This window comes from Lonchura striata, chromosome 3 (assembly GCF_046129695.1).
Source record: "Lonchura striata isolate bLonStr1 chromosome 3, bLonStr1.mat, whole genome shotgun sequence".
NCBI lineage: Eukaryota > Metazoa > Chordata > Aves > Passeriformes > Estrildidae > Lonchura > Lonchura striata.
This window is the reverse complement of record NC_134605.1, coordinates 103962853-104081046: the sequence shown is the minus strand read 5'-3', so window position 1 is coordinate 104081046 and position 118194 is coordinate 103962853. Positions and strand designations below refer to the sequence as shown.

Below are 118194 nucleotides of genomic sequence, written 5' to 3'. Positions count from 1 at the left end.
TGCCTATAAAAACTTTTTAAATTTAGGAAAACACAAAAATATAGTAAAATTTTTCCCTGAACACAATAAAATTGCAGTACAGATTCTATTTTTGTCCATGTGCAGTTCTTGAGTCCTGAGTCAGTTTCAGCTTTGGGGTCTTTTTGTTAAGACCACCACAAAGTTGGAGGAATACCTTTGGTCTATGTATAATGAATTCATGAGTCCAGTCATTTCAATTCCATGGCCCTGGGTTTGGTTAGCAGTACCTGATAAGGTTCTTTCCACTTCTTAGCTAATGAAGTATCTTTCCAGCTTTTCAGGTAGACTTGATCTCCATGCTTGAAAGAATATATTGGTGACTTGACTGGGACTGGTGTTCTAAAGAGCAAGTACCTGTGTAATAATCTCAGGGTTTTCTTTAAAGGCAAGAGAGATTCTGTTAAAGCTTTCTCTCTTACCATATAATCTGGTCAGTTTTTCCTGTCAGATTCACATTATCTTGTGTACCATACAGAATTTCAAATTTTTCTGGATTTCTTAGTACAGCCTGGCAGACTCCTTCCAATGTATCAAATCAGTGGTTGAAGAGGGAACTTTTTGAAAAGGGTTTTGGTGCGTCGAAATTCAACCCCAATTGGACTAAATGCATCACTTCCTCCAGTCTTACCAGCAGTACTTTCTGGTCCCAATTATCACTATCCTCTGATTTTTTCTCAGAGAAACCAACAGTTGTACACCTTCTTCCTCAATACCCACTTTCAGATACCTTTTCCCTGTACTACAAGCCAAACAGCAACAAGATAATTTCTTTTTCTCTTCCATCATCATTAACACATTTGAATCAGTTGCCAATAACCTGCATTTCTTTCTTGTTTTATGACCATTCCTCAATGAGAAAAATAAATCCACACACAAGATTTCATCCTGCTTATCCAATCTTCTGCAAAACAACAGTTGTAGCATGTTATTATAATTTAATATTCCCATTTCTGTCCACTTTTCATCACTATCCAGTTTATATTTTGGCCACCACTGAGTACAGTATTCCTTTAACTTCCACTTTGTAAGAAGCTCTCCACTAAACTTGTCCCAATGATTCAAAATACATCCTAAAGGAGAACAAGGAGAAGCATTAAGTGATTGCCCCATTCCACATTGCTACCTAAAAGAGAATGTTTTTTAACCATGACTTCATACATTCCACTTGTCACTCTCAAGCATGTATAAGTGTTCCAAAATTCTACTACAGGATACCAATTCCACAATATTATATCAACCCTTCTTCTTACTTTATATAATCACTTCATATGTTGCATCTTTGCATCTATTACCCGCTCCTGGATGAGGAGATACTTGCACAATCCCTGACCAAAAGCCCAATGGGTGCTGGAGTTACATAGTGCTACAAGTTACATAGTTCTTTTATTTAGTGTTCTACCTTCTGTTGGTTCATGATTCTCTTGCTTCTCATGTTAATTAGTCCACATGCTCAGTGTTTCTTTTCTTTTGGGCTGGTGGGTTTCTTGGATCCGATGGTTGCAATCTGCCCCTGCTGGAATTACCCCTTACCTAGTCTGAGCTGATTGCCACGCAATGCTGAGTTAACTTTATTAATTTCTTTCTTACCTTGGGAGCTCTGCCAAATGTGGGCCTTGTGGCCCATAAACTCTGCATTCTTTGTGTCCATTATCAGTGTGACATCCTTCTTCCTAAGCTTTATTAACCTCCCCCTAGGTCTGAGATCATCAAAACATCCAGCTGTAAATTTGAACATGGCAGTATCAATGACAAGTAATTTATCTTTCTAATACCTCAACACCACCAAGAGCTTGTTAGTTGTTCTCTGTTTCATTGGCTAAGTTTCCTTCGTTTTTGATGAAGACTGCCTTTAAACTGAAGGAGGGCAGGTCTGGGTGATGCATTAGGAAGACATTAGTTACTGCGGGGGTGGTGAGGCTCTTGCACGGAGCCCCGTGGGTGTCCGGTCACTGGCAGTGCTCAAGGCCAGGCTGGATGGGGAGCAGCCCAGCCCAGTGGAAGGTGTCCCTGCCCACGGCAGGGGGACGGGATCTACATGGTCTTTGAATTCCCTTCCAACCAAACCATTCTATGATTCCATCTTGATGTAAGTTACACTACAAACACCGTGCGCGGACAAGCTGAGGTTCACAAACGTTGGTATTTTTCTTCGTGTACACGCAGCGTGACCTTTATTAACGACCTGGCAGTGCTTTGTAACCAAGCTGAGCGCTCCCGGCCCGCGGGCCGGAGCTGCCCTCACGGCGCAGCCCCGCTCCCGCGGATGGCGCCGGCCGCGCCCCCGGAAGCGGCGCCATTTCCGCGGGCTGTTGCCGGGGGGACGCGGCGCCGGCTCGGCCGCGCTGCTGTGGGGCCGGCCCGGGCGGCTGCCGCGATGTTCATCTACCTGTGCAAGAAGGTGCTGCCGGGGCGGCGGAGGGCAGGCGGCTCTCGGGCAGGGGGAGCTGCCCCGGGGAGTCCCGGGGATGGGGAGCGCGGAGCCCGCGGGGTCTGAGGGGAGCTCGGGGCTCTCCCGGCCGGGCAGGGTGCGGCGTTGGCGGAGCGCTGCCTGCTGTGCCCCGCTGTGCCCCGCTGTGTCCCTCTCTGTCCCTCTCTGTCCCTCTCTGTCCCTCTTTGTCCCTCTTTGTCCCTCTCTGCCCCGCTCTGTCCCGCTCTGTCCCGCTCTGCCCCGCTCTGTCCCTCTCTGCCCTCTCTGTCCCTCTCTGCCCTCTCTGTCCCTCTCTGCCCCGCTCTGTCCCCCTCTGTCCTGCCCTGTCCCTCTCTGTCCCTCTCTGTCCCGCTCTGTCCCTCTCTGTCCCTCTCTGTCCCCCTCTGTCCCCCTCTGTCCCTCTCTGTCCCTCTCTGTCCCCCTCTGTCCCCCTCTGTCCCCCTCTGTCCCTCTCTGTCCCTCTCTGTCCCCCTCTGTCCCCCTCTGTCCCCCTCTGTCCCTCTCTGTCCCTCTCTGTCCCTCTCTGTCCCTCTCTGTCCCTCTCTGCCCCGCTCTGTCCCTCTCTGCCCCGCTCTGTCCCCCTCTGTCCCCCTCTGTCCCTCTCTGTCCCTCTCTGTCCCCCTCTGTCCTGCCCTGGCCCTCTCTGTCCCTCTCTGTCCCTCTCTGTCCCTCTCTGTCCCTCTCTGTCCTGCCCTGTCCCTCTCTGTCCCTCTCTGTCCCTCTCTGTCCCTCTCTGTCCCTCTCTGCCCCTCTCTGTCCCTCTCTGTCCCTCTCTGTCCCTCTCTGTCCCCCTCTGTCCCCCTCTGTCCCTCTCTGTCCCTCTCTGCCCCGCTCTGCCCCGCTCTGTCCCTCTCTGTCCCCCTCTGTCCCCCTCTGTCCCCCTCTGTCCCCCTCTGTCCCTCTCTGCCCCTCTCTGTCCCGCTCTGTCCCGCTCTGTCCCGCTCTGTCCCTCTCTGTCCCGCTCTGTCCCTCTCTGCCCCTCTCTGCCCCGCTCTGTCCCGCTCTGCCCCTCTCTGTCCCTCTCTGTCCCTCTCTGCCCCGCTCTGTCCCGCTCTGTCCCCCTCTGTCCCCCTCTGTCCCTCTCTGCCCCGCTCTGCCCCGCTCTGTCCCCCTCTGTCCCTCTCTGCCCCGCTCTGTCCCGCTCTGTCCCCCTCTGTCCCCCTCTGTCCCTCTCTGTCCCTCTCTGCCCCGCTCTGTCCCGCTCTATCCCGCTCTGTCCCTCTCTGTCCCGCTCTGTCCCGCTCTGTCCCGCTCTGTCCCTCTCTGTCCCCCTCTGTCCCGCTCTGCCCCGCTCTGTCCCTCTCTGTCCCTCTCTGTCCCCCTCTGTCCCGCTCTGCCCCGCTCTGTCCCTCTCTGTCCCGCTGTGTCCCGGGTCCCTCGGCCTGGCCCGGGGCTCCTTCGCTCTCCCGCTGCTCCGCAGATTTTCCCCCGATAGGCTTTGGACGCGGCTTTTCCGCTGGGGACCGAAGCCCTGCGCGCTGTGTGAGCCCTGTCGCCTGTTTTTGTTGCTCAGCACACCTCTGCAGGTGTCCTGGTATTATCATTCACTGCGTGAGTTCAATTGCTTGAGGGTGGCACAGTTTCACCAGTGCTTGCAGTTCTGTCTTCTCTCTTTTTTTCATGTACAGATCTGGTAATATAAATCAATTTATCTCTTGTGCTATTGTAGGTGTCTCTGAGGTGTTCAGATAGACAATGTAAAATAAAATGACTTATTATCGAAATTGTGTAGAGATACAAAATACTTCTTTTTCAGATTGCTATTCCTGGTAATATTCGATTAAAATGTATTTCCTGGAATAAGACCCAAGGTTTCATAGCCTGTGGTGGAGAGGATGGATTACTGAAAGTTATAAAATTAGAAATGCAAACAGGTAAATGTGTGTGTGTGTTTGTTCTTGTTTATTTTTTTCTTCTTGTTTAGGGTTTCATTTTTGTTTTAAAAATTTTTACCTTAAGGACAAAACCCACCACTCTTAAGCATAACTTCTTCCCTGAGCTACTTGACAATATTGCATGTGTTTTAAAATCTGTATGTAGCTATTATGTATTTCTTCTAACATCAGATTTTTTCATCACTGTCTTATGTGTACAGTTTTTCTCAAGCTGGTCTTACCTGGCACACAAATAACTTGTCTACCCATTATATCTGCTGAAGTTTTCTTCAGTGCTGCTTCATTTTTTTTCAGGGCATATAATTAATTATTTTTGTGTAAGCTTCCTCTTTATTTTGGAACTTACCTTGTTATTGATTGATTTTATTTGAATGTTTTTTACTATCTTAATTATTTTATGGAGGAAGCTATGTATTTTCTTTTGAATAAATATGTTCCAGGAAAAGTAAAATCCATTTTCAAAAATTTTTAAACTTTTTTTCCTGAATGTAACAAAATGTGATAACCATAGATGTTGTTGTGAGGTTTGAGGTTTGATTTTTTTTGTTGTTTTGTTTGTTTATTTGTTTGTTGTGTTGACTTTTTTCCCTGAAAAACTGCTAGACCATAAGGCAGGTATCAATTTGGATGACAGATGTGAATAGCAAACACATGGAACTGAGGGGTAGAAATTTCATCCTGCAGTTACTATGTACTTCTTTCTAAGTGGTTCAGTTAATCTATGTAAATAGTGATTAGAGCTTCAGTATTCATAGAAACATGGTAACATGTATGCTTTGTTAGGTTTATTTTCATAGTGAATTGTGTTATTTTGTAGATGAGGCAAAGATAAAGGGACTAGCAGCTCCTAACAACATTTCTGTGACTCAGACCCTTGAAGGTCATAGTGGTAAGTGTATTTGGGCATTTGGTCTACTTTTAGTTAGAACAAAAATACAAGATTTTGTGAAGCTGATAGGGTAATTTTGGTATAACTTTTTATTGTAAATCCAAAATAAAGGTTGTGAGTATTCAGCATGGTATGTAACAGCTTGGCTGTATAGTTTTACCATGTTATCTTGAATAAGGCTGTTTGGGTTTTCTTTTTAATAATGTCTGTGAGATTATGTGTTACAGTTGCTTTCCATTTTCTTCTGAAGAAATGAAAATTGGTTCAGTAAACTTGATTTCTGTGTTAAATATATGGTAATTTTCCCCTTTATTGGCAAATTACAGAATGTGTATATGCATAGACTGCAGTGTACAAAATTTAGAGAGGTTAGAAAGCAAGCTGAAGTCTAATGTGTGAAAGTAAAAATTGAATGCAGCAAAATTAGGGAGGACTTCTCCCATGTGAAATGTTGAATGGTCATCAGCCATGGACAATAGGATTTGAAGAGGATGCTAAAATCCTTGCATTATTTGAGGGAGGGGACTTTTTAATGAGGACTTGCAGTTGAAATCTGCCAAGAGTCAGGTTATTTTAAGGGTGTAATTAAATAGGATTGGAACAAATTAATTGTGAAGAATTGATTTAATGAATTCTTTAAATGGGTGTCTTCAATCCTGAAATAGATTACTATTACCTTAAAAATCCCTGACAATCAGAATATCTTTGATTACATCAGTTGATAATGTTCTTGACTGAAACACTAAAAATGGAAAGGATACAGAGAAAATGGGTACCCAGCAGTGAGGAGAGGAGAAAGTGTGATACAATTTGATCTGCAGTATGGAACTGATAAAAGTTCAAACATGTTTGAAATATTTGTGAGTGGGATCCCATATGAAGCTTGAGGGTCTGAAGGATTTGTGTGTAGAGTGCTCTTTTGGGTAATTGTCAGGGAGATTCTGTTTTATATGTGCAGTGATAGTGAGGATCAGACTACTAAGAGGAAGAAAAACCCCACATTTCTTACAACTGTAAAATTTTGTCAGTGTCCCAGAGTGTCAGAGGTGGTCAGAAACTGCAAAACCAGGGTTTTGGGTATGGAATCAGCACTGAGCAGGATTTGGAGAGGATGTTACTGCAGTGGGTGAATACAGAAGCAAAAGGAGCTCTTGAGCAAAATTTTGAAAGAGGAAATGACACTGAAAGAAGCCTTCAACTAAATCAAAGTCAGCAGTGTAAACTTCTGAAAAGTTCCAAGTTGATTAAGTTGGATGTTGTATTTTTTATTAACTACTTAAATAATGCCAATAAAAAGCTTTTTATCACTTTCTAGGTTTTGTGCAGGTTGTGACATGGAATGAACAGTATCAGAAATTGACTACCAGTGATCAAAATGGCCTCATCATTGTGTGGATGATGTACAGAGGTATTCTGCAGGATAAACTCGAGATGGGATAATATTCTGTGTCATGAGAAATATTTTTTTCCTCACTTGCACTTTTTACTGCTGTTTTTCAGAGTTTTTATTTTGCAGATTGTATAGCTCAAAATAGTTTAAAAACCATTTTCAAGTTTTATTGTAATACTTGTCTATATTTTTTATAGTGTAGCCTCATGTGACAAGGTGCTTTTCCTGCAGAGCTGCTGTAGATGAAGATATCAGTACTTAGCCTTTTGCTTGATAAACTGCTCTAAATTTTTTATCTCTCTTGCTTGAAATAAAATAGGAAAAATATATTGTGCAGTAAGCACAAACATGTGACTACAAAAACTTATCAACACTGCATAAAGCATCAATTCAATGCTCTCATAAATACTATCTTTAGAAGTGTTTAAGGTAGTGAACCAATATGACTAACCACTATATGACTATAATTATCTTTTATTGCTCTTGACCCTTTCACACACACATATACTGTGGTTCACTGGAATTCGTTTGAAAGCCAGCAGACCTCACAGTCAAGGTAACCACTTTCCAACACGTGGGGAAAAAAAAGAAAATAAAGAGTTTTCCTGTTCTCTTGGGAATTTTAGTTTAATGAAAAATGGAAACAAATAAAATTTTAGCTTTTCTTCTCATTTCAAGAGTAAAGAATAAAAGTCTTTCTGGCTGATACATTGTGGCTACTGTCACATAAATCTTTTCATTTTGGAAAATAATCAGTAAATTACTTTTTACCTATTCCTAGCAAAGCCAGTTGTTCCCTTGGTTTATGTTTCCTATTTTATTGTCAGTTCTGAAATTACTTAAGCACAGAGCTCTTTCTGTAGGCCCCTCTTGGACTTTGGCTCTCCTTTCTCAGCCCTCATTCATCACTGTTGGCTTTGGAAATGTGCAGCTTCCATGGGTTTCACAGTAACTGTGTCTGTGTCTTCTGGGGACACTGTGCTGTAGTCTTGCTAGACTTTTACTGAAAGGGCAGTTCAGTGATTAGCATGTGCCCTGAGACCTCTAGAGGTTTGTCAAATCACAAGTGTAACTCAGCTTTTCTTTCACTTCTGATAGGTTCTTGGTATGAAGAGATGATTAACAACAGAAATAAATCAGTGGTTCGAAGTATGAGCTGGAATGCTGATGGACAGAAGATCTGTATTGTATATGAAGATGGAGCTGTGATTGTTGGATCAGTGGATGGTAAGATTTTAAGCCCTACTAACTGTTGTGCTATCACACAAAATTGTTTGTAGCCACGTACACAGTGGCTCTGTTTCTCTAGGTAAATACAATTAATAGTTACTTACTAATTGTTGCTTTGACTTCAGCTGTTTTAGTTTTTACACTGGTTGCTTGCATCCTGCCTTTAATTTTGTGTTATATTTATTAAGGGCAGTCAATGTTCTGTTCCAGGCAATCGCATCTGGGGAAAAGACTTGAAAGGCACCCACCTGTGCCATGTGGCCTGGTCCTCCAATAGCAAAATTTTACTCTTTGGAATGGCAAATGGAGAGATTCACATTTATGACAATCAGGGAAATTTTATTGTAAGTTCATTGTGATATAATTAAGGATTATGATCATAACATCAGGATATAATAATAATTATTTATAAGGATTATGATTGACTTCAACAGGCATAAAAGCTCACTTCCTCTTTATTTAATGTTTGTTTAATTGGTGGACATCAGTCCTAAGAACTGGACAGCTTCCTGCACAGAGCTTTTATTCAAGAGTTCTGCAGCTTTTTATTATAATTATTTTTTTTTGGTAGCTAAATGATTATCACATCAACTAATACCTTTCAGCCTTGCAATAGTTACTGAATATGTATGTAAAAGTAGCTGAAATTAAGTTATACTCTTTAAGACATCTGAAAATCTTTACTTTCAAAGATGTTTGTGATGATAGGTCAGATTTAATATTTTTAGCTGTTGTTTTTTTCCTCCTTTCATTATTTGTAGGAACTAATGCTGGCTTAAAGGATATTGTTTTCTTACAGCTTCTGCTTCTTAAAGCATTAGCATGCTTTTAGAAAAAGCAATAGTTTATTTTCCTATTGCTCCTATTATTCTTTAGAGAAATCCTGGTAGTGTGTAGAAAAATAGAAGGAAATAGCTATAGTATAGTGTTGAATTCCTGCAATCTAGAGTTATTTATTTATTTTTATCTACTTAAAGTATTGGAATATGACTATACCAAAATGCTAAGTAAAACACTGTCTTTAAAACCAGTGTATCTGGGACCATGTTCTTAACTTTTAAATACCTAATGTGGTGAATTTTCTTCTCCTTTCCATTACCTTCCTAGGAAAGTGTCTGCTACTCTTCCCATTTTCTTTTCTTTTTTCCTCCCACTGTATCATTCTTTTTTCACACTGTATGAGTCATGGTATTCCCAACTGCTACAAATTACTGAAATTCTTCAAATAATTTGCTGTCATTTCCCCCACTATATCAACAATATATATGTTCGTGCTCTCTCTTCCTCTCCCCCTCTCTCCCATAATTTACCTGGCATTCCTCTTGGAATTGATTCAGGAATACTCTTATCTTTCAGACAAATCCTCACTTGTGCCACCAGGTATTCTGGGCTAATTATTGCAAAAGTTCTCTTATTTGGTGTTCTAATTTGGACACTACTTATTTCCAGCTATTTTTATATGTTATCCAGCAAACTTTAGTCAAGAAAAAGCAAACAATTTTTTTTGTTTTGTTATTTTTGTTGGTGGTGGGTTTTTTTTTTGTTGTTGTTTTCAAATATTGTGCCTAGGAATGGTTTGAAATAATAATTTTTTTTTGCAGTGTTCCAGGGGGTTTCTTGTGTCTATACACATGTGTGAGTGGTGGCTTTTTGATGTTGTTTGTTTTCTTTGTTTTTAATTTACTTTTTAAAGAATGAAAATGCCAACATTAGAGTACTTCTTTGTAGTTAAAAATATATGTTTTTGTATGTCTGAACTGGGTTTGATTATATAAGGAAGGTTTTCAAACCCATAAAATTCTGAGAACTTCAAAATCTTTCTTGGGACAGGAAAAGAATTTTGCGTAAACATCTCATCTTTTGCAAGTGTCAGTCAAGATATAAATTATTCTTTAAGTAACATGTTTTATATGACTTTAACCATTTTTGTGCAGGTGAAAATGAGGCTGAGTTGTTTGGTGAATTTAACTGGAACCTTCAGCATTGCTGGGATACACTGGTACCATGGTACCCAAGGCTACATTGAACCCAACTGCCCTTGCCTTGCTGTCTGTTATGATAATGGGAGATGCCAGATAATGAGAGATGAGAATGACTACAGTAGGTACAAAATGTAGGGTGCAAGTTACTGAGCTTCTCTTGACCCAAAATGTCTACTTGTGTTAATATTCTTAATGTTTATTCCTTAAAAACTAGATCCTGTTTTGATTGATGCTGGTATCAATGTAGTGTGTATTCAGTGGAACTCCAATGGAAGCATTCTGGCACTGGCAGGCTCCCTCAAAGCAGCTTCTCAAGATAAAGATATTAATGTTGTGCAGTTCTACACTCCCTTTGGTGAGGTAAAAATATTTGATATGTAGTGTAAATGGGTTTTTTTTTCTTTCTAAATTCTATTGCGTTTTGCTACAGAGCATTGCTGGTGGAATTTAGATACCAAAATGTTGGTGTTTAGTGCTCTGAGGTATCCATATAGGATATCCACAAAGATCTGGAAACAGGACCACTTACCCTTTTGGAGCAGCAGCATAGTGGCCAGTGTGAAAATGCCAAGTGCCTCTCAAAACACTAGTGATAGATAAGTGTGGGGTCTTAACTTCTAACACCAGATTCCTGAGATGAGACTGTGGAGGATAAGCAGTTTGGAGCTTAGGCAGCAGTCAAGATGTCAACATCTGTGTGTCAAATCCAGAAGTACTTGTCTTTCTACACCAGCTGTGTAAGAGACCTGGGCATCTCTAGATTAGAAGCCTGAAAATACAGCGGTGAATGAGTATTGGTATTAAATAGTTGGTGTTTGCTCTTTTATATGGAATCTGTAAAAGTGGCAAAAAGGCATCCTGTATCAGTAAAAGCAATGGCTCAGAAACTTCAGAAAAGCAAATTTTTTTTCCTAAACTTCCTAATTTGGCTGTTGTGGCTATTATTTTGTAAATGATTTTGTCCATCCTGGCTTTTTATAGCAGATTAAATGTTTGATAGTTGAGAGACACCTGGTCAATGTATTTTTTGTTGTGCTATTTTTGCCTTGCCAGGTAATATCCTGTTCCTTCTTAATAATATAGTTGAAAATTAGTAAGTTAGTGTTATGTATCAGAGTGTGATGAAGTTTGTCCTTTGTACAGAGGAAGTACTGGCCAGCTCTGAGCTGCGCTGTGAAGGGGGTTAAGATCCAACATCATCTGTAGGGGTTGCCTTAGTTGAAAGGATTTAATGAAACCAAAGGTTTTGGCAAGAATGTTGCATCTCTGGTTGTTAGTGTCCTTTGAAGGAACTGAAACTGGTGTTCCAGATTTTGTAGTTAGTGTTCAGAAGTAAATTCTTCAGGTTTTGTAATTGTTTTGTATTCGTTCTGATACTCAGATATGGACTTCACTTTTTGGAAGATGGTATTTTCCGTGAATAATGTGTGAGCAGTATTTTGATTTGGTATTTCATCTGATCAAAGGCACGAAATAGGTACTCAAAAGGAGAGTTAGACCTGAGCATCAATGTTCTACTCAGTAAAATATATTTTTTAAGGCCTAAGATTATTCAAAAATGTACAATAAATAGTACTAAGTGTATCTTTTACTACATATATCTATATTATTTGCACCTAAAAAGGTACCCACAAAGAAGTGCTCTGTGGGACTAACATAATAGCTTTTGAAATTATTTTTTTTACTAATTGTTTCCTTCATTCAATTAAAAATTCTTCAGCAAAATAAAGTTATTTGAAAAAAGATGGAAAGTGTTCAACCTGCCTTTCTTAGATTCTTTTGGAAAGGGGACAGAGAAGAGGAAAATGTCCATTGCTTTAGTGAAAATTGTGTACCTCTGCAGCTAATTAATTGCATGCTCTTGACATAGAGTAGGGATATGTTTTTATTTGTTTAAACTATCAGCTGTAGTTAAGAGTGTTGTTTATGAACTGACTAAAACACTTCCACTGTCAGTGAAACTTCTGAGGCGTGTCAGGATCAGAACTACTTCTGGGTTTTAAGTGTGACTGAAATCATAAAGGTGATTCAAATTACCAACCAAGGGGAATAATGTTTATACTGTCATTATCTACTGTTTATTTCTTCAAGCTTGAACTATCACTGAGTCCTGTTGTTTCTTTCTCTCTGGACAAATAAAACAGAAATTAAAAAACAACAAACCATACCCGAGGTGAAGGAACACTTTATGGTGTACAACTTAAGTATCTCTCTTTCTTTGCATATGTATTGCAATTTGAGAATTGTTATGGGGTACTGTAAAGAATATCTATAGGGTCTTTTTTCAACAACTATCAAAACTGTAATTTATGTATTTTAGAGTGGCTTTCCTGTGATAAATCCGAATCTTTTTCTTCCCTTGTTCTAACCAAGCACTTACGTACACTGAAAGTTCCTGGCAAACAGATTTCTTCCTTGTCCTGGGAGGGAGGTGGACTGAAAATTGCACTTGCTGTTGATCATTATATATATTTTGCAAACATTCGTCCACATTACAAGGTATGTAGTAATGTGAAACTTAATTGTATTAATAAGTTTCCTGTTTCTTTTTCTCTTTCTGATCAGGTTAAAAAAGAAGCTTCCACTAATATACATACACACATACATACATACATACATATGTGTGTATACATATATATATATATGAAACTAGTGCTTCACTTACTATTGCAGCTTCATCAACACTACTGACTTACAGTTTTAGTGGAATGTGAGGGTCTGTCTTGGTGATGCAGTGACTTAGCCATTGCCTTCACAATGCATTTGGAGTTTCATTTGCACAGTAAGGAAACAGAACTGGGCACGATTCTGAATTTGGTAGGAGTTGAGGATGTCATTAGGTAAGGCTACTGTGTTTTCATTGCTGTTTGGTTGACTAGGTTGGGCTGAGCCATACCATGGGAGTTGTTTCTTACCTTACTGCCATTTTTTTTAGTGGTGAATTATTCATTTGAGCCTGGAAAGTTGAGTAGACACCTGAACAATAGGAGTGAATGCAACCTGATAGATGTACTTCCTGCTTACATTTCAGTTCCCAGTATACTTCTTACAAGTGTCTATCATCTAATTCTAAATAATCTTTTATCTTGTTTACCACCTGAGTTTTTTCATTTGGTGTTTTTTTTTTAGGAATTAAAACTATTTAATTTAAACGTACAGCTTAACAAATAATAGCAATTACTATCCAGTATAGAGTATTATATACTTCTTTTCACAGCACAGAATATGTTCTTTAATCATCAGTGTGTAGCCACTGTAATTAGAGAGAGTGCAAAACATCCTGCATCTATATTGAAATGTATTTTAGTCAGGGAGTTGTAAACACAAATCTGCTAGGAAGCCTTTTCAATTAGTTTGTTGTAAATATTCTGGAAAAGACTTTGGAAATCTGAGCTGGAAATTAGTCTTGCAGGAAACGCTACCTAATGTTTATTCTGGGAGATGTGCAACAGCTGGAACACAGGCCTGTTGCTTTTTCTTAAACTCATCAGTATCTAGGAGACCATGTGTGTTTCAAGATCTGGCACAGTTTGCAAATTAATAATACTTTGAAACTTCTGTTTTAGGAACTGCATGTGTAAGCTCATTTTTTTTTCCATTTTGCACAATTGAAAAGGAAAGAGATGTTCAAATTAATTTATTTCTGTAAATAAACTCCTAAGTAGTGTACTCTATTTCAATGTTAAATATTTTTATGTTGAATGATACATGTTTTCCTTCAACAAATACTTCTACTATGTTTTGGTAATATAAGTGACTCCATTTTAGGAGCTACATATTCTAAAAGGTGACAGTCATTAAATGGGAGTGATTCAAAGCTGTAATTACGTTATGCTGGATTGGAATTAATGACCTGGAGATGAAGAGTTAATGTCACATTACCAATCTACTGAATAATCTGTTTTCCTCTATTTTTCAATAAGCCATAATAAGAGAAAAGAAGTTTTAAATTAACATGACAGCAAAAACTATGAATTGAGCTGATCTTTTTTTAAACTATTCATAGTTTGCATGGAGTTGCATTACTAATTTAGAGTTTACAGGTCTATTTCAGAAGTTCTTCTGTTGATGCTGTAGTTTATCACTTTGGTTTCATTTCCTGAGGAGTGTGGGAGCCTCTCTTGCCAATAAGCTCTCTCTTCTCCCTCTCTAGTAGATACCGATGCAGAGAATTCTATTAGGTTTTCTGCAATTGCATTGTCATATTTAAGTGTTTCGTTTTGTCTCATTTATTTGACAGCTTCACCTCCTTTCTATTTTCTGGTTCTCTTGTATTAGAAAGGATTTTCATTATTATATTTTGTACTTTAAATCAGTTAAAATGCATTCTCATGTATATTCTGTTTCTTTTGCCTTTTTGCCCTTTCTCCTACTTGTTACATAGAAGTAATTACATTCTTCTGGGAGGAAGGGAGGGGTTTTCTCATGATACTAATAAGGAAGAGGTGATGTTAGTTATTATAGTGCTCCTGTATAATTGCTTATTTTTGTTTGCTTCTAGAATTGCACTGTTTAAGGTATTTATTGTATTTCCTTTGGGGAATGAACTTCAGGTTTCTGAATCAGTAGTCACAAAGCAAGCATTTTCATGGTGAAAACCATCATCAGACTTGGTTTTTCTGAATACCTGCTGAACTACATAAATACACCTCTATACCTGCTGAACAAGGAGGAAACAGGGCAGAGTGAGATCTTATCACATTTTAAGGTTGATCCTTCAGTCCTGAAGGTGATAGGAAAAGCTTGGTGTGGTAGAAAACCTTTTGCCGGTTCAATATTATTCCAGTATCTTATTATGTGAGCTGTATTCTCATAATAAATCAGTTTGTCACTTGACAGGTAGGAAATATTAAATATTAATTGTTTATATGAAATAAACTCTTTAATGGCTGGAGCAATTAATTATTGAATTCTTACAGTTTCTGATTGGTTTTATGAACATTGTCTTTCTTGGCAGTGGGGTTACTGTTCCAATACCGTTGTTTACGCCTATACCCGAGCGGAGCGCCCAGAGTGCTGTGTAGTCTTCTGGGACACAAAAAACAATGAGAAATATGTGAAATATGTCAAGAGCCTTATTTCCATAACAACTTATGGGGACTTCTGTGTTTTAGCAACTAAAGCAGATGAAAATCAGCCTCAGGTAAAATCTGTCTTAATTTCACTTGAAATGCTCTGTTCCACATGTCAGTTCTTTACAGCTGGAATAAGATGAAATGTAAAAGTCTGAATCTGCCTTAGAGTTGTGTCAGTTGTCATTTGACAGGATGGCATGAATGGGCTCAGTATTCAAAAACACAGAATCCCAACAAACAACAAAGTAGCTGATTCAAAGTAACTGCATCTACAGATCAGCTCCTTGTAGCCATTAGTAACCTAATAAAAACTGCAACCTTCCAGATGAATGTTTCTTCAGAAATATTTGGAACAGTTCTCCAGAGACAAGGTAAAAGCATCAGAATGGTAATGAATATTTCATCAGTCAGAAATGGGAAAAAAAGGTGCAATTTTTTAGGCAATGTAAGTTATATTTTACTGCAAACTTCTTTGTTTATTAATTTATGTGTAATCACAATTGATAAATGTATTCTTTGGTTAATGAATGTTCTGTTAGTGTGATACTGTTACATGATTTTTCCTGTGTAATCATTTCAGAATTATTTTCTGTATCACTTATATATTGCTTACAAAGGAGGAGCAGGAGACAGAGTCATTTGGTGCCATGGTAAAAAACCTCAAACATGCTGTAGTGCTGCTTTGCTTCATTGTGCTAGAAATGTTATACTGTCATATGGACTGAAAACATAGGATTGTGGCCATGAACATTTGGTGAAGTTGAGTGCAATAAAATAATTTTTTTCTGAGTTATAATTTTAAAGGAGGAAACAGTGGAGTATAACTCTATTCAGCATAAATAAGATATTTAATTTTACCACCTGAAAATTACAGATAGTAAGGACCTATCATTTGTTTTGAAATGTTTCCAGTGTAATTATTAACACTGTGAGTTGCCAGGTTTTAGGAAATGAAGTGCATAGGCTTATGGGTAGCAGTTCATTAGAGTTGTCTGAAAAACTGATTTGGTTTACAAGAGATTTTGGTCATTAGAATTGTGATTTAAAAATGGCAGAATTTAAGCATTTAATGGGAGAAATAAAGACTTAATTTCAGCAGGACCTGTTTGAAAATATTGCAAGTAGATGTGTCAGTAAATTAAGAAGGACTTCATGTTGATATCCATAACAAGGCTGGATAAATCAGCCAGTGGAATCTCCCTGCCCTGGCACCACTGTGTGTGGGTCATATAGCATGTCTTGGATACTGTTACTGCATTACTCCTTGACTGGCTCTGATTGGCTGACTTGGGGTCTCAGAAATTACTAGATAGGGCATAAAAGAAAAATTTATTGTCGACTGAATGTGGGGATAATTTACCAGAGAAGAATTAATGTAAACATGATGGAAATAAAAACTAAAGAGTGAAAAAAGCCATGTGTGTTTTCTTACACAGGCAAAAGAACATTTTTTTTTTTGAAAATAGAAATTTGAGAATGCTGGTGGAAAGTTTAATGCATGAACAAAGAAAAATACTATTTTTGTAAGATACTTACTAGTGGTCAAACCAGAAAAAAAAAACTTAATAAAAAGAAATCCATGTTCAGGTCTTTTTCTTTGGAAGAATGAAGTTCTTATGGTAGATGAAAAGCTAAATTGAGCTGCTCTTGTGTGATGCATAAGATCTCAATCTATCAGTTTAAAAGGGTAGCAGTACAGTTACTGTAGTCACATACCACAATGACATAGATTGTTCAGGAGGTGAAAGAGCCATGAAAAACTAATTATCTTTCATTTCCAGGAAAGTCAGGGTAATGGCTCATGGGTAATTCACATTTTGGTAGCCTGGTGTATTTTATTTATTTTATTTTAAGGTTAAAGCCTCAACAGTAAAAGTTGCTCCTTAACTTCCACAATTCTCATTCAAGGCATTTCCCTATACAATAATAATTAAGGTATTTAATCCTTGATTAGACCTGAAGAACTACAACAATGAAGCATTATTGTTGAGCAAATTGTTATTTATTTGCATCTTCCTGAATTTAACAGCCCAGTCTCTGAGGTAACTGTGCTATTAAAGCCTTCCTCAGTGAGATTATAAGAAAGGAAAAACTTAAAAAAAAACCCTCATCACTTCTGTAGTACCTATGATACTGCAGGGCAGAGGGAGAGCCTTATTCTCCCTGCACTGTTACCCTCTTGGAGGTTCAAGGAGATGGAGATCTGCAAAGGATAGAAGAAAGATCCTAACTGCTGGGAGTTTATTAGATTATCTTTTGCATGAGCAGCTGATGAGAACTAAATCCCTGAGTCAGGGGTGTACCATGCCTGGAAATGTTCTCAGTGCAGCCTGTGCCTCACCCAGCAGCAGGGGAGACACTGTCTGTGGTTGTGCTGGTGTTATCTCCCACTTGTTGGATGTTGTCAGGTAGATTTGCTCCCATGCATAAAACAGCTGGTTACTTGCCTGTTTTGTGCTCGATCTTAATTTGTAGTGCTAAATGGCAAATAGCTCATTACTCATGCTTATGCTGCTTTATATTTACTGCAGTCATGGTCTCTGTGTTTTCTGTTGCTGATGAGCATGAGAATATGTGGTGTGGGTTATGAGATGCACCTTCACAGAAAACCGTGTACAGTTTACTGATCTACAAGAAGTGCAGTAGTAATGACACTTGCTTTTATTTCCGTACAGTATGTGCTGGTTCTCTGCAATTCAATTGGTACGCCCTTGGACCCAAAATATATTGATATTGGTAAGCAATTTGCAATAGTCTTATTCTGTAATCTGTGTTGGAATTGACCTGTAAGTTATCTTTTAATAAAGATAATGGCTTATCAAACCAGTAACATTCCTTGTCAAACTGGCTAAACTTAAACTGATTCTTCCAGTTAATGCAAGCTATGGATAATATAATTTTTAAAAATTGCTACCTTTCTTTTTTTTTTTTTTTAATGGGTGTCTTTTGGCAATTCAGATTTTCCTTCAGAACAGTGGTAATTCAACTTCTTCATAAGAAAATGTACTTTGAAAAGGGTCCAGTTGTATTGGAGGAAGTGAAATAATTTGATTTGGGCTTTCATTTAAAAATCACTTGTTGCTGCTTCACAAATAACTCAAGCATCAATTTCTTGTGTTTCAGAGTTGATAATATCTTTCCCTTATCGTCCTCACAATTTTTTTACCTAAGTAGTTTCAGATTATAAATTAAAATTCAATTTAAAAAAATCAGTGGATTATAACACAAGTATGAAAACACCCCCAAATCCTAATTAATGCTGAATTCCAGGCTTTCCCTACTGTTTATTTGCTGCAGGCTTGGTACAGAACATTGCCAAGTAATTGCAAGCCACTGTTTTCTGTAATTTTTGCTTGAGAATAAAGATAATTGATTTTTTTTCCTTTTAAATAGATGAGGGAATTATAGCCAAACTGACAAATTAATCAGTTTTTTGACTAATGAATCCACTTTTATTTGTTCTGGTTTTTGCTTTATTTTTGGCTTGTTACCCAAATAGATCTGAATTTGGATTTAGAGTAGACACTGTGAATCCTGCTTGCAGTTTTCTTTTTCAACCTTGATTCTTTGATTAACTCTCCTGATTTGTTTCAAGGCTAAATAACTTATTTAAATTTATACAAATATTTATTTTCTTTTGAATGAGGGGGAACACTCTATTATGACAAGAAACCTCATTAATTTTTTTTAATGTAAATTGCCTTCTAGAGCCGTTCCTTTTATCCTCTGCATAAAGAAACTTTTCTGGCTAAATTAGTCTCAGTAGAGATGTTATTTTTAAGTCATAGTGCTAATACTTGGTGTTAATATTAAACAGCAAACAGCTATTCTCTCTGATAAAATTGATGGGCAAAGTGTCTAGCAAAGTTCTGGTAAGATAGAAATTATGAGGAAAGTAAGGTGAAGAACTATTGAACAAGAAAATAACAGCAATTCACAGAAGAATATAGGTGGGAAAAAAATCAACCAAGGACTAGAAATAATCAAGATCATAAGTTATTATTTTCCCCAAACAATGTTTCTAAGTGTTTTTATACTTTATTATATATTTATTAAGTTTAAAGCATAATTTTCTAATGTTCAGTTTTTCAGTGATAGCAGGAGGAAATCAGCTGTGAGTCATAAATATATTTTGAAATTTGTGCCCTATATTGTAGATCATACTTAAAATGAAGAGTATGCTCTGATGAGTTGGACTACTTTGTCCTATAGAAAGTTTATGAAATATTGTGGTAGTTTTAGTCTTGTGGTTTCTGTTTCTGTCCCTTTGATGTACTCTTGCCACCTTTTGCAATAGGGGGGGCCACATCAGAATCTGAAGGAGTAATATGTCCAAGAGGTTCAATACCAAAAAGTTTACCAAGACTGGAGGAAAAAACATCAGTAAGACAACCAAACAATGCCCTCCCCTGACAAAAAAAACCCCAAACAACCCAAACTAAAAAACCTAAACCCAAAACAAAATCCCATGAAGCAGGATGATATTATGGGTGATAGTGGTGTGAGTTGGGTGTGTGTTTTGTCCCTGTCCTGTCTCTGCTCCTAATCAGATGTCTGTATGTGCCCACTGGTTTTCTGGATTTACTTGGCAGGCAGGATTGGGGTGGTGGGAGGAGGGTTCAAGGACTTAGAGGGAGTAGGTCTTGTCATTTCTGCAGCTGACATCTAAAATTAAGTTGAGTGACTCATTCATTAACGGGATCCTTTTGCTCTCCACTGGGTATGAAGAAGCCCAGGGCAGCCAGCTCATCTCTGTCAGAGATGTATAAAATTAGGTGAGATGAATCCCACTCACTGTTATAATTAGCTTTGCATGTACACGTCTAACTATGCATTTAAACTCTTTGCTTTGCATTTTTCAAGTGTTGTATTTATGTGAACTTTGAGTCTGTGAATTTTATTTCATTTTTTTTTTATTATAAACAAAGGTATCTTTATAATTCTGCCAGTATGACCCATCTCCTGCAGCTGCCTGTACACAAGAAAAGAATCTTTTTCAGTAACTGGGAATACTTAAAAAGAAAGGCTGTTTAATTGAAAAATGCTGTTGTTATTCCAACTGTACTTGAATTGTATTGAAGAGATTAAACAATTTCTTCCCTTAGCACAGCGAAGCTTTCTGCAGTCTGCTGCTGTTCCCTCCAGTACTGGAGGACCAGTTCAGTGCTAGATTTGCTCTTTCCTAGAGTGAGTTCACTTGTGAAAGTGCTGGGCATTATAACGTTCAGCCTCCTAGATGGACAAATACCTGAGGTTAGGAACATTTACATTTTTGAGTCCTGAAAAAATTCTGTAGTCTCTGTAAAAAAAGAGTCTTTCATTACTGTATGGTATACACAGCCAAAGATTCAGACTTTTTTGAATATATGCATCGTGTAAGACTTCTTTAAAGTTTGCTGTCCAAACTTGCAGAAGGGATTGAAGGTGAAAGTGAAAAGCAAATGCCTATAAATGCAACTTTTGGAACACATTGTGCCGGTTTCATCATAGTTAATTTGCTCTATTTGTGACATTTGAAAATGCAACTTTATAGAACAACTAGAAATATTTACAACAGAAGGTCAGTTGGTGTGAGAGGTTGACAGCTGTACATAGTCAAGGCCCTATTGTACCGTATATCACACTGTTTATCACAGTTGGAGCTTTTTGGCAGTAGGAAGTGTAATTGTTCCAGTTTGACAGCATGATGAACTTAAGCAGCTGTCTGGCCTTGCAGAAGTCAATAGAAAGAGAAGACCTTGTAAAACCTTAAGGGCAGAAGACCTTTCAGAAAGTTCTTTAAGATTTTCATTGATACATTGTTTCTAACAAAATCATTGTCCTTCTGTTCTGTTTAAGGAATAAGTAGTTAAACATTAAAATTATCTCTTACTCAGGATAATTTGATGGGTATTACTGATTAATGAAAAATGCTATTATCTGTTTTTAAAATTCTTTTTCCCCTCTTCTTTCTACTAAATAAAATTTTCAGGTTATCTCTTTTAATAAACAAATTGTTACATAAAGTTATTTCCATTAAAAGTTAGGTAATTTTTATTTTGAACTTTTGTATTTGTTTCAGACTTCAAAGTGCCATCTTTCAGAGTGGCTTAAATATACTTAGGTTGTTACTTTGATTTTCATAAATGCTGGTGAAAAATTATTTCTTATGTTGTAGAATGTCCTCAGCAGACCACTTGATATCTGTGTGCTCCTGCCTTTTCTTGAGTGCTTCTTCACTACCATGAGTTCTAAACTATATTTTTTGACTGGTTATAATTTCTGTAAATTGAACAGGCACTATCTGTGGTTTCTAGCAGACTGCCCCTTGTTGGAACAAGAATCACCTGGAGCTCTACTGAACATAAAGGGTTTACTCCTCCTTGAGACTTAGGTGCCTAGCTGGCCTCTTGGGCTTTGTCCTGGTAGGAGGTGGATAGTGGAGAAAAAAGACTGCTCATGTAGGGATGCTAAGTAGCTGACAGAGCATTTAAAGAATGCATCTGAGAATGTGTGTTAAGAAACAATTTGTCTGAATTGTAAATTTATAATATTTTATAATACTGTTTCAACAAACCACTATTAATCTCCTAATGACAAAGAAATTGTGACATTATGCAATGTTTGATTCACCCTCAGGAGATGTAAATCTTAGGTTGTTGGGCTCTAAGCCAGTAGCTCAAGTAAGGCTCAAAAAAAGAACTGCTTATTTCTTTTATTCTTTTGAAATTTTAATTATATCATTAGCTTTCTAATGTTTGTCTCTGTTAATGATGGCAATAAAGGATTAATCAGTCATTATCTGATGAAGGGCCATCACTTAAGCTTTCTTTAGACATTGATGGGTGGTTACACTTTCAGCTGTTCCTCATACTGCTTTTTATTTTGTCCAAAGGCATTTTGCTTCCTCTGCTTCCTGTGCCTTGTGTTTGAGGTCCTTCACAATAGCTTGTATTTGCCAGCCCATAAATTACTCTTTTCTTCATTGTCTAACATTACTGCATTCCATCCTACTCTGGGACAAAAATTAACCAACACAGTGTCTTCTGTGCTTGCTTTACAGGCTCACAGGCTTTCTGTCAAAGTCCGTTGATGAATAACTAAATATAAGCTACAGAAGGTTAAATATCTTGTTATATAATATCTTTTTAATGGAAACACAACAGATGGTATCTGCTAAGAAAAGGTCACTTAGGCTGGATTATATCATCTTCTTCTTACATGTTTTTAGGAGCACTGACATAGTCAAGTGTTAAATTATCTTTCAAGTGTGTGTTAGCACCCAGTGAAATTAATACAACAGCTTGACCAACATACAGGTGGATTAAAGGCAGAGCTGGAGTCCTGCCCAGGTATCTTGCCTCCTTCCTGGATGCCTTAACAGGGATGACTGAACTACATGTGAAAAGCTGAATTGAATTGCTGTTACTTAGTTGATTCTTTTAATGTAAATTGTAACGGATTTTGCATATTTATGTTCTGTAAACTGGTTGTTCATGAGTTGTCCCACATGTCCCAACATGTTCAGTTGTCCCTGCTGTTGCCTGACATTTTCTTCTATTTGTGAGCCAACACTTGTAGAGATATTTGAATCAAGCTCTAAAATTAGGTAGATTTATTGATTAGACTAAGTTCATTCCAGTTTCCCAGGAACAGCCTGTAACAGATTTGTATGAAAACAACAGTTTAATATTGTGTCTGTCAGACTGCTTCCTTTCCATCAGATTTAGGTGGGATCACTTGTCTTTCTTGTTTGTGTATACTATCTCATAGACTAGAAAGCAACACAGCTTTTTCATGTGGTGAAGTAATGTAGTCATGCATTAAGTTTGATTTCTGTCTATATTTTTACAAGAAGATTAGACACTGAAGCAGGTGTTTTCTAACAGCTTTGAAGTGAGATGGAGTGTGTGTGGATGAAATGCAAACATTAGAAGGTTACTCAAGATTCCTGGGTAAATAGGAAAGAAAGTTTCTTTCCTTCAGGGAGGAGGCTTTATGAAAGAGTAGTGAAGAGAAATGAGGTGAGAAGAGAAAGGAGGGCCAGAAAAAAATTTAAAGGGCAGTTTTTTCACATGTTGGAGTTGTTTTGATGGGGATGGTTTGTTTAGCCCTTTTCAGTATTTGGTCAGCACCTGAAAAGTGAAGCACCTGTTTAAATGTTTTCTTCACATATTTTCAGTGTCTGAAAATTAAGAATTAAGACATTAATACTGAAGTTGGGTATCTGCGAAATCAGCAGGAAGATCTCAACAGTCTAAGAAGTTTACATATTGAACATGGAGAGCTTCTGTGCAGTAGAAATGCTGAGCAGAAGAGTGCAAATTTCTTGCCTCCTTCAGGCTTTAGGTGCTTGCATTTCTGTCTGCTTAGTAGTCAGAGCACAGGTTCTGTGAAGGGCACTGATGCTCAGGTGAGCAGCACCTGCTGGTAAATCAATGCTGCTGTGTAAGATGGTATTTCTCTACACTAAAGGAAACTTAAATAGTTAAACCAGCTGCCTGGAAAGGGATTCTAGATCTTCCTCAGCCTGAAGGGATTGAAATGAGCATATTGTCTTTCTTAGGAAATGACAAATCCCATTCTTTCCTTCTCTGCCCAGCAACAGCCCAAACTTGGAGTGGCTGGGACTTCCTTCTCTCATGTTGAATTCATACTGTCATGCAGTCAAGAAGGAAAACATTTTAGGAGCAGAACATAGCCCAGTGTGGAAGGCTCTGAGGTGAGAAGGTGGAATGGAATGCTTTCAGCTGGAGGGGACTGACAAGGATCAGCCAGTCCAGGATCACTCCAGGGCTGACCAAAAGCATGTTGCTAAGGGCATTGTCCAAATGCCTCTTAAACACTGACAGGCTTGGGGCACTGACCACCTCTCCAGGAAGCTGTTCCAATGAATGTCTACCTTCCTGTAAAGAAATGTTTCATAGCGTCCAGTCTAGACTTGGATTGGAGTTTCTTTTTCCACAGATTTTTCTGTTTGAGATTTTTTTGTTCAATGACTGACCAATATAAAATGCTAAAACAGTCCTAGAAAAATTGCCATGTGTCCTACTTTTATGCAATTGTTGAAATTATACAGGCAATTCTGTAAAAGCATCAGCTCCCACACAGAGATGCTGCTCTCTCAGATGTGGCTCCGCATGGATCTGATCCTGATGATTGTCTCTGTGCTGTGTCCTGCAATTTCACATTTGGCTTAAATCCAGTCATTGCTGAGCCTGTTGTTGCAAAGAAGGGAAGGCCCTGCCCTCTGTGCTGGCTGCTCATTCCTGCCTGCTCCATCATTCGTGATTTTCTCTTTAATCCAACTTAATGTAATCTTTTATTTATTTAATTTTGAGGTCAGTTAGATGAATGAACTGATCAAACTTAATCTGTTGTCCAGCTGCTGCTAGAGCTGATATGAAAGAAGTGGCAGGAAAATGTGTCAGGGGTTGGTGTCTATGTGCTTTTTGGCAGCAACTGTCAGTTTAGTCTTAGGCGTGTTCATAAAACACTTAATTGATTATATTCCTGTGGATAAAGCATGGATACTTTGCTATCTTGTTTCTGGATCACAACAGACCTTATGTGAACAACTTTTTTTCCCAGATTCAGGTATTCCAAGGTGTGCACAGATAAGTTTAGGCTCCATGGAAGCTGTAAGTCAAAGGGGGAGTCACCTCTTGAGTGTGAGGAATGCCCATAGCTTCAGATGTTGGTATGACAATGTGGTTTAACATTGTCTTGGACCACAAGTACTCAAATGTTGACTAAGTTGAGTTCAAATATGAGGCTTAGTAGAAGTGTTGTGATATGAGCAAACCTTATTCCCTCACAGGTCAAGAGATTCTCATGTTTCATTTTTAAAGGATAAAAAAATTGGTTGTTTTGGCACATACAGCTGGAAGTTAATAAAAAAAACAGAACAAACACATATAATTAGTTAATGTTTTTGATTATACAGGAGACTGGATCCTTCAGTTTGGATGTGACTAATTATCGAAATGAATGTGTTATAAGTACATGAAATACACGAGTTGCATATAATGTAAATAACTGTGCTGCTAACGTTAAGCATCATCACTAAGCCTTCTTGCTCAGTATTGACATTTTTACTAAAAAGTATTCTGCAGCCATTGGGTAGCTTATATAATCCTCTTGGTTTCAAAGAAATGAAATCTGTTCAACCAATCTACCCCCATCTGTCTCTTGTAGCGCTGCTTTTCTATGTGGAAGGCTTATAGCTCCCTCCAGAGTTCTGTTCTGTGCTAAAATACAGAGGAGAAAAAAAATTAAAAGAGATTCACTGTAAAAGAATTGTATTTTCTGCTCACATCACGTTATCTGTATCACTCAGTGTTCTACTACCAGGCTGGTTTGCACAATTCTTTTGAATTTATCTAGCTTTTTTTGGTAAATATATCATAAATTATGTCATAATGATTTACTTGTAGAACTTAAAGACATTGGCAGATTTGCATTCTAGGTTCCTTCATTTTTCTATGCCTTCACTTTTTTTTTTTTTTTTTTTTTTTTTTTTTTTTTTTTCCCCACTGAGCATGGGTAGCAGGAATGTGATACTCAATTTGTGCAATATTCTAAGTGGGCTTAGGGACAAAGTAAAGAAAATGTCCTGCATTCCTACACTGTGATTTTTTGGCATAATAAAGTAAGACTAAGTGTACAGTCTGCAAAATATTTAATTTGTTGCCATTCAGATAAAGAGTTGATATTTGGCCCAGCTATTAAATAAAGTGCAAACAACATTTCTAGGTCTTGTCTAACTTAAAATTTATGAATTGTTTTCAAGAAAAAGAATCTCAACTTTTGAATAGCCTTAAATATGTCAGATATGGAAGTATTTAATAGATCTTGTTAAGGAGATTCGAAATGCTCCTGAGCTGGTTATTAACCTGAAAATTCGTCTGTATGCATTTGCTGTTTTCTGCATCAGCACATGAAGATTTGCTGAAATAGCAGGGAGAGGAAAGTGTTAACAGTAAAATCAGAACTTGTAAAGAAGTTCTCTGTTCTTCTGGACAAGACCACAAGGCTCCTGTGAAATTTGTTACCAGCTAATGAAAACTGCTGTTAGGTTGTGTGTGGGCAGATTTTTTGGTTGTTGTTTTTTTGCATTTAATATATGAGTGTATGTTTTCATCCATCTTGGAAAAAATGTACGAATCGGCATCTACTCCAATTGCTGCTCTAATTTTGCAGTTCTTTGGGTTTTGTTACAGAGCCATTGTTTGTCACAATGACCAGAACTCATGTGATTGCAGCCTCCAAAGTAGCATTTTATGTCTGGCAGTATCGGGTGGCCAAGAAGCTCACAGCCATGGAAATCAATCAGCTGGCACGGACCAGGAAAGAAGGCAGGGAAAGGTTTGTCTTCAGGCTTTGTCATTTTTCTTCCTCTGCTCTGGTGACATTCTGCCATGTCTAAAATGCAAACCCTTGTCCTCTCATTTTTCTAATCAGGTTTGTTGACTTTCAGGCCTGTAAGATGATATACTAGTTTTGTATAGCAACTGTGTGTTTGTTATCCACATCCCTCAGATGTTTTCGGATTAGTTTCTGTTCAGTGTCTCCATTTGCTTGCTGTATGTTTTCCTTACAGAGCTGTGTGTCTTGATGCCTTTTTGCCCCTCTCCTGTTTCTCTTCCATGCTCTTAGTTTCCAGGCAGCTCTATTCCTTTTGATAACTTTAACTGCTTCTCATCTGTCATTGCCTCTAAGAGCTTTGTCCAGCTGGCTCTTCTCTAATACACTGTGTCTGGTTGTGGCTTTGACAACTAATCCTGTATGGACTTTTATCCTCTCAAACTAAACAAGCCAAAGTCAACATTGTTTTGCTTCCAAAATATTTCTTTCCCAGGTGCTCATTTGTGTCATTAACTTTTCTGTCACCTCCACAAAGCTTGCAATTTTGTTATGGTTTTCTTTTTAGTTATTTTGTGTGTTCTTCCATATAATCTCTGTATCATCTTTCTATAAACCTACCATCTTCTGTCATGATATGTCCCTAATAGTGAGTAATATTTGTACATATTGTACAACTTACATATTGTAATAACTTACATTGTTGTAGGACCTGGATGTCCTAGCCTTGGACAAGATTATAAACTGATAAAAATATTGAAAAAGGTAGATAGTTATAATTAAGGATTAATGAAGATTTTAGCATTCTAAAATCTTTCCTAATGCTACTTTTTAAGGCAAAAGAGAAGTTATAAGTGATGAATAATACAGTAATACGTAAGTTTTTGTGAAGGTGAAGCACTTCATAATTATGGAGAAGAGCCTGGGGAAATATGGAAGTGCATGTTTGACAAGGACAACTGAGTGGTTGATAGTTTTGAGCAGGACACTTAACTGTAACAGCAGGAACTTACAGGATGAAAGTTTACAGATCATAGGGGAATGGACCATCCGGGACTGTGAATATGAAAGCAACTGCCATATCTTTATATCAATATAAAGCAGGTTTTTCAAAGGGGATGCTTTTGAACATAAGAACAGGCGTAGCTTTTATTCTCTTCTCCAATTCCAATGTTTTTTGCTTCAAGGATGGATCATACCAATGCTACCAAAGATGATCCTTTCTTTGGACTCACTTTTTTCTCTAATTTTCCTTCTCTATAGGATCTATCATATTGATGACACCTTTTCAGGATCTGGAGATGGACACCTTGATTACAGCAGAGCTTTTGAAGTGAGTGATGTTATGAACTAGTTTATTGTGTTGTCACTGCTAGCTTGAAAGAGCAGAAATTAGTGTTGATTTATTTATTTTCATTAGTGGAAGTGGTTGTACTTAAAATTTCTTTTACTTCTACCTTTTTTACTTAAGTGTTATGTTTCTTCCCTCTGGTTGGTGCTGTTACTGTGGCATTGTGTATTATTGGAAATACACAGCAAACTATAGAGAGCATAGAAAAAGTATATTCTGGGTGTGACAGTTGACAGCACCTGCTGTCTTCCTGGTCAGAAGCAGCTCCCCTTACTTCAACAAAATACAACTTTGTTGAAACTCAATAACCTTTATGATATTTTCTAGTGTTTTTGGTCATTTTCACATCACGTGTGTGCGCAAGTGCTGGCTGTCCTTACTAATATACCTGAAATTAATTCAATAACAGCCCTCACAAATCAGGGATTGTTGCTTTCTTCTCTTTCTGTTAAACACACGTTATATTTTCAGTTTCTTATTTTTCTGGAGGGAGGGTCAGGAAAAGAAAGGAAGCTGTTAATATTATTGTTATGATTGCCATAGCAAAGGCTACTGATACCAGAAACTATCCACAGACTGTATGCTGACAGGGTTTGATAGCTCCTTTTCATGTGGATACTTAGCAACACTCTTGTTTATTTAAATAACCTTCTTTCTTTAGCTAGGCATGCTTACCTTTGCAGTAACACTGATACTGATATCACTTGTTTACTTTCAGGGGACAAGAGATCCAATTTGTGCAATAACAGCATCTGATAAGATACTACTTGTGGTAAGCTACATGATTAACAGAACTCCTAATTGCCTCTTGTGCTTGCAGGCATAAAAATTCTTTTCTCTATGTTCATAAGCAGTCATAATTTCAAAGCATTTCTGAATTTAGAATTTACACAGACAAAATCTCTTTCTAAACTTCCTCAAAGATCACTTTAATGGTTTCTTCTGTTAGCCTGGACTCTTTCTTTAGAAGGCTAATTCACTAAGTACTTGCAATTTAATTACAGACTACTTGCCTGAGTTAATACTTACATATAGGATTTTATAAAGTCTAAGTGAGGACTTAATTTTGTAATCTGAGTCTTGAGAAGTCTTTGAGATATTATGTTCTAAACACAAAGATTTACCAAGTTTGTCTGTTTACATATTAATGGTATAATGCATGGTACTGTACTATATACAGATGAATACACCTATGTATTATACAGATGTGTGAGGTATTGAATAATGGCAAAAAGCTGGTGGATTTTTTTGTTCTAAGCTGGAAAGTGATTTCATTAGATGAACAAAGTTTTATGTGGGCTTTAAAGCAAACTAACTGAACAGAACAAAGAGGGAGAAAGATCAGTGTTTCCTCCTGTTATCCACCTTTCAGGAAAGATCTTGTTTTGTCATGTTCTGATTCTAGTGTGAATTTTTGGGTTTTTTTTGTTTTATCCTTTGACTGGATTTTACAAAATCAGAGGATCATGGGAGAAAGAATGAACAAAAGAAGTGTGATGGTTAATAGGTGACTATGGGATTGTTGCTGCTTGAAGAACATGAAAATGAACTGCTGACAATAATTAATCTGTGACTCTTTTTTAGAAGGAAAGGAATGAGAGGAAATGCCTTTGAGACTAGATCTGGATAAATGTGCATATAATAGTGGTTCAATTTTCCCAAAGCTCTTTTGCCTAAAACAGCATATAAATAAGACCATTTTAAGGGGTTTACTGATGGACAAATTCTTTCACTAAGGCAGCATTACTTTTCTCTAGGGAAGAGAATCTGGCACTATTCAGAGATACAGCCTCCCTAGTGTGGCTGTGGTGCAGAGCTATACCCTGGACCATCGTGCCTATCAGCTCTCTTTGAACTGCAACTCCAGGTAAGTATCAGATCTGTTTCTAACATAGATATCCAATTTCAAAATCAAGCACTAAAATTTGTGAAAATACTAATTCTGTGAAATCTATAATTCTATAATAATTATGTACTAATTTTAATTTAGTATAAACCATTTATTAATTTTAGTTGTTCTTAATGATTGCTTAACCATTTATTTATTACTAATTATTTCCATATGGACAGTCATTGTTCTGAGAGACTGTTAGTAAAGGCCTCCTATGTTTTACACCCAATGTACATGAAAATATATTTTATTTTATTAGATGAACCAAACATAACCTTCCTTTCATCATGACACTAATTGATAAAATTATGTCATAACCTGAAATTTTTTATCTATTACTTCTCTCTATTTCTGTGTCCTTCTAAAGCCTGGAAACTTTGTTCATCCCATTTCATTTTAGATTGTGGCAGGCTATAACTAGTGGTGATGTTTCTAGTAGTCTGGTTCTCCTGAACTTCATCTGTGCTAATACTAAAGTTGCTTTCTACTCAACAGTTTTTTTTTTTTTCTTTGCAAGAGAGTGCATAAGAGTGTTGGCAAGAGGCAAAAATACACAAGAATTTACAAGGCAATTTTAATCACTTCAAAATAACTTTATAATTTCAAACAAAATTCATAATACATGTGTAGAGGTCTTGCCTCTTCAGGTATAGCCCAAAAATAGATTACTTTGCTTAAAAGGCAGCGTGATCTAGTCAGAGTCATATTCATTTTGTTTTGAACCCGAGCTCTTTTCTTCCTAAATGACTTTGTTCTAGGGAAATAAACTCAGATCCGTAAGCATTTTGAAGTTAATTTTCTAAATTGCATTTGAAATATTAATAGGGATTAAGGCTGTCTACCTATCAATATTTAGAAATGCTTTTAAAATGGCCTTGTGGTAAATACAGGTTATTATGATTCACTGAAGTCCTATGCAACTGTAAATTTTCAAATGTAGCCTTTTAGAAATTGTATTTTTCCCATATTTTAAATGACTTCAAATATTAATTGGCTTATACTTAACATTGCCTTGGAAAAAAGTGAAGAATACCCTTTGCAGAAATGAAAAAAAATCACATTTTAGGAATTAGCAGTCTGCATCACCACACTGAGTTTTTAATTTAATAATCTGCTTCATTACTTCCTAGTAAATAAGGAAAACCCATTCTGTTCAGTTGTTAATTTAAGTCTTTGTCAAGAAAAGTTTGGTGAGGGACAAGCCTGTAATTTCTTCCTTGGTATCTGATGTATCTTCAAAATGCTGGATATAAAAATGGGCATATTTCAGAACCTTTGCAGGGCCGGATCCTGTGTGAGCAGATGAAGAACATCTTTCCATGTGTCTGGTCTCTGCTATGCAGATTCATGAAAACCATCTGGGTCTGTGCTGGTTCTGGCACACGACAGCAACTCATGGAATCTATAGAATTATACTGTGCCAGGTTAGAGAGCTATTTCAGATTTACAACCTTTACAGTGTCATTTAGCTGCCTTATTTCTTCTCTGTTGTTCTGCAGTCGTCTTGCTATCATCGACCTTTCTGGGGTTCTGACTTTGCTGGAGCTGGACGCGCGGGCTGCGGACGGCGCGGGGCAGCCGGGGCCAGGCGGGCAGCTGAAACTGGAGCGCAAGGACGTCTGGGACATGAAATGGGCCAGAGACAACCCGGACTTGTTTGCAATGATGGAGAAAACAAGAATGTATGTTTTCAGAAACTTGGATCCAGAGGTAAATATCAGCATACATAAATTACTCATTTAAAAAAATTCACTCTTAGGTTATTGGCTCTTTCTTGAATAGCATTATTTTTGTGCTTACCATTCAGTTCTGCAAGTGTTTGTTTATATAAACTTGCTTCAGGTTATATAAACCTCAAAATCTTATCAACTCTCATGTGGGAATGTTGTTTTGGACCATATAGGTAGAATGAATGGTCAGTTCTAGAAACAAAAATGGTGTCATATTTTTCTTAAATATATGAGATTTTCAGGAGCATATTTTTATGTATGCATTGGAGTACAAAAATGCAATTTTAGTAGAAATACTTGTAAAACAGGTCAGTTGAATTGAAATATTGGCAGGTGTTATTCTATCTCTTTGTCATAATTTAGTTGCAGAAAACATGAGGATTTTTAATGATGTCTGTATTTATAGAATTGTCAATAATGTTAATGATTGTAGTATCTGTTTTTTGTTGGAAGTGCAAGTATATCCTAGTTTGGAGAAGAATGTATCTAAATGTATACTTAACAGATTTGACTAGGATTTAGTCAGACAGAATACAAGTTCATTCCTTTAAAACTTATTTAATTTTCAGGAACCTATACAAACATCTGGATATATTTGCAACTTTGAAGATTTAGAAATAAAGTCTGTTCTTCTGGATGAAATATTAAAGGTCAGTATAACTAATTTCATATTGTAGGAAAAGTCAGTATCTGTCTTAATGATAGATATCTGTTTTGTTGGGTGAAAATAAAAGTCATCAGGAATAAAATATGTTTCTTTATCCATTATGTTAGAATCCTGAACATCCTAACAAAGATTACATCATCAATTTCGAGATTCGATCATTACGAGACAGTCGAGCATTGATTGAAAAAGTTGGCATTGAGGAATCTTCTCAATTCATAGAAGACAATCCACATCCCAGACTTTGGTAAAATCTCCTATCAGCCAAATTTGTTTAAATTTGTCTTCTTTTCTATTCTTTTCCTGTTCAGACAGATCTAGTTTGAAAATAAAAACCCGCAAGTTAAAACCAACCCAAGCAGTATACATTTTACACACAGTCACTTGGGATTTCATGAATGTTGGAGTACCTAGAATGTCAGGCATGTCCTGTATCATGATTTTGGGTATAGGGTGTAGGCTTTTTGCTCTGTGCTATATGGGCCCCAAAACACAGCATTCCTTGTGTTTTGGAGGGAAATTAAAGGAAATGAAAAGCTAACAGCAAGATTAGTTGGTTAAATTAAAATTTATATATTTGATTTTGAACATTAAAGAGCTTAAAACTTAGTAAAGGAAACACATCAGACTGATAGCAGGATAAGAGTAGTTTGAGTAACCTTGTAACATTTGGATGGGCCTTGAAGGAGAGAAGTGAGAAGGGCTGGGTATGTTGTGTTCCCATGCAGCATCTCAGAAGTAATCTGAGAAATGGAGATAGTGGCATGCTTAAAGTAAACATGGCTTAGCTATTTAACTAAAGTTGAAAAGCCTGCAGAGCAAACGTTAGAGTAAACCTGTGGAAACAGGAGTGCTGGAAATCTGTTTCATATCCACCTTGGAAGGGCTGGAAGAGTAAAGGCCTCAGTAGATAATTTAATGAAAAGTCAGTGCAGTATGTAAAACTTTATTGACAAGTTCCTCAATGAAGGGGACCAATTATCTTTAACTCTCTGGAGACTGTTTACTTACCTGTACTTTTCTTTAATCATTTTGGATCTCTTTCGAAGCTAAATGGTCTCTTGCAGCATTGGGTGCTTATCTTGCATCAAGGGGATTGTAGAGTTCACTGTTAGTTGTGATGGTTCAGAGATTAATTTAGAGTTGCTGAAAAGCTGGACAAGACACCTTGCTTTAAAAGTTTGTCCCAAAAACCATTCCTTTCTATCTAGCTGTGCTTTTGTCTCCAGAATGTTCATTTTGAAAAACAGGACTTGCTAGTTATATATTGAAAGTTTTTGTAATACTAGAATTTTATTAGCTTGAGTATGCAGGGTGAAATGTTAGTGTTTCGAGTCTTCATTTTTACAAATGTCTTGAACTAGCTGAAGATTTTTGGAGCTTTGAAATTGTTAATGTTTTTTTTGCTAGTACCATCTGTTCACTTAATATAAAATGACTATTAATTTTGCAAGTCTGTGTCTCAGTAAAAGTTCTATATCATAAAATCAGAAAATTTAGGTCAAATTCTGTTCACCTTGCTCCAGAATTGCCATGTATTTTATTTTTATTATACGAGGAAAACATGTCTCATATTTATGAAAAAGATATTGATTAGAAGAGCTCATTCAAGCAACCGATGCACACATTGGCCTGAATTCCCTATTTTCAGAACTAACCAATGGAGCAGTACCAATTATAAGGCTCCTCAAAGGTTTTCCATGCTGTCCCAAACTGCTGTCCTAACAGGACCAGGAATGGACCTTCTGATCCATCTGGATCAGATCCATCTGGATCAGAAGGATAATTTATTTGTTGTGGCCAATGTAGCTGGAGGCACTTAGATTGAGGCTGCCATCAAGGCTTAACGTTTCCACAAATGCATAGGGAGAAATAAATAAATGGAACTGCACTGAGACCAGCAACACATTTCACATAAGTTTAATAGTCAAGTCTTGCCCATTCCTCCCAAGCCAGTGTCCATCTCAACAGCTGAACTAAAGAATATTAGCAATTATTTGAACATCTCTCCCTTACCAAGTACTGGGCAGATTTCAGAATGTATTAGGAATAAACACACGGTTGTACTAAGGTGAGCTAGTAAACAATAAATTGCAACAACTTTTATGTCTTCTTTAAATAATTACTAGTTAAATGTACCCTCATTCAATTTACTCTATAGCTGCTTTTCCATCTGCTATATTTGTTTTTCACACAGGCGACTCCTGGCTAAAGCTGCTCTTCAGAAGCTGGATCTGCAGATGGCTGAACAAGCTTTTGTGCGTTGCAAAGATTATCAAGGCATTAAGTTTGTGAAGCGCCTGGGCAATCTGCAGAGCGAGTCCATGAAGCAAGCAGAAGTGGCAGCCTATTTTAGCAGATTTGAAGAAGCTGAAAGAATGTATCTGGATATGGACAGAAGGTAATTGCATGTAAACATCTCAGCAGTAGAAAAGTCTGGGGGGAAAAAAAGCATTCCTTAATCAGGAATGGCTGTTTTCTCTGGAGAGTCTTTACCAGTTTCTGCAAAAACATAAAAGGATCAGATGGAGAGAATTTTGGTTTATGTATAGATAACCAGTTCTGTATGTAAACCAGTGCATTCCAAACTGTTTACAAAACCTTGGCTGCTCTAGGTAGTACTGTGTTTTATAGATGTTTTTTTCACAAGTATTTTGCTGGTATTTCAACTGGGATTCCAAAAATACAAACAATCTTAAATAATGTTTAATTTATGTGGTGTTGCTCTGCGCTAGTAGCCAAGTACAGATTCTTCTCAATTACATATACAAACAACAGAGTTTTTAACGAACTGTAATCTTTGGAGAGACAGAAGGACTCTGGATAAAACTGTGAAACATTGAAACCAATCAGTGTAATTTTTGCTCAGGAATGAAAACAAACAAAGCAAAATTTTAGTATTGCTGGGAATATAAATTAACATTAAGTAATTAGCTAGAGCACCGTCTATTGAAAAAAGATAATGAGAAATCAGCAGCAGCAGTTGTGCAGTGTAGCCTGTAGATGGTGGTCAAACATGGAGAAACATGAATCACTTATGCACATGAGAAATTTTTAAACTTTGATTAATGGAGCTGTGAAAAACAGTAGGGAATGACAGAGAAAAAAATTAGTTATTATGTCATGCTGTAAGAATGAAAGTAAGGGGGATAGGGTGCTAGGGCAGAGGGAGAAGGCAGGGAGAAGGCAGCACCTGGTAATGAAAACTTCCTTGCATGACATTAATTAGTTGCTGGCAATTTGGTGGTTTGGGGATGTGGGCTGCCTCCTCAGCACTTCAGTCACACTACAACACCAGTTTTAGATATGGCATATTCCTTTTCACATGGCTGAAGAGAAATTTGAACATAGAATTGCAGAAATCAAAAACTTACTTTTTTGTTTACTGGTTTCAACTTTTACAACTAGAAAAATCCTGGTAAGGATCTACCATAAATTACAATGGAATAAATCTATTTTTCAAATAAAATTTTAATGTTTTTAGATAGATGCTCTTACTTAGCTGACTGCATCGACTTTCTCGTGCTGTCCTTAATTTATTTTTAAGTTGAGGGCATTTTTAAAAGAAGGGCATAGGTCTCTGCCATTTATTTTCTATGCACCTGCAGAATTACTTTTTTATGAGCTAATATAGAATTATTCTGTTTGGTGGAAAAAACATCCCAGACAGACACACAGTGAGTCATATGTATGCATGAATAATAAAAAGGAAAAACTACTGCCGAGTCCTTTCTCCTTTATCCAAAATCACCCGGATTCTGGAAAAGAAGTCTCTGAAATCCATTTTATTACATCTCAGCTTTAGCCTCCATTATAGATATTTGTTGCTTCTTGGTCTTTCCCCTCACCTTCCTTCTGCTTTTAGCCTTTTGCAGCTGCTGCCATCTCTTGTAGTGGTCAGCAGTGAAAGATACAGAATAGAGTAAGAGGGGGCCTGAAGCAGCATCAGCCCAGCTGTCTCACTCATTTAACTCCTCACACAGGAGTGCGCCTGATAAGGAAGTGCATACGTGTGCTATAATCTGGGAGCTGTCTTGAGTATTTCCTTTAATGGAATAGTGTTTAAATTGTAAGCAAATTATCTGGGATCACTCTGATACCTGCATTGCAGGTGAAAACACTTTTGGATTCTTTTCTCGAGATGTTTGTTATCTGTTGTGTTGTGTTTGACTTTCCCTGCTGTTTCCTGTTCAGGGACCTTGCCATTGGGCTGCGGATCAAGCTGGGCGACTGGTTCCGGGTGCTGCAGCTGCTGAAGACGGGCTCGGGGGACTCGGATGACGCCCTGCTGGAACAGGCACACAACGCCATCGGAGACTACTTTGCAGACAGGCAGAAATGGTATGGTCTGTAGAGGAACCAGTAGTAAGGAACTTACAGAGGAAATTATTAAACTGATGACAAGGCTTAATTTATGAGGAGGGACAGATAGCAGGAAAGTCAGGATGCAATACATTGGGTAATTTTGGAATAATGAGATTTAGCTCATGCCTCTATGGTTCCATGATATGATGAACAGAGAGCTGCTCATCAGCTACCTAAAGGGTGAAGGTGATGTAAATCTCTGCTTTGCCAGAAATCTGTCTGCTTCAAAGGAAGGGAGGGAAAGAGAAATAACGATATAGTTACATTAGTCTGGATATAGAACATATTTAAAAAAACCCCAAAAGGGATTAAAAGTAGTAGAGAATTACTAACTATCAGTGAATGTCTTTAAACCACAAATATTTGAGAAGATCCCAAGTTCTCTGACCTTAATCTGTCTCCAGCTCTTGCCCAAACTGGGCACCCAAGGAAGATTGCAAGTGCAATACACACCTATAATTATATTTCTCTAGAACACATTTTGCAATCAGGTGGTTACTCAGCCAGAGGTAATGTCTTCATAGCTAATAACTTGCAGGGAATTTTTTTCATGAACATTTGTTGTTGCCTTCTCAGCCCATGTCGTAGACTTCCATAGCTCCATTACGTATTGCCATTATCCACACTGTATTGTCACAATGCAACTGGAAACTTGTGATTAGATTTTGAAAGTTGAGTTTTAGGTGCTTTAGGTGACTTTGGAGAATGGTCTTGGAGGTCATGGTGTTTGCATTTTAAAATACAGAAGCACAACAGTAAAGCCTTTTCTGTAAATTGAGCTATAAGTTGTCCATTGTCTGTCAGCTCTGCAGGTATGGGAACATAGCTTTAAGAATTCCTTGACTTCCTAATTTTATGCTAGTCAGAGAATTAATATTGCTACACTTTTAATATAATTATCTGTAAAAATATTTTGGAAAAACAGTGAGATTTTAGCTATGAAAGTTTTTCAAGAAAGTTACCTATTTAAAATAATGTGATTTTAAATTTACAGATGCATAAGGCTTACAGAATTAAAGCTCTTGTGTTTATACATCAGAAGACATCATTTTTTTGTCTTATTAGGTTAAATGCTGTACAGTACTATGTCCAAGGACAAAACCAGGAACGTTTAGCTGAATGTTACTACATGCTAGAAGACTACCAAGGACTGGAGAATCTGGTCAGCTCACTTCCAGAGAATCATAAATTGCTTCCTGTAAGAAGAAAGCACCTTCATTGTTCATTGTCATATACCTAACTATTCATTTAAAATTTCCCATCTTGGGAGGGAAAGAATGAGAGAATGAATGCAGTATAGGTCCTACTCACTTATGCAGTGTAGGGCCTACTCACTTATGTGCAATGGTATTACTGTGGTATTGATCTCTATTAATTACTGTTATTTTCATACTTCATTACTCTTCCTTTTCTTTTTGTTCCAGTTTCCCAGAAAGACCTGACTGACAATACTCTAAAAGGAGGGAAAGTAGATGGGATAGGGTGTGTAGGATATATAGGTGTACAGGGTATAGGTCTGTATATGTAGCAAAAATTACCTACTAAACAATAGCTAATTTAAAACAATGCTATGGTTGACTTAATCCAAAATGCTTGAAAAATGCAAAACATGCTCCTTTAATGCCTTTTCCAGTAAATCAAGACAGCATTTTCTTTTAACCTCATTGTACCTCATTGTAGTAGCTTCCTTGGATTTAGAAGCAGTGTGTGAGACTAGCACATTGTTCTAAAGATTTACAACAATGCCTGATGCCTTCACAGGGTCCATGAAGCAAGCAACCCATTCCCCACCCTCTTGGACTTAAATTAACCAAACAGGGGCACTGCTGTTGCTACACAACGTACTAAAAATGCACCAGTGAATTTAATACAGTACTGATGCTTTTTGCAGGATATAGCTTATATGTTTGTGAGAGTGGGGATGTGTGAACAAGCTGTGTCAGCCTTTCTGAAATGTAATCGACCAAAGGATGCCGTGGATACCTGTGTGCATCTTAACCAGGTAAAACAACAGGAGATAATTTGTAATAATACCAGGTTAACAGTGAGATTTCTATCCTAATGCCCAATGAAATACAAATCCTTCTTAAGTGTGAGATGATTTGTCATAATTTCTGGAAAATACATCTTTCAGTGCTTAAGCCAGTTCTCTGAGATTAAGATGAAACCACTGGAGGGGCAGTGCAAAGCTACATGCAGAGTATGTGGGCAGCATGTTCAGCATACAGACATTTGTAGCCTCTGTTGAGCTAGGCTGTGCTGCTTCCTGATGGAATGGGAGAAGACTGGAGAAGAGATAGATGTCCATTTTGGATATTTTCCACATCCCCTCCTTCTTTGTATAGATGCAAATGGATTTGTGGCAGCATGAGGATGTAGCTGGAAAAAGCTAAGCTGGAAACTGATCTGCTAGAGTATAACTAAAGCTGTTTCCTGGTGTGACTTAAGCTGTGCAAATGTCTGTGTCAACACAAATAAGGGAAAAACTGAGGATGGCTCTGAAGAACTTGATGGATGGGAATGGCAGGACTGACTAGGGCTGGCTTTTTGTGAACAGTTTCTTAGTTTATGGATCTGAAGAGCTATTAGGTGTGAGATTCAGTTAAGACCTCAGTCCTGCCAAACTTTTCATATGGGGCAAACACAGTAGCTGAACCACTGAAGATCAGGAAAATTCACAGACAAAATGTGGTGTCTAGAAGGATAAGTAAAGTGTTACTTTGTGCTTTAAGCTTCTGGGCTGAGGTCTTCTTTCAGACATGCTTTTGAGAGTCTGGTTTAGACTTTTCTTGGTTAAAATCCACATGTCCAGCTATGAGGTACATTGAAATGATTTTGCATAGCTTTCATAGAAGTAGAAGCAACTGTTTTATATGTGGTTTTGGACAGAGGTCTATCAGTGATTAAGAGAGACAGGGAAGGCTTTGAGATGGTCAAAGAATCTGATTTTATTGTGGACTACAAATGTTTTAGGAAGGCTAGTAATGTTTTACTACAATTATTGGGTTAAAGTTCACACAATCAAACTCATACTTTAAACATCTCTTGCTTGCAGAAGTCTGATGTAATTTTCTTTTTTCCGGTAAATGTGTTTGATTTGATCTTCTTTGCAATCCTGATTTAATTCTCAAAGTTCTGCTTGCTCTTGCCAAGGCATCCTGTTATCAAGTCTTATGCTAATAAGGTCCACAGTACTCAGTTTTGTGTACCCCAACTTTGGTCCAGCATTTTTTCAGTACTGTTGCATCACATGATTGGAAATGATGTAAGCATTTGTATTCTCTTGTTTTTTATGTTAATTTCATAGTATTCTGGTTCAAAATGCTGATGAAATATTGCACACAGATGCTGCAGTCTGTTCATGGATAACTGGTTTGTTCTGAGAATGTATTTGAAAAAATGAGATTAATAATTGTCTCCTGTAATTTCTAGTGGAATAAAGCTGTGGAGCTGGCCAAAAATCACAATATGAAAGAGATTGGTTCCTTGTTAGCCAGATATGCAAGTCATTTACTGGAAAAGAACAAAATCCTTGATGCTATAGAACTCTATCGTAAAGCCAATTATTTCTTTGAAGCTGCTAAGCTCATGTTCAAGGTATGGCAGGTTTTTATGTCAAATGACTGGGCTTTTTGGACTAGCTCTTACTATTTCTGTGCTGCTTTTATTCGCTTGGGGTTATGTTAGTTTTAACAATGTTTAGGCAATAAGCAGATGTCATCATACAGGATACTGCAAAGATGAACCCAACTCCCAGAGCTCAGGTATCTCTATGTGTAATAGTCACCCTGGGTGTCCTCTGTAGCTAGTGGAAAGGAGACTTTGGGAACACAAACCATCTATTTATTTATTTTGAGACTTTCAGTAGGAGATGAACTGCACCTCAGAAAAAGTCCTGATGCCCTGCATTGCCTAGTAAAAGAGTATGGTAGACTTGCCTGGGGTGCAATGTCCACATTATTTTAGATATCATGGGAATTATTTTTATCCCCTTTAAAAAAAAAAAAGCTGTAAGAACTAGAAGTTAAATTTTGGTATTTCTTCAATTAGTTCCTCCAATTAGAAATGGCTGTGGTGTGCTTTTAAGATAAAGATGTTGCTTAGATTTGGTTTGGCTGGAGAGATTTCTCTTCATAGCTTAAAATTTGTAGAAGTGATATGTAATTTTTACAGCAAATATTTATAGCAGTTTAGCAGTACACACACACACACACACATATATATATATATAAAGAAAATATATGTTACTTTCAAAAGCCATTCTTCTTTTCTGGGAAAACAACCAGACCTTACTGAAAGATATGTATGTGTTTAAAAATTGCTATTTTTTAGTTTATTTTTATACTAGATCACTAGACTTATACATGGTTACACTGATTTATCCTTCCTGAGAATCTGGCTTTATATACATGTTAGCTAAATAAATATAAAATATTGTGCATACTTCACTTTGACATTTTCATTTATAGTTCTGTTTGCAGTCTAAATTATTACATTTAAAGGCAGAATCATTTTTGGCATGATTTCCTAGGTTTGTACAAGCATGCAATTGTCCAAGAGAATTAAATCCCTTTGTTTTTTTTTTTTTTTTAAGATTGCAGATGAAGAGTCAAAGAAAAGGACAAAGCCCTTGCGAGTTAAAAAGCTTTATGTGCTGTCAGCCTTACTTATGGAACAGTGTCATGAACAAAGGCAAAATGCACAAAGGGGAAAAGTTAAAGAGAAAAGTTCAGAGGTAATGTATTTTTTTTCCTCTTTCTGAATTCTGATATCTGCTAGCTAGTCAGAAGTAAGCAAGTCATCTTCTTGGGAGCCTATAATGTTTTTTTAAGAACCCTCTTCCCCGTTAAGAACAAAGCTTTCCTTCAAGCAAGTCCCCCATGAAAACGTATTGTTTCAAGTATTATTTTAAACATCTAAGTCTTTTTATTAATAGATATTTTTCTTCCTAAGTTTAACATAGTTTTCTTAATATTTTCACTGTAACAATGAAAACCATACTAAAACTTCCTGCAAGACTCTTGTTCATTTAGGAGTAAGTATTGATTCCAAAGGATGATCTGTGATTAGATTAAGCTATGTTTCCTGTAATTCAGCAGGGAGATGGCTCCAGAGACAGGAGAAGCAAATGGAAGAATTTTTTTTCTCTGCTCACACGTTCATCTTCACATGCACAGACGAAATAGTTTAAACAAATTTTTAAGAGCTCTGGTGTTGAAATGAAGTGCTAATCCAAACTACAAACCAGTCTGCAGATGTGCACAAAATATATTTGTATACACGTGTATATGATATTTATCTTTGAAAATCTGCACCATATGTAGTGCCTGTGCTCTGTACAGAATGCCTGACAATGCTCACTGTAGGTCCATTTGTATTTTGCCTACTTAACGTGGACAGTGGTGTAATCACCAAGTATAGAAAAGCTCTTTTCATATATCCCCATTTCCTGCTGTATCTGTTTCATAAAAAAAATTACGTGTGATACTGCTTTGTTTTCAGAGTGCTTCAGCTTTGGCTGGTTTGCTGGAAGAAGATGTTCTTTCTTCAACAAATCGCTTTGCAGACAATGCTTGGCGAGGAGCTGAGGCTTACCACTTTTTCATACTTGCACAAAAACAGCTCTATAAAGGTTATTCAGATGCAGCACTTAAAACAGGTAAGAATTGATTTTCAACCCTGTAAAATCAGCATATAATTTCATTTATAGCTGCCACATTTTTCAGTTCTTAATAAATCCATGGAATTTAAACCAAAGCCATATAATGAATTGAATATGGCTGTAGTCACATTATCTGGAAAGGACTTTGCTAAAGAAAGCAAATTTACCTTTTAAATTGGTTAATCTCTGTAGATGTGTTGCTGACTGTTTTGTTTCTCTCCCTAAATTATAAGGCATACCTGATTTTACATCAGACCTCCTTGTAGAGCTTCACAAAAAATCAGTGGGAATTAGAGAAACAAATAGCATCTTGTACTTTGTCCAAGTAATGAAGATTTCAAATCCTTCTAATACTTTAAAACCAATCAACCGAAATAAAGTGTTTCAAGAAGATACCAATTTCCAAGTGAAATCTCCTAATTCTTTAGAACAATGTTTCACAGTCATGTCAATAAAAAGACTGTGGTTCATTTTGCCCAATTTTTAGAATTAATACTGTCGTCTAGTAGCAACTATTTCATACAAATGTTTGCACTTCTCAGAAGATGTCATAATTTCCTTGGATTTCTTTTTCATTTTTTAGCTCTTCATTTGCGAGATTATGAAGACATTATCCCTGCAGTTGAAATCTATTCCCTTTTGGCACTCTGTGCATGTGCAAACAGAGCATTTGATACTTGTTCAAAAGCCTTTGTTAAATTAGAATCCTTGGAAACTCTTAAGCCAGAGCAGAGGCAACAGTATGAAGAGCTTGCTTTAGAGATATTCACAAGATACAGACCCAAGTATAACAAAACACCTGATCTGGATGATGTTCTTGAGAGGTGCGTATATTTTTATATACTTTAATAATACTGACACTTTTTTCTACTGTTCGCTATATTTTGGGTTTTAGCAGGTTTTGTGTGTGACCAAATTAATCAAGTGCTTTGCTGCTTAAACCAAATACTGGGCAAGAATTAGCAGGAGTTAGCCAGTTTGGAGGAAGGTAACACAGCACTATATTGTTTGGGAAAATAGACACTGACTGCATTTGAGGATCTGGGCATAAAGATGTAACTTCACATTAATTTGAAATGCAGGTAGACAAAGCACAGGACTTTTGAGACTGTGTCATGTGACATTAAAGTAAGAATGTTACTGTTCGCATCTCCATGGTGGAGTGTTGAAAGTATCAACAAGGGACTGTTTGACAGGTCTCCAGTGTTTTGTGAATTACCTAAATACATTTGGTGTGAAAAGAGGAATATGTGAAGTTAAAATTAATATGAAGGGCACATTTAAGGGATAAGTCCTTGGAGTGGCTGTACCCACTACAGTGTGTTTGACATGTTTCCTGCTGAGCATGGAACTAGTAAATATGGAAATCAATTGTGAATCAATTTTCTTTTAGCAAACAGGATTTTTACCTGTCTTGATTGACCCTACTGTGCAGCTGTACAGAATCTTGGAAGCAGCTGTGATTCTGTTGACCCTTCAGACCTCAGAGGACAGAGTATAATAGCAGTGCAGGTGTCTAATCAGGCCTTACTTTTGTATGCCCTTCACTGCTTCTTTTCACTCCATCTTTTGGATCTGCTGGTCCTGATCTGTTGACTGTGTGGTTCTGGGGGTGGACATTCTCTGGTGTGAAGGTTTGTATACTTGGTTACATGAACAGTGAAGTGTTACATGACCTAAGAACAACTACCACATTGCATTTTTATTCTTTCAGCTTTACTCTTTTCTTCTTTTTTTTTTTATAGTGGAGATGGTAAACTTCCTGTATGTGTTGCAACAGGAGCCCCTATCCTGGAGTATCAATTCTGGATGTGCAATGTGTGTAAGCATTGCATGAAAGCCAAAGAAGTAGGCCATTATAATGCCTGTCCTCTGTGCCACAGTACAGTAAGCTGAGGATAAAGACTCTGTATCTGCATTTATGACAGCTAAGAACAGCCTCTAAGATGTTACTATCTTTTGAAATACAACTCAGGTATTGTATTGTAGCAGTTAGTGCTGCTATTAGAGAAACATTGCAACTCAAAGCCAAAAGAGAAAACCCACAAGAGAAACCTTTACTGCTTCCATTTATCCGAAGAAATTACTGTGTAAATAGATTCCATTTTTGCTACACTTTTTAAAAAAGATTTAAGGTAAAAGCATTTTTTTTTAATTGTACATTGAGCCTAGTTTCAAAACTATGTGAGTTGAACGTAGGCTCATATCAATATGTTCTACTCTGAGCAGGTTCCATTTTTTTTGTCTTTCTAATTCCATAGGAAATTCCTGGGTTTTCTCAGAATTCACAGTTTTTTGAATGAAGTGATTCCTGAGTTGAAATAATGTCACAATAATTTTGATAATACCATATATGTTTTTGTACTACTGTTTAGAATTCCTAAAGTGATGATACCAGTATAAGCATATGTTAGTGCTGGTTTCTTTTGCCAAGTGTATTTAAACCTACCATAAAATAAAGGGCTTGAAAACATGCAGCAGTCAGTGTGTCAGTTCGGTTCCTGAGCTTGGGTGGTGTCATCCTCAACAGCTTAAGGAAACCTCCAACCAGGAACCTGGCATTTTTCATGTAGCTTGAGAGAGCAGCCTGCACTGTTGAACAGACTTCAGGAGCTGAAGTGTCACCCTTGTTAGACACAAAGGTCCAAGGAACAATGTCTTGCTGTCCTAGCTAAGTGCTAGTTTAGCTGTGCTCTGGCAGTGCTGCAGGGCCTTGATGCACGGGGTGAGCTCTTCTGTGCTCCCACCTAGGCTTAGGATAGCTAAGGATAAGCCCTTGTCTCCATAGATTCAGAGCAGCAGAACGGCCTGGGTTGGAAGGGACCTTAAAGACCATCTTGCTTTAAGCCTGATGAGAAGGGCTATGACACTGTCCTCTAGACCAGGTAGCACAAAGCCCATCCAACCTATTCTTGAGTATTTCCAGGGATGGGGCATCCGCAGCTTCTGTGGGCAATCTGTTGCAATGTCTCACCACCCTCACTGTAAAGAATTTCTTCCGTATGTTTAACCTAAACCTTCCCTCCTCCAGCTTAAAGCCGTTCTCCCTTCTCCTATCCCTTTATGCCCTTGTAAACAGTCCCTCTCCAGCTCTCTTAGAGCCCCTTTAAGTGCTGGAAGGTGCTCTGGGGTCTCCACAAAGCCCTCTCCAGGCTGGCCAACCCCAACTCTCCCAGCCTGTCTCTCGGGGAGAGGTGCTGCAGCTCTCTGAGCATCCTGGTCTCCCCTGGCCTGTGCCGCGGCCCCAGAGCTGGACGCCGCCCTGCAGGTGGGGTCCCGGGAGAGCGGGGCAGCGGAGCAGACATCTCGGTGCCCGCTGAGGAGCAGACAGACATCTCGGTGTCCAGGCTGAGGAGCAGATATCATCTCGGTGCCCGCTGAGGAGCAGACAGACATCTCGGTGCCCGGCTGAGGAGCAGATATCATCTCGGTGTCCAGGCTGAGGAGCAGACAGACATCTCGGTGCCCGGCTGAGGAGCAGATATCATTTCGGTGCCCGCTGAGGAGCAGACAGACATCTCGGTGCCCGGCTGAGGAGCAGATATCATCTCGGTGCCCGCTGAGGAGCAGACAGACATCTCGGTGCCCTGGCTGAGGAGCAGACAGACATCTTGGTGTCCTGGCTGAGGAGCAGACAGACATCTCAGTGCCTGGCTGAGGAGGAGACAGACCCCCTCGGTGTCCCGGCTGAGGAGCAGACATCATCTCGGTGCCCGGTGAGGAACAGACATCATCTCGGTGCCCGGTGAGGAACAGACAGACATCTCGGTGCCCGGTGAGGAGCAGACATCATCTCGGTGTCCTGGCTGAGGAGCAGACATCATCTCCGTGTCCTGGCTGAGGAGCAGACATCATCTCCGTGTCCTGGCTGAGGAGCAGACATCATCTCGGTGCCCGGCGAGGAGCAGACATCATCTCGGTGTCCTGGCTGAGGAGCAGACATCATCTCGGTGCCTGGCTGAGGAGCAGACATCATCTCGGTGCCCGGCGAGGAGCAGACTCCTCGCAGCTCCGCCCGCGCACGCGGCGCGCCCCCGGCGTCACGGCGCGCCCGCCCCGCGTGACGCCCGCGCCGCGTGACGCCCGCCCCGCGTGACGCCCGCGCCGCGTGACGCCCGCGCCATGGCGGCGGCGGAGGCGGAGGCGGCGGCGCTGCTGGCGGCGGCGCGGGCGGAGCTGCGGGCGCGGCGGCTCTCGGCGGCCGAGGAGCTCTTGAGCCGCTTCATCGCCCGCAGCCCCGCGGGGTAACGCCGGGGCCGGGGCCGGGGCCGGGCTGGGCGCGCCGGGCCGGGCCCCGCTAACGCCGCTCCTTCTGTCCCCGCAGCGACCTGGCCACGGCGCTCAACGAGCGCGGGCAGGTGCGGTACCTGCGCGTGGAGTTCGCCGCCGCCATGCAGGACTTCACGGCCGCCATCGAGTGCCAGCCCGGCTTCGAGGTGCCCTACTACAACCGCGGGCTGGTGCGCTACCGGCTGGGTACGAGCCGGGCGGGGCGGGGCAGCCCCGGTCGCGGCGGGGACACGGGGGCGGGCACCGCTCCGCACGGGCGCGACCGCGGTGGGCAGGACAGCGCCGGCAGCTGCCGCCAGCCCCTGCCCGGCTACACCCCTCTGTAGCTGTGCTGTACCGCGGAGAGTAGGAGGGAAGGTGTAGTTGACTTGTGGAAAAATTTGCACTGGGGTAAAACAATCGAGTTCCAGACACAGCCATTAAATCTGGGATAGAGCATCTCCCAAGCAGCTGTAGCTGCAGTGAGCACAGCCTTCTCGACTTCCAGTGGGCTGCTGGCCACCTCTGCGGAATTCCTGTCCCATTTTTGATGATGCCATCACAAAATGACAGCCCCGTGCCTTTTGTTAGAGCTTGGCCATTGCAGAGGTCGAGGGACTGGAGAATGGAGCCAGGCCATGGGCACCAGCTGGAAGCTCTGTCTGTGCCTGTGTGCCAGCTTTAAGGCAGCCTCATTATTGCTGTGAGCCTTTTGTCTCCTTCTCTTGGGAATAAACTGGCTGAACTGAGCCTTAAGTCCATTTGAGATTCAAAAATACATGCTCTGGTTGTTGATGTGAAACACTTTCACTCCCACTTGGGCCTGTGGACAATCCAAATGCTGTGGGTCCAGGAAGTAGCTGCTACATTGTGGGTGAAAGGATTAGGAGGTGTCCTTGAGTTGTGAGAGGTTTGTGAGCATGAGTAGTTACAGAAAGATAATTTTTTTTTTTTTTTTTTGCTTTCTTTTTTGGAACAGGAGACTTTGATGAGGCCATGGAGGATTTCAGGAAAGTATTAGAGTTAAACCCTCAATTTGAAGATGCTGCATTGAGTCTAAAACAGGCTATTCTTGATAAAGAAGAAAAACAGAAGCGGGGTTATTGAAAATTCAGGTAGTGATGTGATGTGAAAATATTCCATTAAACATGTGACTTTTGCCATTGATCGATGAAACACAAGATCATTTACATCTGTTATGACCTGTTGAAGAACTTTATTCTTAGGTAACTAAGTTAAAAATTGATTATGATTGCAAATTAGCCTGTATTTGGGATTTTTATTCTTGAGAGAAGGTGTAATGTTGATCTCTGTGAGACACCTGTACAGATTTTGTACAAAAGTACTTTGTAATTCTATAATAAATATATTGGCCAGATTAATTGAAAACAAAAATGAACATGTTCTTTTTATCACAATGATTGTCTGCAGAAAATATTCACCAGAGGTGGCTTTCTCTTCCTTATTAAAGAGATCAATTCCCTGAAAAATACAGTGTGAAATCCATCTGATGGAACTGGCTGTGAACACCCAGGCAGCTTCATTTCTCACATGGTAGGAGGGACCATTACTGAAATCTGTAAATCATCAGCAAGAAACACCTTTGCAAGTTTATGGCAACACAAGTTCTAATAAAAGAAATACTCTCTGCTCACATGAGCAGTAGGATTTTGTTTTTTAAATTATGCCAGTGACATTCCTGCTTCTTATGGTGAGTTCCTCTGTGGATGATCCTGGAGCCTGTGCAAGCACAGAGCTCACTGAAAATGGTGAAACCATTGGGGTGAGTGGTGAGAGCAGACTGGAGCCTCTGGATATCCTTTCCAGCAGCCTCACTGAGACCACTTTCAGTGTGGAGATGAAACTGCAACAGCCACAATGAGCAAATTTGAAACAGGGCTGAGAAAATGCTGCATTTACCTCTTATCCTTTTGACACCTGACTGCAACCATTTGAAATTGCAGAAGTATGATATGTAATACCAGGATGTGCCCTTTCACAATTTGAGAAATAGGCAGTGATCACTTTTCTCTCCTCAGAAGTATTAATTTTGGACTTGATATATTAAGCACATGCTTTGCTACCATTTATCTTGGTGTTCTGTCTCTGAAACAACACAGATAATTCAATGACTTGACACACTTCATGCCACCTCAGTCTTAAAAACTGAGAAATCCTACCAACTCTTGACTGATGGTGAGAAGGTGAGCTAGAACTAAACATGCTCCTGACTGACCTTGCCAAGACAATTAAAAAAGCAGTAATGAACAGTTGAATGTGACTTAGGAAGTTTTACTGTGAAAAGAGAGATCACAGATGTGATTCTGCGCAGAAAACTTAAAATGACAGGATATAGATGAAAATATTAACAGTGAATAAGTATTTTAGAAAACAAAGATGCTAGAGATAATATTCCAGCTTGTGGTGTTTTGTGAATGTTGCTTAATTACTTCTCATGCAATTGCTGGCACAGAAATACTGCACAAGGCTGGGGAGCAATTGCCAATTCTCTACAGTATTTCCTTGTCTCTCCTGTGAAAGGATGAACTGTCATCATGCATTTCAGCTTAATTTTGAATTCTTTCAAGGTTTGGCCAGTAGGGTTTTCACATTTTCCCCTTTACTTGCGCACAAGTCACTTAGTTCTCTGGCTTTCAGGTTTTCAGCTTGAAATTACGAAACAGCCCTGCTGGTTTCTGCTGGGGTAGAGTTAATTTTCGTCACAGTGGCTGGTATGGGGCTGTGTTTTGGATTTGTGCTGAACACAGGGTTGATAATAGGGAAGTGTTTTTGTTATTGCTGAGCAGGGCTTACACAGGGCCACAGCCTTTTCTGATTTTTGTACTGCCATGCTGGGAAGGAAGTTGGGGATACCTGGGAGCATGGAGGAGACACAGCTGGGACAGGTGATCCAAACTGACTAAAGGGATATTCCACACCACGGGGCATAATGTTCAGTATATAATGTGTATAAAAAATGCCCAGATTGAAGAGGAGGATGTATTTAGTAACTCCCCTTGTCCTGCAGTTTCCTGTTAAAGAAGTTTAAGACTTAAAAGCCTAATGGAGAGTAATAAAATTCTTTTATGTAATGTTTTGTGAAATTCAGGCAACCTCTCAGCCTGTAAAAGGAGCAGGGTTGTGTGCTTTGGATGCTTTGCAATGTGAGGTGCTGTAGCTTTATACCTTTATTGGGCTTTAGGGGATGTCTCTGCATGAGAATTCCACACCTCTGTGGAGCTCCTGGGTCAGTTCTGACTGTTCCACTGCCCTTGTCAAAGTGACAGGGTTGCACCAGTAAGTCAGAGGGATGGTTGCTGCTAATGCACTGTGACTCTACTCTGGCCAAAAATATTTCAGACGTGAATAATTCTCAGCTGCTTTCCCAATGTTTCCTACCTATAAACCTACTCCCCCAAACCCTTGACTTTCCTTCCACAGCTATCACTGGCAGCCCCTCTGCTTGGCTTGTTCCCTGTAAGCAGGGTTAGTTTGGCAATGAGTAACTTCTCATCTGATGATTTACCTCTAAACTTATGAAAAACTATGTGAATTGCATAACATGTTGCAGAATCTCAAAGAGTAACATCACTGCCTTACAGAACAAGGAGAAGAGTAACATCATCCTGTGCTTTTCTCTAGGACTCCATTTGTCCTACTGAAACATGGGAGGAGGAGTTAACACAATTATCAATGTTGCAAGGCCTTTCCCTTGCACTTGCAGAAAGGTGGGAAAAGCTGACAGAATGCCAAGGTTAGCAGGGCACTGAGCAGTGTGAGAAGGGTTTCATGCATGTTTAGTGTGAGTGCAGCATGGGGAACTAGGAGAGCCTTTCCAAATGGAAAGCTGCAGCACACTGAGGCCAAAGGGTTTGCTTGTCACGTAGCCAGAATAAGTCTCTCTTCCAGATGCCTGCCTTCTGATTGAGCAATGGAGGTTTGGTCTGCATGAAAAGCCTGAAACTCTTGGGCTGTTGCAAGTGAGGGCTTCACTGTGCATTTCTCATCTAGTAGGTAACCTTGTTAAAAAGTGACTGAGGAGAGAAAGGTGCACTATTCCAGTTTTGTGGGGATTGAATACCTCTATCTCAGTCAAGCTCAGCTATGCAGGTCATGCTCTCTGTTGCCTGTCAGGAGAGAAAGGATTCAGAAAAGCAAAAATAATGTTCAAAACTGAAGATTGTTAAGTGGGAGGGTAATATCCAAAATTCTTTTATGTCAGCAGATGTTCATCTGCCTCAACCTTTTAACAGAGGCAGGGGCTGGATCAGTGAAACATATTCAACCCCAGCCTGTGGCTTTCATGCAGAATGGAAGGTCTGGTTGCTTTGTATGAAAACAGTTTGCTGAGAGATCTGGTCAAGTTGGAGGCCCCACTTCCAGCATATTGTGACCAGTTGAGCTGAACATTGGTCCATTTCCTAAGATTCTTTCCAAGATTCTCCATGTAGGATCCCTTTAGTGCATGAGCAGGCAGGGATTGGATGCAGTCCAGAGCATTGCTTCCTGCAGCTCATGGTGATCAGTGTTGTAGCCCAAATTGTTCAGGCTGCAACAGATCAGTTCTTTTATCACTCGTGTTTGTGTTGTACAAGGAGCATGTGAAGTGGGCCTGAAGGATATCCTTGTCTCCCAGCATGTGAAATGGGCCTGAAGGATATCCTTGTCTCCCAGCAAAGAACAGCTGGTCCAGCTGTGTCCCAGGCATCACAACAGTAGGTTTCATCCTAGCTCCTGTTGCTGTGGAAAAGGCTGATCAGTGCTTTCCAGGCTGGGGACTCCCCAGCATGGGGACTCTGGTGTGCTTCTGTCTGTGCATTAAAAATAACTTATCTCCCAATTCTTTTTCTTCACGTTGAGTGAATAATGAAGGCTTGTTCAACTACCAGGGGTATGACCAGAGTGGTTCCTGAAAGATAATCCAAGGAACTGTTTAAGCCCATAGGCCTGAAAACTGCAATTTAGGACAGGAGTTAGGTGCTGAAATTCCCTCTGCAGCATGTGAGAGGTAGGAATAATCCCAGGAGAACAGAGGTACAGAGCAGCACAACCATGCAATAGCGTGGCTGAATCATAACTTGGGAAAAGACACCCTCAAAGGTAAACAGAGAATGCCTAACCCTAACACACTGTGAGATTTGGTGTGAAAATCATCATCTACACCATGAACAGCAACCAAGGTAGGAGAAAGAAACCAAGGATATGGAATTGCTCTGGCTTGTGTATGGGAAGGGGGAAACCTGAAATCCCTGTTGAAATGGGAATGCAAGTCTGTCCTTTTCCATCTCCCTTCCAATGTGTGTAGAAAAATCTCATCTGTCAGGTGAAGGGTATGGAATGCTGCTGGACCTCTTCCTGGTTTTCTAGGGCAAAAGGGGAGGATCTGGGATATCCTACTTACTGCAGACAAGTTTATCTTAATATACTCTGCAAGGCTGCAAAACAAAATGAACCCTAGTTACACCAGACCAGACCTGGTGTTCACCTGTGGCCTGAGAGTGCTGAGAAGAGCTAGCATTTGGTCATAATTATTTTCCCTTCATCCCAGTCTGCAAATTTCTAGAGGACTCCTTTTTAGATTAACAGAAAGTTAACCTAAATTTATGAATATGCTGCTGCTGTTAAAAACGGGGAGTGTGCTCTGGCAAATGCATGCATGGCAAACACAGTAACTTGCTGGGCTCTGCAGTGTGGGCTGTGGACAGCAGAGTGCACTGCTCATGCAGCAGAGGAAGGCAGCACCCAGGCAGCTGCTGGGGGATCCTGGGGTCACAGCACCCTCCCATTCCTTTTCACAGATCTTGCTCCTTCAGCAGGTACACCTTTAAGAGGGCATTTATTCAGCAATCATCTCAGGCAGCACTGCAGCTTTTGGGACGTGGGCCACGTATGTGCACTGACCAGCCAGCCTGGGCAGGCAGGGGCTGCAGGAGCTGGGAAACCTCTGGAGACCACACACGAGTGTGCTGTCAGCACGAGTGTGCCACCTGCCCCCTCTGCATCTACATGTGCTGCAGCCACACCTGCAGTTACACTGTAGGCACATCCTGGAGTCATTACAGGTGGTTGTGTGTCAGATTTATACTTGATCTCTAAAAAATAATAACAATTAAAGAAAAAAAAAAGCTTTCTGTGTGCACAGAAACAAAAAACGCCACGTGTCATTTTTGCTCATACTACAGTGTCCATTGGCTCACATTTTGTAGAGTTAACTTTTTCCATGCAGGGACAGGTGAGAGGAAAATGAGGAACTAACAGGTTTCCAAGAATTTCAGGTTGATGTTGTGACATGGACAAAGCTCTGCATTAGTGGGAAGAAGCTTGTGTCCTAGTGTTGCCTGCTGGAGGGGCACTGGCAGCGATTGCTTGGCTCTTTGAAGCCAGTGTTGGTACAGCAGATGGTTGCTGTTGCATATTAGCAAGGAGATGTTCTGTGCCTACATTGCTCTAGTGTGGTTTTATTTGACTTTTCAGATTTGCACTCTACATTCAGATAGGAAGATTGGCATCACTTTATGAAGTATTACAAGAAGCAGCCACAGTCAGGGCTGAAATAATTTTAGTGATCTGCAAGTCCATATTTGAGCAGCTGAAAGAAACACAAGACGTTATTTTGCAGCCTTGGGTTGTTTTTCTGCTAAGTTTTCTTCTGTAGCCACTTCAGAGAGCAACAGGTTGCAAGATTTACTGATCCTGTTAGCAAACTCAAAACTTTGTAGTGCTGTCCCACCATCTGGTCTTTAAACTTCATGCAAATAGCTCTGGCGGCTCCTGGAAGTAGCTCCTGTGCCCAGTGGCACCATTTGGAAAGCAGCCAGCACAGCAGAGCCTTCAGGTGCTGTTGGAGACACACACAAAGGCTGAAGTGAGGAGTGATGCTGGAGCAGACAGCTCAGCAGCTCTGGTTGTCCAAGGGTGGATGAAGTTATAGGACAAACCCTACTCTTTGGAGGATTTGAACCATTCAAATGCATTTGGAATATGGCAGTGTGCCTTAGTGCCTTAGTGTTTGTTTCTAAAATTTTGGATCTGTTTTCTCTCAGACTGGGGGCAGTCCTGTTGAAAACCTGTTGAAATAATACCTGGCTCCAAAACTGCCTGCTATGGCCCAAGTCCAGCATGCCCTGCTCTGCTGCTGGCATCTGCTCCAGAGCCACTCCAGCTGTGTTTGGCTTGGCAGCGAGCTCCCCTTCCCTCTCTCATGGGCTCAAGCTGAGACCATGGGACTGCAAACCATGTCCATTCCCTGTTCTTGTCCCAGAACTTTTATTTTTGAGGTCATCAAGGACAGACTCTGCACTGCTTGTGTCACAAAGCATGGTGACCTCTCAGGGTAAGTACATAGGGCCTGGTGTTCTTACCAAATTCAGTTTACATGTGTCATCTTCGATCTGGAGCAACAATCCATACTGGTCCAGCAAGTACATAGCCCTGGAGACTGTCAGAAGGGGAACCTGGAAAGCCTGAGAATGACACACATTGTGTTTGTGTAGTTTTTAAAGAATACAGACATGCTTAAAGGTGACATCAATGTTCACAGTCCCTGCTCGAGGCATTTCAGATGCCAAAGTCAGAGCTCGTAAATCTCTGAGAAACATCAGGTCAGGGGTGCATTACTGTGGTTCTTTTTCTCCTCCACAACCTACCCTTCTCCCTGCTTGAGCTGCACTGGCCTCTGCAGATGCTGTCAGGTTGTGTGTTGGTAGGAGAGCACGCTGCCACCAAACAGTGCACATACACCTGAGAAGAAGAAAAAGTGCCACTTGATCCATATCAAATCCTACTTTGCAGAGCATTATTTTGTCTTTGCCTTTTGCAGAAACTACAGCTGATTAGACTTATGCTTCTCTGACAACTCCATGTGGCACCATCTAGCTGAACGTGCCTTGAATTTAAAGCTGATGCCAAGGAAGCCCTCAGGCAGTTTGGTAACTGAGAAGCTGAGAAGGAGAAGTTAAAGCCTTGTGTGCTGCAGTTTATCAAAACTAGACAGAAACTCAATCTGGTTCCTGCTGCACACTCAGGAAGCAGCACAAGCCAGAATTGCATCCTGTTCATTTCTAGCAAGTTCAAGAGTTGAGGTGCCTATGAAAGGCTGAGTAAATCCCAGTGCAGTTACTTGAGCTGCCCAGGCAGGGTGAACACACCACGGCTGGTATCAGTACATGTTGGGACAGGCAGTTCACTCAGCTGGATGCACAAGGAGAAAAGTACCCTCAGGTGACTGTCCTGAGTTTTTCTCTGCTCTCCTTAGTCCTTAGAGGAGAACAGGATCTCAAACATTAAGACCAAACCCACATGCTTCTGCTTCTTTTCCATGGGGCTGACACCTGAGGAGATGGATGACTGCCTAGGACACATAGGAGACAACAGAGCTGAACTTCATGTGGATATTGGGACACGTAAGTTGATTCTTCTGCTCTAGACATTTTGAGCTGAAGTGATATGAATCTGATCCTACACAAAGCCAAGACCACTATATAAAAATCATATTTGTGTACCAAATTCTTTTGTTTACTCCAGCCTGTCCAATCTCAAGCCAGCTAGGTGGCAGGGGAGATTTAAGAAGAGAACTGTATTAAGCTGCACACCAATCAGGGCAGCTGAATTGAATGCAGGTTAGGGTTTAAGTCTGTGAGGTGCTTAAATCTATTTCTTGAAGCATAGAGTCACAGAATATCTCAGGTTAGAGGGGACCCATATGGATCATCGAGTCCAACTTCCTGCTCCTTGCTACCTCCAACTAAACCACATGACTAAGAGCATCATGCCGACTTCCAGGACAGAGTCCATGAGTGGGAGCTGAGCCTTTCACTCAATCCTACCTGTTCCAGTTGCTGTGCCAGGATCCTTACTGCCAGCCTTTTAAAGTGAGAAGGGTGTCTCACCCTGGGGCTAACAGGTACTGGGCAGAACTCTGCAGCAAACTCACTGCCATTAATCTCACACCTATTTGAGAGGAAAGATCAACAGATATAATAAGCAGAAATTAGGACTTTGCTGATGAGCTCATTGGACATTTAATACGACTTGCCCATCCACAGTGATGTTCCATCTTGGGGTGTTATTGAAGTCTGGAGATGTGGCTACCCAACAGTTTTCCAGATATAACTCGACACTGAGGCTCTCGTCCTTCAGCTCCACCTCAAGAAACACAGGCTCCATGGGTTGTTTGAGTATTTCCATGCTGGGCCCATAGAACTCTGTGAAGGATTCATCTCGAGAAAATATCAGGGGATTTTGTTGTTGTTTAATATTATTTAAACTAAAACATACTTTAAATTCTCTGATTTCCATAGGAGGAGATTTACCTTTGGACACTCTTGAAACTACATTCAGAGCTTGTCTTACCCTTCTGTAAGCTGCAGAGAAGGAAATGTTAGTGAGGTTCTTTAGGTGAAAGTAAGGTATATCTTAACAAGGAAACTTAGGACTGAAAGTCAGAGAGATTTAAACATGGAGGAGGAGAATTGCACACCTGCAGTATTTGAACGTGGAAACATTGTCCCAGAGCCAAAGGGAGGAGATGTGGCCGGGTCCCTGGAGAAGGCACCGAGCACTAGGGTCTCTTTTGCTTGGTAATAGCACAAGACTGTTAGTCTAGAAGAAACAGCAATTTTTGTGTTCATATCTGTTTCCCAGCAGCTGTACAGAAGTGAGCAGTGTCAGTGAGCAGCAGCCCCTACCTGTAGTCTGGATCTCTTGTGATTGTTGGTATGCTCTGTCCTGGAAGAGTCTCTTTCTCATAAGAGATTTCATTCTCATAAATAATGTGGTCACCTTCAAACTGTGCATATGGGAAGCTCATTGTAAATTGACTCTTCTCAGGAGCTGGGGTAGGGGACCAAAAGAGAAAATGCTGGAAAGGCAGAGTTCCAGCAGGTGTATCTGCTCTGGCCATGGACTTACCCTTACTGAAGTGCCACAGGTAGTGACATGGAACTTGAAGAAGGCATGGGCTTCATTATACTCTCTAGGCTTGCAGGAGCTGTCCCTTAGCTTGGTTTTACTCATGTCAATGGCAGGAACTGTCTTCATTTGGGCAGATACCATTATGGTACCATCTGGGTGGCATACTGAGAAAGGCAGAGGGTTGGTCATGAGCTCAAGAAAGAACCACACATCTTCTTATTGATTGATCAGTTGCATAACTTACTTATAAATGCTGAAGAATTAAAACTGCAGCTAATGGAGAACATCTGTAAGGTCTCCATAGTTCTCAGTTTCCTTAGGGCAACATCAAACCTTGCTTTAATTTTCTGAAAGGACACTTCCTGTGAAGGAGGAGATGGAAGAGATCTGTTATCTCCTGTACATCATCCACATGTACCAAGTTCTGCTCCATAGCCCATGCCACTTGAATACTAACAAGTCACAAGAGTTAAGTCAGTGTAAAGGCTCGAGCCTGAAGCAACATGTGGGCAGAAGTACAAGTTTTCTTGTACAAACTTATCAGTCACTGTCACAGAGATAAATTTGGACTGATTATTGTAAAATAGTTCAAATTATTACAGCATCGATTTTCCTCTGCCATGTCTTAAAATTTCTGCAAAATTTCCTTTAAAAGAGCTTCTTTCATAAAAGCTATATTGAAATATTGTTTCTGGCTCAGTGCAGATGGGACATTTTGCCTCATCTTACTAAAAACACTGAGGAGTTTGTTTTTGAAGACTTGGTTCATATCTTTTAGAGACAAGTGGGGACTGCAGATTGCACAATACATGGCATTACCATAAAGGTCCATGTCTAATGCCTCTTATCCTACTTGCTCTGTCTCAGAGTCCTTCCCTCTGGAAGTTTTCCAATCTGTGTAATACCACAACACTACAGACTGTGACTGTAGGACTCAGTGAGAGCAAGCAGTCCTAAGTGCTTTAGAAAAGGCATTGCTGAACAGCTCCTGTACCTCATAGATGAGTCCCCCAGCAAACAGAGGTATTTGCAAGATCAGGTGTGTGGAGTTGGTCGCTGCAAGATACCCATTGGTGAGGGCAAGGTGCCGGTTCAGGAGATTGTTGCCAAGGTACAGGTCCCAGTACTGGTGCAAGCCAAAAGTGGGCAGGGTTAGATACAGGTTTTCTTCATCACAGGAACCAACTGCTTCTGGTACTTCTGTGGGAAGAAGGTGGGAGGAAGAGTTAGCAATGAAGGAAGGTTTGGGTGGTGAGGTTTGGCCCAGACAGGGATTTCTGTCACAGGTAAGAAACTCCAGCAGCCTGTAATGTGCATGCTGGCATTGTCTGCAGGCTTGGCTGTGTTGGAGGGGGTGTACCAGCTGACATCTGGTGGGCTGGGGAGTCCTGCTTCTGCAGTGGCCTGCTAATTTTCTTCCAGGACTGTTCCCTCTTTCAGTAAGGCAAGCTGAGCTATGTATGTAAATATATTTTTTTATCAACCTTCTTTGATCTGAACCAAGAGCTATTTCAGAGATAAAATAGGACAGTGAGGAGACTGTCATTTTTGTGGCATGCAAAAATCTAATAAATTTGAGAAATTCAGACCTCCTGAATTTTTCAGTAACCTGCTAAGTACAGCTCTCAGTGGATGATTTCTCCTTACAGAAATTCTCTCTTTGGAGATCAGAACAATGTTTTTGAGTCAAAGTTCTTCCCTGGATATGGAGGCAGAATTGTTTTTGAGGACAAACTGAAACTTGTAGCAATGTCTGAAAGTTTTGCCAGTAGATGTATGTTCATGTTCTGAGGCATCTTGTTCACTGAGTTTGCAAGCCAACTCCTTCTACACACTTGTTTTATTGCTCTCAGTGTCTCGAGGGCAGACTGTCTTGCCAGGACACAGAAGAGCTGCCATCAGTGGAGCAGCAATTTGGCTGTTATCAACAATGAGCTATGGAGGGGTGGGGTTTTCCCCAAAGCTCTCACCCTCACTCTGATGCTCTCCCTGAATTCAATGACAGCCATGCTGCTGATGCAAACCAGTTAATGGCAGGGGAAAGCTTACCAATATCAGCAATCACACACTCCACCTCTGCTGAATGATAGTAGAGTGTCATCTCTGCACCCACACTAAGGGTGTAGTTGACCAGAAGGGTGTATTTTGTTTCATTTCTATTCACATACTGAAAGAGAGAAAAGAGTAAGGCTGCAGCAGCTTTCAGAATAAGCCGGCATATATATTCTGAACAACACTAAATAATTATTCCAACACCCTCCTCTCCCCTCCAAATAGCTCAGCTAGCCTAAAGCTATTCAGAAATTCGGCCTGGATTCAACAGCTCTTTCTGCCAAACATAAATATGGAGAAAGATGTGCCTTTTCAGAAAATGAAGACAGAAATGGACACAGTGGTGGTTCCTCTGTAGCCCAGTGGTGGAAGAGCTCATAGAGGGAGATCCATGTCCAAATCCTTGTTCTTCTTTATTCAGAGTGTGGGCTGAAACCAGGAGAGTAAGTAATTGGTTGAATAGAAGGTGTGAGGAGATGCTGTGAGAAATCCCACTTAATATCTTCTTTTCCTTCACTGAAAGTGCTCCCAAAGCAAAACCTGGTGTTTGACCTGAAAGAAATACTTCTGGATTATTTTCTTGCTTTGATCCTTAATGAAAATTGACTGTGGTTTGACTGCAACCTGAAAATATTTGCACAAATCCTGTGCATTCAAAATGTTGTTCCTTGTAACAGCATCACAGCCCTGCGTGGTTTGGTTGAAAGAGTGGTAGAGGACTTGCAGTTATGCATCCTCTCACTGAAAAGAGATGTTGAAATCCCTCTGTGAGTATATACCTTTTACAAACATTTAGATTACAAATGGTCTGAAGCTTAACAAAATTATGTTTAGAGTACCCTGAGCCTGCCCATAGCATGCTCGCATGGGGCATGGCCTATGCCAGCAGTCAAACAGTGGGTTCAGGAGTTACTGGATTTTTGAAACTGGTGTTTGCCAGCATTGCAATAATTGATTTATTTGTGCAAGATACTCCTGCTTCAAAGGGCAGCATCTAATACAGGCTTGACAAACCTCTTCCTGTTGAGCATGCACTTGGACATGAGCCATGCTGACAGGCACTAAAGGAAGTAACATTTCATCCCGTCTAATTACACTTGATACTGATCTCCTAGAGAGCTATGGAGAGCAAGGTGGGGACATAAAAGCCTCTAATCTTAACTCAGATATCTCAGACTCATTGACACCTTTATGATCAAGGAACTGTTGTTGGTTAATAAAAGCTGGACCATGTTCTGCAAAGGGTCTGCCCCACCTCCTCCGCTCTGCTGCTGAAGTGACCTGCTGTATCCTACCTCTTTCAGAACATATGGATCATCAAAAGAGACTTCCAGGATAAATGCTTTTGTTCCATTAGAAAAGGGAGTTTCATAAATCTTGAAGCCGTGGTGCAGTGCTTCCCTCAGGGAAAATGGCACATTTCCTACTGTGATTGCCACCAGAGAGACATCGGGAAGAAAGTGTCCAAATGCAACATTAAATAGCCGTTCCTCTGGCACAGTATCTGCAGGGAGAGAGCATCAAATTACTGCTGATGTGGATCAAATAAGGAAGACATTGGGGTGGTCTCCCATTCAAATTCCAGGAAACTTAGCCAACAGCCATCTCTTTAATGGCTCTGATTAATGAGTGTTTGTGTTCTAGTCAGATCTGAAATACTCTGAGTACATGAGAATTGCTTCAAGATGCAGAGGATTAACAACAAATACATATACATTTATATAAAGTGCGTTCATTGACTTTCTAGAGGTGCACTCTGATGTGCCATACCTTTAAAGAAATCTAGAATCTTGTTCAGCCACATAAAATTTGAAAAAAGATATCATAATGTATGGCAAGAGGCTCCTTTTTTTTTTAAAATATCACTTATCCAAATAATTCCAAGTATGTTAAGTGCCTTAATGCATTGGAAAATAAAATTTAAAAACCATGACTGCAGCACTAGGTGGCACAATGATTTCAGTATGCTCCCAAGATATCAAATGCAGGCAGTTTAGGGGAGAAAATACCACTGATGACTGCTGTCCTCAGATAGTTCTTCCCAGTGTGATAACTGCACATTACAATATCTTTATTCCAGTGCTCACTGGAAAATTACAGGGATTAACATGAAAGAAATGTTTACATTTTTACCAGCAACTTGTAAGTCAAGGCTAAAGGGTTTTTACTAGGTTTTTCTTTGATTGTTTGTTTTAATATAATACTTGAATTTTGACTTTGCCTAGAAAATTGTAAGTGGGAGCTGAGAATATCCTGGTGAATGTAGATGTGTGGCACAGGTTGGGTGGAACAATGTATAGCACAGCAGAAGATTGGTAAGGGTCCATGAGAGGAATGACTTACTGTTGACAACAGTTGGTATTTGTGGCATGAAAGGTGTGGTGATGGATTTGATGATTGTATACTTCGTGGTTTGCCAATCTGCATCCGTCCATGTGTGCTCCAGAAACAGGTTAATGTAGTAAATGACTCCATATACACCACCAGATATGGAGCTCTAGGAGGTAAAATGTGGGATTAAGTCTTCTCAGTAGCTTAATGAAGAGATGACTGAATATGGTTAAAATTCTCACAGTAGGAAGAGCAAATGGTATTCTAGTACAACTTGGGATAGATTTTTCTAGGAGATTTTGCTTGTTTGTTTGGTATCTTGGGCCTTTAGTCTGGTCCATGTGTGGCTCAGATACTGCTGAGATCCTTAATAAGGAAGTATCAGGAGTGTCCTCATTAAGTTTAGCATCACCATATTTGTTTTGGTTTTTTTTTACCATCCCTGGATTACTAGTCATGTCTCTTGCTCTGTCTGTTATGCAAATAGAGAACTCCTGAAGGGGATAAGTAAAAATCACACCAATGCCATCTTGTAGGAATATTGCCAGCTCCTTTCTAGAAGTTCAAGCTGGATGGAGTTTTGAGCAACCTGATCTGTGAAAGATGTTTCTTCCTATGGAAGTGGAGTCTGGAGTAAATTGTCTTTAAAGGTGCCTTCCAACCCAAACTGTTCTCCTCTCTTGTACTGAACATTCCTTTTGACATTGCCTCTGTATCTGTAAATTATATATTGATGAGGAATAAATGGAGTTCAAAGAAGGTGACTACACCCCAACAACATGCAGAGAACCTGTTCCTTGCTAAATCATGCTGTCTTGGAAATTGGCAGGGAAATTACTCATTGAGCCAGGCCAGAAGTTTACCAGGACTAATTTCACTATTGAACAACACAGACAATTAAAGTCCAATGTCCAGAAATCCCTTCACTCCTAATGTATTAGTATATCTTATATATTATTAACAAAAGGCAGTCTGTTGCTTCTACCATGTTTTGTCATTATAAATTCCTTGTTTCTGAGTAAGTGCTTTCAAAACACAGAGAAGAAGCATCCAGATCTTCAAATATTTATTGTATCTGCAAATTTTAAGCAGCAGTCAATCAGTATTTGGATTTATCAATCAGTATTTGGATTTATCATTTTGATAAATCTGTAGTATAGGACCTCAAATGTGTTTGTTGTGACAGGTTTGTACTAACCTCTAGCTTGCCTCCTCCTGCTCCAGTAGGGATGGTTATTCTGATGTGTGTTTCATTGTGCTCCAGTAAGTAGTTCATCTCTTCTGGATTCACTATGACTTGATCATCCACTCCCATTACAATGCTTTTAGACAGAAAGGTTGATTCCTGGACCACTAGTGTGGGGATAACTCTTGGCACAGTCCATGTTAGCGTGGTATCAGTGAAGCTGATGCCATCTGTAGAGTTAGATAGACAGTCCCAGAGAAGGGGCAATTGGAATTACCACTCAGTCCTGTCTCTGCCTTTCCCTGATTCCATTTCACCAGGATATCTCTACAGCTTTCACTGATGCAACACCTTCTAGGATATCAGCCAAATGTTGGCTGTTTGTCACAGAGACCCTGGCACTTGAAGCAGACCTGAATCATCAGTTTCAGGGGAATCATTAATTTATACAGAATAACTGGCAGCTGTGCTTCCATGCCACCGTGCCATTCCCAGCTACCTGCTCTGTTGTCCCAGGGCTTACTGGCAGAAGGAAGAGGGAACAGAGCAACCTGTTTGGACCTTCTTGAAATACTGGCTTCAAGGTCTCATCAACTTAAAACCTTGTGCTTCCTCATCATTTGTTCACATTAATAATCTCTGTGAGATTATTAATGGCTGTGAGAGCCAAGTGCAGCCACCACTTCTCTGCAAAAAGCCAGGATAGTCCTGCCTCTCCAGAGAAAAGGATTATGTGAGTTTCAAGGATGCAGAGCTGCATGCCTTGCTTGGAATAGTATGAAAAAGAAGAGCCAAGGCTCTGGGATTAGTCCAGAGGAGGCTCCCTGGCTCTTCTGTAGCAGTTCTGCTTGTTTCCAGTTTCCTGTATCTAATGAAGGGATTTGAGAAACCAGAGACTAGGCATGACACTGCACTGGGAACACAAGGAATGTAGTGTCACAGCAGGGACTGTGTTTGTCCGGGACTAAAGCCACAGACTCTTAGCTCATGTTGCTCTGAGGGAAGCTTGTAAACCTCTTCTCTTAGTGAGAATGGGAAGACTGTGTTTTCTACTACCTCCTTCGGTGGTTATTTTTAGTGAAGAAGGAAGAGATCCTTACCAACAGGACAGGAGACTGTTGTGTCAATCAGCAAAAGCAGCCACCGCTGCCTGTACATGGAAGTGGAAGTGATCATGTTCATATTTACACCACTGACCTGTTTGAGCCCAGGCAGAAAAAGAGAGCTGATGTTCTGGAGAGGCAGTGGGAACAGCAGAGCTTTGTGTCTGGCTGGGATCAGCAACTCACCACGCTGACGTCAGACTCGTTGCTGTGGTAGGGCGCTCGCAGGTACACTCGGGACAGGCTGTTATTGAAGCTGTAGCCCAGTTTTACTGCATCACTTACTGTTATTCTCTTTCTCCCTGATGGAGAAACAAACATCAGTTGCCATTGCTGGTATGCAACATTTTGAGTCTGCAAGAGAGAGATGAGCTATATCAGTTCTATGTCTACAAAGTCTCTTAAAAAGCTGAGTAGTGACACTGTAGTGCCTATTTTCCTGTTAGAAGTGGGAGTAACTGGAATGATACTACGAGCTCATCTCAGGCAAGAAATACCCTTGAAATATATATGTGTATATATATTTGAATATGTAAAGATAAGGAATTCTAGAGCTCTTTAAGGCATGTTTAGGGATGTTCTTCTACCAGCCCTGGAAGAAACATAGACAGGAGACCTTGAGCAAATTAACTGTGGACAAAATATCTGTGCTGTTAAGAAACAGATTGTCTCCATGTCTGTTGATTGCTGGAGCAGTACAGAGGCCAAATGACAGACTACCATTACTGTGTAGCCTGTGTCAAAGATTAGAAGAGAGCAATGGCTGTACTGGCCTAGAACAGAGTCCCCTGCAGTGATGGCCAAATGGGAGCACAGTCAAAAGGAAAATGGGCATCAGGAGCAAGTAAGACATGAGAAGCATGGGACAAGCATATATCTTTGAAAGAATCACAGAATGGTTAAGGTTGGAAGGAACCACTGGAGGCCATCTAGTCCAACCTCCCTGCTTAAGCAGGTTCCCCACGAGTGTGGTGCTCAGGATTGTGTCCAGGCAGTTTTTGCACTTCTCCAGACGAGACTCCACACCTTCTCTAGGCAATCATCTGTTTAATTCTTCCTCACATTCAGGTGGAACTTTCAGTGGATCAGCTTCTGTCTGATCTCTTGTCCTACTGCTGGGCACCATGGAGAAGAAACTGTGTCTATCCTCTTGACACCCTTCCTTCAGATACTTGTGTACTAAGATCCTCTCCCAGTCTTCCCCAGTCTAAACAGGCCCAACTCCCTCAGGTTTTCCTCATAAGATAGATGCTCCTGTCATTATTTCCCACTCATTCTTTCCAGCCTCAAATGTTTTTCATCTTAGTGACTCCTGAGCTATCTGTACCTTCTTTGTATTTTGTATGTCTTATTTGATTTCTCTTCTGTCAAATTTTCCAGACTTTCCTTGGGATCAAGTAAGCTTTTAGCAGCCACAACATCTTTTGGTGATGAGTTTGAGAGTTTCACTACCCATTGTGTGAAGAACCACCTACCTTTGTTTGTCTTGAACTCAGTTTCCACTAATGGAACAAGCATATGACTCTGTTCTCCCACCTAAATGTCTTTTTGCAGTCTAGAGGTCTAAAAATACTTGAGAGGTTTTCAGTATTCGACGGCAAATTTGTCAACTCCCTTTTTTTTTTGTCAGAGATGGAGCTATGCCCCAAGAATGACTCATAAGAGCAGAGAGAAGAGGCAGGCAAGGAGCTGTTAGAAAGACTCCCCTTCATACCTCTGGCAGCGCTGACATCCACGCTACGGTGTAGTCATTTGAAACTGCTGGGACATCAGTCTTCACTGACACCTGGGGACACAGGAGAGTCTTTGGAAGCAATGGGAGCAAACAGGTCTCCAGTGTTATTACAGGCATGGGGAACAGTATCTATCAGGATTTAGAAGTTTGTATTCATTTGAGGTAATTAAAGTGTTTCCATGGAAGTTCCTGATGGCAGTAATTTTTGTGGCCTTAAAATGAGAGTTAATTAGCCTTTATCTCTCCACTGGAGATGTAGGAGAGCAGGTTATTGGCATTAACAGGACTGGTTCTCTCTTCCCCATGCAGGCTGAACATCTAAAAATGTCCCCCAGTATGTAAGGTAGGCGTAGTGGTGTAAATCTTTCCCATATGTGCTTCAGAGTGAGGCAGGGAAACAGGACAGTGAGAAGACATCTGTACCATGGTTTAATTGTGTAGCAACCCAGACATGACTGTACAGCCTTGTGTTCTGACAGGGGAAGTATGTTTTCTTTCTCCAGCCTGTTTCAGGCATGCACAGAAAGCAATGAAATTTGGATTGTTTGCTGCCTCATTTCTACACTGGTGTGTAGGTGATGGCAGCAGGCCAAGCAGCCCAATTGCACCACCTGGCAGGAGGCAGCCCCTGTCTCACAGTCATGTCCTGTGAGTTGTGTGATTCAGCAGAGATGCAGCTCTGCAAACTCTCGGTTTTATTATTTCAGATATGAGGATGACATTCTCACAGATGCTGCAGCACTTTATGACCAAAAGGGACTCTCATGAATTTAAGAGCTTGGCCTTAAGTCTCTCTATTGATTTGCTTGCAGAGGCTTGCCTTACTTAATCTGCACAGTTAACTGAGTTTCACTGCATACAAAATATTTATGGTATGTAAATGTGTTACCAATCAGATCTACAGTTACATATTCTGCTAAATATCAGCAGGTTGCTATTATGCCTGGAACATGGGGTACAATCAACTCCTGACAGGAATTTGTGGAGGTTGCTGTGCCTGTCAGAGAGCTTGGATGTAGCCTAGCCTTCAGTGGGAAGGGTTTTACCTCCATGTAGTTTTCTTCACACACAATTTCTCTTGAAGCCCAGGATGCATAGGAGCAGTACATAGGGTAGGTATAAGTGACAGCTGCCCTCATGCTTGAAAATGAGGAGACCTTGATGTTCACAGTCAGTGAAAACAGCTCATCTGCCTGGGAAGAAAAACTGGCAATTCAGCAGATGGTGTGGAAGGTTCCAGGAGTGGCTGCATGGTCCCATGCAGCCCAGGGTTCTGTTTCTGGGAGTGTTTTATAATGATCAGAGCAGATTGAGAACTGCAGCAACAGCTCCTACAACACACCACCCTGTCTGAAATGGTTTGTGTCCAGGGTCGTACTGAGCCAGGGACATTGCTGCTTCAGCACTCACAGCCTTTGCCTCAGACCCCATCTCAGCTCTGTTCTTGCCACACTATAAAGGAGCAGCTGGTCAAAGGCAAACTTCACCTGCCTTACCATGAGGTTCATGTTTCTCCTCTTTGTGACTGTGTCTCCATATGGAGAGAAAGTACTGGAACTTTTGTTTTGATCTAAGTAGTTCAGATCTAATATACAATGCTGTTTAATGTTTAACACTAGACTAAGTCCAGTAAAAAAAAAAAAATCCTTTTGGTTCTTCAGCTCCTCAGGAGCCATACACAAAGTCATGGACTGTCCTTCTATCTGACACAGATGTGTATTTTTCAACAGAAAAAGGTAAAACTTTACAGAGAAATTTCCAGCCTGGAAATCCAGGTCATTGCACAGCACACTGTATACCCCCGTTCTTGTTAGCTAACTCTGCCTATAAAGTTTTACCATATTTTTTCTGTGGGGCTTCCAGGACCAACCAGACTAAACATGGACAAGCAATGAAGTTTCTACTCTGATTTGTTCTGGTTTTGGGTACATTTCATCTCAGCTAACATTTAGGAATTAGAAATCCAGGCTACACTTTTACACATATTTTTGGAAGGGGTGAATCACCTTCTGGAGATGCCTGCTTCTCTCCATTGACTATTGTGGAAGAGTAAACAACTAGTTTAGACTAGACATTATCTTTTAGATGGCTAAAGTTACGTGAGGCAAATCTGGGTCTAATAGACGTGTGTGATCTACATTCCTAGGCATGTGTTAACAGGCACATTACCACACAAATTAAGCCAGGAAATTATCTGCCAGAATCACACTGCAAACATTACTTTTTCAAGCAGATGCCTACTTCTTTCCAGAGAGGCTTTCAAGAAACTCTCTGGCAAATCAGCAGCTACAAGGATATTCTTGAGAACTGGCAGCTACTAAGCAGCGTTAGGATAAGTGTCATTCCATGGAGAGAGGAAATCCCATGTCAGTCACACTGAACAAACCTCACAGCAGAGAGCCATTGCCTATTCATTTCTACACTACACTCCCGGCACCAGTTCCTTGAGTTCAGTGTTCTCAAAACATGCCATTAGAATGCATATGCTATCTCAGGCTTGTATTTTTGGAGAAGGTGCAGCAGCCTGAGCTGCTTCCCAGCCCGTGTCTGGGCCTCACCTCACTGGCCACATGACAGCCGAGCACCGAGGCGCGGAGGACGGGATTGCCCCACACGTCCTCCGACAGGACATAGCCACAGCGAGATGCTAACTTCTCATCCAGCAGAACAGGACCAGAATAAGGATCTACAGAAAAAGGGAAAGATATGTGGGATGTAAAGCTCAAGGCAAGTCCTGGGGCAGAGAGGTGCTGAGGCCCTTTCACACAGCTCTTTTCCCCGTGGGTTGGGTGCTCTCCAGGGACATGTGCTGCTAAGGAGCTGTGACACTGTGCTGGCATGCGGAGGAGTGCATGAGACAGTTTGGCATGACTCAAGCTCACACATAGAATGTTCTCTTCAATGCCTGTTTCCTTGTGTCCAGAAGCTTGTGCCATTGCCACTTTGAAGTGCTAATACGGAGAGTTTCCCTGAAGCATCACTTACCTTTCTCCCTCCCCAATTTTCTTCTCTAGAAAAGAGTTATGGGCTATTAAACTCATCTGTTTCTAAAAATTATCAAGTTAGGATAATCTGCTGTTCACCCTGCTCAAAGATCACCCAGCTCACAGATCTGTTTTGGGTGGGCACTTTTACATATTGATCAGGTTTACTGCTTCTCTCTGCATACTGTGAGGCCTATAGGGGTAACCAATAAGACATGACAGGGACTGGCTGTGCTCAGCTCTTGATGATGGTAGAATTAATAGCATCATATTTTGTTAATCATCTGCCCTCTGATTAGGGAAATTCTTTAGTCTTGGGCTAGACACAAGAATATGTGCAAATAGATAGGGTTTAACTAACTGCCACTGCAATTTCTAGATTTGTCTGTCATGCCTGTATGTCAGACAGTTCTAGAGCTGCTATTTCTGTAGATGCATGCCTGCAGGCAGGATAGGCTCAGGAGATAAGCAGGAATAATTTTGGAAGAAGAAGGAATAGCTTTTATGAGACCAGCTGATAGAGCTGGAAGAAACAAACATCATTTTCTGCCTGAAGGCTGGTCTGTTTTTTCCAGCAGTATCAGTTACTCTCATAAATGCTATCCCTTCTGCCCACACCCTTTCCGTACTAGATTTTTTTGGTTCTGCCTCCAAATCAAATGAACAAAAACATAACCCAGAAAAGAGTGCACTGATCTCAAGAGAAATTAATTTGGTTTGGGGTGAAATCACATACTTTTTACAATCTGATGTGAACATTTTCTAGTTTTCATTTTGCTTCTGAAGATTTTTGTTTTCTGCAGAAAATGGAACCCCTTTGTCCAATCTGAATCATGGTATTTAAATGCCATTGTCGTATTGAATAAAAAGGAAATAAAGATACTCTCCAAAGTGCTTTAATTGCTGCAGCACTCACTCAGCCCTCATTGAGAGTGTGTTTTCTGGGTATTACCCAGCCTACACTGCTGTTGTCATTATGCTGTTCAGGACATATCCAATCTGCAGTGTTGACTTTGTTTTCCTTGCTAGACATGTGTAAGGGCTCAGCAGAAGAAAGAATGAAAGCCAAGGATCAGTCCTTCCTCCTCAGACCATGCTTTCTCCCTTCCCAGCACCACAGTAGCACGGGCAGAGGGGGCTGTGGCTGTAGTTACCAGCTTTACTCCTCTGCAGGGTTTGTGGCCAAACTGAGGTGGGAGAGGCTGGCTCAGGGTGACAATGAAGTGCTGCAGCTTCCTTGGGGTGAGTTAGCAATTATCAATAGATGGCAGCAGCATCCAGATCACAGACTCTGGGATCACTTAGGTGATTCCCCAGCCTTCATGTTATTCGGAGCTGCCACTTGTAACTCACCATAGATTTCCAGCTGGAAGAACTTTCCCTGGAGCAAGAGTTTATTCAGTTTCATCCAAAAAATTCTGGAGCGGCAACTGCTCTCTACAAAACCTAGTGGGAGCACATATAGAGCTGATGAGTCAGTGGGACTGGAGGGCAGAGAAGAGGCACATTGTGTTACGAGCAAAATAACCAAGTTCTCATCCTTGCCTCTCTCCCCACTCTGCTTTTATCATGTTTCACCAACCTGGGGGAGCCATCCGCCTCCCTTGTCCCAGCCAGAACAGTAAGAAAACCAGCCAGATCCTGCAGTATAAGCACATGAACTAATAATAGGGAGAACAGAGAGAAAAAAATAAAATATCAAAATGGAAAATTAAGGAGGTGGAAACCAAAGTCTTGTTACCTGTGTAGCAAGTGACCTACAGCCTCCATCTGTCCCCAGAGACCTGTGCATGGGCAGCAAAGTCCTCGTCCCTGTGAAGTAAAGGGGACCCAGGTGTGCAGATGGAACTTGGTCAGACGCAGGAGGAGGGGTACAGCTTACCTTTCACAGACTGTGCTGTCTTCTCCAAACCTTGTGTGTGGATCAGGAGAGACCAATGGCTTCTGTTGTGGAAGGACACCTGTGTGGAATCCTGCAATGCCCTCCGACGTTATCAGAGCTGCTCCTGGCAGGGGAGGCAGCTCCCTCTCTCTGGGAGGGCACAGCACCCTCCTGCCAGATATTTGCAAGGTCAGAGGCTGCTCCTGAGCCTAATTGTAATGAGTACAGCAGAGGGTGCTTGGTACTTTCCATCAGCCCCTGGGAAGTATTCTCATTCCTTACAAGCCAGTTGGGTGGCTCTAGCTTCAGGTCTTTAGAACACATGAAACATTTCTCCAGAGGTATTTTAATTGAGTCTACACAGGAAATACATTTTTGTTTCTGTGAAATGTCTCAGTGACCCAGCCATGCCAGAGATAACAGCAGTACTTTGGCAGCTGCACGTTTTGCTTTTGTGGATCCAGTTTGGTTGCCCTTTGATTTGTTTGATTATCAGAGAGTGTTTTGGTGAAAACATCTTGTTTTCAGAAGTGCTGCAATATCTCTGTATCAGTCCGACCATGTGCAGGTCTGTAAATGGCCAAGCATCTTGCCTGGGAAAGTCTTTGCTCATAATGGGGTTGCTTCTCTCGGACTGCAAGTGACCCAGGAAAGAAAGACTGAGAAGCTTGGAGAGCTAAAAATACAGCTTGTGTGGCATGGATGAGCCAGGGCGGGGTGAGAAGTACGAGAGACTTAGGTTGACATTTTAGCCATTTCATCCCAGAGCTCAGTTTCTTTTTGCCCCCCATTTTGGACCATTGACCAAATGTTCATACCTTACCTTTTTTCACAGACATGAGCAGAGCTGTGCTGTAGAACAGATTGTTTTTGCCGTGCACTTCACACCACTGTGGAATAAACAAAAGCCAGTGGGAACATCCAGGACACAGTGCAATCAGTGTGATTTCTTCCTCCTGCAGAGGCCCTGTGCAGTAACTACAGAACCCTCACCACTGCCCTGCCAGACATGGTCACTTTGCACAGCAGGGAACAGTGGCACACATCTTGTGTGAGTGCTCTGGAGTGGTGCCCTGGGGCTTTAGCAATCTCCTAATTAATGTCCTTTGGCCACAAGACCGTTTCTCATTCAGTGGGAGCTGAAGTCCAGCTTCTGCCACAACTTCTCACGAGCCCACGCAGGACTGGCTGCATGATCCTGGCCCCCGTTAACTCTGCGTCCGAGTGACTCTTCATTGAATCCAGCTGGAGCTGGAATTCTGCTGGAAATGGCCATACTCAGATACCACAGTGATGAGTGTGGTGTAACAATGAGATTTGAATTTTGAGTGAAAACTTCAGTATATTTGGATAACAAACAGTTCCAGTTTTGATAAGCCACTTCCAAGAGACGTGTAGCATCTCCCCGAGATACTGTGAGTCAGGGTCTGAGGGAGCCATGTTTGACAGAGCATGATCGCAATTTATTAATTAACAGTCAACTCTCAGGGCAGGTATACAACTTCAATTACCTGCCACTAGCAGTGAGACAAATTTCTACATCTTTGGACAACTCAGACCATCATGATTACTGTGTTTCTGGCATTGATTTGGTTTTAAGTGTGACAGAAGTGACTTTGGATGTGACATAGAAATTGTGGTCAGTGTGTGATAGCCAGCTCTTGGCCTCATTGTCAACCAAGCAAAGCAAAGCATGTCCAGGTCAAATGCTTTTGGCTTCCAAGGATCACTTAAGTGCTGTGGAAAGCATTGTTAGCACTGGGAGTCTGGAAGCATCAGCTGCTTGTGGTCCCTAAAGTTCCTCTGGTACTCATTATAAAGGTAGGGAGGATAAGCCTATGTGTTCCAGGTTATTATATTTCTCTACTTGGTTTTCCTTGCTGTTTTGGCTGCAGAGAAGCACCCATCTTAATGTTCTTGCAGGGTAATAAACAGCTGCTGCATTTCAGCTTTGAGGTGATGGCATTCTGCAGTGGATAAAATGATTCATGGCTCGGGTTCTTTTGAGCTGAAAGGTACTGTTTGACTGTAATGTTTTGGTTTCTCTTTTTTTTCCTGCATGGGTCTGGACCTGGGCTTTGTTTTATATAATGTGTTAGAAGGTTTAAAACCAGCCACTTGGAGCAGCACCTCTCCCAGTGAGGCTTGCTTTCAGTGGTGGAAAAAGGCTCCAGCCCTTTGAGTCATGGTGTTTGTGTCTGTTGCTCTGTGGCGCTGAAATCCCCAGGTTACATGAATACTACAGAAAAAGATTTTTAAATTTTTCTGTAATTTTTCTGTCCCAGAAAACTTTATTTCTACAATTGGTTAAAATGCAAGGAAGTTGTTTCTGGTCGTAGGTTTTTTTGTTTTAGTTGTTTGTTTTGTTTTTTTTTGTTTTTTTTTTTTTTTTCCCCCAGTATGTCTTATTTGTTGATCTGAAGTAAGCCTCATGATTTGATACTTAGTCTGAGTGTGGGATATAGTAAAATGTCACCCATTATTGGACCAAAAAAACAAACTAGTGAGCAATGGGAGAAGGAATGGGGCAATGTTTTGTTTTAATGTATCAAAAGCAGTTCATAGAATCATAAAATCACAGAATGGTTTGAATGTCCCTCTGCTACAGGCAGGGACACCTTCCCCTGGATCAGGTTGCTCAGGGCTCCATCCAGCTTGGCCTTGAACAATTCCAGGGATTGGGCATCCACAACTTCTCTGAGCAGCAGTCTTTGCTTATACAGAATCTTTGCTTATACTTATAAGTTGAGAAAAACCAGTATAAGGTATCTCTGCCCTCTTCGTCCTCTTCCAACTGAAGGATTGGCTAACCTTAAGTACAGATAAAAATATTTTTATGTCAGTGTTTCTAAATCAAGAAGTGGCTTCCCAAGAAGGTAAGATGTAGCTGTCAACTAGAAAATCTTGTGGCTTCTAGAAAATCTTCAAGGAGATGCTAGAAGAGATGCTTCTCTATGGGAAAAGAAATGCCTTGGATTAAGATGAGAATTAGATAAAGATTAGGTTGTGTGTTCAGAAGGTGAGAAATGGGAATGGGGTAAAGCTTTATCTCTGAGAAGTGTTTTCTCAGGGTGTGTGTGAGACAGAGATGTGCAAGTGGCCTCCACCTGCAGGGTAACATTGGTGTTCTGGAATGAGCTTGGTCACCTTGGCAGGAGTGTGAGCCTGAGCTCTGCTCCCACCCACATGCACTAGGAGCTTGTAAATGCATTCAAAAGGCTCTTGAATTCCCAGGGTAAAATAGCACAGAAAGATAGTTCTGGTTGAACTTCTTACCATGGCACAAGACAACCTCAGTGACTGATGTCGCTGCTCTGTCTTCATATGCACACTCACGTTTCAGAGAGTTGAAACACTTCTCTTCAGATGGTGCAGGGGAAAATATACCTGTAAAGAACAACTATAGAAAAATCAGCTCAAAGAGGCAATATTTCCAATCCCCATGAGCAAGTAGTTGGCTTATGCTCTGGACTGTGAGAGTTTACATTCCTCATCTGTTATTATTAAAGTATTAAAATAATAATAATTATTATTGTCTATATAATATGTGTTTAGAAATTGCCCTTGTGTTTATGCCATTTTTATCTTTAAAACATACCACTCCCAAATGCATATGAATTCCAAAAAGCAACAGTTGCTATCATTGCATGCTACTAAATTGTTAAAGTGATGGAAAAAGCATAAATAAGCAGACCTGTACCTTGATGGGCTTTTAATTTTTTTTAACATGCAATTGGTGTTAATTTCTCTGTGTCTGTAATGTTTGTGTTCACTATAACTGAACAATAGAACTTTGTTTTTGTTCTTTGTGTAAATTAAAAACATCTGTTCTCTTTATACGAAAAGTTGTTTTTTAAAAGAAGCTGGTCTGATCTAACTAAATACCAATGCTGTGTCCACAATGAGTTACTATTAATATTTGGGAAAGGCAACCATCCAAAGCAAGTGTAATGTCAAATCACTGGCGGGAGTGCATATTTATTGCTCGAAGTGACAGATAAAAATGCAGAGGTTACAAAAACAAAATTCTTGCAGATGACTAATGATGCATATATATGCCCCCAGTGCCCCATCACCACATTTGCAATTGGCAGGGTGTTCTCCACTGCTCCTGCTCTCCAGGTTTAATCATCAAGAGACTGGTAGCTTGGCACCCTCCTTGGAGGAGCGACACTGCTCCCACCTTCCCTCCGGCAGGCCCTGCATGGAGTGACCTTTGGGGCATGCTGGAATCTGATCCATCTATTTCATTTGTCTGACTTTTCCGCCATCTCTCTCTGGTATTTGACTGCATGGGTTTATTTTCTGCTGAAGGCACATGATTTTTTTCTGTGCAGGTGGAGGAGGTGGACCATGCACTGCTGGTTTCTGTAGTGCCTGTGATGCCAGCATTGGTGGTGGTCTCCAGAGCTGACTGTTAAATTCTGGTATGAAGGAGTTGGAATCCCACGGCCAACTCAGGAGGAGTAGTCTTCATTACTCTTATTCATGAGGAGTAGTCCTGCATTTAGCAGGCCTGAAGTAGCTATTTAGGATGTTATTTCAGAGAAAGAAAAGCCCAAGACTATTTGTCATGATCTGCAGTTGCAGAACTGGGAGCTGAGAGGTTCAGCACTCTCACTGCCCAGGTGACTGTGGAGCCTTGTTACTATTGTATTTGAGCATCTCAGAGATTATGAAATTGCCCTCACAGGAAGATGTCTTCAGAAGGAAATACATCTAATTAACATTTCTTGATGAAGGGCCTGATTCAAGAAAACATCTCTGTTGAGTGCAGTAGTTAATCCCTTGCTTAAATCTCATTTATTTCAGTAAGATTTAAATGCAAGTAAACCCTTCCCAGACCCTGGGCATACCAAGCTCAGACCTGTGTTTGACCTTGCTGCTACCTCTGGTGTCCTGTGCTAAGGGTGACTTGCCTTTCACTGGCAGGAACCAAAAAAAAAAAAGCTTGACTGTGTTGAAGAATTAGATATTTTGTTCATATGCTTATTGCAGTCAGTTCCACAATAGGCATTGGCCTATTATCAGCATAATTTCCTGGCTCCTTCTTAGAGGGACATATATGAGTATGTCCTTCCCCTCTCCTGTTCTCTTGTAAAGGGGCTCTGTGCTCCTTTCTTTCTCTTACCCTTTTCCATGACTACCCCTAATAACTGTATTATTCATCTCCATGTCTTTCTACAGCATCTCTGCTCTCTCTGCCATGCACTGTGGCATCTCCCATCCTGCTCCCCACAGGTACCTGCACCAGTGGGCAGCCATCTCCCAAGGAGCTGTCAGCAGCCTCTTGATATTTTACCTCCATCTCAGACACCCACGGCTTCCTCCAGGATCCAGCTGAGCATAGAATCTGCTGAGTCACATTTTCACCACAAAAACACTCACGTGCTTCCCCAGAGTCACACAGTTATAGGCACAGCTTGGCCAGAGAGGAGCAGACAGCTTTCACCCTGAAGTACATCCAGGAATGCTGGCAAGAAGTCGCTTTTATTTCCTATCTCGGGTTACCGCAATGAGGGTTAGGACTACAAAAGCTTGAAATCCCTGGCAAGCTAATGCTGTACATCTGTCTAAGATGATGGCCAGCATGGACAGCCATGGGCTTCGACCCATGACCAGTGTGAAGCACTTTGTTCCTTGCTGAGCAGCTGTCATTAACAGTGATCTGTGAGTCCCGATTTCCCTCGGTGGCTTTCATGGCTGCTCTCTTCTCTGTGCGTTCTCCACACTTGCCTGTGTGGCAGTGGAGGTGATCTACTGCCTGGCCTCACTGGCTAATTCTTCTTGTCAGGTTGCTGTCAGGGGGATGAATGCAGTTTCCATCAGTTTGATGAGCTGTAGCCCCTCTCATGCTTGGGGATGTAAAATCTGCAAAATGGGAACAGTACTTGTTCCTAGGGACTCTTGCAAGGGATTAGTAGGGGATGTTTGCTGGGTAACTCGAGAATATCTGTAACTCACCAGGCTCCCCCTCCCTGGGAGTGGAGGTCTGTTTGAGAAGATGATCTGTGGGGTTACTGCCTCATATCACTGGTATCTTATGTGCTTTTTCTACCGTCATAAATTGGTGAATTAAATTAGTGCTGCACTACAGGAATTGAGCGTCTGTGTTCCGTGGGACCTGTAAGACTTCCCCACCTCTCAGCAGGACCCGGTGCTCATGGCTCACAGTCAAGAGGAGAGCAAGGTGCAGTGTTCTTCTGCTCTCTTTAGGGAAACCACTTTGATGCCGATTGTCCACAGGTATCCAGGCTGATCTAGTGCACGGTGCTGCTGTCACCTGCCGGCATGGTATTTTTTTTGGTGGGGGTGGAACAGCAGCCTAGCGGGGTGGGTGTGTTTCCAAAAGCAGTGCTCAGAGCGGGAGCCATTCCCGCTGTCCCCGCCGGCTCCCATTAGGTGTCTCCCTCGCCCTCCGCATGGAGAGCGCGGTCCGTCTGCAGGGATCGGACCGGCGTCGGGGCGCCGCGCCGCCGCCGTCACCTTCTGCCTCCGGGAGCACTGTGGATGCTGGGCCGGGATTTCTGCTCGGGAAATCGTCTTGGCAAGGGAAGGGAGCTGGATCCTGCTGCCGGCACCGCCGTCAGGGCAGTGTGCGCCCTTTTCCAGCCTCTCAGGGCTGCACGGTGGTCCTTGGGGCTCCTTGGCATTCTTGGTCCATGTCTGTTTGGGGCAGGCAGCATCCCTGCTCGGGACAGGTGTCCCAGCGGGCAGGGACAAACAGTGCTGATCATCGCAGAATCACAGAATGGTTGGGGTTAGAAGGGACCTTAAAGATCATCTTGTTCCATCCCCTGCCGTGGAGTGGGACGCCTTCCACTAGGCCAGGTTGCTCAAAGCCCTGTAAAACCTTAAACACCCCCAGGGATAGGGCATCCACAGCTTTTCCGGGCAACCTGTTGCAGTGCCTCACCACCCTCAAAGAAAAGAATTTATTTCTAGTATCTAATCTGAGTCTCTCCTCTTTTAGTTGACAACCATTCTCCCTTGCCCTATTGCTATCTGCCAGGGTAAAATTTGCTTTCCCTGTATTTTATAAGTAGTTTATGCAGTTAAGTTTCCCCTTTAAGTACTGGAAGGCTACTAGGACATCTCTGTTTGGAGACCTTCCTGCTTAGAGATCTCACCCGAGCCTTCTCTGCTCCAGGCCTCAGCCTGTCTTCACAGGAGAGGTACTCTAGCTCTCACCACCTATGTGGCTCCCTCTGACCCCTCTCTAATACATCCACATCCTTCTTCTGGGGATCCCAGAGCTGGATGCAGCACTGCTGGTGAGGTCTCATGAGAGCAGACTCATGGGGCAGAATCCCTTCCCTTGCCTTGGAGCCCACAGTGCTTTGGCTGTAGCCCAGGACATGACTGACTTTCCAGGCTGCAAGGGCACTCTTGTGTCATGTCCAGCTTTTTGTCCACCAGACCCCCCCCCCCCCCCCCCCCCCCAGAAACATACAACTTACTTTGCAGCTTCATTCAACAAACATACATGGAGTTTCAGGCCAAGTCCAGGTTCCTGGTGTCAGGAAAGCGGGCCAGGATGGTGGAAAGAGGCTTAGAGAAGGTCTGCTGCCCAGTCGCAGGTACTGTGTGCTGTCCCTGTTTGGGACCTAGGATGTTCCCCTGTGTTACCAATGTGTGAAGTAAACACATGCAAAGAAGGGCACACCACAGCAAGCCATGCACGCCATGCACAATCGTGCCTGCCCCCCTCCCTCAATCCTAACATGAAATCATGACAGTGATGTTCTGGAGACTTTCTGTGGTGAGAAAAAGGCCCTTTTTGGCAATGGGGCAGCTGGGAGGCTTTTGCCTCTCTTTCTGCAGATGATTTCTGATCCCACCTCTGCTATAATAAGTTTGACTCATTAGGACATCCCATGGAGCTGTCTAAAATTATTCAAGTTTTGTGCATCTTGACACTGGACATGAATTTCTGCTGATCCAATATTACCTGGTACTAAAAATACAGCAGATTGTGAAGACAATAGCAATACAGCACCCTGCATGCTGCAGCCTTCACAGAGATCATCCAGTTGCTGCCATGGCTTGCTCCTCATCTGAAATCACCTTGCAAGGGGATTTTAGTGGCACTTAAAGTTTTATAGCTGATTGCATATTTTATTCTTTATTCACATGCAGCACTGAAGTGCCATTAGTGGCACTCCTGCAGCATATGGGTTTAGGTCATCTTGTCACCATTTCATAGAGAGGAGGACTTAAACTTGACCCCAAACCATTATGCTAAGATTTAAATGCCAGAGTGGAATGTCTTTACAGAAGTATGTTTTAAAATTTTATTTCTGTTTTAATTTATTTATTAATTCTGGGCATGTGCTCCTGTTGTTGGCAATAATGTTAGTTCAGCTGTCTCACAAACAGAGTTTTGCCCCAGAAGCAGCTGCATCTACAATTTGTGGCATAGGCTGACTTATTCAAACAACATGTAGCATCTGGTCTCTGTGGCTTGGGCCACTTACTGAAGGTCACACAGCAGAGACTGAGAAACAGCCCAGCTCTCCTGCCTCTGATCTCTGCACTTGAATTTTTGCAATGCTTCCTCAACCACAGAACAGCACTAATGTCCACAGGTGAGAGAGGTGCTGTAGCCAAACTTGGGAGATGTGGAATTCAAGGGGGCTGAAAATCTGTCTGGGCTTGGAGGTGAGTGATTAATGAGCTGGAGTGTGGCTGGTCAGTGCTGAGTGGCAGCTCTCAGCTGTGTTACTGGCATGGATGGTGTCAAACACCTTCACCACTGCCCTGGGTGACAGCCTGGCAGGCATCTCCATGGATAATGCCAACTGAGGGAGCTCTGAGTGTGCTGGAGCTTTGACTGCTATCCAGAGAGACTTGACAAGCTGGAGAAATGGCACTACAGGAACCTCAGAGAGCTCAACCAAAAGGAATGTGAGGTCCTGAATCTGGGATGGAGCAAACCCATGCACCACTGCTGGGTGGGAAGTGATTGAGTGCTGGGAAGGAGCTTTGCACCAAAGGACACAGGTAGGGGTCCTGGTGGACACCAAAGGGGACAGAAGCCCCCAGTGGGCCCCTGTGCCAGCGAGGCTACTGTCCCCTAGGCTGTATCTGCCAGAGCATAGCCAGCAGACGGAGGGAAATGGTGACTCCTTCCTGACTGTCGTGTGCTGGGCTACTGTGCTCAGTTTGGCCCCTTGGTACAAACATGACATGGACATCCTTAAATGGGTTCAGCCAAGGCCACTGAGCTGGCTGGGGGCTGCAGCACATGATGAAATAGGAGGAGAGGCCGAGAGATCTGGGCTCTCAGGATGAGGAGCATCTACTCACTGTTGTGTTCAGCTGCCTAAAGGAGGGTTGCAGAGAAGATAGAACTGAACTTTCTCAGTTGTTCATGTCAAAAGAACAGAATACAATAGTCACAATCTGCAGCAAGAGAAATCCTGACTGAATGTGAATATAAGGAAAAACCATTCACAATCAGTGGTTAACCACTGGCATGATTGTCCAGAGAGGCAGTGCAATCTCCACCCCTGAATATTTTCAAAACATGACTGAACAAAGCCCATAGCCATCTAATCTAATTTTGAAGTTTGGAGTACAAGTTTTGGCCAGATGACTCCAGAGGTCTCTTTCAACCTCACTTATTCCATGACTTTACAATAGCTGGATACCTTTAGTATAATTCCTGTTGTATTCCTGGGTGAACTGAATAGAACCCTTTGTCAGTATTGTTTTCACAGGCACAACTTTCATAACCACCACATATATCACAAAGGAGAAAAAAGAAGTCCAACACTGAGAGGAAAAATTGAAGCAAAACAATGTTCAAAAGCTACACAAAACCTCCAGTGTCTCAAAGCTGCTGGTTGTTGCTAGTGTTGGCATGAGAGGAAGTATAAAGTGGATTAAGTGCAAGGACAAACAATCTGAGCCATCCTGCTAGCAGGTTCTCCTCTCATCCTCCTGACACTGAACATGATGGTGATCCAAGCAGTGCAGAGTCTTGGATGAGGCTCCAAGGACTGAATCACCTTGACCTGCCCTCCCTCCCCTGCAATGATCACACATAGAAAACAGACGTGACTGAGGGAAGCTCGGGCCCAGTTTCTAAAGGAAAGTCACTTTTCAGCACAGTCCTCGTGAAACAGTATTGCTTAGTTTTGTCACTTAACAAACTAATAGCCTGATGAGGAACATACTTGTCAAACTGAGTTTCCTTCCTCAGGCTAGAGGAAGGTGAGTTTAGAAAGCTCTTGCTGCTGCAAAAATGTGATGGTAGCCTTGAGGTGCGAGCTATCCCCTGGTGGCCTTCCTCCCCTGTAGCCCCAGTCATATTCAATGAAGGAGATGCAATGAAGTGACAAACATATTTTCATGCTGCCAAAAAAGTGCATTGATAATGTAGTTTTTATATGGTACAAAACCTTTTGTATTTGAAGAATATTAAGGCTCCAAAATGAAACTCCCATTGATGTAACAGTAACTCTATCCTCTCATTTTTGTGAATGAGGATGTGAAGTTCTGTGTACATGGGAAATGGATTCCAGGCTCTATCAGTCAGGTAACACAGCAGATGGTCAATGAATCGTGTGAACAATCTTTGGGCACATCTGCTTTAGTATCTTAAACCATCTGGATATCTAGGGCATGGGTACAGGTCACTTGCACCCTTCTGTAATGGGCAAACGTGTCCAGTACAGTCTGAGAGTTAGCACAGGCAGGCAGGAGATCTGCAGTTGGAGACAAGAGTGTTTGATGACATGAATACAACCAGAGAAAATATAAGTTTACAGGGGGAAAATGTATTTCTGTGCTTGGTTCCTGGCACTACTCAACCCTGAGCCCTAGACCTCATTCTTAGCCTTGGTCCCATCTTCCTTGACCTGTGCCTTCTCACCAGCTTGTTTCACCCTTGCCTGTTCCCCTTCTACAGTGTGTTCCTGCCCAGTGTGTTCTGCATTGATCCCACTCCCTTCCATCCCTGGCATTTTCCATTCTGTCTTTTGAATATGATTAAATCATCTTCTTGACTTATGGGCTTTCCCTGTATTCTGCAGTCATGGTCTTACTTCATCACTCTTCTGGTGCCTGGCCTCATTTTGCCTTCATTTTTACCACTGACTTCAGACTGACCAAACTAGCAGTCAGATCCATGTTGTTACAGTAAAGGTGTTTTTCTTGGGCTGCAAATCAGAGAAAAGCTTTGGTGTGTCATTAAGCCAATCCTTGGTGTGCTGAAGTGTGTTCTCCTGTTGCCTTGAGCAAGGAATATCTCATCTGGTCCGCTGATGAGTGAGGTGGGATTGGGCTCCTGAGCTGTGTAGAACAGTTCAGAGCCTGGGCAGAACTGATGTTAAAGCACAGATGAAACCAGTAATTTGCCAGCAGTGTTCTCCATGTTGCTGTTGTGGCCCAGACAGTTGTGCTGCTGAAAGGCTAAAAGTGACATATTTGAAGAATAAAAGACCAATAAATAGAGACCAAGGGGACTATTCAGTATTTTGTAATCTAAGCAGTAAACACTGAGGAAAAAGGGTGCAGGCTTTACTGGGATGAGCCCTAGGAATCAGTGATGTGGTACAACCTGGGAAAAATGTGTGGAAGTAGCCATGCCTAAAGCTGGAATTAACACTTGCTCAGTCAAAGTTGTCCTTATTTGGACTTTATATCATATTGAATCTAAGACCTGAACCAAACCTGTTTCAGCTCTGCTGGCCAGACTAAGAACTTGCTAATCTTGTTTTCTGCTTTGCACCTCTGGAGTTCACTTTTTGTTGTTTGAGGATGTTTTCCGTTACATTTGCACAATTTGAAACAAAACAAAACAAACCCCAACAAAAATCAGCATAACCCAAAATTTCAAAGCAATTTTTTGAGGAGTTTGAGAATATTATCTCTTCTGGTGTGAGCCCATGTGAAGCTGTAGTAGTTCAGTAGTTCCCTTGGCAAGGGAGAAATAACTACAATGACTGGCCATGTTCCCTCCTGTTCCTTGAATTTGGACAGCTTCAGGCAATGGCAGGCAGTTGGCAGCATCCTGAGTAGCAAAAACAATTTCAAGAAGCAATTACAATTATTTGTCTCTCACCTAGAGGAACTGAGCTGCTGCTGCTTCCTGCATCTCTGTTTTGAAAGCCTTTGGCCTTGCTTGTGCATCACCATTTTGAAGTCCTGCTCATTACACACATGCCAAGTAATGCTACTTCAAAAATCCAAGTCCATTGACTTCAGAAGGACTGCTTGTGTACTTCAACTTCTGTGTGTTTACAAACCAAGGTTTTACCTTGGGTTACCACCACAGAGATTGATGGGAAATCTGCTCAGAGGGTAAAAAAATTACAGAGTGTATGTCTAGGCTATTTCATTCCAGGCTTAAATTATATAAACACTCCTATAATAAGCATCTTTGGCAAAATCCATGATGCAGCTGTGCCACTTTTCTTGCAGTACTTCTATTCCTGGATCCATTTTGCTGAGCTGTAGGAAATTTCTTGAAGTGCCTAAGTAGGTGTCTCCTCAGGTTGTGCCCCCACAGCAGCCAACAGACAGAGGTCAGCTTCTCCAGACATCGTGTCCAGGCTTAGCTCTGCTCTGGAAGTGGAGATGAAGCCTGTCTTTCTTCCAGGACCCTACTGGGAATTTTCAGCGACTGGACTCCAAACCAGCCTCAGATCCCTAAAGCTGGGGGACAGAGGGAATATCCTCAGCTCTTAATGTCTAAGAACCACCTGTGAGGTTGTTTCTCAAGTCCTCATACCCAAGACTCCCCTGACCTGGGGCAGGCTGTGGAGGGTGATGGAGCTGGTCCCGCTGCTGCGGCTGGAGCCACGGGTGGCTGCACTGCCCGTCCTGTGTGCCCAGAGAGTGAGATCAGAGGTCTGTGAGATCAGAAATCTGTGAGATCAGAAATCTGTGAGCTCAGAGATCCATGAGATCAGGGATTTGTGAGATCAGAGATCTGTGAGGTCAGAGATCCGTGAGGTCAGAGATCTGTGAGATCAGAGATATGTGAGATCAGAAATCTGTGAGGTCAGAGATCTGTCAGGTCAGAAATCTGTGAGATCAGAGATCTGTGAGATCAGGGATTTGTGAGATCAGAGACATGTGAGGTCAGAGTCTGAGCAGCCACATGTGCAGGGCTCTCCACTACACGGACGAGTTGTTTGCAGGGGAGAATCATGTATCATGCAGCAAGTTCAAAAAGACAAAATTCTTGCCCTTCAGGAATTATTTTCTGTCTAAGGAAAACAACAGATAACATGGATCCATGACAAAAAAACATGCAGAAAATAACCTCAAGAGTTAAAGCTGATGAATATAAAATACTGCACAAACTATAACTATAGAACTATAACTCAGGATATTCACTACATTCGCTAAATCTCTCTCACACAGCATTTTAAAAGACCAACATTTTTTGAAGTAATCTTTCCCCAGCTATTCTGTATTAATGACTATTTACATAATAAGTTATTTTAAAAGATATATGCATAACATACTTCTTTGAAGATAGGCACTGGATAACTTGGAATAAATCCTACCTCATTTAATACAGATTTTCTGAGATGTGTAGAAAAATGAGAGTCTTGAAAAACCTGGAAAGAATTCACATCTGATGAAAAAGAAAATATTATATGTGATTAAATTTTCCAACCAGCTTTAATAAATACACTGATATTTAAACCAGAGCAAAACAGAACAGTGAGGTATGTCAACATTTTTCAAGGCTTCTAATAATTTTTCAGAACATGAATACTGAAAAGTTATATCCAATTATCATTATTCCTTTTTCTTTTATAAATGTAAAATGGTATTGGAACATGCTGCTAAAAGTTACTAGAACAACTAAATCCTCGGAACTACAAACAAAATAAAATGGGGGTAACTGTAATGATTAAGTGATTTAAATTAAACTAAACACAGTAAAAAAAGTATTGTTTTTTATAGCAGGGAAGTGAAAAGTTAAAAAGAACTTCTATATGAGATTGAGGTTCATTAATAAGACCTGCAATACTTTTGCCTCTTAAGCCCATATCACATGTAAAGTACTCTAACACTTCTAGTTTTTAAAATTTAGTTTTTGTGTGTATGTCTTTCAACATTTCAATGTATCTCCTACACCTAAAATTCAATCCTTCATGGTGAATGAAAGTTTTAAAGATGCAGTACCTGAAGATCTGGAATATTTCATTATCTATCTCAGAGCACACTTTCTAGCCTGCCACTCATATTTTCAAAATTTAAACAGAGCTGAAATAAGGAAACTAAAACAAAATAGAAAAGAAACTGTAACTTGAGTCTGTTCAGCTGCAGCACAGCCTGTCTGTGAGAAGAGATCTGAACACTAATCTCATTGTTGATTTACATCAGATTCCTTTAACTTTTGTCTGAGTCTTTACTGAGGCTGTTCAAATCAGTTTGTAAATGTAGATTGAAGGAGCAATTTATATGATTATCTTGACAGGCAGCTCAATTAGGATAATTCATTGAAAATATCTATTTAGAACTCATCATGGAGACAGAGCATTTAATGCTTCCTTTTTTCAAAAAAATAAGGACAATTTGCTAAGGAAATGAGGAATTGAAACACTTAAAAAAAATTACTTTCTAGAAAACAGATGTACTTAAGCTTTTATTAGTTCTCTTTGCATTGATGTGATAATGCATGACACTTTCCAAGTAATGAAAGAGCCTTAACCTATAAAAATTACTTTCAAATTGTATAATCTAAGTTTTAAGAAATAAATGTTTACCAAGTTATAGCAAGGGAAACAGTGTCCACAGTAACAGAAATTTATTACTTTGAAACACAGGTCCCTATTTAGCAAATCAATTTAACACGTAGATAGTAGATGAATAATTCCCTTAAATTAAATATATAAGGAACTCTTTGTTGGCATGAAGTTCAGACATTTAAACCAGGAATCTTTCCAGCAATTAATGAGTAAGGTGTTCAATTTCCCACATGCTTTAAATTTAGGATAGGAAGGCAGGTTGTCTGAACTGGCTCTTACCTATTGAGAGATAGATTTTTTTTCCTGATAATTTTACTGCTCAGGAGGCCTTATTTGCAATCCTTAGGTGTATCTTCTCACTGGTTTGTAACCCCAGGAAGGGCCAGCAGGCTCACAGACTGATAGCACAGCAGGATCCCTCAACTTTGTGCAAACAGACCTTGCAGGGATGCAGACTCTGCCAGATTTGGAAGCTGCTCCCTGGTCACAATCTGAGGGACTGGCAGTGAGGTGCAGAAAGGATTCTTATGAAAGATACTGGAGAAGAGCAGAAAGCTGCTACAAAGGGCTTCTGTAGATTGGTATGGAAGTGAAACCCTGATTTGGAAACCTTGCCTAAAAAACCATAATGCTTCTTTACAGAAGTGCGCAAATATTTCTTCAAACAAAAGTCCTATGAAAGAGTTAATATGTTGTAATTTCACTAACAAGGCACAGACAACTTTTTTTCTTAGTATCACAGATACTAAGATAGCCAAAAGACTCCAGTCTGGTTCTATATTGCTAACACTGGGGCATATTATTGCTTCTTTTTTTCTTCAGGAGTTATTAACATATTTATCTCATAATAAAGAGATATCTATACAGTATCCAAATATGCTAGGGAAGAAGGAGCAAAATGTATGGGTTTGAAACTGCCATTTCAGTAAAAGTATCTTAAATTTTTTGCTTTGAATGTAAAAACAATGAAAAAACTTAACAAAAAAGTGAAAGAGAATAAAAATAATATATTTTTTATTCGTTATGAGAGCAGACTTTTTTGTAAATGCATGAACAAATGGATAGATGGAAGAAACAGTGGATTTTGGGTGGCAAGGGGCCCTCCTTGTGTTCAGTGATACACCTGACTCCAGCAGGGTTGCCTGGCATGCCCAAAATGCCATTAACTCTGTAAGCCTAATCTATTTTTTGAGGAAATTTTAGCCCGATAAGGGCTATTTATGCCTCTTCAATTTAAAGGGCTGCAATACAGCACAGAATGAAAACGGTACATTTTCCAAACAGTGAGATACAATTGCAAAAGTTGCACAGCAGCACTAGAGAATAGATACAAGTGTTTCAGGCTGATAAGCATCGGGGTACAAACTGAGCATGAAGATAATTTATATTTGTTTTTCTTTGGCTATTATGAACTTCGATGATTTTCATCCTAATTTAATAGCATGATAAATCATTTTCATGAACGTCGTGCACTTTAATTGCTTCTTTGTTAAAATGTGAGCTAACTGTCCTTGGTCTTCAGGGAAAATAAAATACTGTTATGAGCAACCCAAGTATCTCAAGTTCAACACAGTTGCATGAAAGTGCAAATGTCAGAACAGCCTGCCGTCGTGTTCCTCGTGGGGAAAGATAAAATCGGAGCGCACCGCTGTGAGCTCGTGGCTGCTGCTGGGTATAGGTTCCGTGGCTGAGGGAATTCCAGAGCTACGGCTTGCCTCTGACCCCCTCGGCCTTTCCAGACTGCACCAAAAGACCAAAATCCCACTGGCCTGGGCAGGCCTGGACACCTGCACTGGACATGGCAGTGCTGCCCTTGCAAAGACTTTCTGTAGGGAAAGAGCTTTGCTGCTCAAAAACCCGTATGCCTGCTCCTTGGGAATGACACCAAAGAATACCTTATAAATGAAGTATGCTTCCCATTAGGGATTACAGCATCATTTGATCAAAGTCCACTGGAAATAGCTCTTGGCAGCACAGACATTCTCTGTAACTCTTCACTCGCTTGAGTCTGATTGGCAAAGTTGGGAAAAGCAATGCTGACTGGAAGGTTAGAGGAGACAAGGACATGACAGGGGTTCTATTGTTGTTTTTGTTGTCTTTCTCCTTGGTTAAGGAATGCCTGTGTGAAATTGGTTTTATGGATGTAAAGAAAACATTGGCAATGGCTTTAGTCTTCTGTGGAGCTGATCGTGCCCTACACACTGGCTTAACTTGTAAAAGTAATGCAACACAGGCATCTCTTAAAATTAAACAATTTTTTGGCAACTCTGGTGAAATATATTGTCATCGGCTGTAGAGCACCGACACACTTGATAGAGTTAAAGAATGTTTGGAAGACTTCAACCTCTCTCTGGTTTGAGTTTAACGAAATCTGGGCAATCAAAATGTCTACCTGGCAGCTCACTAGAGACGTTTCATGTTCATTATTTTGTAGTTAAGCTATCTATCTGCCCCGATGTGCAAGGATACAATTTGTATACATTTTAAAATCATCTATTTCCATTGTAAATTACCCATAAATTAGATACAGACATTTAGGCACCTCTGAGGGTTTTTTTGATCTCTATTTTGGTATTAGGGATACATGTTGCTGAATTTTGTGCATTGGTTCCTCTCTGGAGAAGATCAGTGTTTGCAGCTGGGAGAAAAATACACCCCTCCACTGCCTCTTCTTCCCATTCTATAGTCCATAAATCATAACCTTTAAAAAGATGAAATACTAGTGCAGCGCTGTTTTTTATGGCTTTTGTTTGAAGACTGCAGACCATCTGACAAATGTAAATTGATCCTGACAAAACCTCAGTGAGTTATTATAGAGGTAAACCTGTCCTTCATAGAAATGGCAAAACATAAGTAATATGATTTGTAAAAATCTCCATACCCCAAATAGGTTGTGAGCATAGTCCTAGTTAAACATGTTTGAGTCAGTTTTCCTGTTGCATGTAAATATACAAAGCCTTTAAGAAAAAAGGCAGAGATAGATGAAGAAGCAGGTCCTTTTTTTCTGCCATATTGTGCCTCAGTGTTTGCACTTCAATGTAAGAAAATTAAGGACTAGTTCTCTGCATTCTTTTGACTTTGTCTTGATCTCAAGTGCTGGTACCCAGATAATTTGGATACTGAGATGAGTACACATTTGTTTTATGCTGTCAATGGAGAAGAGACAAAGTTCTCCTCCCAGCTTACTCCCCATATGTGAAAATTGTCCCGTTGTTAGTGTATATGCAATTCTATTAAAAAAAAAAAAACCAATCAAAAACCCCTGTAAAAATAGGATTTGTACAGAACAAGAGAGAATGGAGGATAGCAGTGCTTTGCTGCTAAAGCAGGTCCTTGATTCCTCTGAGCAGTCTTCAGGCCTTTCTCACCCCTTTTCTCTCCAGACACACATGTTCCAGTTCATTTTACTTTTATTTCCTTTTTGTGAGTGTAATGTGCAGATTACGCAGCTGTCTTTTTGGTTATTAAATGGGTTTTTATAGTTTAAATATATCTCATGTCTGTGCATATAATGGTCCCAACATGTTTATGACAGGTTATGTCATTGGTTCCCTTGTTAGTGAAACTAACAAAGCTTCTCCATTAGTTTAAGAGGCCTGGGAATTTTGTGCATCCTGTTCTTGTTGCTGTATGTCAGTGCTGGGCGAATTGCCACTATACCTCAGTGCACAGTTCACTGGTTAAGAACATGTGAGTGTGTCTCCCTCTAATGTGTGGCTCCAACAACAACCTGCTCATTCCCCAAAGCCAGCAAAGGCAATCTTGCCAATTCTTGAGATTTTATTGTGAGTCCCTTGACATTTGGTGTGTGCCTTAAAAAACATAGCTCCTGGAGTTAAGATGACTACATAAGAACCTCAGCTTTCATTTGAAAAATAGCATAAAATAACATATTCTGAGCCTTCCTGTTGTGGAAGTGTTTGGAAGTAGACCCCAGTGGTTAAAAAAACCCCTAGACATCAAATACAATCAACCCCTAACGTGTTATTAAAATCATATATTGCAGTGTGATTTTTAGCTAAAGACAAGTTCATGAGTATGGGAACCTGTCTGCAACTTTTGGATGGCTTGAGCTGGCAATGTAAGAGATGCTGTTCCTGTTCAAGTGCTGGGCTTTTGATGGAATTCCCATGCTTTTTCCCAATGACAAATATAGTGCTGATCTGTGTGCTGCTCAGGATTTGACTCATCTGCAGCCAGAGCCTGGGGCTGTTTGGAACCGAAACTCAGGTATGTTGCACTTAGTCAAGGACAACTCTGCTTTCGTTCCCTCTCCTGGAAGAAAGATCAGACCTGTGTAGGTGCTAAGCAAATTCCTCCCTGGTTACATCTCCATAGCTCTGAGAGCCTTCAGCCCCTTTGGTCATGGCTCCAGAAGCCACACAGTCATGCTAATATTGCTAATATTATTGCTAATATTGCTAATATTGCTAATATTGCTAATATTGCTAATATTGCTAATATTGCTAATATTGCTAATATTGCAGTGCTCTCTGCTTTCCCGTGTGGTAGTTCATTTGGGCACCCTGCTACACTAGCACAGAGATACAACTCTGTGACAGGAGCAGCTTGGAATTTGGGGTGAATGCATTGCTTGGGGAGTCACTTCTTAATGGTCAATTGCCCAAAAGAGGCCCTGTGCCACCAAAGCTGTGCTTTCCATCACCTGTGCCCACCCATGTTTGACAACTATTGTGTTCATACATGTGTAAAATGGAGCATCTCAAGCTGGATTTACATTTTATATGTTGGGCTTTTAAATATCTGCCCATGCATGTATCTAAAAGCACTCTCTTCATTGGAAATTGACTTGTAGCAACTTCAGCACTAACTTGATGATATTCACTGCTTGAGATATTGATACTCTTCTCTCTTTTCCCATCTATTTCCTCCTTGGGTTGAGCCAACCCCTGTGGTCCCATATGGGCAGATTTGGCAGGTGCAGGGGCTGGATAACAAGCTCTGGAATATATTTTTCCAAGTGTGTCATCTGGCTTATAGGAGAACTCTGGCTTAGCTGTACTGCCAGTACTGGAATGACTCTGGAGCTGTCTCCCAGTCAAATGGTCATAGAGCTGGCTGGCTTGCTTTGTTTTCCTGGACAGTGTATTGTCTCCCTTAAAAAAAAAAAAAAAAAAAAAAAAGAAAAAAAAAAATATATATATCCCCTTTTCACTGTGAGAAATATGGTACATATGAAACATCTGACATTAAACCCCTGTTTTAAATTCCTTCTGAAGTCTGTGTACTAGGTCCATTAAGATAAAGGGAAGTATTTTTCCAGTGTCCATATATGTTTGTGTTATAGCTGGGAGAGGAATTATAGGAACTACCTGTGTCTCTGCTTCTGAAATCCAAATCTCTCTGAGAATGAGTGCAGAATTCTTTGCTTGCAAAACCACAGCTGAGGTTAATGACCATAATGGAGATGAAGCAGCACATTTTCTTGCAAACATTAATAACTCCTGTGCACATTGTCCACATTTTGCAACCACATTTTTCAAACCACGGCATGTTTTTCAGAGGACAGCTGCTTGAGGAAAGCCTTTCTTGCTACCAAATGCTGGCACTTGGTTGCAAAGGTCTGCTCTCGATTTAAAGAGTAGAAATACAACAGGACTGGCGGCCCAGCACTTGAAAAATCAACAACTAAATAAATCTGCTAGCTATTATTGATCTTCATTTCCCCCCAAATGGTATCAGAATTCAGCATTCCTCAGGCTGAAGGGAATGAGGAGTTCATTTTTGAGTACTTGCCATAGTGCATATGTCAGTACTTGCCACTGACTTTCCCCCATTGCAGCCATCTGCAGCCCTCCTGAACAAAATCATGTGCAGCATTGTGTTTAATGTTCCTGAAAGAAAAGGGAACATGTAATAATTATTTTAAAATAAACACCAAAGGGACAAGTACTGTGTTCTTTGGCTTAATTCATACACAGATGAAATCATTTCTCTAAGCAGTCCTGCCAATGTCTTGTTTCAAAGTCTGAGCCTTGGAGGAGGGCTGCAATCACTGAATGAAGTGTCAGCCATCCCTCCCTGCTCCCGCCCTGCTCCCAGCTCCACGGCAGCCCAGCGAGCTCAGCCACTGCTGCACCATGTCCAGGGTGGGGAGGTATGGAATACCTGCTCAGGATAGCAGTATAGCACCATATCCAGGGAGAAGAGGCATGGAATACCCGCTCAGGACATGAATATAGCACAGGCATAGAATGTGAACAAGAGCCCAGGTCTCCTGTGGCAGCCAGCTCAGGTGCCTTGGCATTGGCTCCCTGCTTCACCACCACCTTAGCATGGAGCAAACACAAGTCTAATGGCACTGTCCATTGTGAGCTCAATGCCTCCAAGAACTTGGGATCAGCCTGGTCCCCATGGTGGCGTGGGGATGAGTGGGTTCCCCTGTGGGTGCCACGTGTGCTGCTTTCCTGCCTGGCACTGAAGTGCTCTGGCTGTGGCACTGGGGCTGTGCAGCAGGGAGATGCAGCTACTGCTGTGTCCAGCTCCAGTGTGTGGGCTCCAGCTCCTGGTGTGGGCAATATTAGACAGCTGTGAAGCCTTAAAATTTGTTGTGTCTGTATTAGATAAGAGTGCTTGTTCTCTCTCTCTCTCATACTCTCTTCCTCCCAATTCGTCTCCCTTTATTTGCAACATTTAGTGGCAGTGGTACAGAGAAGGGGTCCAAGTTCAACATGTGGCTTAGCCCATCCTGAAAATCCCACTGCTCTGCCTGGCTCTCAGCCCACAAGAGAAAGGCCCATTAGGCTGAACATATGAAGATGCTGAGATACCCATGGGTTATTCATGATCACATGAGGTCAGGTGTGATGAAATCCAGCAAAAGTCTAGCTCACATGTATTTCAAATAGATTTTTGGTTTTTTTTTTATACCTGATGGGCACAGAAAGAATTGGCACTTGTGTGATGGTGTAGAGCCACAGAAGTTGGGGCACGATGACCTCTGCAGTGTCATGGCCAGTGTTGTGTTCCTCTGCTACCAACATGCCAGAACAGAGGACCAGGGACTTGGCAAGGGCATTTACCACCTCTTGGCAAACACTGTCCAGTTTAATTTTTAATTACCTTTGAGGACAACCTCAAGATATTAACAATGCCCTCAAAGGAGTTGCGTCAGTCTGTATTCAGAAATAACAGTGAAAACTCAAACTTTGCTTTGGCATTCATTCTGAGGAACATTTTAAAACTTTAATATAATTGACATGAGACCCTGTAACAGACCTGTGTTTTGTTTTTAATTTCCAAGTAATTATTTGATTTCTCTGAGATGGTGCCTATCTTGTCAAACAGAACGTGATACTGACACTTTATTTATTGTTTATAAGAAAATCTGCAAAACCTTCTTCCAGCCAGGACTCCATAATTCCTACTTAGTGACAACTGAAAGAAGTGGGATTCATCTTGTCTGCACCAGGCTGGCTTTTCCCCATTAGCATCATTGCTTTAGCTCTGAACCAGAACCAGGACAATTCACACCAGTGGATTCTGTGCCAGCAAGAGGGACGTTTACAGACAAACCATCCTGCACTAGGAGACAGCACAGAGTCAGAACATAAATGCTTCAAAGGCTTTCAAAGGCTTGCAGCCATCTCAGTGCGAGGATGCTGATCCAGTGAGCAACATCCTGAACAGATGTCTGCTCTGTAATTGCTTGTGTGCATGTTAACACTAGCAGGTGATGACCTGACCACCAGCCTGGGTGTGCACGGGTGTGTGTGGGTGTGCAGGGGGTCAGTGTGTGTCAAAGAACACGATTTTCTGGATACTGATCTTGATGTACAGTAGTGTTTGATGAAATGCATCGTTTACCCTGAAGAGGGGCCTGATCAATCACAACAGGTTGAGCTCTATCTGCCTAGTCTTAGCCATGTGAGTCGGTGGCTAGGGAGGAAATTGTTACTCTCCAGCTCAAGTGAAATGAGTCATGAAGAAGCAAAGATCCTGTGTGAGTTTGATACAATGTTCACTATGTCTTGGAAGAGCTATTTTAGGAAGAATTTGGCCAGAATCCTCGACTTTTGATTATTCTTCTTTCCTTCTCCTTGGATTTTACTGTTTCCCTGTAGCATGGTCTAAACGTTGTGTCTTGATTTATATCTGTAAATAAATCTCCTTATTTATGAGGATGTAATGTCCCTGGGGTCCAGGAGGCCCCAGCCATTCCATGTAGCTGAAAGAGACGTTACCTAAGTGGACCATGAATCAGAAGTGGGGCAGACAGGGAGAACTATTTTTACCAACCTGCTTGACTTGTGAGGGGGTCTGCACAAAAGGCTGTGGGGGCAGCTGTTGGGGGGGACTGGGAAGGTGATGGAAATGATACCCTAGGGTATAATTTCTGAGCGTTACAAGGTGCTGTGCTGAATTATGGAACCGTGGAAGGAAGCAGGAGAGACTGTGGGAAAGCTGTTCATGTGCTATCTAAGCAATAGCCAGGGCATTCTTGACAGAAGAAGAAAGGTAGAAAATGGTGGTAGCTGCTAAAATGAATAAGTTGCTTTCTGCTGTTTGCTTGCCAGAAGCAACCTGATAGAAAATGTGTAGCAGCTGGAGTTGGGTTGGTCACAATATAGATATGATGGAGCTTTTCTTGCAGCCTCGTGGGCTGCACTTCCATTCCTGCATTGCCTCTCTGATGACATGATATAAAACATAGTGCTAGCAGTGCCATTGCTGGCCAGTGTCCACAGAAGAGCTACATTTCCATTCGATATGTTTCAGTGTGAAACTTACAGGAGGTTTCTGCTTCTCTTGGGAGACAGAGTCCTTCCATCTTTTTCTGGACAGGTTCTGGTTGGAGAGACGTGGTGTTATCCACAGCAAAGTCAGGTTGTGAGGAGTGCCAGTATCTGTCACCTAACTCTTCTGTGTTTATGGCCTTTTTTGGTAGGGTAGAAACCATGTCCTGTCACAAGTATAATTTCCATTGCCTTCACTAAGAGATTTCACAGACTAGGGAAAAGTCTTTCCTTGATTTTTTTAAATCGGTCTTTATTTTTTAGGATTTTTTTTTTACCCATTTATCTTGGTAATAATATGATTCTTGCTCATCTCAGTGAACTGGAGATGAAGAATGGCTCTATGTACTTTTACAGATAGTTTTATTGTTGCTAGTAGGGTCTTGATCTATGATTAGAAAAGTAAGTATCTTGGAAATGGCATCTTCTCACTCAAAATATATGTTCTGGCCTGACTTGAGTCTAGGCTTTTACTGTGAGTGATTACTGAAGATAATATGTTTATTTTAACAAACTAACAGATGTTCTACTAGCACATCATGTTTAAAAACATTTTCATTGACTCTTTCCTTAAAAGGCTTTTATTTCATGGGAAGATTGAGTCTTCTGCATGAAAAAATAGAAAGATTTGAGAAAATCCAATAAATATTTCAGGTGAAAAATGTTGTTAGAAAGTTCTATGTCAGGCCATCTTCATGTCCACACTTTCTGATATGGACTGTGACTACTGATGTAGTCACAGAATTGACACCTTGCACTGCTTCCTTTGCTGTGTGAGGACATCACAGTGCACTGGGAGATGCAGTTCAACTATTTGCATGAAACAAGAAGCATAGCATTTAAAGATTAAAATACTGGTTTATTTTCCCCCCATCCCCCTACCCCATCCCCCTCCCCCCCCAAAACCCCCCCAGGATTTCTGTAAAAAGAAGGAAAAGTGCTGGCATAGGCAGGAGACAGATTGAATTCCTTTACATGTCACTTCAGCACACTTATTGGCTTAGAAATGATGACAATGTCCTCTTGCTAGTAGTGAGGTAAGTGGCAGAAAGCAGCCAGTACTCTTATCAACTCCCTTGAGGAGTTTGGGGAGTGACAAAGAAGAAAAATCATATTTTGTCTTGCACATGGACCAACTATGATATGTAATCACAGAAAAAAAGAACACACAACCAGCCAGTCTTTGTCAGCTGTCTAATTATAGCTACAGTCAACTAAATAGCCAGCATCATTAAAACTGCTGTGAGCAGAATTTGCTGTTAGGGTCCAGAGCAGCTGGGATAGTGAGAGGCTGGACAGAAGTCATGCAGGGAAAAATTATTTGAGGAGAGGAATGTCTCTGTGGTCCCCCACCTTTGGAGATTGAGGAACTGAAATGCTAATATTAAGAGGACATGACTTTTTTTCAGAAATTCAGTGTGTGAGTGACCCAGAGATGTTGAGGATGATTATTCAGCTGCTCTCTGAGATATTTTGAAGAACCTTTTTGCTGAAAACTTCCCTTTCAACCTTTTAATGACTGAGTTTTCCTTTGCTCTAGCCTCATTTATGTTGTTTTAACACTGGTAGGGGATGAGGTTGCCACTCTTTTCAAAATACAGAAACAAAAAACCTAATAAATAAACAATCTTTCTCTGCTTTTATTACAAAAGAATGCTGGTTGTGTGTGGGCAGCTGTGATCAGAGTAACCGCACTGAAAATATAAGATAAATGCATGAAAAAGCTAGCTAAAATGTCTGGGAAGTGTCCAGGTGGCAATATGAATAGGAGACTCAAAGACTCTTTGAAAAACTTTGAAATCTAAGTTATAGAACACTTTGATAGCGATTTTTAAAACATGAACAGTACATTTGCTTTTCCTTCTTTCCATGTATCCATTCTCTCTTAGGATTCTCCTGTGGACAAAATCCCTTCCTGAACTCTTGCTACGATGATCTGTTGTCTGCTTCATTTCTGAGCAGGTGCACACCAGATCCTCAGACTGTATTAATGGTTTGATTCAGTAGCAATAGCTGAATGGTAGGGGAATAGATAAGATCAGCTTTTTCCACCTGAAGGAGTTCTCTAGAGAATCATGAGTTCAAAAAGGAATGGGGTCTTCCTCATAAAAAAACCCCAAACACCTTGTGGTCTTGGGGATATTTAAACGCAACCTGGAAAATCCCCTGAATTTTTCTACCAGCAGCAGCAGAGTGTGCAGCCAGAGCCGGCTGGGAGCTGTGCAGCCAGAGCTGGTGGCTCTGGGAAGACGCTGACAGGTGGAGAGGGGAAATGAGCTCCTCTCTGCTCCCCTCTCCCTCACCTCCACCTCCCTCCTGGGTCAGCAGCGAGGAGTGAAAGGAAGGGCTCCATCTGCTGCCATCTTTTCTTTTTCATTAGGAGCCTGGCAACCATTCCTTCTAGACCAAAATTATTTCAGCTTTAGACTGTGGGATTCTGACCCCCTCAATACACACCTATGAGCAGAGGGGTGGTATATATAAGCCCATCACTCACAGCTAAAGGGCATCCACAGGAGCCTTCAGGCCTAGAAAGGCATAGATGCACAAAACAGAAGACCTTACTGATGATTTGCTTCTCTTTATTCTCAAAGACCAGTGTAAAGGAGTTTAAGGTTTGAATTCATTCTTAGCCATGCACTGAAGTTGACAGAGTTAGATCAGGACTGTGTTTGGCAGGATTTCCATATCCTGCAATTCAACATGGAATATGTAATCATCTGACAGAAGGTTCAGTATGTTTAGTTGTATAACTGTTAGAGCAGATAAAGGATCAGCCAGGCAAACAGTGAAATATGAAAACGGTTCTCGTAAAAACATCCCAGCCTTGGGGCATGCATCTGCCAAAACTACTCCGTGGTGACATGAATGGACATAGCGTTTAACTACTCTCCAAGAGGAGAGAGGATTACAAGGAGGTGGGGAAAGCAGAAGAAGCCAGAACAAGCCTGCCAACAATAGCAGGTTGCAATACTTAATCTCAGTGCTTGTGCCAATGAGCTTCGAAGCTGCTGTTGTTTTTATGAGGAAAAATGCAGAAAAGACTAATCTGTGTATTTATGTCTGTCTGGAAATGTTATAAGTGCCGTGTGGTCATTTTGATTCCAGAACCAATGGGGTTGGTATTCCCAGGATGGGGAGACTTGGACAGGGTGCCAGAACTCAGCCACTACACGTGGGACTGCAAGAAGAGAGACTGAGTAAATGGAGAGATTCAGCAAAGTGGAAAACAAACCACAAACTCTACCCACACTTCCAAATAATGAAATTTTTTTGGGCTGTTTCAGCTCAGGGTTACAGCTTCTATACCCTTGAGAAGTCTAGAATATTGTCTTCAATCCTCTCAAATAACAAAGTCACCTAAATTGCTCATTTCTTTTCCACTGTGAATATAGCTGTTATTTTGCAGGAGTTTATGCTGGTGAGATGAGCTAAAGTGAGCATCCTATGTGCTGCAAGCTTCAATGAACACAGATAAGTGCAATAGAGGAGCAGTGCTTGCCTTCCAATGACAATATTTTCCTGTGTTTACCAGTATAATGTTTCACAGAACAAGGGCCTGTGGCTTATTATCTACTTGTCTTTCCATTCTCAATGGAAACAGAGCATGTCTTGACAAAATAGATTGGGTTTTAATTGGTCGCTACTCTGTTTTGGTTTTTGGTCCCATGTAATTCTTTTGACACTGGCAGCAGAAGTTGTCAATGCAGCACTGACTTTTTGTGGGCACTAGGATCTGTGTGGAGGTGACAGGTACATCACAATCAGTATTGGTACAGATCAGGCTTAACATGACAGAAAATTGTGTCCTTTATGGTCACCACTGTGGCTACCACAGGCTGCCTGGGGGCTCTGGGGTCAGGTTTTGCTGCTGGTGACAGCACAAGGAGGAAGGAGACATTCCATGGGTAGTTTGAAAGATCTGCAGAAGTGGATTTGGATTCACTGGGCATTCCCTGAGGAGGGTGGAGGAATAACACAGATGATTTGCTGCTACTTCATACTACTCTTTGGTAACACAAAAGCCTAATACACTTATTTGTCTTTCCTATCTGATCCTGCCATGGTAGTCTCCATGCTGTCTAAGGGTTTGTTTGATAATGTGTCTCTGGTGGCTTGTGCAGTTTTGCTTTAATCCAGCTAAAGCTTAGCTCTGTTTGACTGGTAAAAGACAGTGACATGTAGGAGTAGAGCTTCTTTGGCTTTCTTTGTTGGGTAGGACAGATACTTGGCAGCTGAGTTTCCCCGGGACTTAGGAATTAAAGTGAACCTTGAGTTTCTTTCTTACTTGAAAGTCTCCATCACTCCAAATTTAACATTTTTCTTCTATATAGGCTGTAAACTACTGCAGGGAAGAAACGTTTTCCAGATGACACTGCTCCATAAATGGTGTTGTAGGATGTCAATTTACTGTGATGCGAATTGCACATCTCTAGAGTACGCACGAGATCTCTTTTGACAATGAAGTGTCATTTTGGAGATAAATGAAACATGTGTGGACAGGTAAGAAGTTGAAAATTAGCATAATCCTTGTCTAAAATTGATTTATGTGAGCTTCAGGAACAATTTCTTGTTGAACTGGGCTAAACTTAGGCTAGCCTGAGTCTAAAAGGGTTTGCTGCTTCTGTAAATCTTTTATCTTTCAATGTCTCTCTATCTGTTAATGTTACTATAGTTTTTTAAAGAATGGAAAGAGAATTTCCACCACAATGGTGCCATATTTTGATGTTCACCAAAGTTTGTGATCTTCCAGATCCAAATCTGAATTTCTAACATGATAGCCTTACACAGGCTATATAAATGAGAAGTTGCTGTGCAAATGGGAGTTTCGGCTGAGGTGGAAGAATGAACCATTTCCTTTGGAAAAGGAGGAGATAACAAGGAAAATGGATGTTCAGCAGTGTGGGTACTTCAAATACAGATTCCCACATGCCTTACCGTAATTTGTCTTGATAATTCTGTGGAAACCAATTCTTCCTCCTGTTATCCTGGATCAGAGCTCTCAAAGATATGAGATGGAGAAGAGGAGAAACTGTCTTTCAGATTGAAAAAAAGTCAGATCAAGCAGCAAATAAATAAACTTTGTGTAGTCAGACACCGTTGCTGCATACCTAAATCTGTGATATCATATGAAGTTTATCAGAAGGTCTGGAACGTCTACACCAGTGTTGTGGCCAAATTTCTCCTGGGCGAATTGTCATCCATCTTCTTAAATCCTTTTGGCATTTTCTGCTGGAGAAAGAAAAAGGGTTTGCCATGTGCTGAGGCCCTGGACTGCACTCAGGTCAGGGCTCATGCCCTGTCCCCGTGCATGGTCCCTATCTGAAAAGGATGATATGGACATGGGCTGCAGGTCAGTTGCCCACTGGGATGATAACTTGGGATGGGAGATCAGGGAATGGATTCCAGAGAGGCTCGGAGCCCCTTTGGTGAGGAGGGCCTTAGCAGACGAGCGTGCTCCTCACGCCCTGCTCCAGACACCTGCGTGCGGCTTCTGTAACAGCTCCAAGCCTCACTGCCTTTGATCCGTAGAGGCAATTGCCTTTCCCTGGCATTGTGGGTGGGTGAAATGACTCTTGCAAGCACGTAGCACAAATGAGTTGTACGAGTGCCATAGTACACGGGAGAAATGTGAGTCATAAATCATCGTTAACATCTGCTGGAAAACATATTTGTGCCCCAACACAGTACCCATGATTGGTGTTATTTGGTATGTTTGGGACACAAATCCATAAAGATTGAGACTAATAGTTGCTTTAACAGGTGTGTCAGTTTGGGCTTAATGAATTTGTTAATATCAAGCAACTTTCTCCCCCCAAACAATGGTGTTGGTAATTCACAAGCTGTTTTTCTTGGAGCCCCACTCTAACAAAAGCCAGCCTTTCTGTCTGAATGTTGCTGCTTTCATATTTTATTGCAGAAATTACACAAAAATATTTGGCTTGTCTAATGAGGGCTTGACGATATAGTATATATTGCTGAAAATGTGTCATCACATTATTCCTACAAAAACAAACTTTTGTGGTTTTTTTCCTTGTCCATTGGCATTTTGCTAGTTCAAACTGGGGAATACGGGATGTCTGTGTAATTTGTCTAATAATACAAAACAAATGATACGTGTGTAATGCTGGTATTATCGTGGCTACATAGATTGCTCCTTTGCACTTACACTTGTTTTCCTCCTTCTTTAGATCTATAGCTTTAGACTGCTCATGGCATCTGGAGTTTCAAAGGCTTTAGGAACATGCGTTTTGTCCTCCCTGAATGTCCTTATTAATCCATGTTCTTATGTGCTAGATAATGCAATTTGTTTTGCAGGAGGCCTTTAGGGCCAGGAAAGCTTATTGTGGTTATCTAATCTGACCTATTTCATTATGGAGGTCACTGAATAGCCCCCTCAGGATTTCCTGCAGCTGGGAGAGAGAGTACTTGAAGAAAGTTTTCCATTGTAATCAGAGATGGTTGAAGGCTTTTTGGCAGTGTAGGCAAAAATTTATTTTCAGGGCAGCAGCAGGACGGGTTGTGAGAGTAGAAGGGCTGGAAGGGGCCAGGGGATTTCAGGAGATGGGGATGAAAATGCTGGGATCGGTCAGGAGGACTCCAGTAGGCAAGTGTGAGATTAGCAAGCTTTTGGAGACCACGAGTGTCAAACAGACAGGAAATATCACAGACAACTGCAGAGAAGATATGGAGGCAATTAAGTTTATTTTTTGGAAGGTGTGTGTTTCAGGAGGAGGTCACAGGGCCAAGCAGTTTAAAATTGAAGCTTTACAGGCTGGAGATGGAGAAAAAAAGTCATGGATTACAGGGAGGGAATGGAAGTGATGAAACTGTTGAGAGAGGTATGAATGGAGGGATTTGAAAGACATGGGTAGTTTGAGGGAACTGTCATTTGAAGCAGGGATCCTCACCTGATCAAATCCTTTCCCCTCTGGATTGACAGAGGAGACACTTCAGATACTTCCTATACTTCAGAGGAGAGTGAACCCCAGAGCCTGAGCCCCAGCTGACCCCCTGAGGCAAGAAACACCTGATTTCTGCTGCTCCTATTTGTCCTACTGTGCATCAGGGGACTAACACAAATGGATGGGAAGAGGGCTACAGGCAGGCAAGGTTCTTGAGGGGGGTGCAGCTGGGGAACAGTCCTTTCTGCTGCCAGGAGTAGCAGGATGCACCATAAGCTGCTTTCTGCTCCACCTGTGACCCAACACTATTCCCAATCCTTCCCTTGGGGCAGGATCAGGGCATTACTTTGGCATCCAGATGTGCTGTGGCTCAGAGGGGTCCTCCACCTCTTTCCTGGCACTGCACGAGAAGGCAGCTTGTGGATCTCCCTTCCCATTGCTCTGGGCTCAGCCCCTCTCACCTGCTGCTGTGATTTGGCTCTGATCTTATATAAAAGCCACACAAGTGGTGGAGAGTCTACCAAGGCTCTTGGCAAGTAATTTCAATGAGTAATGCAAAAACCATACACCTCTTTACTGGTTTGAATCTATTTACCATCAGAAGCATGGGAGAAAAAGAAAAAGAGCAGAAGAGAAGTGCAAAGCTGGTCAACAGTTTGAAAAAAAAGATAGCAAAGACAGCTTTTCTCTAGGTGCAAGGTTAGAAACACAGGGCAGAAGGAAAGAGAAGCTGACATGAATTGGATTAGGCAGCTAATGAAGGATTGAAGCAATACATTATATTGCTACTGTGGAAGAAAACAAATACCTTCCTCCCAGAGATGAGAGATGAGGAAAGAAGTGGATATTTGTTCAGTGCAGAGTGCAAAAAGCTAGTGGTTGTCATGTCAGAATACAGTATCATTGGCTATGTGAGGAGGAAAGTGTGGAAGAGTTAAGACTTCCAAACCTGAACTGAAGATTTATAAACTATTCCTGCAAAATGAAAGCAGAATTTTCCTTTGATAAACAGAATTTGTCAAATACTATCTTTTGTAGTCCAGATTGCTATTCCCTCTCTGACAGTGCCCAGATCTGATTTGTCAGAGGGAGACAGTGTGTTTTGTGTAACACACACACACACGGTGAGTAGCTCAGTCTTATGGAGAGGAATCAGGCCACACATGGATGCTTAATTCCCATTTTGTTTTCCTGACAACCTCTAATCCAGCCTTAAGATGTGTTCTCTCTCCTTTTTCAGTGACCACATTACTTAACCTGTGACTGGAAGCAAAGTTTGTGCGCTGAGGACTTTCTGAAATGCTGTTCATTTCATGACACAGAGGAAACCCCACAGTTTAAAGGGGCAAACCCCTAGTTTATTATCATATAATTATAGAATTTTCTGAGTTGGAAAGACCCAGAAGAATCATTGAGTCCAACTCCTGGGCCTCCACAGGACAACCTCAAGAACCACCATGTTCCTGAGAGGGTTGTCCAAATTCTTCTTGAGCTCTGTCAGGCTTGGTGCTGTGACAACTTAATGGGGACCCTGTTCCAGTGCCCAACCACCCTCTGGCTCAAGAATCTTATACTAATATTCAGCCTAAACCTCCCCTGACACAACTTCAGGCCATTCCCTGAGGTCCTGCCACTGTCACTACAGAGAAGAGATCAGTGCCTAATCCTCCACTTCTCATGAGGATGCTGCAGACTGTGATTAGGTCTCTTCTTTTACTACTCCCTGTTACTAACAGAGAAATACAGACATGGCACTTTCTAAATGGAAAGAAAATCAAAATGGCTTTTTTGAGAACTGATCCAGGTCCTGGGAGAATATTTGCATAGGTCCATCTTTCAGAAAACTGCTTCTGGTGGCAGTGTTTTTATTTCAGTGACTGAAGGAAAGGAGTGCTATGGAGAAATCTGGTCATGGCTGGTGAGGAGTGGGGGTCCAGGCAGCTCTTCCAGGTGTGCCGTGAGGCTAGTACACATCTGGATGCACTAGGTGGCAGGATCTGTCTGCAGCAGTGAAACATGCTGTGGGAATGGTGTTTGCATTGGACAGAGAGCAGGTGGAGAGCATATTTCCTTGGAGATGCCAAAAATGAGTCCAAAAGATCTCTATCTAAAGATGGTATGCAATTCATTACCAAATGCAAAACAGTCTGCTCCAGCATAGCTCACTGATGAGCAAAAGACTTACATTTTGTTGACTGAAAAGGAAAAAGGGGAGTTTTGCTATCAAAATATCTATAAGCCTTGTCTTTAGGTAGGGAGAGAACACCACAGGAAACAGCTCAGTCCTCTTCCTCTACCTTTTTGATATTCAATAAATTTAAAACTGAATTGCTCATTACATCTTGGGCAGACAGGGATTTATATTCTGCACTTGGCCTGACAGAATCCTAATTTGGTTCTTGCCTGGAAACTGTGCTCAAGGGCAGCAAAGAGCAGGTGTGTGAGAAGACCTGAGGTGTTCTCCAGTGAAAGCTTTGCCTGAGAAGCCTTGGTCCAGGGAAGGGCTCTCTGTGTAGAGAAGTTTATTAGAGGTGCTGGTAGCAGCTGTGGTGGCAGAGATATGAGCAAAAGGAGAAATCACATCCTTGCTTCTGTTGGGGGGTATATTGAGTTGATGTTTTAGGATGAAACTACATGGAAAGTTAATACAAGGCCAAGACTGGTGTCAAATGAGCTCTCTGGAGCCCCGAGTTTGGATGTGCAACCATGTCTGGTGTGAAAGCAGGTGTTAGCTGCTTCCTGAGTTATGGGCCGAAGATGTTGATGTTGTCTGACGAAAAGAAAAAGCTTGGGAATAGCAAAATCCTGACCACAGTATTGGAATGTTGTTACCCTGAAAGTGTAGTTTGGTGAAGAGACAGGTCCTGTTTTTCCCCACTGTAGAGCATTTGGGTTTCAGCCTCCTCTCTCAAGATTCAAACAGGTCACACATTAAGTATGTGTTTCCTAAATGAAATACATGGGATCTCTGCTGGGAAAGATCTCCTAGTCACAAAAACTTGAAAACTGTTAGTGTGGTTGTAGACTTCTCCCTTTGCACTTCAGAGGCATAAACATAAAAGACAGGCCCACACCAAAAGGGGAATCTTCATGCTCTGTCCCTGGGATTCTTTTATTTTTCCAGACTAGCAGCATGAATACAACCTGACATTTTTAATTTTAAGCAATGACTAAATGAACTTTAGGTCATGCCTTCATATGGAAGTCAGTTGTTTTGGCTCCTCTCTGACAAGCAAATAGTGAAAACCAGGTGGTGGACAAGACTCTGACATACTGTACCTTCATGTATTTTTCTGAAGAATGCATCAATGATAAGGCAATACAGCTTCTTTCCTCCCCCCCAAGATGTGCAGAGTATGCTTTCTATTTTGTGCAGGTTGAAGTGCATATTGACTCATTTTTTCCTATAGCAGCCTCTGGTCAATTGGTCATGTTGCACATAATTAATTTTGATGGTCATCATCTGATCCCTCTTCCCACATCACTTATATCACTGCTTATACCACTGTAATTACAGTTCTTGCTTAACTTCTTCTGATCTACAAAATGTTGAAAGAAAGTATCATTTTGCCTTCAAGATCCATCCAGACCAAAACCTGTATTTGATTTGATAGATTTGGACTGACAAATAAAACCACAGGTAAGAAAAATAAACCTGTGGCTTCTTTGCTAGGAAGAGCAAAGGAGGAAAGTAAAGCTGCTTTCCTTTTCTTGTGACTGAAAAATAAACTGGCAGAGGGAAGGATCCTATGGCAACTCAAGGATCAAAGGGGCAGCTTCATTGCCGTGTCTGTACTTGAGGACCATGGAAAGAGATATCAGCTTCCTGGAGTGATGTGGAGCCAGCTGTGGTGTTTGGTTTTGATGGGGAATAGATCAGAGAGCACACTCCTGGTTGTCCTTGGATTTTGCAACAAGAGCTTGGGGCTGCTGCTTCTCCCTCAGGTCTGACTCCCAACGGAGCATCTCCAGCATCGGCCAAGGACCTGCCAGGCTGGCTGCACACAGGGACCATGCAGGTGCCTCAGGTCCCACCCTGAGTGCTTCCAGTACAGTGAGATTTTACTGCTTGGAGGCCATGAAAGTGCCTTAACAAAAGCTGGCATGAAATTTGGTCAACCTTCCAGAGCAAAGGCATGAAAATTCTCCCAAGCTGAAGAGCTGCATTTCAATTGTGTGCAACTACTTGGGTATTAACTCTGCACTTCTGGCTTTTTCACTGCTCCACCAGATCCTCCTTCCACTGGCAATTATCTCTCCTCTCTTCTTACCCCAGTCATACCTCCTTTTCTTCTATTGGCTGATTCCACATTCCCCACCTCCTCCTGCCCAAGTTTTTTCTTCCCATCTTTCTTCTCCAGTGCTTCACCAAGATCCTTTGCCAGTTAAGAATTCTCTCTTACATTAGCTAAGCCCAAGACTCCTTCTGCCTCTTTCCAGTAGACAAACCTGGAAGAGGCCAAGGCAAAATCAGGAATGGCAATCCAAATGCACCAGCAAAACACACAAAGCTGGCACTTATGGGTCAGTGAGTATCACTTTGGGCACAGGAACAAGAGAGCACTGGTAATCATGGGAAACAGTGTTTTTGGCAGTGTAGAGGAATGACATCTAGTCAGGACTTTCCAGGTGCAGCTTTATTTCCATTTCTGAAAAAAAGGCACTGAAAAGGGAACATGGATAGCCTAGGATGAAGCATGTCTGTCTGTGGGGGGACAAGCAGGATTTCTAGCCCAAGTTTATGATGGCCTATCAAGTTTAAGAAGTGGTCTGCAGTCCCGGGAGTATCCTGAACTGGTAACCAAGTACAGCAGGTGGACTTTCCTCTTATAAACACTTATTTGTTTCCAACAATGGTTCCACCAGACACCAGTCAGCCTCGACCAGCCTGAGTTCACTCAGCAAGTACCTCAACTCAATCACTTGTTTTTTGGTTTGTCTGGAAAAAAAAAAAAGGAAATGAGAGAAAAAGAAATCCCAGGAAAAGTGAACATTTCTGAGAATGATGGTTGTTTGCTGTTTCGCTTCTATTTTATATGAACTATTTGGGTTGGCTATAGCAGAGCTGCCAGGTGGCTAAACATGCCGAGTGAGTGTGGTCAGTGCTTGGGACACGCACTGTGCTCAAGGCATCCAAAAAATTACTCTTGACCTTCATTTAGTCTGCCAATCACTGCAGGCTGCCCTTACATCACATTTTCTCACTAGCCAGTAACAGATTCATAGAAATTAGGGATGGAAAAGACCTGTTAGGTCACACAGTCCACTTCCCCCCCTTCCTTCTCTCTGCTCCCTGAAGGTCAGCCCAGGGCTGTTCTCTACAGTGTATTTTCTAGTGCTTTGTCCAGTCTTATTTGAAATTACTCAAGTAGTGGGGCTGCCAGAATTTCCCTCTGGGAGCCTATTCCACAGTCTAATGGGCTTCACTGTTAATTTTTTCCTGATTTCCAGCCTAAAATATCCCTTTACTGGTTTTGTCTCATTACCCACTTGCACCACCCTCCACAGTTCCTCTCCTTCCTCCTCGTTAGCAGTGCTAACACTCCACGCTGAGAAATCACCAGTTAGCTGAGAATTCAAATATGTTTTGCAGAAAGTAGCCATTAGTGCTTCCTTTAGAGCCACTGCAAAGAGAAGTTAAGGAGCTGGGAGAGAAAGTGAGTGATGACTAGAAGCAGACACAAACTCACATCTTGTAGCTCATTTCATGGCCTTGGTAGATGAAAGCCTGTTTTCACCTCTCCAGTCAAATTTACACACAGTGAGTTGAAAATGAGCAGGGAAGAGGAGGTTTTGATATTGATCACAGCAATTCCTTGACACTTCAGTTTATTGAAGTGGTGACTGGGAAGAAGGTTCAAAATCTTTTTCTATTCCATCACCTTCTCCCAAAAAGATGTCTTATTGATGTTTGGACTTAGCAGTATTCAGAGCTTTTTTTTTTGGAATAGGATGAGGCCCGTTGCCAGTGTTTTCTGACTAGATAACGTCTCAACCCAAATTTCTGGATGTAAACAGATATTGTAGTAGACTGTCTCCAGCTCCAAGCTTCACAGCTGGGCCTTATCTCTAATGACACATTGAACCAAAATCCCAGCCCCAAGAAGGCACAGGATCAGATAGGGGTTTTGAGCCCTGAGCCTCTGTCTGGTCAAAGAAGAGATGCTTTCTCATTTACCCTTCATCAAGTGTTTTCAAAACCACTCTGACTTTTTATATCAGGTCTTATTTCTTGGAAGACCTTTGCAAAGGTGCTTGCTAATCTGTGATAATGTGATCCTAGCTTTATCTTAGTGCTTCTTGGTGCTCTTTGAAGCAATTGGGCATGGCGGGAGCCCAACCTGCAAGGTCCCTTGAGGACTGGGCCCTCAGAAACAAGAGATGGAAGAGACCTACAGGATTACTCATCGTGTTCATTCCCCCGCCAATACAAGCCTGTTCCCCACGGTACATTTTCCAGGGCTGTGTCCAGACTGATCTTATTTTTAAATGATTCATATGATAGGGTTTCCTCCAGTTCCATTGGTGACTGGATGGTTGCCAGAACATTTTCACCATTCCCCCCCCCCCCCCCCCACCTTTCTTTGACTTTGCCTCTTTGGATTCATCCAGAATTTTGAGGTCTGCAATTTGTACTGAACATAAACTGGCAGGGAGTAACTGCAGAGAAAATTTTGACTTTATCCTTGAGGATAACCTTGAGGTTTCTTGAGGCAAATAAATCTCTGACAGAAGCCAAGAAAAGTGTGGCTTCAGAGAGCCTGGGCTGCTGGTGAAAGCTGCTTGTGAAGGACAGATGTGGGTTGGTTTGAAAGCACCTCTCCAAACCTTAAGGCTGACATCAGTGGTACCACTGAGGTTTCTATCCTAGCTGCCAAACTCTCATGGCTGGTGACTGGGATTGCTTTCTTCCCTGAATTTACAATGGCAGTCTGAATTTCAGGGGACTATTCTGGGCCTATAGCCAGTGTGTAAGGAGTGAGACTGACCAGGTGCATTGCTGCACTGTGGCTCCTTTTTTTGCCATCCTGTGGCATAAACGCTTCAGTTACTTATTGCTGCACACTGCTTTCCCTCCCATGTCACTCGTCACTGTCCTGTGACCGTTTGGAGTTCTTGGATACTGACGTCTGTGTGCTCAGAATCTCATCCTTCATGAAGTCTATAAATTGCCACCTGGAAAATCATTTGGGATGACCAATATGACCAGATTTTCTGCAGTCTTCAGCACTTGTCTGTCTTCAAAAGTCTTCAGCACATGTCTTCAAAAGGACAAAACCTAGCTCAGGAAAGAGCTGCAACTAGTAGCAAGGCTCCCACTATGAAAAGACCAAGGTTTCACCCCTTGCACTTTTCCCTCTATTTTTAATCTGCTGCTTCTTCAAAACTTTTTCTTTTCCCATTCAGGGGTGGATTGTTTTGTGTGAGAGATGTGGGGTGTGCCTTCAGGGCATGCTGCATGTATCTCTGCAGCTTTGGGTAGCTAATGCCTAAAGCTAGTGCTACCAACAAGAACCCAGTCAGGAACATCAGTGATCTGTAGGCTGAAGGATCCCTGCAATGGACAGCTAGAAGGTAGGAGAGATTTGGAAATAGTGTACCAAAGACTAAAGAAAGAGGGTAAGAAAGAAGAGGACAGAGCTCAGGGCCACCTCTTCAGAGAGCACAGTTGTTGCAGAGTCCTTTGCAGCTTTCCTGCCTTCATGCATCACAGGAGCCATGACCATCAGCAGGATGAAGTCACCTCTGGAGATAAGTCCTCCACCTCTCCACACTGGACCCCAAAAATCCTTGACCCAGACCTGTTTCCTCCTTGACATATAGAGGTTTCTTTTTAATCTCCAGACATGCATGACATGTCACTGAATGAGAAATTATGCTCTGGTATGATTAGTCTTAGAAAAGAGCTGGGTGTCCATCAGTCTCCTTATTACTTTTACTTAAAGGAGTGGCAAAACCCAATTTCTTCTTTATTTTTTTTTTTTTTTTGTGCCAGCCAACTGCAATAGACTTATCTAAGAAGATCTTAAGGCACACTTTATCTTCCTGCATGTGCTCTTAGAGATGTCTACATGCGGTTTTCATTATTTTATCTTGTAATTTTTTTCTTGGAGCCTGGAACAGTGACTCTTAGACTTCACTGACTTTTATCCTGTAGGAACAAAACCAGTGGGATCCAGACTAGTTTAGAGGGATGATGGCCAAGTGAGTTCTAACAGGTACCAGTTGTGTGCACTGCACTGTGCTACATGTGACCTATGTGCTTTTCCTTTTTACTTGCACAGTTAAAATATGTGAACTTAAGGAGATCCTGTCCTGGAAAATTCTTGCCACTCATCAGTCAAAAAGCTTTTGTTACTTAGAAGCAAAGGTCATGAGGCAACCTGTATTGTTTAGCAGGACTAAAATTATTATTATAAACATTCATATCTGGAAATGTACTGTACTGTCACCAGATAATCTGCAGAATAAAAATATTATTCCTTAGCAGTGACTGAAGTGGAAGACTGACCATAGAGGAAATAATCTGAATTCTGACAAAAATTAGCCAAAGCAAGATAATTAGAAATCAAAGTAGGAAACTGGCGTTTAGTCAGGGAATTTAGTCCAGTTTTTTCCACACTGCAGATGATTGTAGATACATTCACCCTGCAGTATATTTCTTACATCCTGACCCAGTGAATGCATCTGAAGTCAGTGCCCATGGCTGGCACCAAGTTGTGTGGTCATCTCCGTGGCATGGGATCCATCAAATCTTCCTGCTCCCCAGGAAACACTCTGCTCCATCAATAGTGGTGAGATATCACAGCTGAGCTCTGCACACTTAGATTATTTAGCTTTTCCTCATGGAGGAAACAAATCACATGTAGTTTTTTTTATAAATTAAGCTAAAATTCAAATGTTGATCCTCCTGTGGACAGACAGGAAATAAAAAGGTGGTCCAGTTTCGTAGTTACAGAACACAAACCAGAGATAATCTTTATTTTGTTAAAGCCATCCCACAAAGGTCAAATTTAATAAGTTTCAGGGTAAAGTGAAGGACTCATTTATTTTATCTGGCATGTAGCTGATAACAATGAATGTGTTTTTGATCTGATTATTTATAGCACCACCAATATTTTAGATATGATGGGTTGAAAATTTTCCATAAAAATTGTTTTTGGATGAAGGTTTTCCTTTTGACAGAGTAATTTATTTTGGTGAAGAAATGATCACTCTTGGGAAAAAGTTTCCCCTGAAAAATAGCATTTTGGCTGAAAATAGATTTTTTTTTATTATTATTTTTCCTTTTTACTATGGAAAGGAAATTTTCCACAGTGAGAAAAGAAAATTCCAAGTAGCTTCAGCATGAGGTATTTTATAGATAGGCAAGGAATAATCCTGCCTCAAAGGGAATATAAAAGAAACTGACAAAAATCTAAGAAATTTGGATCCGTAATTTTGAAGTTACAAAAGTTTAAATTCAGCAGCTTTTCATGTGCCTAATAGAACCTCTGCAGTGATCTGTTTTTAATGCCTCAATTTGGGATTGCCCATCTGAGAACATCTCATTCCAATCACAAAGTCCTTTTCCATAGTGTTTAAAGTCAGTAGAGACCGTGAGATCATCTGGTTTGGCCTCCTTACATATAACTCAGTTAACCCCTTTCTGAGCCCAGAAGTCACATTTGCCTGAATCACAGATAGAAGAGCAAAGCTCCTTCACTTTCCTTTCAAGAGTGGTTGCCTTCTTCATCTGTTGTTTCTTTTATTGTTAGATCTATCTATATTGCTCAAACACTTAACTGAAAATCTGTTTTCTTTTGGCTATGACAATAATTTTCTGTGTGTATTCAGATAGGTTAAAGATCACTTGTGCAATCCATTACTTTATTTTCATAAGATTGCAGTATATGACCATCAAATTACTGAAGTTTTAATAATCATTAATAATCTGTTGGTGGTACATGCAGTGGAGTTCTTCAGTCTCAGCCTGTGCTTGCAGGGTGTGTGAGGAGTGGGAAAAAGAGCAAAACAATGTTCTTTAAAAATGTCAAAATTTTATTCAGTGTGGTGGCTTTTGCCCCACCAAAGATACAGGAGGAATTTAATCCCAGATAACAGCACCTTAACAGGTTTTCAGGGCCGCAGCAGCACTTTTTGCTTGATGCCAGGACCTCAGCCTGGCCCATTAGAGCTTTAAAATCCATCTCAGAACTGCTGCTATCCAAAGAACCTTTCAGTTTTATAGAAAAAGCCCATTCTTTTTCTTCTTGCAAGTATGAATTTTTGGAAAGCCCTTTTTTTAGTAGACCCAGGTTACTGGGCACTACAGTTCACTCTGCTTGCACTCTCCCCACTTTTTTTTTTGGCCATTCACAGTTTTTAAATCATCCATAAAAATATCAGCTGTAATTTTAAATTTCCTTTCAAATACTTGAGGATAGTATGGTGTAGATCTCATATTTATGACCATGATTTTGTGACTTTCCTAGAAACAGCCCTATTTGCTACATTATTTACAAACACTTTGGCTTATATTAGTTAGCTAATTTTAAATATATTTTATATACAGTTTCTTAGTACTATATACTCCTGATTTTTATATCAGAATATTGTGTGGTACCAAGTCAAACACCCCATAAAATTTTATTACATCTACACAGTTAAATTTATCAAAAAAAAACTTCTTAGAGAGTGAACTCAAGTTTGTTTAAGTAACACTATTTTCCATAACCCATTTCATGTTGTCTGGTATTCATTATATTGTTCTCCTTTATCAGTTAAATTCCATATGTGCTTTTTTTCTTCTTTTGTTTGAGGTTGATGTCAGGATATTCAGTAATGTAACTCTGGTAGGTAGTTTGCTGCTCTCAAATGTTTGCACAAGGTGATCATTCATCTTGTGCTTTCAGACTTGTTTGGTATTCTGGGATTTAGTAAAAATAAGCAACAAGTGAGCAGTGATTTCTTTAGGCAAGTCTTTTATGACTCCTGAGTTCAAGTTATCAAGAAGATGGCTTTAAAATGTACATCCTTATATAACAGTATCAAATTCCCTGTTTTGTACCTTTTCTTCTTATTTGTAATAAAAAATTGACTATTCATACTTGTTGATTGAGACACATAATGGTAAAATAGAAAACTTATGTATAAACATACTTATTTTATTTTTATTTTTATTTTTATTTAAAAAAAAATATTTCTATTTAGAATTTTGCCCTTGTCACTGAGAAATCTGCATTCATTTTCTTTGATCTGATTATATTTAAATTTTTTTTCAACTTGTTTTTCCAATCATGATGTTTTCCTTTAGGATCTTTTGCCCATGTTACACATGTTTTGCTTTTTACAGAAGCTAATCTCTATGGATTAGTTTGTGTTTGATATCTTATTTCTTGAATAAAACCTCTGAAATTCTAAGCATTCAGTACATCACTGAATTGAGGCAATCTTTGAGGTACTGCTGTCTTTTCCCATTGATCATGTGCAGCCTGGTCATCTAACAGGTTCTTGAAGAACTCTCCACTGTCTTTCATAATTTTTTGTCCAGATTTTTCCTATTACCACATTTCTCTTGTGTTTTCCCAGTGTCAGAATATAACTGTTTGGAAATACCCAAATATTTTTGCTCTTTGGCCTGTACTGTGTTTGCCTACATGAAATAAATAGAAACTGGTCGTGACCTGCAGTTCCTAATCCAGCACTCTTTCATTGTTCAGAATTCAATTCACCTTTATCCATATAAAGAGTTACCAACACTTTGTGGATTTGTTTCTCTTTAATAGGCAGCTGCTTCATCATATCCTTTTTTCCTTGGACATTTGTAGTGGCTCACAACCTTCTGCCCTCTCTCCTCAAAAACTTCCTTTGGACTTTGCTCATTGCATTGACCCATGGATGTTCAGGTTCCTACATTTCTGACATACCAAAACTCAGTCATGGGTTGTCAGAGATCTGAGTTAACTTATTAATCTGATTTATCTTATCTGATTTACCTTATAATACTACCCACCATCTCTTCCATTATAAATTACTTTCTTCTGGTGTGGTCAATAGGGACTACAGCTCCACAGACTGAAAATATCCATGTATGGCAATGCACTCGGTCAACCAGGGAAAGCTAAATTTAATCTGTAAAGCCTTTTGGGTCTCTCTGATTAACAAAGTACAGAAACCTTTATATTCTATTCTCTGAAGCAGTGAGATTTATGAATTCACCAATAAATGATTCATAGGTTTAAAAAATAAAATAAGCAAAAACTTCCTATAATTAATTATTCAAGTGCTGAGACTGAATAGCTGGAGCTGAGAAGGTAAGATGTTCCAGAGCTTGAATTGTTGTTGCAAATTAACTCTGTTGGTTGTACATATTTTTTTTTTTTAATAGTTTCTCTTTACCTACAAAGCTTGCTTTCAGCATAACTGTTACATATTAAAGGTACATGATATGTAACAGCCAAGTTAGGGGTTTGACCAAAAATAACAATTTAAATGCTGATGGATTAATGAGATTTGAAGCTGAAAGGGACCACTGTCCCAGTGTATCTGACCTACTCTGTGATATGTGCCACCTAATTGCAGGAAGATTTTTGCAGTGTAAGGAACTGGAATTATTTTACACTTAGACAAATGAATGATGCTGTGGTTGTTAACTTGCTGTTGGACTACTAGAACATGTCACTTAAACATCCAATCTGAATTTAAAGGCTTCAAGTGATGATGAATTTACCACTTCCTTGGGTAGCATGTTCCAGTGATTAATTACTCTCTCACTGTAAGGAATTTGTGTTCTATTTTGAGTTTACATTTCTCTACTTTGCACTTTCAGCCAATCGATCTTCTAGGGCCTTTCTATGATACAGTTAAGGGGTGGCTCATATCGTGACCCCAGAAGCTTTCAAAATTCTGTTTCTTTGAGGCCCTAAACTGATTGAACTCTTTACATTTCTTGATGGAAAATGTATTTTCTAGAACCTTTCCAACTTTTGGTCTGCTTTAAAATGCAAATTCTAGAGCTGGACACATTGTATAAGGTTCTTAACAAATTGTGTGTGGAGGCATTACTATTTTTAGCATGCAATTAAAGTGATTTTATAGATGATACTTTTTGGCGCTGTATCGTGACTCCTGTAGCAGATTCCTGTGATCCACAGTCCGCCTCTGCAGTGTCAATCTTTGTCCCATGCATACCCCCACTGTTAACAAAGGTCGTTTTTGTGGCAGAATTCACTCCATTACAGCAAAAGTAAATAAAGCCTGTCACCACTCTAGCAGTGAGTGTAGGTGCTTACCTTGGAGCTGAGCTGTGTGGGTAAATATACTGTGAATGGCCAATTGGAGCACATCCATGGAGTGTGTCAGAAAGGAGCCCTGACAGTCTATTGTTTCACTTGTGCCTGGCTCTTTCATGTTCACCCAGTGTGAAGAAGAAAAAGCAATTATCAAAGGCATCTCTCAGGAGTAACTTTACATATGGGATGCAATTACAGTGTGAAAGAACGTTGGCTTCACAGGGACAGACAGTGACTAAGAGATATGATTACCAGGGAGCTGGCTGCCAAAATCACATCCAGGAAAAAGGTGTGGGGAAAAAACCTCTCAGACTGGCCTAAATATTCATCAATCCACAGCGATAATGGCAAAGTGCTGAGTGTGTTGGTTCATCCTCAGATGGACTAGTGCAGCCCTCTGAGTCCCTCAGATACTTGTGCATCTTGTACACCTGCATCTCCCCTGTTGGAGCCTGGAACATGGCCCTGGTGAGAGGCACGGCCCTGCCAATGTCACTGTCCTGCCAATGTTGTGCCCAGCTTTGGAGCTGCTGAAACGTGTCACAGGCCTGCTCACCCTGCTCCCAGGGACACTGCAAACCCACTGTGTCTGCTGCCTGGCAGGGAGGGATCAGGTGCTGGCAGTTTTCTCAGCTGCCCTCCAGAGGGGTCTGCTCTAAGCTAGGGTCATTCCTAGCTGAGATGCTGCAGGGCACCATGCTAAAGTCTGGAGACCTAAATACCATTTTAAAGTAGTTTAAAGCACTTGCATCACTGTGCCCTCTATCAGCTGGCCTTTGGTATTTAAACCAACAGCTATTTTTCTATGAAAACATAACTCTGACAAATAGATTCCCTTTTTTCATTTTCCATTTGTCATCTGAGATTATTTTATTTAATGCTTTTCACCAGTGGATTTCTTTAGTTTGGCTTTGCTGTGAGCCCTGAAGAGTCCATGATGTCACAGAAACCCATCTGAAGTCACCAACTTACCCTCATGGATCTAGGTTTGCTCTTGAATTCTAAAATAATTTCAGAGTGTCTCTGTTTTCAGCACACCTTGTAGCCTGACCTCCAGCTACTCTTGGACTCCAGGTTCCTTCTCTCTTGCCTCATGTTTTATTTTGGCCTCTCTGCTCTGCTCTCCTCCTGATTTTGTTCTGTGTTTCCCAGACTTGCTGCCACCTTCTCTCCCTTCAGATAGATTCTGTGCCCAGAAAATCAGGGTCCTGGATTGCTGCCTGTGGTTGTGTTTCTTTTGCCATTAGCTTCAGGTGGTACCATTCCATTTGGTGGTAGTAGCAGTGGGATGGTGGCCTGGGAAGGATCTGGGAGGACTTTGGGGGGCTGAGACCGCCCCATTCCTCCTGTGAAACTATCATTGAGGTCCCTGGCACGTGCTGACCATCTCCCCTAGGCACAGTTTGGTGGGAGAAGCCAAAACCCTCATTTATTTCACTGCAAGGGAAGAGCCTCGGTCCCAGCAGAGCCGCGCATCTGCTCGGGGATCGCGCCTTTCCAGTTGGGAACTGCGGCTTTGCTGATGCTCTCGCTTGTGTCTGCCTTGGCTGAGGAACCGCTCACGCAGAGCTGTGGCATCTTCACGCCCTGTTTTAATACTGCTACTTGTCAGTGGATACATGAGTCAGTACATCGCCAGCTGCCTCCTGCCGCGCTCATCTGGGGCCCAGTCTGCAGGCTCAGATCTGCAGGCTGTGCTGGGAGAGGCAGCATTCTGTACTGTTTCCTTTTTCATGTGCCTGCCTCTGGACCGATGCAAGATTCAGATGTTTCACTTTGCAACGTGCCTTTTTTGCTTTCTGGTGTGTTTTCTGGGTTGGCTCTGCAAGAATGAGTGGGTCAGGCTCAAGCTCATTTGGGTGGTTGGGAGAGGTGTCCAGCAGGCCCAGCACTGCTGCACCTCCTCACCTGTGTCCCACCTGGAGCTGTGCTTTATCCAGAGCTTGACACTGCCGGGGTGAGCTCTGAGAGATGAGCCCTCACACCCTGCATCCCTCATCCCTGACCGGTGACTATGTGACTCTGTGATGAGCAGTGTAAGGGCTGCTTTAAGAACAGCTCAACTCCACTCTTGCCCCCAAAAAGCACAATGGGCCAGAAAAAAACATGAAATATTTTTCTTTATGTATCCAGATCTACTAAAGCAAAAAGGGTTTGGTTGGAGGATTTTTTAAAATTTTATTTGCGCATGAAGAGTGAAGAACTAGAATGGAAAATCAGGTGCAAACATTTTGTGTCTGAGATTTTTTTGTGTCTTTGACAAGATAATGTCAGAAATGCCAGTAGAAGTGCATTGGTAGGGCAGGATTTCTAGAAATGTGACTCCTGACTTCTTATTTGTCACAAAATTTCTATGTTACAGCTTGTAATATAAATAAACATTGACAAATAATTTGGGTAATGTAGCCTTTACTATACACTTCTGCTGCTTCATGTTCCATCAGCCTTTTACTTTAGATTATTTCACACCACTTGGAAACATGGTAATATTGTAATTTCATAATATCTGCTGCCTTTTGGATGGTGCTGCAGGTTTTTTTTGTTCTTGTTTTCTTTTACAACCAGCAGATTATATCCGGAAGACACACTTCATATTCTGATAATGGAGGAGGAGTGTAATCCTGGTCCAAATGAAGTCAGTGGCAAAACTCCCATTGACTTCATTAGGGATAGAATTTCACACCATCTTTTGTTGCCTTGCCTAAAAAAGGAGAAGAGACCTGATGTAAAGCCTATTGTAGTCAATGGAGAGGTTCCCAGGGATTTTAATGGGCCTGTATTTGGTCCAGCGTGAGGTTATTCAGGCACCTTCAAATTTTACAGAAATATAGCACTTGTGTTGCATTCTCAAAGGACTAATAAACTTACACTAAGTTAGATAAATTTCTACACATTTATTCTCTTGAAGCATCTGAGTGTGCTAAGAAGTTAATTCCTTTTTTTTTCCCTTTTCCATAGTTTCTCTTTTCAGACACTGTTTTGCCTTATAGTCATTCTAAATCATCACAAAACAAATCAACACAGAACAATGAGCAGGATATATAAGTTTGGGTTTATAGATTCCAGTTCCATGAACTTTGATTTAATAAATCTACCCCTCTTTTTTTAGCAGAAAGCAAAAAACATGGGCGGGCTGGTGGATTTGAAACCTGGTTCTGATTCGGACCTACATTTAAAAGCTAAATTTGAGTCTGATAAAGTTTTAAAAACACTGGTAATATAAAAAAGATGCTTCACTGTTCCCTTTGTATTTTTAACCTTTTTTCCTATTAAATCTGTAAACAGTTTTATATTATTGCAGTGAATTCTTCTCTAATTTACTCCAGTGTAAATCCAGAGGAATGTTTCTGAGGGCAGGGAGCTGTTCTGCATTCTCACTGGGGTGAGGGACGGGGGCTCTGCCAGGCTGTTTGCCCTTCCTCTTCCTCCTTTCACTCTTTGTCTTGGATAACCCTAGACAAAAGTTGCCATTAAATGCTGCACTGGCTCCAGTGATGGTTGGTTGTCTCTGCCATTCCCCATCCCTTTGACTGTGAGTATTTAAGTGCCTCCAATATCTAAAAACCAGAAAAGTTCAGGCTAAAAAAAGCCTTTCTGGTGGATTCTGTTTACCTCCTAAAAAAATATGACTATTTATTTTCATTTTTGCATTGGAAGAAAAACAAAACCTCAAGCATTTTATTAAAAGCTTTATGTGGGCTGAAACATCTGGTTTTGCCTCACATGTCAGGGCCTGATTTGAATCTCTTGCATAATTTTTGATAAGGCAGATGGACTGACTCCTTCTCTCTCTCTCACACACACACACATGCAGACATTATCTGCTTTGAATTTCTGAAAATTTTCTGTCAAACTTTTTTTTTAATTTGAGGAAATTTTATAAAAAATGTTTTGTTCCATTTAAGAAATAAGCTTTATGTTAATGTTTGTGAAGAGTTAGCATCAAGAGTGTTTTCAGTTTGTTTTCTTGTATAATGAATTTCATTTCAGCAGAAAATGGACTTTTATTGAGTTTCACTCCAAAAGTAAAAATGTTCTGTATAAAATCTTGTATTTTTTTCAATTTTTCCCCTTTCCCTTCCACATTTGTTCTTCATAGTTTTCCTCACAATAGTGTATAAAAAAGAGTGAGCATACAAGTGGGTGTTTTTTAGATTTTGAGCTAAATCATAGTTTTTCATTCAGTCTGTGTGCAGATGAAAAGCACAGCTCTGTTGTCCTTTGGCTGATATATACTTGTATCCTTTATTGATCAAAGCATCAGTGCTCATTATTACAGTGGGACTCATCAAGTCCAGGTGCACAGACCTGAGGTTGTATCTGAAAAAGTAAATATTCCCCTGGAGCTCCCAGAGAATTAGGTATCTCCAGCACACAGCCCTGACTGTTGTGCCAGCTGTAGGATAAAATAAATAGTTTATTGGAGGTGGCTCCTTCTCTCTTTGACCCTAAAGGGAATGTAGGGATTAGTTCAGACTTAGATAACTAAATGTTAGACATGTAAACTATGGCAGATGAATCCTGCACAAAGTCCTTGGAAATGTTAATTGGCTTCCTGGAAGAATCAGTGTAAATCTTCCACTTGGCGAAATGCTATTGTTTATTAGTTACTATATGAAATTTTTGCAAACATGAAATTGCAAACTAAAGGTCCTTTGTGCCTTGTGTGGTTTCTTTTCAGAGATAAGCCCATTCTCTTTATGCATACTCTATAAGCTAATTTTATACATTGTGGCTGCTTTATTCCACCTCAGGAAAAGAAATCCTTCTGGGAAAAGTTGCAATGTGATCCAAAGTCCAGATCTTTACATAGACTTCAGCAACTTTTGGATTATGAACAAAAGTGTTTGGCATTTTTTTCAGCAAAAAACCGCAAAGTGATTTTTTCCATTATTCAGAAGATACAGTCTCTTGTCAAGTGTTAAGGACATTGTCATTTTTAACTGAAAACTAGTGCCATTAATTATATTGGGGGGGTTGTTTGTTTTTTTTTTTTCTCTCCTACCCTCATACATCTAGTAGTCAATAATTATTCATTAATAGCAATAAATGCATGTCTGTAGGCAGCAGGATTGCATCAGAAATGAAAGCAATTTTTTTCCATCACAGATTAGATTCTGGTTAAAAATGAATAATCAGAAAATAAAATTCTCTAAGATATCGTTGAGCTAA

At 41.1% G+C, this 118194-nt stretch overlaps 3 protein-coding genes across 7 annotated transcripts; 2 read left to right on the top strand and 1 right to left on the bottom strand.

The window, feature by feature from the left end:
- Window positions 1–2329: 2329 nt before the first annotated feature.
- On the top strand, window positions 2330–44389 carry WDR35 (WD repeat domain 35). 2 transcript variants are annotated; one of them, XM_021525353.3, is made up of 28 exons: window positions 2330–2419; window positions 4206–4323; window positions 5162–5233; window positions 6549–6641; window positions 7722–7850; window positions 8064–8197; window positions 9788–9953; window positions 10050–10195; window positions 12209–12334; window positions 14793–14978; window positions 15528–15560; window positions 17586–17646; window positions 26112–26256; window positions 27517–27586; window positions 28323–28376; window positions 29362–29471; window positions 30995–31205; window positions 31795–31875; window positions 32000–32136; window positions 34087–34290; window positions 36084–36230; window positions 37320–37452; window positions 38146–38256; window positions 39687–39851; window positions 40849–40989; window positions 41757–41913; window positions 42500–42740; window positions 43662–44389. In XM_021525353.3, the coding sequence occupies exons 1-28, from the start codon at window positions 2396–2398 to the stop codon at window positions 43810–43812; spliced, it is 3546 nt and encodes a 1181-aa protein (XP_021381028.1). In that variant the 5' UTR covers window positions 2330–2395; the 3' UTR covers window positions 43813–44389. The 2 variants fall into 2 exon arrangements, with proteins under 2 accessions (XP_021381028.1, XP_021381029.1); XM_021525354.3 differs by lacking the exon at window positions 15528–15560.
- A 1649-nt stretch (window positions 44390–46038) lies between these two features.
- Window positions 46039–47835, top strand: TTC32 (tetratricopeptide repeat domain 32). Its single transcript, XM_021525355.3, has 3 exons — window positions 46039–46160; window positions 46241–46392; window positions 47165–47835. Exons 1-3 carry the CDS (start codon window positions 46039–46041, stop codon window positions 47290–47292), a joined length of 402 nt encoding a protein of 133 aa, XP_021381030.2. The 3' UTR covers window positions 47293–47835.
- Window positions 47836–52627: 4792 nt separating this feature from the next.
- On the bottom strand, window positions 52628–69697 carry LOC110467925 (uncharacterized). 4 transcript variants are annotated; one of them, XM_021525357.3, is made up of 24 exons: window positions 69371–69697; window positions 69230–69300; window positions 69071–69149; window positions 68842–68934; window positions 67063–67190; window positions 65551–65697; window positions 64484–64555; window positions 62956–63123; window positions 62767–62863; window positions 61679–61896; window positions 60493–60646; window positions 59445–59653; window positions 58147–58264; window positions 57092–57297; window positions 56342–56459; window positions 56095–56261; window positions 55872–55972; window positions 55664–55785; window positions 55497–55547; window positions 55220–55403; window positions 55011–55134; window positions 53832–53925; window positions 53547–53648; window positions 52628–53045 (listed from the first exon to the last, which is right to left on the bottom strand). In XM_021525357.3, exons 2-23 carry the CDS (start codon window positions 69278–69280, stop codon window positions 53566–53568), a joined length of 2784 nt encoding a protein of 927 aa, XP_021381032.2. In that variant the 5' UTR covers window positions 69281–69300; window positions 69371–69697; the 3' UTR covers window positions 52628–53045; window positions 53547–53565. The 4 variants fall into 4 exon arrangements, with proteins under 4 accessions (XP_021381032.2, XP_021381031.2, XP_021381033.2 ...); XM_021525356.3 differs by having other exon boundaries at window positions 52628–53023; XM_021525358.3 differs by having other exon boundaries at window positions 52628–53023; window positions 69071–69129; window positions 69371–69532.
- Between the last annotated feature and the right edge of the window lie 48497 nt (window positions 69698–118194).

Excerpts from the sequence above, each read along its gene's own strand:
- TTC32 (XM_021525355.3), top strand. The coding sequence starts at position 46,039 with ATGGCGGCGGCGGAGGCGGAGGCGGCGGCGCTGCTGGCGGCGGCGCGG. Across the intron at positions 46,161-46,240 it reads ATCGCCCGCAGCCCCGCGGG|CGACCTGGCCACGGCGCTCA; the intron begins GTAACGCCGGGG and ends CTGTCCCCGCAG. Across the intron at positions 46,393-47,164 it reads GCTGGTGCGCTACCGGCTGG|GAGACTTTGATGAGGCCATG; the intron begins GTACGAGCCGGG and ends TTTTTGGAACAG.
- WDR35 (XM_021525353.3), top strand. The coding sequence starts at position 2,396 with ATGTTCATCTACCTGTGCAAGAAG. Across the intron at positions 5,234-6,548 it reads GACCCTTGAAGGTCATAGTG|GTTTTGTGCAGGTTGTGACA; the intron begins GTAAGTGTATTT and ends ATCACTTTCTAG. Across the intron at positions 12,335-14,792 it reads ACATTCGTCCACATTACAAG|TGGGGTTACTGTTCCAATAC; the intron begins GTATGTAGTAAT and ends CTTTCTTGGCAG.
- LOC110467925 (XM_021525357.3), bottom strand. The coding sequence starts at position 69,280 with ATGCACAGGTCTCTGGGGACAGATGGAGGCTGTAGGTCACTTGCTACA. Across the intron at positions 62,864-62,955 it reads ACGAGTCTGACGTCAGCGTG|GTCAGTGGTGTAAATATGAA; the intron begins GTGAGTTGCTGA and ends GGGCTCAAACAG. Across the intron at positions 55,135-55,219 it reads TGGAACATCACTGTGGATGG|GTGTGAGATTAATGGCAGTG; the intron begins GCAAGTCGTATT and ends CCTCTCAAATAG.